Raw genomic sequence first — 144,179 nt, forward strand, 5'->3', positions numbered from 1 at the left:
ATACACACTATCCTTTGCCTGGTTGCTGGCGAGTGACTGAAGACCCCTGCCCCACACATACACTGATTCGACGACGATGGAGGTGATCAAAGGGTCAGCGGTCATCTTCATGTGTCTGTACATATGGTACCATGGCACATTCTGTCAGGTAACTGATCCTTCTTCAACGCATCACACTCCAGTTGCGCCCTGGTCTGTCGGAAGACAGCAAGGGACAGAAGAACCTCAGAGACGTCACGGATGTGACCTCCACATCATTGATCACCATGAATATAATGATAATACGTGATGGCGGGTGACACGTGATCTGACACGGCGTGTCACTAACCAGTCATGCTATGTGTGCAGTTTGATGCCACACAGCTCACACGTAGGTATTCTGTTTGTTCCTTATCCACTCCCGATCAATCACACTTTATTGACACTGTTAAAGTGGACAGTGGGAGATTGGCCGAACATCACATCAATATACCCCTGGCTGGGGTGGAAACCCAACATGATCTTCAGAGACCCAAGAAATTTTTCCAGAGACACTAATACTTCTATGGTACAGAAAAATGTTGTTTTTAGGCTCAGAAATCTCTCAAATCCTTTTTTCATTCCACAGCTGTGCTTCCATTCCCCAGTCACAGAACACACACGGTATCATCTGGGACACACATCAGGGTGTAACATTACTCTTAAGGTAGCCTGTGGGTTAGCAAATTGCGAAAATAGGACTGATAAATTTACCTTTCCTACGACAGGGACATTCTCCCCTTCTCCATTTTTGGTCCTCTATACCATCACTGCATTGCTAGGTACACCATCCCCACTGACACACTTTGATGCTAAAACTAATGTTACTACCACATATAATGCCACCGTAGCTCTCACCCCTTCTGATTATGGGTATGGCTGTCCCACAGATATGGTGTGGACGTGTGGTCAACACTCATATCTGTACCTCCCGGCACGGTGGGCAGGTACGTGTCATCTCTCTTATCTGATTCCTGCTGTTTCCAAATTGACCATTAGTCCATTAATGTCACCACCTCACACCCATGTTAAACGGGACCGGATTTCAGGAGGCCATAAGTTTGCGATCAGTATCATTCCCCTGTACGGCCCTGCCTGTTTAGCTTGGTATATAGAAGAACTTTCTGTTGAGTTGGAAAATCTCACTGCTTCAGTTGAACAAAGGTTTGATACTCTTACGAGTGAGATGAAGGCCCTCCGCACAAACTCTTTACAGAATAGGGCAGCGTTAGATCTCCTGTTGGCCGAAAAGGGAGGTGTCTGTCACCTAATTGGAGACCAGTGCTTTACTTATGTACCTGATATTACTGCCAACATGTCGGATGTCCACAACCAACTTGATCATCTTAGACGAGTTCTACATGAGGAAAACATTGCATATAGTACAACAGGCTGGGATTTTTGGGGCTGGTTGCTGTCTGGGGGATGGAGGGCTCTGTTGGTGAAAACTCAAACATCCACATTTTGGACACACCACCCTTGTACATATTCCAAATGTCCATGCGCATTTAAGACATGGAATGCTTTAATTGTACATCAGAGTAGAATGCATTCCACACAGGTTAGTCACTTTCAAAAAGAATTGACTTCTTTCAGCTGTCACTTATGTGCATGCAAGAATTTAGCTAACGAAAGGGAGTACTTTGTTCATATCAACACACATCTGAGGAGAAATGAAAATATTTCTTGCATGTTTGTTGGCTGTAGTTTTTAAACCAATGTTTATGGAACGTTTAAGTCTCATAAGAGTCGCAGACATACACTTCACACCCTAAGTGATTTTAGTCAAAGTCAAGTCAAAGTCATCTTTATTGTCAGTTCTGCCATGTACATTGTATACAGAGAGAACCGAAATTACTGGACTCTAAGGCCCCACAGTGCAAGTAAACATAAAGTGCAAATAACATAGAAGAGTCTAAAAGGTAAACATAAAAGAGTGCAGTAGAGAGTAACAAAAGAACAACAATACCAAGTATTGTGAAAACAACTAAATTAGCATCACCACCATTGCATGATTCTTTTTCTGACTGCCAGGACGAGGAGTGCATGGAAGAGGAAGTTTCTGATACATCACTAGATTCACTCCACTGGCTACCTATTTTATATAATTTTCATTTCAAAATTCTGGTGCTAACTTTCTGAGCTCTACTTAATAATTTCTTGTTCGAGTTTGATGTTGTTTTGTAGATAGTTAAATCAATCAAACTGTCAGCTCGGTCGGAGTGAAAGGAGCATCTTTTGTTTAAAAAGGCTGAAGTCTTACACCTACAACACACTGGGCCAAGGCAATCTAAGCAGAGAGGACACTGGTCCAGTCCCTGGAAAAGACGCCTACTTGGTACGATAAGGTTACTGAGCATTTTCTTAAAAAGAAACGGAGGGCCGAATGTATGTTTAAATAACTTGACTTTTTTTTTGTTTTGTTTTGTTTTGATGTAAGCCGACAATGAGCTTCCCCTGTCTGAAAGACGAGCAGCTGCCACTGCTCCTGAGTAAGGACTACTTGGAAGAAAACAAACAAACAAACAAACAAATAAATAAAGTAAAAGTACACTAATGAAATGCTCAGGTCAAAGGGAATATTTTCAATTTAACTTCAAATGATCATAATACTGGGGTAATGCAAACAGGCAAATTATTCCAGTGATTTGGAATATAAAAGCTAACGGTGCATTCATCAAAATTTCTAATAGACCCAAGGAATAATGAGGCCTGCTCCAGATGATCACACAACACCACACATTATTTTTTATTTTATTTCACTTTTATAATGTAACACTTTTATTGTATTTCAATTTTAATTTGCCCAGAATAAGACTTTGATTTTTTTTTTTTTTTTTTCTTATGTATTATAGTAGGAACCTTTTAATTTTTGTTTGGGAAATTCCATATTCACAAAGCTACATTTTTAACACAGACCCATATTTTAAGTTATTTTTAATTTAAATTGGCCGTCATGAATTTATGACAAATAACACACACATCAACAGCAAAAAGCTAAATGTTTATCTAAATAAGAAAAAAAATTAAACAGAACATAGTTTTCCTTCTTCATCTCAGGAGTCTCTGGTTTAATCTGTTGTAATATCTGGATCAAAAGGTAGAATATCTAATAATCTTGTGACTGTTTTAATTTAATGAATTTGGACGGAGTAGTCATTTACTTTGAGTTTGGGTCGTGCATATTTGTACATGACCTGTTCATTTGACCCATTTATGTGTTTTTAATTATTTACTCTACATGCTTTGTTCATACAGCACGTTTCAATAGTCTGCCATTGGCTGCTATACAATCTTTTCCCACCTGGGGTCAGTATTCACACTGGTTTTCCTCACAAGAAGGCATATTTTAAGACAGAAATAAATTTGCTTTGTCAGTTTGACATCCAAACTTCTCTAACCTAGTATTTCACAAATTCTACTTCAGATATTGTGGACATAAGTGCTGATTCATTTTGTATCAAAGGAAGTAAGTAAACAGAAACACATTTTCTCATGGTTTATGCTACAGGTGTCAAACATGTGGGCCAAATCCGGCCCACCAAAGGGTTCAATCCGGCCCTCGGGATGAATTTGTGAAATGCAAAAATTACACTGACGATATTAAGAATCCTTTTAGTTCAGGTTCCACATTCAGACCAATTCAATCTCAAGTGGGTCAAATCGGTAAAATACTATCATAATAATATATAAATAATGACAACACCAAATTTTTCTCTTTGTAAATGTGAACATTTTCATGTATTTACACTAAAACAAAGAATAATTTTGCAAAAAATGTGAATAACCTGAACAAATATGAACAACCTGAAATATCTTAAGAGAAGTAGTACAATTTTAACAATATTCTGCCTGTTACTAAATGTTTGTGTATTTGTAGATCCAATGTGATTTGTAAGTAATATATAATGTACATGTGTAAATGATAAACTGAGGCAGAATATTGTTAAAATTACACTTATTTTCCAGTTTGTTCATGTTACTCACATCTTTTGAAAAGATAGTTTGTAGACATACACCTTTTCATAATGTAAATTTACTTTTCTCGCTCTAAAACATAGAGGAACGTTTGGAGTTGACATTATTTATATATTACACTGGGTTACAAAAAAATGTTTTTTTCTAGGTTTTTTCAACTGAATTAGGACCATTTTGCACCGCTAAATCCAAAAATGACATCTGTTTTGCTCAATCAGGTCAGGTTTTTTTGCTAAGTTGATTTTGAAAAATTTGATCTTCTCACAAAATTGATTACATTTTTGTGACTTTATCAGTTGATTTTTTTTATATAGTTCTCACCCAAAATAGGTTTTAAGAGAAAAAAAATCATTTTCTAACAGGATTCCTGTTAGGTACAATGGTGTATTCACTGCAGATGTAGCAGAATACGTCAGGCTTATTTTTGCAAGATCTTCTAGTCGAAGCCATTTCATTCACCTGTAATATTAAAAAAACCACTAATCATAAATTGGCAAAAGTAAAATCTTCAGAACTCGTTTATTGCAAGAAATATGAAAGAATTTTGTATCATATGATGTGAAAATGCCCATAAATGTAAGTAAAAATGTTAAAAAGCCAATATGTAGCATAGTTCAGAAAGTTGACCTGATTGAGCAAAATTAAAGTGATTTTTGGATTCAGCACACCAAAATTATCCTAAATCAGCTCAAAAAACTTAAACAATAAATTTGTTGTTGACCAGTGTTATTATTTTACTGGTCCGGCCCACTTCAGATCAAATTGGGCTGAATGTGGCCCCTGAACTTAAATGAGTTTGACACCCCTGGTTTATGCTTTCAACAGGTTCAAAGTCTGAAACACATAAAATAAGAATAAAACAACAAAAATAGCCTGAAGTTTTTCAAAACACATTTTAATGATGCAGACAATATGACAACATTAAATTTTACAGGACAAATATTCCATTCTTTCAGATCTGAAGCTGAAGTATTTATACATTTACCAATTTCGGTCAGCTTTTCTCTCATGCTGAAGTGACTCTTGGAGATCTACCTGACATGCCAAATTCTGGGATTGGACAGCTGGACAGATTGCAAAATTTTGGGACGATATTGATATGTAAAAGACAATTTGACTGACAGATGATACTGACATTATTTTCTCTTTATGTGTTTGTTATTTATCCCCTCTTTTGTATCAGGGACAAAGAAAACTTCACTATGTATATATAAATATGTTAATTAAACATACAAATTTCTGAAATACCATCTTATTTACTAACACCAATGAATGGCCAACATATTATTGCATCCCATATTCACAGGTAATGACAATTTTGTATTTTGTTGAGTGGTGCTTCTGGACATCCATCACTCAAATGACCTTTGTTTAAAATTTTGCAATCTGTAGATTTGCTAAAAATGTAGGATCAGTGGCAGGCTAACAAAAAGAGTAGTGGTTAATAATAGAGAAATATGGCACAATTAAATGTTGTGGAACAGTTTAAATCTGTTTTGTGCTGATTTTGTTCTTTCAATGTTAGCTGATGAGAGAGAAATTACCTGTAAAAGGTATTAAAACAGAATCAGCTGACCTACCAGTGGTACCATAATTAACAGAATACAAGTGAGACTGATTCTTCCATAAATACATCTAAGCACAAAAAATATATATATATATCACACACTGAGTAGTTCAGGCGAGATGTGACAGTCCTGCAGTTTGCACTCCTCTTTTCCTGGACTTTTTTTTTTTTTTTTAATCTTCGTTCACACCATGTCCATCAGTCCAAATATCTTACTTTCCTTTCATCTGCAAAAAGAGACTGTTTTCCTCACTGCGGTCCAACGATGGCAAAGATTATGAGTCCGACAATGACAAGTGCTGCTATGACCCCAATGGCAATAAATATTATTTTCATCTTCTTGTTGTCCCAGAACTTCTGTTGCTTCACCTTGTTGGAGGTCTTTTCAAACGTTTTACTCTGGAAAAAAAAACACACAGGAAAAGAGAATGTGTTAGTTAACTATGGACAGTGAGAGTGACAGTGTTGTGAAGGTTTGAAATGATCTTAACCCTTTATAGAGCACTCATAGAAATACTCTGAAATTCAACATTTCAACCTTACAGTGTTATTGGACGACCTAACAAGACTTTATTACCTTTGTGAAATGTTCTAAATTTTTTATTGTTGCGTAGAAAAGTACTAAATAAAAAAAAACAAACAAGAAAAATACATGCAAGGTGAAAGGAACCTGTATTTTAGAACATTAGAACATCACTTAGAGCATTACAACATAAGTGCTGATCCACACACCTGTCCACATCCACATTATCCCTTTGAACATTCCTTACATTCCTTACAAGTACCATTACTTCATGGTACCTAACAAAGCAGGTACACTCACTGTTCATGCAGAGGTGGACCTTACAGACCCTGTAGACCACATTAGATCTGAGATTAGTGACTCACTATCCTCACTGTAACTGTTGCTGTCACTGTCTTCTAATGCATGCAGAATTGACCAAAAAATAGTCACCTGACCAATAAAGGGTTAAATAATATAAAAATCTGAAACTGCCAGGACAAGGTCAACTTTCATCACAAAATCAAAGCTTACTAGAATTCATATCATTCTCAATAGTTAGAAGGCATATCATTACATAATTAAGTTAAAAGTAACTGTAATGTGTTACACCATCATTTAACATTTTTTTTCTCAGTACTTGTAACACATTACAGTTACTGAGAAAAGAAATTGTTACATGATGGTGGCATCCAAATATTGTCATTTTGGTACAAAAAAAAAAAAAAAAATTAGAGGAATCTGACATTTGTTTGGTCTCTGCATCTTGCATCCCTCACTTTGCAGGTAAGCTTTGTTTCACCAGTGCTCTGGACAAAACAGATCACCAAAGCCACTGGGGCATATCTGCGGGCAATGCTATCAAAGGTAAAATAATAAAAAAAGACAACAACCTGTCTCTGCATCTAAATACACTCTGTTCATTTCACAGTTTTCATCGATCTCTATATGCAAACCACAATTACTACATAAATATGATAACCGTCTCCATTTACCTGTGTGAAAAATGTTGGTGAAATTAACAGAACCAAGTGGTGCCAAGCACAACAAACCCCACCCCTTTGCAAAGTTTAAAAATTCATCCCTCTTTAACCCAACTGGTCAAGGCAGACAACCATCCTCCAGGAGTCAGGGTCTGCTCCAGGTTTCTGCCTGTTAAAAGGAAGTTTTTCCTTCCACTGTCACCACTCACAAGTGTTTGCCCCTGGAGGATTTGGTTGGGTTTCTGTAAATTGGTTTGAGAGTCTGGTTCGACCAGTTCTATATGTAAAGTGTCATGAGATAACTTTTGTTATGATTTGGCACTATATAAATAAAATTTGATTGATTGATTGATTGACTGACAAAAAAAATTTGAACTTTGACCTACTTTTCCCAAAATATCATCACATCTATTCTTGGTCACTGGCAATCTATAAACCCAATTTGGTATGAATTTAACCAATAGTTTTGCTGCTAAAGTGTTAACAAACAAACAAACAGAACCAAAAACAACACCCCTTGCCTCCCCTTTGGGGGGCAGGGTAATAATAGATTTTATCATTAGTTCCACCACATTAACCGTCATTTGACTTGGGGTCTTTTAATGACATCTTCTCATTATGTCTCATTCTCCTATGAGACACAGAACTTGCGCCGCAAAGGGGTTTGTATTTTTAACTCACATCATATCTGACCAATTTACTGTTTTGATTAAGTTCTGTTTGGCCACATTAGATTGGTTTATTTTGATTTTATACCTTGGTGGAATGTTTCAGTAATGAATTTTATATATTTAAATCACATCATAAGTTACATTTTTATTAATAAAAGGCAAAACCAGAAATGGTATTATGATTTGTTAGGTTTTTTTCAAACTATCCTGTCGTTGACTTATACAGTACAGGCATAAATTCAACAGAATAGACAATAATATCATTAATTGCAATTATTTGTATGTCATTTATTGACCTGAGTATGGCTGAAATTTTGACAACTGTTTTTTCTAGTTTGGATTTGTAACGGTGTTTCATCTGACAATTAGATCAATGCACATTTCTCTGCAAAAACAGGTACTGAAAGAGAGTCCTTACAGAAATACTGTGGCCAGAGCTCAGACCTATTAATAGTTATATCACTTAGAATGGAATGTAGAACATAGTGTGTGATGCTTGTGGTTCTGTTTACTAAAGAGGCACAGCTCAAAGACTGGCATTATTAAACAGAATCACTGCTTTTTACCTCTGTATAAAAATGTAACACATAGATATGCATATATAAATCAGTATTGGGTATAAATCAGGTCAGTGCTTCCACACTGGTTACATTTTCCTTCACTGCAGAGTTTGTTGTTTACAACCTATGAATTTGTGTTTTCTTTCTGCAGTAGATTACAAACATTAAAGAATTTTTAATTAAAGTTTGACAACAGTGTTATTAAAATTATTCTGCCTGGTTTACGTTAATGTTTTTTTTTTTTTTTTTTCAGCTTTCAATATTTGCTAGGAAAGTTATCAAACACAAATTAAATTCCAGAAGTTCAATTACTTTGAAAGAAAAAGTTACATTTATTACATAATTAAAGGTAGACTAGTTAACTTTAACCTGCTACTGTTTAAAAGTAAGTTTTAAAGTGGGTTAAGTATGTTTTTAAAGTAAAGTTTTCATGCTACAATTCGGTCTGAATGCTCGTTTGTTTTTCTGTTACAACTGCTGTGCTGTGTGATGTAACATGGTCCAATGTGGGAATGATGTGACCCGGTTGCCGACCCCCGGACGGACATTCGCCTCGTGGCATGTCCTGGACTTACTCTGCCGTACCCAGGGAGACCAGCTCCCTTCATTCATCTTAGGAAACAATAAGAAATACCTTTCTAAAAATAGGACCATAAAGCGCAATCAGGATGTAAAATGTACATTTGTTTTCCTCCCCAGCTCCACCTAGGTGTATTTATAGACATCAATATGACATTTCCTACTTTTAATCCCTAGATAACTATGGATTGAGCTGCTTTGCACCATGTGGTCCAGACATTGACCTTATCTACTCAATGCAAAGACTTCCAAAGTGCATAAAAATAGCTCCTGTCCCTGATTGAATGGTGTTATTCCACTTGGACAGTTTCTCCGGACGCCCCCTGTGTACCTTTAGCAGCAGGTCATCGGCCCTGTCCTCCAGGTCTTTCAGTTTCCCAGCTCTCTCATCAGCTTTGTTCATGTTGTCCATCATGATGACCGTCACCTCCTCCACTTGCTCCTGGGTCTGCTGCAGGCGGCTCTTCCCATTCTCCTGTCCAAACAAAACACATCATTGAACAACAATGAGACATGATGCCGATTAGGACCGTCACTTGGGAGTTTTCGCGGATATTTGTGCACTCATACAATGCAAAAATAGCCCTACAAGAAACAAGACACATTTTCTAGTTACTTAAAACCAAATTATCCTGTGTAAACCAAATAAATGAGAACAGACATGATGGGAAAAAGTGCTGTCATGTCAGTAAGTTGCCCCCATAGCAAGCAATGAAAACACAAATAGACTCAAGATTCTTAAATTGAGAAGATGGAAAGGGAAATAATGTCACTGTTGGGAAAACCTACTGGGATTTTATGCAAATCATTGGTTTATGTTGTTACTGGTTGAAACTAGCTCACTGTTTGCTAGAATATCTACTACAATACTCCACATATTTATAATGTGTCTCTATATCTTAAGAGTAACTGTCATATTTGAGATGATCTACTTTTAAAGAGCACTATAATGAATACATTTTTTTTAATTTTACATGCTTTTTGTTCCAGACCTCTTTATGGCCACCTAGAGGTTATGTTCATTAACTGACATACTATATTTTTGATTGTGCCATTGTTTTGTTGTTCTGTGTTTATATGTTAAATCATTCTGTATGTTAAGACTCCCTCGAAAACAAGATGGTTCATCTCTGGGGATTTTTATCCTATTGAACAAATTTGGAAAATATGTAATAAAGGCAAAGTCAAATATATTTTCTTAATGTGATTTTTCTGATGAAAAACATGCACAAGGTTAATTTTTTTGAAGAAAATAATTCCTAATTTCCCAGACACAAGACTTTTTTATTGCCTTGAAATTCCTTTTTTCACAGTGTATTGATGGATCTTATTGTAGAGCAGCCATTCATTCACATAGTGTTGCAGCTGCTCTAAGCGTGGGCCTCTGGTACAGTGACACTTAACAGTTACAATTAGTACCTATAATGATTCCCCGAGTTTCCCCATCAACAATTGAGGAGTCAAGTAGTTTCTAGAGAAGTTTACAAGTAGTAGTTTTGTTTCGTTCTGCTCTGGCAATGAAAAAGTGAGAAACATCCTGAAAGACAACGTGGACCAAGGGCAGACAAAATGGTAAAATACAGCACTCATAAAATACAGACCCATAACTGATAACTTATATTTAGTTAGATGAAAAAATGGTGAATGGTATTCTAGTTGTGCTCCAGAAATAAGGTAATGGACAGAGATACATTGATCACGAAAAAGGGGCTACATGTAGTATTCCTTGTTGTAAAAAAATAAAAAGACCTAAAATTATCATTAGAGCGTAAATAATAAAGAGCTCTGAAGTTCTGCCAAAGACACCAATGTATTAGATCGTAGAGCTATGACCTGAAAGCATTTCCACTTATGAGCCAGGGGATTTATGTGACCACTAGAGGGAGTAGTGAGTCACTGCTGGAAAACTAATGCTGCTGGACCTTTGACCAAAGCCTCAGGAAGTGACCAGATGGGATGAGAACCACTAAGAAACAACTTCTAGAATCCAAGAAAGTGACAGAGTGATAAAAGCTAAAAGCTCTGTTGTTGTTTTCTCCACCGGACACAGCTCTAAATGAAAAGAATGGAGTTTGATGATGAAATGACTGTTTCTTTTTTATGAAAGTATAAAGTTATGTGATATTATTATTATTATTATTATTATTATTAATAAGCTTTTTTTGAGCAATGCAACAGTACATACAAAGAAGTGGAATTATAGTGCATACATTATACATTGCCTTTTGTATCATTTCCTCCCATGCCCAAACCAACCCCAAGGCTGTTATTATCTTTACTATATTTGCACTTGGATCCACAGTTTAGTTTAAACTGTGAAACTTCTGACCTTATTTGAATGATTCCAAACAGATCTTTGGTGCACCCACTGACAACACAAACCATAATAAATGCCTTCTCACACTTTGGGAATCCTTGCTATAATGAAAGAAAAGAGGATGAATGACATTTCTTTTGTCAAACATTGTTTTCAGCAAGAGTTTCACTGAAGAATGTTTTGGTGTAAACAGATCATTATCATGATCACTTCCTACCAGCGTGAAAGTCACCTAGAGGGTGTTGAAAATACATTGTAATGTCCCATCAAGAACAGAATTTCATAGTCTGACAAACAGCACTTTACGCTTAATCCATATCCATGTGAATAACTGGACCCAGTAGAGACACTGTATAGAAACATGATCCTACTCAGGTCAAATGCACTCATTGAAAAGTCAGCAGTTGACAAATGTGCAATTTTTTTTTTTTTTTTTTTTTTACACACATCTTTAAACCAAGAAGGTGAGGGTTAGTTAAACAGATGAAACACATATTGTACATACTTTAATGCACAGGTCTGTTTTAACTGCTGAAATTCCATTAATTTTACACATAAAGATCTGTTTAATAGTCATGTCAAGCTCCTCTCCAACTGTGAAAAGTGTTGTATAACGCCTGGCTCTGTCTGAGGGGAGTTTTTGTCAGTGCTGAGAACATTAACCCTACTGATGCAAAGAGGGAGGATGTGAAACAGCATCATTTACCATGTGGCGTCATCCAACTGAATCATGAAACCACCGAATATTCACTAGGGAATTAAGACAGTGGCAATAAAAAGATACCACGTTTATGTTAGATAGTTACTGAATAAAGTAGGGTTCAGATTTACTTGACTGCTTGTGTTCCTTGATGACAAATAAGCCATGTGTTTCACTATATTAAGTTGAGGATGTGATATGTTGAGATGCTCACAGAATGACTGAGGATCGATGCCTGGTGAATCTGGAGATCAGTACAGGTGGCAAATGTACACAACGGCTTTACTCAAGTATACATACAAATACTGAATGCTATGGTAAAAGTATAATTTATGATTCAACTTCTTTATTGCAGCAAAAGCAAAAAGGTACAGACTCTGAAATTAAGTAAAAAATAATGCATTTTGTCTTAGTTTTTACATTGTTTAGCTAATGTTATGGACTAAGAGCTCAGATATCACTCATTTGATTCAATTTTACAAAAAACAGTGATTTGGTGCTGATTTTGGAACAAAATATAGACTAAATTACAAAATCAACAGGTGTCTACAGATGTGGGGGGTTTTTATATCTTATGAAGTTTTTTTCTCATTTCCTCTTTAGGTTTGTCTTGTCATATGCATCAATGAAAACCATGGAATCATCTTTTCTATGTGATATCTAGATCATGTCCTGAAGACATGCAATGATGCAAAATACAAAAGCAAAAGCATCAGACATTTATGTTAGAATGTAGGGAGTAACAGGGAGACTACTTAAAATGTACTTAAGTACAGTGATACAGTATTTTACTTACTTCTGGAAGCCACTGAACACAGATCTTTAGTGACATTATGGAAAAAGTAGGATCCAGCATTTTTTGGACCTAAATCTTGACATTTTAACTTCAGCTGCTTTAATTTTAAACACTGGTTAATTCAGTCTCTTTGTATGTTCTCCATTGTTCTTCATCGATCTCCAATTTGTGAAAAGCTCTTTCATTCAACTTTCATGAGCTCAGTAAAAGTACTGTTTTATGAACAGATCGAGTCAGCAGCATTTTTTAGCAGATGAAAGCAGGAGTACAATATCTCATTCTTTTGGACTGAAAGTCATTTTTATGCTTATGAAACAAAGAACAGTTTCCCCAATGTGAAGTGAAACTTAATGAACAAAATGAAGTAGGACAGGTTTTCCTAGATCATTAAGATGCGTTGCTCTATAGTAACCTCATTGTTTTCTGTGCATCAAGAGAAAAAAGTAGAACTTCAGGTCCACAACAGTAACTCTGATCTTAGTGATTACAGATGATAAGAAGCAGGACATCCACAGGGCAGTTTGACTCCTGAGCTATTTGTATTCTGACAAGTTTCTCCTTGACCTTTACTCTCTCAGCCACGAGAGGAAACCAGCGTCTCAGAAGCCGACAGGCACAGGAAACCAACATTTAGCAAAACAAGTACACTCAGCACCTTGATTCAGTTCATATTTCAATGTCATTTCCTGCTACAGGCAACCGACCGACTGTACGAACGTGGCTCATGACAGTCAACGCGACTCTTTTGGAAAATGATTCATGGATGCCGTGAAAGCCCACATATTTTGGTCCATCAGACAGAAGCAATACCTGAACAATAGTCTGTGTTTAAAATTCAACCGGAGACGTCTTAACACAGGAAGTGCTGCCCATTCCAGTTCCCCTCCTTGTTTCCTTCCTTCCCTCCCTCCCTCCCTCCCTCCCTCCAGCCTGCATAAGTGTACCTGGTATGATCCTGGGAAACCACACCCACATCACGTTACAGTGTCATTATTGTAGTAGTTCTTCCCTGTAGTAACAAACCAGTGGGAACAGTTGTTTGCCAAGGTGGCACCAGAGTTCATTCAGTGGGCACAAGGCCTTGTTTTTAAGCAAACATGCATGATATTTACTGGGACTGCAGCCCAAAAAAGGTCAAAAACAAGGAAGCAATAGGGAAATCTCATATGAAGCTCTGTTAACTCTCAATTCCAAGATACATGTATTGACTAGTCTACTGTGTCTTCTGTCTATTTGCTTTCTCTCATTTAAATCCACTTATTTCAGCTTGACACCAAACACTTAATTCATATTTACTGTTAAAGCAATTATATCTCTCATTTTCGTGTGTTTGCTAGTTAAAATAATACTTGCCTGCGGGGGTTGCATTCAGAAAAAGGTCAGAAACAAGGAAGCAACAGGGAAATATCATATTAAACTCAGTTTACTCTCAATTTTAACACATGCATTAACTAGTCTTCTGTGTCATTTTTAATTTTTTTTCTTTTTCTCATTTAAATCTACTTATTTCAGCTTGACACCAAAAATGTGTTTAATATTTACTGTTAAAGCAATTCTGTGTGTCATTTTAGTGTGTTTACTAGCTGAAATAATACTCGCCTACTGGCACTGCTGTCAAAAAAATGTAAAATACTAAAAAAAAAAAAACAATAAACAAGGAAGCAACAGGGAAATCTACAAACATGCATTAGCTAGTCTTTTGTGTGACTTTTCTTATTATAATTACTCATTTAAATCCACTTATTTCAGCTTGAATCCAAAAACTTGACTAATATTTACTGTTAAAGCAATTCTACCTGTCAATGCCTAAAGTAATAATACTCACCTGCTAGGATAGAAAACAGAAAAATGTTTAAAACAACAACAAAACACAAGGAAACAGGGAAAACTAGCTTATCTCATACTAAACATAGTTTGCTTAACTCTCAATATCAACACTACACATGCATCAATTACTCTTTATCGTATTTTTTTGTCATTATATTCAACTTTTATCGTTTAAATCTCTGTATTTCAGCTTGACACCGGAAATGTGAGTAATATTTCAAACCAAATCTACAGTTATGTTAGTTATGTCATGTTAGTGTGTATGCTAGCTAAAACTATTCTCTGCTTGTGTTGCCCTACTTACCTACTATCTTATCGGACTTTGCCCACAAACTTTGCGACCATAATCCCGCATAAAACATTCTCCTGTCAGTTTTCTCTTCACCTTGTTGTTGTGTTTGCTCTTATAATAATAATAATAATAATAATCATAATAATAACCTAAAGTAGTCCATATGAGGCTGATATTGACTCACCATGTCTGCTTCGTGTCTTGCGGTGTTTGTGCAGATCTGTCACCGGACCCAAGTCTTACCAAACCGGCCGCATTTAAAGCACGCCTTAAGCCTTCAAAAACAGGAAGAAGCTCATCAGTTGTCCTCTTCAGATCTGCCTTTATGTTCCACCTTGAGATAAAAATAAAAAAAACAGCCCTTGTGTGGTTTTGTGGCTTTTTTTCCCTTCTTTACTCGTCCCTGTCACTTTCACTTCTCTGTTGCGGTCGCTGAACTTTGCGCTGGACCTACTCCGTCATGATGCCTTCACGGGAATCACGGAAATTTTATAGCCACCTACTTGGTCACGTGACCCCGCCCCACCTGACGCCGGGAGGCAAAAGTCGGTACTTCCCCAGGTTTCTACCGCACCTGTTGGTTAAGGGGATTCACAAACAACACGCAGCAGACTGATTTCCACACATTTTTTTTTTTTTTTTTTTGTTATTCAGAACCAGGCTGAAAAATGTACAGTTTATGAGAAACAAGAGAGGAAGTAAATGATCTGAGCAGGTGGTTCCCAGCCGGTTTTTCAGCTGAGAAAACACACAAAAACACAATATGACCTTTATTTTTTCATTCTGGCTTTGTATTTTATATTTTTACATTTATCTCTTCCTATTGACTTCTTTTTGGGTCATTTACTTTCACCTTGTTAAGATAACACAATCTTTATTAGTCCCGTGAAGGCAGCAGTAGACTGATAAAAGTAAAAATTTAAAGTAAAAAGTATAAGTATTACAAATATGCAAATATATATATATATATATATATATATATATATATATATATATATATATATATAAAAACATTGAAAAAATGCCCCTGCCATACACCAGTGCCACTCACAATGGTGTATGAATGTGTATGAATGTTTGGTGGTGGTCGCAGGAGCCGTAGGCATGAATTGGCACACTAAGACCACATAAGTTGAGTTTACTTTAAAAATTTGAGTAAACTGGTTACCTTAAAAATTTTTAGTAATGAGTAATGAAAACTTGAGTGTATTAAACTTAAAAAGTTGATTTGAATGGAATTGCTATTTTAAGTACAACACACTAAATGCCAAGTTAATTTAACTTAAAAATTGTTGCAATGTCTAATGCTTTGTATAATCATTAGACTTTATATCATCAGTTCATTGTAGTAATTTCCACATTGATGTAAATAAGAGTTTGTTTTTTTTTAATATAAAGTACTTTGTAATATTATTCAACTTCATATATTGTTGTGTGGTTGGTAGTAAGGCAGGAAGCTAGTCCAATGTATTTCACCTGAATAGATCTAAAATTCAGCAAAGCATACAAATCAGTGTAGAACTAACCAATGGTAGATTGAACAGTAAAGCCATTATTGGGTCTATGGATCTCACTCATGGTGCAGCTCTACAAAAATACAGAAACAAACGCAAAAAGGCCAATGAACATTGCCGTACACACATTAAGTCAAAATTAACACTAACACCACAACCCCGCTGAACCCCTGCACAGAAAAATAACACATTTTCAACAACGTGCCCAATACCCACTATGCAATGCGGAGATAAAAAGGTGTGGTCATCTCTAAAACTTAGTAATTTAATTCCATTCAACTTTAACTTTTTCGTACTTTCGACTATGTCTACAAATTAGTAGAATATACCTAGCATTTTACAGTAATGTAATAAAACTGAAATCATTTAAGTACATTGTAATTAAAGCAGTTTAGTAAATACAAAGTCTGGGCTTGCAGTGCAGCCATGCTTCTGTCAGTCTGCCCCAGGGCAACTGTGGCTACAGATGTAGTTTACCAACACCAGAGGGAGAATGTGAGAGCGAATGAATAATGGATCAATAATGCAAAGCGCTTTATGAAATCCAATCCATTATTATTATTATTATTATTATTATTATTATTATTATTATTATTATTATTATTATTATAAAATAGAACTCAGTAGTAACCGTGACAGTAAGTGTAGACAATATATGTAAAAAAGTAAAATGTGAAGTAAATAAAATTGCATATTTTCATCCTGTTAGTGTATTTTACATTGTTTTTGTCATGTTGCATCTTTTAGTTTACATCATCTGCATCTTGTTAAAACATTGTTCTTTTATCTTTTCTTTTTCCTCTTGTGGCATGTTTTCATCATTTTCCTCATTTTGCGTCTTATAGTGATACATAGTTGTCTTGTGTCTTTTACATCGTTTTTGACTTGTTACATCTTTTGTCTTTTTTTTTTTTTTGTTGTAACCTTTGGATTTTTTTCTTACTCATGCTTCTAAGTTTTTTTGTTTGTTTTTTTAATCTTGTCACATCTCTTTCCTCTCCTCTACATTTCACATGGCTTTGGTGAGGTTAACATTTCTAATCTCTTCCTCCCCACCTTTTCCTATTTCAAATGAATTCACACTTTATCTTGATATTGTATTCTGTGTATTTTGTCTGACAACCCATTAAAACAGCTCTGCAGCCAATTTGGGGTCTCAACAGTGTTTGGAAAAGCAATTCTAAGCTTTGCACTGACATGTACTGCATTTATGTATGAACTGAAGATACTTATAGTTGAGTATTTCCATTTTATGCAACTTTATCCTGTATATAAACACAAATATTGTACTTGTTACACCACTTCATTTTGTCTGACAGCTTCATCTACTTTTCAGATTAACATTTTGAATTTCTTGTCATCCAGTGAAAATCATATAATCTTTAATTGTGTTGGTTTTGAAAGTTCATCACAACCTTAAACAGTAAGTTTTCTTTTACAAACTCAGAAATGTATCTTCCTTCTTGATTTAAAAAATTCAAACCCCTCTTGGCTTTGCTTGAAAATGTATTGTATGTGACTTTTAGTCCAAAGATATGTGGTTCTCACAGGACAGTGATGCTACAAATATATGTTGATCTTATAGAATGTGGTGCATTATTGGAGATGAAACTACACAAATACAGTGCAGCAGTAAAAGGAATCCAAAACATTACATACAGTATAAGAGTAAAATACTGACAGGGACCAATTTTACTGCACTTGATATTTACTTTTAGTCCTTATTTGTATTTTTACACTGTTTTACTCTTGGTACTTACAGTGAAATAGTTTTGAACACATAGCTTTTAATGGTACTAGAGTACTAGTAATAATTATTTTGTATGTATATTACTCTTACATTTTTTCTGTTGTGTTGTTTCTTTCCATTTTGAACTTTTCTGTGGTGATTTTTCTTTTCAAATTTAGACTTTATTTTGTTATTTTTCCAACATGATTTGGGAATTGTCAGGAAATTACAATACCAGCTAATAATTTTTCATGACTTAGAATATGATTATTTCTTTATCTTATGGGAAACTCAAAAATAAACAAATGAAATCATAATATCACTTCTTCTTCTGCATAAAAACATAAAGTCTGCGTCAGCGTCTGTGCTTATGAATGGATTTAATGTGATGTCAATAACTTGCCTCACATACCAGTTCTTCCTCTGCTGTTGGTCTATCTGGGAAGTACCAGGGGTTCCTGAATGCACCAGACATCATGGTTAACTATCCCTTATCTCTTTCGTGCAGCAAGGAAAGTAGGAAGAGCTGCACAACTAATGCATTATAAATACATTAATATGCTTTTACCCGGTGTTCAGTGAAAGTCTGGTCTTCCCCTCTTAGTTTGTTTTCCCTGCTTTTTTTCCATAAACTCTCAACCAGTCTTGCCTTTTACAACTCAAAAACCAGTGTGCATAGTTTGGCCACTCATGGGTGTTGCCTACTGGACTGTGCAAGAATTTAAGAAGGTGATTGGTGCTCCACCCTTGTCAGAAACATGTATGTGTAATGATAATATAATACCCTCACAGGGGCTTACAGTGCATTTGTGGTATTTGGTGACATTTTATGTTGATATTACTGCACTACTTCATGTTTTTCTTTTAGATTCTTACCATAAAATTTCTTTTTTTGTGTCTGTTTATTATCAGATTGTTCAGGTTGTTCACTTTCATAAAAGTACCAATAATAGTGTGTGAAAAAGAGTGTGAAATACCCTACCTGAAGTTTTCCAATCAAAGCTCTATTTCAGTGAAAGTATGTAAGTACGATCAGCAAATTGTTTTCAAAGCAAAAAAAAGGAAGTGTTGTTATTGTGAAATAAAATGGTCCCTGTCTGCATTTTACTGTTAAATAAGATGTTTCTACATTCTTCATATTCCCACTGCATTAATATGTATGTTGTGTTTCATTCTTAAGGTTAACTAGTTTAACCCTGACCTACTAGTCTTTTTCTGTAATTAACAGTTTGGTCCAGGCCTATTTGAATCCAAGAATCCCCCCAAAATAGTGTCTGTGCTTAGTGTTGAACCATGAATCTAGTTCTTATCAGTAGGGATCAGTATCGGATTTAGGTACAAGCTAAATAAGCTACAGCTTAAGGCCTCAGCATCTGCAGGGGACTCGAAAAATGGCTCATGTTAAACATGAAAAATCTATCTTAAATTCTACATTTATTTGTGTGTTTGGTTATCCTGTCCTTGGCTGGAGGTGTTTAGTTTGGGTTGTGTCCTGGCTGCTGCCAAGACGCCAATCATCATCACTCCACCTCAATTTAATGCATTCCATCTGTTGTATATAGTTATAACTGATCCATGGGTGTTTTTAGCCCATTTTTGGGGGTGCTGAAGCACCCCTAAATTGATTTCCAGCACCCCTAAAATATTTTAAGGTTGCTGAAATTTTTTTTTTTCTTGTTCACTTTATGTCCATTCTTAGCATTCTAGAAAAATATCAAAACCATATACAGTACATGGTTGAAACGTAATATTTTAACAACAAAAATACAGCACCCCCCACCCATCTTGTCTGGAAACTGGTTTGATCCACTCCATCCAGTGGTGTAGCGGTCCCTGGAGAAGTGGGTGTACTCTCAATTTTTGGCTTCTTCCTCGGCATGACCTGCCCTACTCTGCCTCTGAAAAAGTTAAAGTTAACCAAACTAATCAGTGAAGGTACCCAGTACTAGCCAATTAGAGGCAGAGTAGGGCGGGTCATGGCTTCACCATTTTGGAGGAAAAAATGGGCAATTTGGTTCAGATACTACTGAATGGTACACATCAGTGGGGATTTAGAAGTGGGTATACCCAATGCTGACTTAAAAATAAGTGGGTATACTTCATATACCCCCGTATACCCTGGACTACACCACTGACTCCATCCCTCCCCCCTTTCCCTGACTCGGACTCTGGGCTCCACCTGTACAGAGCAGTGCACAGGCACTGCCTTCTAGAGTTGGGTACAGTAGTGTAAGTACTTGGTTTAAACCAGGACATTTGTTTACTTCTAACACTTAATACCAACACATTATTATCAATAGTGGTCCCTATTTTTGCTGCATTGAAATGTAGATCCCTGTTTATGCAGTTAGGTGGGAATTAGCTGATGTTTTTCCTAGCTAGGAGATGTTCCATGTGGTTCAGTCCACCTCTGTCCTCTGTTTGAACTGGACTGACAGAAGCTGCTGTTGTGTCTGTGCATGTGTTCAGACTAAAGACAAGGTGCTACTGTCTTTATCTGACTGGATAACTGACTGGATGCCCATTAACTGCTATTGTGCGTGTGTGTGTGTGTGTGTGTGCGCGCGCACGCACGCAGACTGGAACATACAATAGCTTTGTTTTTTATTTTTTAAGAGTCAGATTTAGGTAAGCGTGTAAGATCAACTCGTGTAACCTCATTTTCCAAAGCAACCAAATATTCTATTACAATGATGTTGTAAGTTGGATAAATGTACCAATTTCTATCTCTTATTAGATATAAAACACATTTTTTGGTTATTAGCCTTTCGGTTAAAGCACAAAGAGAGAGAGGAGAGCAGAGACACTTAACGTATACACTGGTCAACACTTTTTTAGAAATATCTGCCTCAGAGATTAAATGTGCTAAATGTTATGTGTTTTAATCAGATTAATTGGAAAACAAATGACAAAAGTACTGGTTTGCTGATGTTTTGATGGTATATGATAAAATGTTATTCCACTTATATATTGGTTTATGTACATTTGCACAACAGATGTATAAATATTCCAATGATAGAAACTGTACAGTCCATGTATTATCATGTGCAGACAGTGTTTTGTAGTAGATCTGGTAGCTCTGACACTAATATTCCTCTGGAGTTAAACCCATTCTCTCGTAGATGTATACGTTGAGGAGCTGCTGTATCAAAATGGAGGATTGTCTTCCACCAGAAATTAGGGTCAGGGTATATTTCTTTTATGATTCCAATCCATTCCTCTTATACTGTGGCTCAGATAGATAACTCTGATCAGATTTGATGGTTTAGTCACAGAGTTTCTCATACCCAAAAAATGTTATGCTTTTCTTCTGCTTTTCTTCACAAATGTGGGAATGACGGTCCGAAATTGCATTAAAATGAACAAAACAGTGAATTTTCTCTTGCCTGGCCAGCCTGAACTGATCTATAGTCACTGTTTATCCTGTCCTGTAAGATAGACCCCTCCTTTGTGGCTCTTCTTGAGATTTCCAGTAAAAATGTGTTTTCAGAGAGTTTTTCTATCTATCTATCTATCTATCTATCTATCTATCTATCTATCTATCTATCTATCTATCTATCTATCTATCTATCTATCTATCTATCTATCTATCTATCTATCTATCTATCTATCTATCTATCTATCTATCTATCTATCATTATGAAAACTCATGTGAATGACAACATATCCCTTTATTTAGAATCTTTAAACACAGTATCAGGGGAATGGGATTGCAATGATTGTAATTTTTTTTCCTTAAGTGATGCTGTAAAACCTAAAAAATGCATTCTCCCTGCTTGTGGTGTTCAGAGCCACATACTGAAGGTTTAAAGGTCCCACTCACCCACGTCAGCACATTTTAGTTATATTTTGTTGCAGTCACAAAAACCCTCCATAGAATACATTGCACCTCAGTTTGTTTGCTGTAGAACTGCTGTTCCTCGTTATAGCACATACATATAGTTTATACTCATATGTCACATTTATTGGTTGCTTTGACTGAGTTGTATAAATCACATTTTCTTTGTGAAGACTTAGATAGCAGTTCCTACCTTCTGGATGGGAGGGTGGTATACTTTATTTTTTACATTTATGTCTATTAGTTTGACCATATAGTATATATGACCCCCTTTTGTGTCATTCAGTCAAGTCTGTTGTTGCAGTATGAATACCTATTTTGTTAACTTATACAGCACTGGCCAAAATTCTTAAAATACTTGGCATATTTAAGAGGTAAATCTACATCTACAAAGTCATCATTATCCTCTCTAAACCATATAATAGAGCCATCATAAGGAGATTTAGGTCAGGTAGGTGACAGACTCTTTACTGTCGTTCAATCAGTGGTATATGACAGAATGAAATATAGATACCTAGGTCTCAGTGTTTGTGGCATGAGAAACATAAAGGGATAAAATATAAAATAAGGTATATAAAGGGTAAAAACTACCATAAAATATGCAAAAAAAACAAACACATAATAAAATAACTTCTTAATGAATATAAAACTAGAAGCACTCGGAGAGCGCAGACCTCCGCCAAGGCTGATCAGTGCCCCCCCCCGTGGGCCCTCCCACCCCCGATCACCACCAAAATTTAATAATTTCTTCCTTATCCCATTTCCAACAAACCCTGAAAATTTCATCCAAATCTGTCCATAACTTTTTGAGTTATGTTGCACACTAACGGACAGACAAACAAACAAACAAACAAACAGACAAACAAACAAACAAACAAACAAACAGACAAACAAACAAACAAACCCTGGCAAAAACATAACCTCCTTGGCGGAGGTAATTACACCGTATCCAACAACAGTACAGTTAAAGTGATGGTGCATGGAGCAGCAGCAACAGTGAAACAATAAATAAAGCAGTGTTTTTCAACCTTGGGGTCGGGACCCCATGTGGGGTCACTTGGAATTCTAAATGGGGTTGCCTGAAATTTCTAATAATTGATTAAAAAAATAAATAAATAAATAAATAATAAATATATGGTGAGTTGAGAGAGACAATCCCAATACCTAAGACATGACAAACTGTGAGTCTGAAACTGAAGCACTGTGGTGCTGTTTATCTTCCAAATGTTCATTGTGGTCAGTTTCAGATGCTGCAGCTCTTTCATAATTCATAGTTTGAGTTCTTGTTTGTTCAGTATTAATTGTCAGCCTTGTAAATCCAAGCTGGACTGACTGTACATATCCTGACCAAGGAAAATAAAATTCTCACTTTGTGCAGTAATCTACACCTGGCTTTTCGGCCTCTGTTCATAATAATATACATTATATAGACTAAATGTGGTCTAAAATTAACGTTTATTTGCAACATAGTATAGTTAACTACTGCATGATCAAAAACAAATTAAATTTAGGAAAAAAAACAAGTATCCGTTTTGAATGGCTGGGGTCACCAGAGAATTGTGATGTTAAAATGGGGTCACGAGCCAAAAAAGGTTGGGAACCACTGAAATAAAGTGACATTCCTACAAAATACAAGCAAGGCCTACTTCATTATCAATGTCACGCAATCATGTTCCTTCACAGGAGGAGCCAAATTCCTTGAGTGATCATTTTCAAGTTGATTGTGGTTAAATTGATGGTGAGTCTTATGACATAACTGTGTGATTCTATTGAATACACAAAGCCCATTCTGCTCATTATGTCAATATTAAAGTTAAAATGAATGTGCTCTGAGCAGCCATCTGCATGTTTCATGAACATTATGAAACAAAATCATGTTTTGGAGGCAAAAAAAGGTCAATATTTTCAGATTTGTCAGGTATTCTTATAATTTTCGCCATCACTGTACCTCTGATTAGACTTGTGTCTTCTTGACCTCTTTTAATGGCTCTGTAACAATAATTTCAGTCTTTCTTTGTATGTTTTCTATACACTGCAAAAATCCAAATCTTACCAAGTGTATTTTTCTCATTTCTAGTCAAAATATCTCATCACACTTAAAATAAGACATAATCACGTAAAGAGTAACTTTTCAGTGACATATAAGAACTATTTTTTAGACAATAAATCTTGAAAATCTTATTTCAAGAAATCTTACTAAGATAATTTTCACTTGTTCCATTAGCAGTTTTTTTTTGTTGTTGTTTTTTTTTTTTTTTTTTTTATTAATTCAAGATTTTTTTTGCTTAAGTCAAGCAAAACAATCTGCTAATAGAACAAGTGAAAATTATCTTGGTAAGATTTCTTGAAATAAGATTTTCAAGATCTATTGTTTAAAAATAAGTTCTTATATCTCACTGAAAAGTTACTCTTTGGGTAATTATGTTTAATTTAAAGTGTGATGAAATATTTTGAATAGAAATGAGAAAAATACACTTGGTAGGATTTAGATTTTTTCCAGTGAATATATTTTTGGGGAAATAAGCCCATTTTTGTTCCAACTGTAATCCTGTGCCTAATTGAGTGGTTCTCACACAATCTTTGACTCAGAAATTTAGACGAGTAGAAGTACAGTTACATAAAAAAGGGAAACATCATAAAAGTACTTAGTTACTTCCACCACTGTTTGAGCTGTAGTGTATTTTTCTGGGGACATAGAACAATGGTGCTGTTCTTTGAGTAGTGTCATTTGCGGCTCATGAATATAGTAAAGTTTCACGCAAGTTCCTGCTGTGACATACGATCATTAGAGATAATAACCTCTTTGTGGGTTTACAGTCAGTTACATGAACACACTGAAGAATACACAGGCTCTGTATCATAAGAGTTGTGATATAGTGTCATTATAAGGAGGAGCAATTAAAATTCTTTCAATAGATAGATAGAACGATAGATAGAACGATAGATAGATAGAACGATAGATAGAAAGATAGGTAGAACGACAGACAGACAGACAGACAGACAGACAGACAGACAGACAGACAGACAGACAGACAGACAGACAGACAGACAGACAGACAGACAGATAGATAGATAGATAGATAGATAGATAGATAGATAGATAGATAGATAGATAGATAGATAGATAGATAGATAGATAGATAGATAGATAGATAGATAGATAGATACTTTATTAATCCCGAGGGAATTCAAGTATTCAGCAGCTTTGCATACAGCACAAGAAGACAAAAAACAGACAGACCAAAACAAAACCAAACAGTGGGTTAGTAGCAGAGGCAATTTCTCATAGACTGCAAGGGAAGCTTGGCTTCCCCTAAAATTACAAAAATTAAATGATCAAATATGTACGGTTGTGTTGACATTTCATTGACTACAAATGTGTTAGAGCATGTTCATCTCACAGATGAGTTCGTTCAGAATCAGCTTTATCACAAATCAACAGACTCGATGTTGTTCACTTCTCATACATTCCCGTTGCGCTGTTTTCTCATACGATCTCTGCTCAGTGCATTTGCCTGTAGAAGCTCAGCGTCCATGCACTTCTGGACTGAGTGGAACAGTTTTTTTCATTGCTTCAAAACTTTAATTGGATAAATGCCCCAATGTTGTCCCGCCCCCGGACGCTCGGCGTCTCTGGGGGTGAATGGAGCTGTGGGCGGAGCTCGGCTGGGCTGGACACCGGGCTTCCACGTGCTGATTGGAGGATCAGTCGAAAGGCTGAATCCCGTTTGATTGACAGCTATTTTGAGATCTACTCCTTCACTGACACAGTTCAGTTTAATACCGACGCACATTCTGCTGTGAAATCGAGACAGAAACCACTACGAAATGACTTGTTCATTTCTTGCACTGTAAATAAAACACACTCATTGTACTTCCGTGTTTCAATTTAACATAATTTCAGTGTTTTCTTGTTTAGTTGGTACGATAAGGTCACTGACCACTTTCTTAAAAAGGAACGGAGGGCTGAATTTATGTTTAAATAACTTGACTTTTTTTTTTTTACGTAAGCCGACAATGAGCTTCCCCTCTCTGAAAGACAAGCAGCTGCCACTAGTTAGTACCCAGGTTGACATTAAGGTTAGTATATATACTCTACAATACACTTGCTAAAGAACTACCTTTAAAAACCTTTAAATAAAGACTTCTGATAGCATTTACATATTTCAGGGCAGTGATATAAAGTGAAACAGTGATTTAAGTGATCTACGGTGGTTTGAAAAGTAGGTGTAGTCCAATAATTACATAAGGTGCTTGGATGTTTTACAGTCTCATTTACACCAAAATATTCCATCAGGAGATGAGTGACGTCTGAAAGTGACTGACAACCAAAAACAGGAAGTAGGCTCATTCACATATTTCCCCTTGTGTCCTAAATAGCTCTGTTTTCTTCTACATATATGTATTTGAGAAATATGAATACATGTTAAACTTCATTCAGTTATGTAAATTAACAAAACGTACCTGTATTATAGCCATATTCTTATCTATTTTACAGAAAACCTTGATTCTGTGGAGTAAATTGTACAACCCCAGAGTAAACAAATATAAATGAGACAGAGCTCAGTAGGGATTTGAAACTAAATACTACAGATTACAGGGAAGTGACAAGGGAAGAAAAAGTAATGGTGTTTCCCATGGTCTTTTGATATGTGGATATGAGTGATTGTTTTTTTTTTTTAACGCAAATTTAAACAAAAGGTCAGATAATTCCCAATGTGTAAAATAATCTTCCAGACATAGTCCTCACTGAATAGTTGTGATTGTCTGCAGTTTTAGGTGGAATTCGACAAATAAATCAAAAAGTCCCTCCTTCATTCAACACAGTCTGCATAGATAACAGTGAATAAACAGAGAGAGTCTAACAGAGTAAATATTTCTTACACTGATTATTTTCTGTTGTTAGATTGAAAGCAGGAAACAGTCTGATCTTGTAAATGCTCTCATTTATTGTAATACACGTTACAACACATACCTGTCATGTGACTCATGAAGTAAAGTCATGGCAAAATCTGTGGTTAAACCAGAACCAGTTTTCTCAGCGTTCTTGCTTTTGATATCTATGAATAATACCAGTGTTTCACTTTTATTTTAACAGACATGCAGAGGCCTGGCTGCTTACAACAGGCACAACATGGCCGAGATGTAGCGCAAATATAACCCTTAGTGCGTTAAATATAGATTTACAAATACTGATTATAAAATGTTGACGTGTGTGATACGCAAGAACTGAAATATCAGGACGGAAATGTCATTCATAAGTGAAACATACACTGTTCTCACATAAGACTTACTTGATTCGTGTGCGAACACAGCTGACCAGTTGTGACGTTAAACAGATAAATCTTTGAGTAATGTGTCTGAATACAAAGGTGAAAATATTAAAGATTCTACAACTTGACGATAATGAAAAAATGTCCAAGTAGAGTTTTAACCCTTTCATGCATAGTGGTCACTGAAGTGGACAGCTATTCTCCTGCTGTTCTCTTGTATATTCATGGATTTTGTTGTTTTAGTTTCATATCAGCCAACACAGTGGACACTTATACATCATCCCACACACTGACATTGATAACATTACTGTAACTTTGCTGTTCTTGATAAACCCGATCAAGTGTAAATCAATTCCTTATTATTGTTATTAGACTGTAATTAACAACAAAAGTTTTTTTTTTGTTTTTTTTTTTTTTCGGGGGTGGGGGGCGGGGTATATTATGTCCATGAAGTGAGTAATGACTGGTATTACAGTACACTATAAACAAAAAGTTAAGGATATTTCTTTTTTTTTTGTCATTTGTTTTTGTCATTTTTGCCATTTATAAATAAAACTATGTCTGGTCATTAAAAAAAAAAGTGTTTCAATTTAATTCACACACAAAAAAGTAAAAAGCGTTGTGCAAGAATCCCAACTGAAAAAGAATAGCTCAAAAATTAAAATATCCATAACTTTTTGTTTGTAGTGTATGTTAAAATACAAGAAAATATCAAATTAGCAGCATTTAATGTTTTTATTTCATAGTTTTCACACAGGATATCAGTAAATACATGTTTCTTTGATTCAAAAATTAAACACATAGTGTCCAGCTTGGTGGACATTTTTGCAACTCCATGAAAAATAGCTTCATAGAAAAAAAAAAAAAAAAAAAAAATAGTAATCATAATTGCATTGTTTCTTTATTGCCCAAAGAGGAATAAAGAAAAAATCTTCATTAATGTTCTCATAATTCATGCATGAAAGGGTTAATATTATTTATTGCACATTTATTTCTCTTGTTTATGTGTGTGTAGCAATTGTAACCATGTATTTTAAAGTGCTACATAATAAAAGTTTTATTACATTTACTTGCTAAGTGTGAAAACTGACAGTAAATGTTGTAAAAAGGGACTGAATTGTGCTTTTTATTTGGTTTGGCCGACAGTTTGATGGTGTTTCAACTAGGGCTGCACAATATATTAAAAAAAGAATATTGTTATCATGATAACAGAGTGTGCAATATTCATATCACAAAGACTTGCAATAATTTATTTTCTTCTTCCTTTTTTTTTTTCATAAACTTTCTGTTTTACACACCATGGGCTACCAGAGTGTTTTTTCTATCACTCTAACATACTAGTTTTTCTGGCAATAAAACTGAAGTAATGCTACTGCTGCTGGTTAAATGCAACTTTACATATTATTAATGTTAAAAAGATGTGAATATTTTCAGAGCACAACTTTGTGCAAGGCCTGAACAATTATATTTAAAGGTTTTATTTTTATATTCAGTATTTACCAAACCTGGCAAACAATGGAATATTGTTTTGTTAAAGCTCATACATGGTGATACTCTGGTACCTCTGTTATTATGAAATACATCCATGTCATTTACACATTGTTATGTGTGAATAAAATGATAAAATATTTGACTATGTTTGTGTTTGAAGGTCGATGGTAGCAACATCAACAGGTTCTTGGACAGAATTGTGTAACTGATTGTAGTAGTACAGTATTTTGTCTGAAATTATACATACTTAAGCATACAAACAGTTGGTTCATTTTAACATTGTTAAGGAACGTTTTTCTTGGTAGATGAAATTGGTATTTCCTTAGGCCCTATCACCAGCCCTATCAACCCTATTGGCCCGCGATAGGCCCTTTAACCCCTGATGTATCTGTGGTGAGTGTTCTGAATGTATGTTTTATTTTAAATATTCATAAAAATTCAATCATTTGCTCAGTATGAAAAATTTCAAAACGTGCTGATAGAACAGACCTTGTGTTTCCTATAGACATTTACTCAGAGCATTCCCCGCTTTTTGTCACTGTTAGTATTTTACTGCTCTGGCCCAATTGAGATCATATTGGGCTGTATGTGGCCCCTAACCTAAAATGAGTTTGACACCCCTGACTTAGAACTGAAAATTTTGCACTAAACCCTAACAGATGTAACATGAGTTTCATCATCATGTTGTCATAACTGTATGACGACTAGAATACAGTATATGCTAATTTCTTTCTGATGGGGGGCAGCACATGACAGTTTGTCAAGTCAGAGTTGTAGGGGTCAAAGACCTGACCAACAAAAGGCTTCTTCTGGGAAAAGCTGGTCAAATACAAAGGCCATATTCAGAGCGCTGGTCACCCTCCCTCTGCATCATTGTCTAATAGTCGTCTATGGATGTAGACTCACATCCGCATGACTACAACAGTCTGAGTCTGGGGGATCATTGTGTTTATGTGCTGGTCTAAGAGGCTGTTGTTCCATAAACTAATCAGGACTTTTGTCATGTGGATAAAACCTGAATATTTTAGTCACTGCTGTGTTGACAAAACAGCACATTCACACCGAAGGGCTGCAGAGGTTCACTGCTGTTGACTCAATAGGAAGGAGAGCAGAGCCTGTTACGACCAGTCTGCCTGAGGTTTTATTTTGTTTTTTCGGCTTGTTCTAAACTCCTCCAGCTTGGTATGTTGAATGTTACCTGGAGGGCAGCATTCTGGATTTTTACCTTTAACATTAACCTATAAAGACCCAGGCCAGTGCTACTTTTGTGTCAGTTCTGAAATATATTTTTCTCTCTATTCAACCTGTCTATCACCATTCATTATCATATTATCCTCTGTATTTTGCATTTTATCAGGATAAATTGGGTATTTTCATGCATTTAATTTACTGATTACGTAGATGTTCATAAAAGCTCAGATTAAAGTTGAGGGTTATTACATCAGGAACAGAGAGAACTGAAGAAAAAGTGAGTTTTTCAGTCAAATCTATCATTAATTGAGCATAAACCCAGTGTGTCCATTCACTGTCATTACTGTAGAAGATGACAGTGTTTCCACGTTCACTACGGAGCCTCTGAACGTCCAAATGGGTCGTATCTGATGACCATGACAATATATTTAACACCAGTTATTTAAATGTATTGATAGAATTAATGGACCAATGGGGATTAAACAGAAAATGCTTTTGGTCGGTGATGGATGTTTAGGTCTTTATGGGTTAAACAAAGTAATAATTGGAGCAAAAATGCCTTTTTTTTTTTTTTTTTACTATATATTTAAAATGCTTTGCAACAGCATCAGAGATGATCAGATAATCCACTCATTAATGATTAAAACCCATACATTTCCATTGTTCTGTCCTTATGTGAAACATGTGTGGACTGTGTGGGCAGGATGACTCTGACCCAGCTGTGCCTGATTTGTGTTATACCCCTTTCCCCCCTTTGGCTGTGTTCATAATATTCAACTAAATACATCTCCCTGCTGTTGCACTGTTTCCAAAGGTAATTTAGTTCTTTAAAATTCCTTCATGGTAAATGCTCAAAGTGTTTCATCAGAGTTTTAGTTTTGATTTTTCCTCGTTTGTTTGGCATCATGTTGCCAAGACCTGAATTATTGTAAAGGGTGCAGGGAAAATCCCCTCTAATCCATATACTCACATTGAGACTCTCTGCCTCCATCTTGTGTCAATAATCTGTAAAGTAAATAGATGATTACAGACCATAACTCACTACAATTACATCCTTTAAACCAAAGTGTTTTTACTTCAAGGCCGACATGCAGCCCATTTTGATCTGGAGTGGGCTGGAGCAGTAAAATAATAGCATAATAACCTATAAATAATGACAAATCCAAATCTTTGTCTTTGTTTTTAGTGCAAAACAATTAGAATAACATTAACAACCATGAAAAACCTGAAATTTCTTCAGATAAATAAATGAAATTTTAAAAATAATGCCTCAGTTTATCATTTACATGTGTATTACAATGTACGGATTGTGGTGGATCTACAAATACACAAAATATATATAGGCATCTGGATCTGAAAACATAGCATTTAACTTTGTGATCAAAACAACTTGTCAAAACTCCGTGACACCCTTTTCACTTTTCCATTGACCCTCAAATTGCACAAATATAACTTGCGCATAAAAATTTACGACAACTTCGCCAAAAGTCTCATTTTTCAATTAAAAGTTTTTGTGCTGGCAAGAGGTGGTTTTACGGGCGTAGCACAAATGGTAGATCGTGCAAAACTGCAATGGAAAGACCTTTTTTCACAACTAGAGTCAGGTGAATTAAAAAACCGGATGTTGACGTACGTTACAACAAGCGAAGAAGAAGAAGAAACATGTCGTGGTATGTGTGGACACACCAGGAAACCTAATCATTCTTTAATTCAGTATGAGATAGAGGGGTAATATATAATAATAATGAATGTATCTGTAAATCAACACCATATTTACATTCGTCTCCATGTTTATGGAATGAGTTCATGTGTCATCTCGCGATAATAAATAAACAAATCATCGCATTTGTGACTGAATGGAAAAACCGACATTATGCACTTCTGTTTTTTCGACATTTAGTAAATATCGGTAAAGTTTTGCACAGTTGTCCAATGGAAAAGCGACTAATGTCTTCAGTGTAATTTTTTTCAGTTTGAAAATTCATCCCATTGGCTGGATTGGACCCTTTTGTGGGCTGGTTTTAGCCCACAGGCCATATGTTTGACCCCCCAGCTTTACACACAGGGACAATCCTATAACCTGTAAAATGGTCTCACTCAGACTGAAAAAGGTTAATATATGAGTGAAAAAAGACGAAGATTAAAATTATGCACTTCAAAAACATGCAGTAGATAAGACAACGGCATGTTCCCCATATTTAACATGAGGCAGATTGTTTTTAGAGGTGAAAAATTGCACTAGTGTAGATCTTGTTTTGGAATATTCAACTTATTGAAAGTCATGTGGAGGTATTGTTTGACATGGGCCCAGCAGGGGGAGAAGTAGAGGAGCTGTAACTGATCTCATCTCAGCAGGATCTTTCAACATTAGAAGTGTGGGAACAGACATATAGGCTTGAAACTGACCTTTAACAGCTGTAAACGTTAACACTGCTGGTTCATTTACTTACACTAGGCACAAGAAATAAACAACAGTTCGACAAAACATTGAGAAAAAAAGCTTGAAATAATATAAAGAAAAGTGCAGAACATTATGATGCAACAGTGGCCTTTGATAAATAAAACATATAAAACATTTTATCCTTTTACATGAGTGAGACTTCAACACTTGTGATACAGAAAAAGAAGGAATTGTTTGTTGAAAAAAACAAACTGAAAATATTTATGCTCTATGCCATAAAGTGTATCAGTGTTATATATATTTATATGTCAAAACCATTATACCACACATAAGTGAGAATGTTTGTTCCAATAGTGATTAATACAGTATCTTTTTATGCTGATGACGCAGGCTTATTTGTTCACCTATTACTTTTTAATGGAAAACTTCCACTATGTAGCTACTTAATTATTGATACAGTCATAAGCCACTTCTACACAGAGAAGCCAGAAAGAAAGGTGAGACGGTGATCCCACCTTTTTTCCACCATTAACCAATTTCCACAGCCAAGCTAAAGGAGTAACAGAGGTGAGACAGGCTGGACTTTTACACAGCAGACCTGCGTTTCGGAATCAAATGGGCGGTGACGCAGTGTACAGTGTGACATTTAACTTGCATGTCGGACATACCCCGAGCATAGCAGTGTTGCTAACCTCTCCAGAGTCACCGTTCCACAAATGTTAGCATGGATAGAGTCCTCCACTCAAAGTGACAACAGCCGGCAGATCTCAGCATCTCCCCAGTTCGACATCTTTCTGGTCGTGTTGATATGTTTGTTTATTGTACACAGCCCACACACAATATGTCATCAAAATGTCACACCCTGTTGTGGAACGAGGGGTGTTCCCATGGGCACCACTACCAATTATGGGCCCCATGAAAGCATGATCGTTGTGGACCCTACATAAATTGAGGGGGTGTACGTGGGGGCGCTTTCCATAAACAACGTAACTTACGATAGTGTGAAAACGAAACTTAACATTCTTTCACCGTTCGCCGCCTGACTTCTACACCTCTCTTATACAATGGATCTTACATGAAATTTTCACAACTTCTATATCCACTGGGCCCCCCACAAATACTTGGCCCCATGAATTTGTCATGTTTACCCCTGCTTATTGGTGCCCCAAGGTGTTCCTCTGACATAGTGTTCCGTAATCATGATTCCACCCTTATCACGGCTCGTTACTACCTCCAGAGGTGTTACAGAGCCAAGATAAAGGTGGGACCAAATGATCCCACCATTACACAGAACTTCGTTCTGGAATAAAGGTGAAATATTCCCGTAACAGAAGTGTTATGTGAAAGGGGCTAATGTTTGCATTTTACAACCACTTAAAGCTGCACTGTGTGTGTTAAAGTGTTCTTATATATGCTCTCTTCGATAGATGACTGAACCTCGACCTTGCTCCTCAACTCTTATGCCTCATCCATCATTTTCCTTCATAGAGTTACCACATAAGGTTAGCTTTCCCCAGTTCTCCCAGTAAAACTTTTTTTTACACTTCAAGTTGTTCCTTCTTTTGCAGGTTGCTTGCACTCTGTGAACATGTGCATCCTTTTTAATAAATAACACAAAGATGAGGTCTTCTCTCCAATCTTTTAACACCCTCTCAAGTTTCTGCATCACTCCCACAGCTTCCGCCATCTTTATGAGCTCAAATTAAATATGATGTGGGTTTGATTAAAAATCTTGAGCCTGTTAAAATCATTCCAAAATCTAATTTCAGGCCACGCAAGCAACAAAACCCACTGAGATGTGAAGCTGCAGAGGGTATCAGACCTGTCTGAAACCCTGTTACTGGTGGGTGTAAACCTCTAATTCTCAAGTATGAACTCTATTATTCCTCTCTTAATCTTATCTTTTCCAATGTCATGCCTTTTTTCCTTATGAAGTTATTTTATTGTGTTTGTAATTAATATATGATCAAAATGTAAACGCATGATGAAAAATTTCCATTGTGTAACTGCTTATTTATTGATTTAATTTGCCTTTTATTGCAGATTTAAGCTGCATTCCACTGTTTATGCTATAGAATATTGTTCTTATTATAAACTGCAATTAATAATAATAAGAGGCATTTGCTTTATTGTTTCCACTGGAGCAACATGTAAAATGTAAACCATATGACTAATAATGTAAACCATATGTTGAAAACTGTAACCTTACATTTTATAAAGAATTTATTTGCGATAAATTAAAATTTAAAAGTATATGATTATGATTATTCTGCACATGGTTATAATTGTAGATAAAGTACATTTTACACATTTTACAGTCAAGAGGCTTCATTATGGTCTGTATGATGTCGCAATAAAAAGCACAATGAAAACAAATCTCTCTTATACACTGTATTTCTTCCCATTTTGTTTAACACCAGTCCTGGTATAGATAACTGCTTAATATTTTAATATATAAATATTGATGCCTATCATACAGTATAATTAGTAGGTTTTGTTGTAATCAGTGTCTTTCAGAAGATGCAAATAAGTAAGAACACTCAGCTGTAACTTCAGAAGTGCATTTTTGTACATCGCAGTAGGAATGCATGGATGTACGTCTTTATGGTTTGGAGGTTGGAGTAACTGGAGGGGAATGGATATTAACAGGGATGACCCCAGTGGCCAGGAGGATGACGATGAGGATGATGATGAGGACAACAACCACAATGACGGTGATCAGCTTGGCTCTCTTCCAGCAGTAGGACTGAGCCACTTTCCCAGTCTTCCACTCAAAGATTTCAGCCTGAACAAAAACAAGACACAAGAAAATCAGCTGTAAAAACACAAGTCGCACTAATTTCCCCAAAAACTCATCACTGTAACCTTAAAAGACACATATTTAGGCAAGGAAAGTTTATTTACATAGCACATTTCATGTACAGGACAATTCAAAATGCTTTACATAAAACATAAAAACATCACAGGAGAGGCATAAAAATACATTTAAGATGAGAGAAAGTTAAAATAAAAGACATGAATTACATTAAAAACATAACAGTACCTGGGACATGTTCCTTTTCTGAAACATAAAAGAGAAATAAAACTGCTGCAAATACTTTGGTGGCAAGCAAGAAAACAATTACAAGAAGATGGTTAAGCCCGACTCAACCTAGATGACTGGTTTGGAATTACTTTGGAAATATTTAAGATGGAAAAATTAACTTACCAAATAAGACACCAAAAAGACAAATTCTACCAAATCTGGAAAAACTGGATCTCATTCATAGCCCCCACAAGAGCAGACTTTATTTGATTCTACTGGTAATATTGTTTTGTAACTTACCTATTTTATTTTTGTGACTGCTATTGTCGACTACTTTTATGACAGCAGCAGCAGGTAATGTCTCCCCTCATGATTTTTGTACATAGTTATGTGTGAACTGTTCCTCTTCACTTTAACTTGTACCAGAACCTTCTATAAGTGAATCTGTGAACGTCCATGGGCTCTGTCTGTTCTGGGCATTTAGCCAGTACAGGCTCTAAGTGGAAAATTGTCTCCACCTTTGCTGCCTCAGTGCATTTCTTTATGTTATTGTATTATATTATTATGAGGAGAGTGGATTCTGTAAGGGACTGACACGGCCTAACCCACGATCAGAGATTGTCCTTCTCCGAACGTTTATGTCAGATGTTGGATGTCACTCTCTTTCTGGTCTAAAACCAAAAAAATTGGAATGCCACTTGTTCTTTATTTTGATTAAGTGATGTCACGCTGTACTTTTCTGTCCATTCCAAATAAACATACAATTAAAAAAAAAACCAAAAAAACATAACATTAAAATTAAAATAGACATTAAAATCATCAGTGATAAAATGCGATTTTAAAGTTCATTTAACCCTTTCATGCAATTATGAAAACCTTAGTCACAATATTTTTCCTGAGTGTTTTTATTCCTCTTTAGGCATGACAAAAAAAAAAACCCAATGCGATTGAGTTTTTTTTTTTGTTCTGTTTTGTTTTTTAAAGCAGTTACAAAACTGTCCACTCAGCCAGACCCCATGCATTTAACTTTTGAAGCAAAGAAACATGTATTTAAAACCTAATATCAGAAAGTGACTACCATTCTGCTGTTAGGACGCTGGACAAGACAAGTAGAAAAAAAAAAAAAGTAGTGTGAGATACTCCCTGGTAAAATGTCCAAATAAAAGAGGATACACAAGCAAAGATGTCAGAAAAATGGGCAATGATGACTGGGAGTACAGTTGGTGTCGGCTGCTGCCTTATCGGTACAGACAGCTGCCTGTCAGCCAGCTGAGCCCATAAAAATAAATAAATAAAATAAAATAATAATCAGAAAGTGATATGGAAAACTATGCAATAAAAACATTTTTAATGCTGCTAATCTGATGTTTTCCCACATTTTAACATACTCTAATACTAGTTATTCACTTCATGGAGATAATATGCATAAAAAAACCAAAACTGTTTTGTTTGTTGCTTTACACGATAACATGTTAGTGCAGATCAGGTTTATCAAGAACAGCAGTTCTGGTTGTACTTACTGTTTCCATTATAATTATCACCATGGTTGTTACTGTTTGTATTGTTGATACCTTCTTGTGAGGGTCTCCCCCCCCCCCCCCCCCAGCATCGAAATGTGGTTCAACAAAACTCATAATAAACACAGTAGAATAGCAAGGGGAGCTTCATATACTTTATGAAGTTACCCTTGGCAAAGCAAATTTGTTCAGCACCAAAAGGCAGCCAGACTACCATTCTGCTGTTAGGATGCTGGACAAGACAAGTTAAAAAAAAACATTCATTCATTCATTTTCTGAACCCACTTTATCCTCACTAGGGTCACGGGGGTCGCTTGGAGCCTATCCCAGCTACTTAAGGGCGAAGGCAGGGTACACCCTGGACATTTCGCCAGTTTGTCACAGGGCTGAACATACAGAGACAAACAATCTCTCACATTCACACCTATGGGCAATCAGTGCATGTCTTTGGATGGTGGGAGGAAGCCGGAGTACCCGGAGAGAACCCACGCAGACATGGGGAGAACATGCAAACTCCACACAAAGGTCCCAACCCCATCGACTGGTGGTGTTGCCAGTATTTTATTTAAACATTCCAATTTGGGTGCACACATATTAGTTATGTTTGAATTATTTACTTACATATTATTATTATTATTATTATTATTATTATTATTATTATTATTATTATTATCATCATTATTATTATTAATTATTTACTTACGTTGGTTCCTGAGTTCCCAGAGTCATGGGCTTGACCATCATTTAAGACATGGGAAGACTGTTTGTTTCTTTGTGCTAATTTAGTTGCTTAATGCTTGGTTTAAATCACATTTGTTTCACACAGTTAGTATTTTGTGTCTAGTTATGACTATTTGCTTTTTATGTTATTTTGACTAAATTAATGGTTTGGTTTAATTTCTTAGTGTAATGCCTCCCCCTTGTGTTTTAATTTGGGTTAGTCCCTTTCTATTTAATAGTAATAGTGAAATTAGATTTATATAGTGCTTTTCTATGAACGCATACTCATAGCGCTCACATCCTCCCTCTGGCGGTGGTGAACTACATTTGTAGCCACAGCTGCCCTGGGGCAGACTGACGGAAGTGTGGCTGCCAATCTGCGCCTCCGACCACCACCAAACATTCATACACCAGTGTGAGTAGCAGCACTGGAGGCAAGGAGGGTGAAGTGTCTTGCCCAAGGACACAACAGCACATGAACAGAGTGGGCTTCGAACCGCCAACCCTTCGGTTATTGGATGACCCACTCTACCACCAGAGCCATAGCTGCCCCACCTGGGTTCATTGTCTGGTTAAGTCAGTTTTTGTTCTGTTGCAGTTTGGTTTAGTTGACCTCAGATGGGCCCATCTTTGTTCATTTTGTTAACTGACATGTTTTGGAGCTTGTGTTAACATTTTTCTAACATTATTAAATTATCATTTTTCCTAATTTTACCACCTTTGTCCTGGTCCTTATGTTTGGTTCTCTACACTCCAAGTTTAAACAAAGGTTATGAAATGAAATGAAGAATTTGATCTCTATCCTTTAACTCACTGGAAGCCAATGCTGTGATTTGAGGACCAGTGTGATGTGGTCCAGTTTCTTGGTATTAGTCCAGATTCTGGCAGCAGCATTCTTCATCAGCTGCAGTTGCCTGATTGGTTTTTTTGTTCAGACCTGTGAAGACACCATTCCAATCATCTAACCTACTGAAAATGAATGCGTGAACAAGTTTTTCTGTGTCTTGTTTGGACAGAAAACCCGTGATTGTAGTGATGTTCTTCAGGTGGTTAATAGGCAGACTTAGTCATAGCTTTTAAATGGTTGTTAAAATTCAGGTCTGAGACAATAATTACACCAAGATTCCTGGCTTGGTTTGTAGAGTTTAGAATTTAACATCTGAGCCATGAAATTGTTGAAAAATAGAAAACTACAGAGAGAAAAATTGCTGTGTGCAGCTGTGTTTTCTCTTCAAAACACTAGAGAAATTGCATGGCCTTATGCAGCGCTTACATAACGGACTGAAACTGAAACTCATACACTGGTGTTACTGAAGATGAATGTTATTGTGCTATTTGCTTTGGAAGCACATACCAAAGGATTTTAAAGACCTAGGACTATTTTTGCAGCAACTTCCAAATAATTTTTTCCTCTATATTTGACCTTTCCTAATTAAAAATTATTAAATATTTTAGATCAGTGGATGTGTTTGGTTGCCAATGGCTGTTTAGGTCTATAATAGGTCAATAATGTTTACGTTAATAATAAGTGTATTTTTTAAAAAATGTGGCAACACCTTTAACTGTTTTCTATTTTATTTATGTGTGATAGAACAGCACAAATGAAGTAAAATACCAGGAGACTGACCCATTTTTTCAGGTCTTCTGATGTTTTGTTCAGTGTATCCAGGTTGTCGTTGCGGTCTAGTACTTGTTTCACATTCTTCGTCATCTCCTCTTTGACCTCCTCTATCTTTTTATAAAGGGTCTCCATCGTTGTCTGTGGTGTGGGCTCTGATACTGCTTCCTCGAGTTCCTGTGGTACAGCAGAAAAAGGGTTATGGACTGCATGTATGCCAGTATGTATATTTAAGGAACAAAGTTTTTGAGTAATTTATGCATCATCAAACAGCTGGTCAGTTGTATTTGGTGTCTTTTAGCAACACAGCAATGAAACAGTGGTCATTAGGCCTCAGTAGAAATCTTAAGCTACAAATTTATGTCAGTGGAGAGCTCTTTCACTGTGCTGGATGGAACCTAATTTTGGGGGAAAAAAAGGTGTATTTATTTATTTATTTATAAAGTTTATTTGATAGGGACAATGCAAATTACATAGTTTAACTTCTACATGTTACAAACAAACTGTAGTAACTGATGATTCACATAAAGAGATTATAACTACGGCTAGTTTCTATCTCCAGTTCCTAGTTAGGCTTTTAGCAGAGAAAGAAAGAAAGAAAGAAAGAAAGATTTAAGGTTGCATAAAATGACAATGTACAATCACAGATGTAAAAAAAAAAAAAAAAATTATATATACAGGGTGGGGAAGCAAAATTTACAATGAACATTTAGTTGTTTTTTCTCAGCAGGCACTACGTCAATTGTTTTGAAACCAAACATATATTGATGTCATAATCATACCTAACACTATTATCCATACCTTTTCAGAAACTTTTGCCCATATGAGTAATCAGGAAAGCAAACGTCAAAGAGTGTGTGATTTGCTGAATGCACTCGTCACACCAAAGGAGATTTCAAAAATAGTTGGAGTGTCCATAAAGACTGTTTATAATGGAAAGAAGAGAATGACTATGAGCAAAACTATTACGAGAAAGTCTGGAAGATACTATTAAAGAAGAATGGGAGAAGTTGTCACCCGAATATTTGAGGAACACTTGCGCAAGTTTCAGGAAGCGTGTGAAGGCAGTTATTGAGAAAGAAGGAGGACACATAGAATAAAAACATTTTCTATTATGTCAATTTTCTTGTGGCAAATAAATTCTCATGACTTTCAATAAACTAATTGGTCATACACTGTCTTTCAGTCCCTGTCTCAACATATTGTAAATTTTGCTTCCCCGCCCTGTATATAAATAAATAAACAGGAGTAGAGCATATGTAAATATTTAAAGTCACATAAAAGTTACATAAAGTTGCAGTAAAATCAGAATTGTTAAAAATGCTCACATCTCTGATTTTGCTTTAGCCAGCCTTTGATGCTTTTGTCAAAAGTTTTTTTCATATCTTATGTTAATTTTATTTCTGTGGGCAGTGTGTTCCATATTTGAGAGCCTTTTATAGAGAACACTGACTGCCCTATGGAGGTCTTTTGATATGTGATTTTGCAGTTACCACTGGTTACACCCCTGGGCCCGTATTCCTAAAGATTCTTAGCGCAAAGAGTTGCTCCTAGTGGCCAAATTCTTAGAAAATTCTTAGAATCATGATGTTTTCTTAGAATTTCTCCTAAAAATGAAGAGTAGATCCTAGTAAAGATAAAAGCTATTCCTAAAGAATCCTAACCCTTAAGAGAGCTCCTAAGGTGAGATCTGTTAAGAGCAGGGAAGAGGACTTTTAAGGGGCTTAGGAGTTCCCTAAGCAGAGGACAAAATGGCCGACGGAAGAGGAAGGAGGGATATTCTGCAAACACTGGATGACAGTGAATTAATTACACGCTACAGATTGGATCGTGCAGGAATCATGTTTGCGGTTGATCTCATTAGAGATGCACTTCCTTCTCCAACCCAACGCCACAATGCAACACCACCCCAAATGAAAATCATCACTACACTGAGGTATTCGGCAACAGGGAAAATGCAACAATGCAGCAGTGATGACCTGAGTCTGTCACAACCCTCCATCTGCAGGGTCACAACCTCCTGAGGCCAGTCAGCAATCACAGACACTGATGAAAGCTGAGCCAGTTTACCCTCGTTAATACCAAATTGAGCTGAAATGTTGAAAGTGCAAAAATTACCAATATGCAAATTAATATAAGCAAATAAATAAAACTATTGCTATGTGAATACTGTGCCAGTGGGCCTGAGTTTTTTTCACACATTTTGTCAGATAATTTTAAAGTATAGCTTACTATTCATTGAACAGATATTTTCTTTTGTTTGAAATATTATTTACAATTACACAGTCTTCATAAGATTAGATTCTATGATTAAGTTTATTGATTCGAGGGTCCATCCCTTGCCCATTATCACCAAAAGTATATTTTTTTCTAGTTTTAGGATCAACCAACCACAGCTTTTGAAATGATGACTCATACTTAGCAACGGGGTCAAATACACCTCCTCACTAAGATGAGAACTTCTGTCCATTCCTCGCTCAGAGTTCTCTGAGAGTGTTCTGGAATCACTCCTAAGCTAAGACTCCTTGCTAGGAATTTTTAGGTGAAGTTAGGAGCTCTATGAGAGGATTCTCAGAATCTTTACGAATACGGGCCCTGGTGTTCCTGCCATTATTTTGTCTCATGATTAATTTGCATAAAATCTCTGGTGCTAAGTTCTGTAAACATTTAAAAAACAGTTTCAGGTTTGAGAATTTTATCAAATTATCAGAACTGAGCAGATGATACTGCTTCAGTATGTGACAGTGGTGCCATCTCCTGGGGTTTTTAGCCATTATTTTTAAGGCTTGGTTATACAGAGAAATGACACGTTGAACCACAGCCACTGAGGCTTGGCTCCACACTGTAACACAATAAGACAGATGTGAAAAAATCATCAAAAATGATGAATGGCGGTCAAAAGCCTTACAATTTTTCAATCGCATTTGACACGTCTCCATTTACACGTGGGTCCGATCAAGCGAAAGTGAACATCAGCATGAAAAAGTAAATTTGCACACATCATTTATTAAGTGGGCTCATTTTTTAGCTAAAGATCTCTATTTTATGGAGCTGTTATCCACTTTTAAAATACCACTTACACACTATAGGAGAAGTTCTGAACCTTCTGCTAGGCTGCATTAAATTAACAAGCAAAAGACTCCAATACTTTGAGAAATTAAAATTCTAAATGATGAAGTTTGTGAATTCATACACTGGTCACATTTAAAAAGACTGATCTGTGAACTGTTACTGAGAAATTACTCTTTATTTGTAATTTACCTATATCAGTATGGACCAGCACAAGTTGTAAATAAATAAAGCATTGTGGTTATATCTGGCTTGTTTTTAAAAAATAAGTCAACATGTTGAGTGATGCATACAAAGGTAAAGAGTCGTCCATGTGTTACTATGGCAACCTGTCCATGTGTTACCACATTCTCATGTCAATAAAACAGAGACTTTCAATATTTTACTCCAAAATGTATTTTCAGCATAGTTGAACATAATATCAAAAAGGTTTTGTCCTACTTGTTTCATGTTACTGAGCAATAATTTGACGTTTTTCACTTAAGTTTTATCTCCTCACATTTTGTTATACATAATGTTAAAGTGCTTCCAAATACCAGCTCAAATATGCATAATACATGGATGTAAGTTACTCTGCTAACATGACAGACACTGTTACCACTTGATCGGACCCACATTTGAAGTTTGTCAGTATAAAAGATCATTTTTAAAGCCATGATAGTCATGGTTTATGGCAAAGGCAATGAAGAAACATTCTGTGTTTAAACAGCTGAATGGACTGCATCTGTAATCACATGATACACGTCTTCAACATCAAAACTGCTACTGCCTCTGCATATTTGACCTAAATCTTCAAAAGTGAGGTTAAAAAAGTATTAAAACAATTGAAAATCAGTACAAATCTGGTCATGTTGAAGCTGCGGACATTAGAGGAATTAACATCGAAATCCGACGTTGGTTCAATGATCTAAAGTCGACAATGCAATGTTGATATTACATCGTTTCAATGCTTGTTTGCTATCTGGACAGTTACTATGATGTCATCTCTATGATTTTTGGGTAAGTTGTCATTCTATTCTGATACTTCAACAGTTTTACCATAAGCTGACTTGACTTTTTACTTTTTTTTGAACTCATAAACTTACATTTTAAAACATCTCTATATGTCAAAGATGGAATAACTAAAATATCATAAAAAAAAAAAAAAAAAAAAAAAAAAAAAAGAGAGAACCTTCCTGTTGTGGCCCATGGGACCTTACTTTGTAAAAAACAAAACAAAACAAAAAAAAAACAACATATAAACAAATTGCACTTTTTTAAAATAATTTAATCATTTAAACATCTTTATCAGAATGTTTCTTGTGTTTCTATAGATATTTTAGTAATCTTTTGTATTGTCCAATCTATTAAATCTTCCTCCATTTCCTTCTCTCTTATTCATTATGCACTTTCAACGTGGAACAAAACACAAAAAGAAAATCCTAAAATGCTTCATTTTTATTCTCATGACAATTTTGATGCTTAGTCAAATCAAATTTTGCTGTTTTGTTTACCTGATACAATATTTCCCTCTACTGCTAGAAATATTTCTGATGTGCTTTATTGCTTTCGTGACTATACATTTCACTTTATTTAAATCACAATTTTCATTCATTTTCTTGCTGTGAACACTTCAGCTCTTCTATGTATTTGTTTTTTCATGATCCAGTTTCACTTGATAATAATTATTTACTGTTTCAAATGTTCATATAGTTTGCCAAGCACTCTAATTACTGTTTAATGGATAAGCAACAGAGTACAGCCATGAAGATCACATTAATATTCACTTACCATGACTGTTGTGTCTCTTGGTGAGTTTGACTGTGGCGCATCCAGCGTATTTAAATTAAAATCTGGTACTTTCTGTGTCATGACCTGACTCAAAACCACAACAAAAAAGGAAAATACACCAAGAACAATTAACTAAATCTTATTGTAAATTATCTGAAAATCAAAAATAGTAGTACCAACTGAAGACGGCCAAAAGTAATCACCACCTGACCAGGTGAAGAGCACACAGAAAGAACAAAGGAACAAAATGAGCAGGAAGAGAGAGAGAGGCCTGGTGATTACTGGAAACACCACACCTGCAGAACCTAGAGGTAGAGCAACTAGAAGGACAGGAAAATGAAAGGATGGGCCGTGACACCTGCAAAAACTAGATACACTGAACAAAAATATAAATGCACCACTTTTGTTTTTGCTCCCATTTTTCATGAGCTGAACTCAAAGATCTAAAACTTTTTCTGTGTACACACAAGGTTTATTTCTCTCAAATATTGTTCACAAATCTGTCTAAGTTTGTGTTAGTGAACACTTCTTCTTTGCTGAGATAATCCATCCACCTCACAGGTGTGGCATATCAAGATGCTGATTAGACAGCACGATTTTTGCACAGGTGTGCCTTAGGCTGGCCACAATAAAAGGCCACTCTAAGATGTGCAGTTTTATCACACAGCACAATACCACAGATGTCACAAGTTTTGAGGGAATATGCAATTGGCATGCTGACTTCAGGAATCTCCACCAGAGCTTTTGCCTGTGAATTGAATGTTCATTTCTCTACCATAAACCATCTCCAAAGCTGTTTCAGAGAATTCATGAAGAAGACTGTGCGAGGAAAATGGTGGTCACACCAAATACTGACTGGTTTTCTGACCCCCCCTGGACCACCCAATACAGTAAAACTGCACATTTTAGAGTGGCCTTTTATTGTGGCCAGCCTAAGTCACACCTGTGCAATAATCCTGCTGTCTAATCAGCATCTTGATATGCCACACCTGTGAGGTGGATGGATTATCTCAGCAAAGGACAAAGGAGAAGTGCTCACTAACACAGATTTAGACAAATTTATGAACAATATTTGAGAGAAATAGGCCTTTTGTGTACATAGAAAAAGTTTTAGATCTTTGAGTTCAGCTCATGAAAAATGGGAGCAAAAACAAAAGTGGTGCGTTTATATTTTTGTTCAGTGTAGATAGATAGATAGATAGATAGATAGATAGATAGATAGATAGATAGATAGATAGATAGATAGATAGATAGATAGATAGATAGATAGATAGATAGATAGATTAGCTTTATTATAGACTCATGGTCCACATTAAAAAGCAAACAGATAAATGCAAACACAATAACCCCCTCTACAGGGTGAGGAAGCAAAATTTACAATGAACATTTAGTTGTTTTTTCTCAGCAGGCACTACGTCAGTTGTTTTGAAACCAAACATATATTGATGTCATAATCATACCTAACACTATTATCCATACCTTTTCGGAAACTTTTGCCCATATGAGTAATCAGGAAAGCAAACGTCAAAGAGTGTGTGATTTGCTGAATGCACTCGTCACACCAAAGGAGATTTCAAAAATAGTTGGAGTGTCCATAAAGACTGTTTATAATGGAAAGAAGAGAATGACTATGAGCAAAACTATTACGAGAAAGTCTGGAAGATACTATTAAAGAAGAATGGGAGAAGTTGTCACCCGAGTATTTGAGGAACACTTGCGCAAGTTTCAGGAAGCGTGTGAAGGCAGTTATTGAGAAAGAAGGAGGACACAGAATAAAAACATTTTCTATTATGTCAGTTTTCTTGTGGCAAATAAATTCTCATGACTTTCAATAAACTAATTGGTCATACACTGTCTTTCAATCCCTGCCTCAAAATATTGTCAATTTTGCTTCCCCACCCTGTACACTTTCCAGAGGCAGTCATACCAGTGTTTCCAGAACACAGATGTGTACCACACAGCATTATGTGCAAGATTAGTCAGCAATAAAATTACAGTATTTTCTGAATGATTTAGGCAACACATCAATTTAAACATCATTATGTGAAATTCCACTCAATAATCAAAGTTTTATACCATTATTAACCCATGAAAACCCAAACAGCCACTGGTGTCCAAAAGCATCTACTCAACTCTAATGTTTAATACCTGTTGATCTACTGATCCTGTCAATACATGTATATAATTAACCCTCCAGTATCCCGTCCAGCAAGGCCCTTACTAAGCACCAAGTGTGCCTTTTTGGCACACTTGTGGAATAATGTCAAAAAAATTTTCATACAGTTTGTTTTTAATTCTTTTACACTTTTTTCTATTTCATCAACTTCAGCTGTAAATAAAAATACCAAATACTCAATAATTGTCACATTTTTTAACCCTTTAAATGGCATGTTTGTAATGTAAACAAACCATTTTTTGGATGCAAAAAAAACAAAAAAAGTTTTTTTTCAATATACTACATAAAAAGTGGATCACATATTATTTGATTTTTGCAGCCTGGCATATGTCAATGATTAACTCCAACATTGGTTAATTTGCATTATTATTTTTGGCGCTAGGTCAGATGTTCAAAAATACTAACATCTGTCACCAAGTGTGCGTAAAATGCACACCCATAAATCAAACTATTAAATATTATATATTGATTTATTTTTCTGCTCTAATTTGATTTTATTTTTGTAAATCAAGGTCAGCCCTAATCATACATATCAAATGGAAGAATTGCTGCGTTTTAGGCACACTTGGGAGACAGATGCTAGTCTGGTAATTTTCTTTTGTTTACAATGTGCAAATTTTAGTTGGTGGCCAGATCACGCAAAAATGAACAACTTTTGAATTCTAACCTTATTTAAATTGTGAAAATAAAACTAAGTTTTTTAAAACAAAGTGCAAAGTGTGCCTAAAACGCACACCCGGATACCAGAGGGTTAAGGTAAAATACAGTTTATCATCTTTTCATGGTCATCAGATATGATCCATTTGGACGTTCAGAAGCAACACAGTCATATTATTTTTCTTAAGAAATTTCAGGTTTTCCAGATTATTCGCATTTTTTGTGAAAGGATAGTATGTAAGTGTAAACATTTTCAGAATTTAAGTTCACTGTTTTGCACTAAAAGAAAGAGGAAAAATGTGGAGTTGTTTTTTTTAGTTGTTTAATTTATAGGTTTTTTCATGTTACTTGCACCACAAGAGAGTCGTCTTTTACCACCACATACAAGCATTTAACCCCCCCCCCCCCCCCATCTCCGTCTGCCTCACAACATTCTTCTTCTCTTCCTGTCCCCCTCCCACAACCAAATCCATTGAAAAAGTTCCATCACGTGACCACATGTACTGTGTTTATAATGTCTTATGTCTGTGATGTATGTGCTTGCATTATCTTCACTGTAATTCTTTCGAAGGATTTGTGTTGGGCGCATGCGCACGCAGCGACCGGCAGTGAGTGAAAGCTTGCTGCAAAACAAATCTACCCACGGGTACAAATAAAGTCACCTTGAACTTTTAATTTCATTGTACATGTGTATAATGACAATAAAAGCATTCTATTCTATTCTATTCTATTCTATTCTATTCTATTCTACTGGTCCAGCCCTTGAGATCAAATTGGGCTGAATGTGGCCCCTGAACTAAAAGGAGTTTGACCCCCCTGCATTAAAACAGTCTGTCTTTCTCTTTATAATTTACAGATCATTCTTCTACACTGAATATTTACTCCTCAGTGAGTTACTTTACACCACTGAAGTGTCAGGCCCATTACATGTAAACAGAAGTGTAGTTGCTGTTATGATTTACCAGAACGTTTGATGTGCATGAGTCTTTTCTTTTACTGTAAGTGCAAACACTAACCTCTGACTAATGCTCAGTGAAAATCCAGTACAAGCCCAGATTTGTCATCTTGGTATGAATGAAAACTAAAACCACTAAAGTTTCACACTTGAATACTGAAACAGTGAAATAATAGTGATGTACCATATGATCAGGTGTATATGATGTGTGTGATTTAGTGACTTCCACCTCAGATTTTTTATATAAATCTCAAAACTTCATCTCTACTTTATGGAAATGCATTCTGTAATTACCTGAATCCCATTTTACAAAGTTAATCACCACATGTCTATATGATCTAATGCAGGGGTGTCAAACTCATTGTAGTTTAGGGGCCACATAATGCCAAATTTGATCTGCGGTGGGCCGGACCAGTGAAATAATAAAATAATAATATATAAATATATAAATAATGTCAACTCCAAACTTTCTTCTATGTTTTAGAGCGAAAAAAAGTAAAATTATGCAATGAAAATATTTACATTTACTAACTATCCTTTAAAACACTGTGAATACCATGAACAAACTGAAATTTCTTAAGAAAACTAAGTACAATTTTAACAATATTATGTCTGTTTATCATTTACACATGTAAATTGCAATGTACAGATCACAGTGGATCTACAAATACACAAAACATTAAATAACAGTTAGAATATTGTTAAAATTACACTACAGGCATTTCAAAGTGTTCATATTTGTTGAGGTTATTTGTTTTTGTGAAATATTGGTTTGTTTTAGTGTAAATACAGTAAAATGACATGAAAATTTTGACATTTACAAAGGGAAAAATTTGGAGTTGTGAGTATTTATAGGTTATTTTGATTGCATTTTACTGATCCGACCCACTGGAGATGAAACTGGTCTGTTTGTGGAACCTGAACTAAAATGATTCATATCTTCAGTGTAATTTTTGCATTTCACAAATTCATCCCAGGGGTCGGACTGGACCCTTTGGCAGGCTGGATTTGGCCCTGGGCCGCATGTTTGACATCTGTGGTCAATGAAATGTTTGCTATGAAAACTTAGTTTCTCCTGAGTCAAATCCTTCTATTTTTTGGTTATCATGTTTTTTTTCCCCATCATCCCACTGGTCAAACTGGATCAAAAAGCTCAGATCAAATTGAGATTTGAAGTTCTGTTTTGTTTTATGCTCATCTTTATAATCATTCTAAATCTATTCAGTTTCCTCATTCTTATTTGTTTTCGATGCTGCATCTTTTACCCTTTTTATCTCACACTGTGAGCCCGGATGAGTTTTTATTCATTTATTTTACCTTTGTTTAACCAGGAAGTCCCACTGAGATTAGGAATCTCTTTTACAAGGGAGTCCTGGCCAAGGTAGCTGCCATACAAAGTCCAAAAAACATTAAAAACATACATGATACACAATGAACAATAAAACACAATACCAACTATTCAACCATAATGGCATCAAGAAAAACAGTGACATTCCTCCTTCACTGTGAATTAAACTGAGTTCACTTAAAGGGGTCATATTTTGCTAAACCCACTTTTATGAGTCTTTGGTTCATTTATTTGTGTATTTGGACCCTAATAGTTCATAAAGTTTGAATTTGAATCCTTCAGGTGCTGCAAAGCGATCTTTATATTCATTTTGACAAAAATCGAGTGGATTTCTACAACCTGTTTTAATTCCTGCTTAATTTCTTACATCTATAATTAGTTAAGTCATGACATTTGCACATATAAGGTCAAGACTTTGGAAGAACATTTCTCCGAGTACGACATAATTGTTTATCAGCAGCAGTGATTGTAGTCCATACTGAAACTAGAAGCACTCGGAGAGCGCAGACCTCCGCCAAGGCTGATCAGTGGCCCCCACCCCACCCCCGATCACCACCAAAATTTAATCATTTCTTCCTTATCCCATTTCCAACAAACCCTGAAAATTTCATCCAAATCTGTCCATAACTTTTTGAGTTATGTTGCACACTAACGGACAGACAAACAGACAGACAGACAAACAAACAAACAAACAAACAAACCCTGGCAAAAACATAACCTCCTTGGCGGAGGTAAATATGTCCAAACTTCGAGCCGATTACCTAAAATGTTCAGTTGTTGGTTGAACGGGACAGAGCAGCACAACCAACAACCTGGAGGGGGTGGAGCCTGAAGTGGCTCATGTGCATTTAAAGGGCCAGCGCTCAAAATTACCTTTCTGGTGTCATTACTCAGAAATAGGGTTGAAGATGGACCTGTGGAGTTGAATTAATGAAGAATTCAGACCCGAGCAGAGCATTTACAGTTTATGTAGACCACAAAGAAATGTTTGAAAATGCATAATTCCATTTAAAAAAAAAAAAAGAAAGCAAAATATCACTCCTTTAAAAAAATAGTAGCTGCCTTCAAAAAATTAAGAAATTAATTAATGAACTTTTTAAGTACATTTAACTTACATTTAACTAAGATTTTAAGTTAAATGTACTTAATCATTACTTAATTATTTTAAGGCAACCTTTTTGTCTTTTCTCTTTTTTTTTTTTTTTGAAGTAAACTCAACTTATCTGGGCTTACAGTGCACTTTTGTAAAGATTTTAGGGCAAATACTACTCACTCTATACTGTATTATTTTGGGCAACTGAGATAATTGAAATAAATACAAACTTAAGAGTATGATTTTTATGATTTTCAGGTGATGTTCTGCAGTAAATGTTTTTGGAAGCACAGAACCTACATACAAAATAACTGCTGTAATTGCTGTTTTATTGTCAATCATGTTAAAGTAAATATACACCGTTTAGCTTCTTTACGACAAATATATCAACTGTCGTTTTTTTGTGATTAAATTTTAGCTATTTTCTAAGTTGAAAAAACTGAAAAATTGTGATAAGAACAAAATCACTTATACTCCTTCATACCTGAACACGTCAAAACTTTGTAACTTAGTGAAAAACTTTACATAACATTTATACTTATTACATTTCCTTATTTTTTTTGGAACAAACCAAACTTAAGCAACCCCCTCCCCCACTATTTGATTTTGTTTTTTTTTAGAGCACAGGTGTCAAACATGCGGCCTGGGGCCCAAATCCGGCCCACCAAAGGGTCCAATCCGGCCCACAGGATGAAATTTATGAAATGCAAAAATTACACTGAAGATATTAACAATCAATGGTGTCAAAATCATTTTAATTCAGGTTCCACATACAGTCCAATTAGATTTCAAGTGGGTCAGACCAGTAAAATATTATCATAACAACCTATAAATAATGACAATCCTCTTTGTTTTTTTAGTGTAAAAAAAGTAAAATTACATGAAAATGTTTACATTACCAAACTATACTTTTACAAAAAACGTCAATAACCTGAAGAAATATGAACAAACGGAAATGTCTTAAGAAAAGTAAATGCAATTTTACCAATATTCTGCCTGTTACTAAATGTTTTGTGTGATTGTAATGCACATGTGTAAATGATAAACTGTTAAACCGAGGCAGAATATTGTTAAAATTGCACTTGTTTTTCTTCAGACAATTCAAGTTGTTCATGTCATTCAGATTTTTAAGGAAACTATGTAGATGTAAACCTGATAATATATAATTTTACTTTTTTCACTGTTATTATTTTACTGGTCTGGCCCACTTCAGATTAAACTTGGCTCAATGTGGCCCCTGAACTAAAATGAGTTTGACACCCCTGATTTAGGGTATTGTCGTAGTTTTATGTACTTATTTATTGTTTTTTGTATTCCTTTTAATTCTTTTATTGTTTTTATGATGTGTAGTACTTTGGAAACATTCTTCTTGTTTAAACGGGATATAGAAATAAAGTGGATTGGATTCTCTGGCTCCATCTTGTGGAAATTTACAAAAAAAAAGCAACATAATCACATCCGAGCAAAGTAAATACTATTTATTCAGACCAATAAAACCATACCATACCACAAATCATCAAAGCAGGACCCTCATAAATTCTGCCAACCATACATTCATCACAGGCCAGTGGACAAGAGTCTTCATCTGTTTTTGCATTAAACCCAGTGGAGGACGTCTTTTCAGTAACAGACCTGCTGCCGTTGGAGTCTGAATTAAATGAACTTGGTCTTAACAGCATGAATCCGACCTGCAGGCTGTGAACAGGTAATAAGATAAGCCCTACTGCGTTCCAGAGGAATGTAAAAAGAACATAATAGAGGTTTTGTTCTCACATAGTCTACATATTCCAGCGTGAAGGGGAAAAAAAAAAGTCCAGCTCAGTCTGTGCAGTGTATGTTCTTCTAATGAATTCACGTTGACATCGACTCTGAAATCACATCTTTTAATTGGTCTGTTTTAGATTGAAGAAGAAAAGCCGATGAATAACATTAAGTGTTAAATAAATAGCCTCTAAAGAACAGATACCTTCATTAACATACTAGTTAAAGGCTTTATCAAATATACATATAGAGATGAGAATATGCAGAGTATATACACTTCATAATGGGATTAATGGGACCTGTCAGAAGCCTAACTGGTGCTAAAACAGCAGAGGCAGGAGGGAGAGGATTGTTTGGTTATAATGTGAGTCTGTGAGCTTCTGTTGGTTGACACAGGCCCAGCAGAGGGAGTCACGGAGCGGGTGGACATGTCTCTCTCAGCTGGTCGGCTGGAGGAACCTGATCTTTCAACACATGCCGAAGCAGCTAACCTTTAACAGATGCTGCCGGTGGTCTGTTGAATAAAAACTACTGGTGTTTTCTGTCAGTGATCTATGCCGCTTGACCTTAGTTAAGAAAATAGACTTAAGAGCTGTGGTATTTGTAGAGTTTAAGCAGTGAGGAAGGTTCAGCGTATGGTATTTGGTGACATCTAGGGGTGAAGATGCAAACTGAACGCTTCTTTTCCCACTTTGAAAAATGTGCAAGATATAAAACGTACTCAGAGGCAGTGATTTGTCCATTTTCTGTTTTTTTTTTTTTTTTAAGTTATGGGGGTTATTTTTTCACACTTTTAACAGTCTGTGACAGTAACAGACAAGTCCAATCTAAGCTACTGTGCAAATATGATGCCTCAACAAATCAGACTCTCTGTAGATATAAACCGCTCGTTCTACGGCGACATAAACACATTTCTTATTTTCAGCTGATTACACCGCAATGAAAACATAATCATGAATATATTGCCTTCTATTGTTTCCATCACCATGGCTTATTCAGATGTCTCGTTGCAACTCGTTCAACTAATTTATATGATAATTTAAATGTCACCACCATAGTTAAGCTGCAAATGAGGCCTTTACCTCAATGTTTATCAGTCGCCTTTTATCAATTAAAAGTTTTATTTTACTAAATAAAAGTTGACTCAACACTCCCATTTCTGTGAATTCGTTCTCCTAAATCTCTCCCACTGAACCTTAATGTGATCGTTCTAAATAAATCTGATGTGCATGTTAGTGTGGTCATCACTGGTCTCCCACTTCAGCGATCGGAAAGTCATCACAGTTCCAAACATTTTGAATTTATGTAATTTTTTTTGCCCTAAAGCAGATATTTGAGCATAATTATTCCACTATCCAACAATACTAAATAAAGAAGCTAATTATAGCATCTTTGAAAGAACTAAAGCAGTGCTACATGTACACATTTAAGCGGTATAAAAAAGAATTACAGTGTAATGCCAACTATTTTTAGGAACTGAAAGCATATTAAAAGTCCACAGACAGTAACAGACACTATTCTTATTTAAATATTTTAGAACCTAAATCATTACAGTTTTGCTTTTGTGATTGTAAGGCCCTGGTGATTTCTTTAAGGCACTGCATTTTTCTTTTTATTCACTCTACAAACTGTAAAAGGTGCATTTTAGTGATAACGTTACAGACAACCAGAATGTGCAAACAGGACCCACTATGTTCCTCTTTGATGAAATAACTGTTAGTGGTTCAACAGTTCAACAAAAAGGAGCCGACTACGGTGCTTAGAAACTGCCTTTTGAGAACGGGGACAATGTTTTCACTGCTGCCGGGCAAAGACCTCAAACCTTGAAACATGTTGGAAATGCTAAGCTGTTGGCAGGACCTGTGTGCTTTGACGGGGTTTCCTGATGCATGTATAATCAACTTTCATTAAACCACAGCAGAAATAAAGTAGAAGCTAGCGCCGAAGCAGTAAAGGTTTCACCAGACAGCAGGGGTTTGCATGTGTCATTTTCTAGACTGCACTGTACAGGATGTGGAGGTTCATATGGGTTTATGGCTTGCCGGTGGGGTTGACTATAGGAGGCACGGGGGCGCTGGTGGGGATGACGCCGGTGGCCAACAGTATGATGATGAGGACGATGATGAGGACGATGACCACGATGACCACGATCAGCTTGACATTCTTCCACCAGTAGGAGCGAGCCACTTTCTGAGATGTCTGCTTGAAGTGTTGAGCCTGAACCAATGACATGAGGAAGTCCATGAGAATAAAATACTGATGTTATGTGAACTTTATATTTAAGGAGTGTTTGGACACAGATGCAACACATTCAGAAAATGAATGTAATATGTGTTTTTCTGCAGGTTCTAATATATTTATCTATATTTGGAGATAATGCAAAGGAAGTTCTTACTGGAATGAGAAGTATTGTTAAACATTATGAAAGAAGATACAGACGGTACTGAATATTAGCAAACGCAGAGAAATTAACTAATACAGTGCTGGAAGAAACAGAAGAGGGAAGCTGTGGAACATCTACTACCAAAAAACCATCAGTAGAATGGTCATTTTTGTTGGTCATGTAAACAGTTTATTAGGAACTGTCTTTTTCAGAATAAGGGTAATAACTAGAATATTTTATGCATGTAAACATAGTCAATGAGGATGAGTCGTGTATTTTAATCCCATTTAGTGAACAGTGTTGTTCTACAGCACAGACAAGTAAGCTACTTATGCCGTGTTTCCACTACATGGTACTAGCTCGACTCGACTCGACTTGGCCTTTTTGCGTTTCCATTACGAAAAGGACCTGGAATCTGGTACCCGGTACTAGTTTTTTGGTATCACCTCCGCTGAGGTTCCAGGAGTGGGGACCAGATACTAAAATGTGACGTGTACACACTGCAGACCACTAATTGGTCAGAGAGTTGTCTCTGTGACCCACAGTTTTACAAAAAAACAGATGCAGAAGTTTTCAGTAAAAATAGCGGTAGGTTAATCCACATGATGACAGCCCGCAAAACTACATCATGGTTTGTCGAGGAGGTTCAGATGTGACAATTCAGCATTAACTTCACGAGACAACACGCAATGGGCGAGTTTATCAGCAATTCTCTGAGCAGACAACACAGAAGTAACGCACCGCATCGCTATGACGTCCAGGTACTGTAAAGTTGGTAGTATCCTGTAATGGAAACAGTCTCCAGGAATAGGACCTGGTACCTGAGTCGAGCTGAGTCGAGCCGGTTCCATGGAATGGAAATACGGCATTAGTTACAGATGCACAAGTTAAGATTAACTCACTTCATCAGGGATCTTCAGTTTCTGGTTTTTGCTTATACACACATGACCTAACATTAGCATTAGCACTTAGCACATGGGGACCAAAACCAGGACTGAATCCCGATTCACCCCTTGGCCCTCCCTTATCCCTATCCCTCTGTTTTGGGTGTACAAGTGATTCTCGAACCGATTCTCAATTAGATATATAGATAAACACATAGCCCTCGAAACAGAGATTTTTCAAGACCACACTACGAACAGAGGGGTAGGACAAATTTCCCATAATTCTGTTCGAATCATTAGCAAGATGGACGTAAACAGAGCCAAAAAAGTGCAGCAGCGTGATGAAAGAAACACACAAATGTACGCATTTTCTTCGTAAAACACTTAATCATTTGATCGACCAGTGAACGCCGTTTCAATACGTTATAGATCGCGTTTCTGGGGTTTATAGTCGATAGCTGCAAAAAGATGATGTAGAGGAAGTTACATGTATTCTATATATATTCGCATGCATTCTATTTGTCACATAGGCTTTTACATGTATTCCCTTTGTCTTCGCACAGACCACATAAGAGTGGATGACTTTCTTTGTAGTTTATGACACCTGTAAATTCTTAACCTTTTATTACCTTACTTATCTGTTGTGTTTAGGCCACAGACCAGTGTGACATTTGGGGGGGGGGTAAAATTGAGATCTCACAGACTCTCAGAGAGGCCTTATCTCTGAGTTCTGGGTCTCTCTGGCTCTGATATAAGACACAGAAACTCAGATGATTTTTGGGACTCTCAGACAGCCTCAGCCTCTTTCTGATCTGTACCCCTTTACTGGAGCTCCAATAAAGTTTCTTCCTTGAAGACACTGATCGCTTGAACTGACCCTTTTTTATTTTAGACGAATTAGTAGAGTATTATTTTTTCCATAACAATGACCAAAGCCAACGCAACAGAGATGGATACACCTACTGACGGCATGGCGAATTATTTCAGAAACAAAGTTGTATCTGTTTATAGCGCCATCGATGGCTGCTGATGACGGAACAGGTCACGAAGGGTTGTCCCATTTCATAGGAGAATGTTTCAACCCCTACCCCTTGCAGCTCCATTTCAAGGGGTAGTGCCAAGTGCAAGGGCCAAGGAGGAGGGGTAAGGGGGAAGGCTAAGAGGTGAATAGGGGTTGGGCCCAGATCTACGTCACTTGGTCAAGGGTGTAATAAATCGACGATGCCGTTTGACTATTATTTAATATGAAAACCATAGTGAAATAATTGGATGTATTTCTTTCGTTGATAAAATAATATCCAGCAGTTATTGTTATGATGCACAGTTTTATGTACTGCATGTGATATAATGCGTTTTTGACCGGTCAAACTCAACAGGCTGCATTTCATTCATTCTTGACCTTGTGGTTTCTTGTCTCTGACTTGGCAGTGGCATGGCTGAAGTCATTTTTAGAACTACATCCTGCTTCAAGTAAAAAAACAGCAGTGATAAAGGCTGGGATGGAAACATGTAGACACTGAGAAGCACTTCCTGAAACGTGAAACTAGAATTACAGGTTTAAAGAGGGTGGTCAGTCTGCTCTATGAAGACAAACGGCAGGTACACAGAACACAGATGCAATCAGTTACATAAATAACAGCTGTACTTGTTTTATTTCAGTGGGTTTCAGGCCGGTAGCTTTTTGTCTGATGATAGATCCACAGGCTGTGACTCACTGTTATTATCATCAGAGCCACTTCTTGCTCGAAGAACTCAAAATACCCACACAACTTGAACTCTACGGCACTGGAGCCTCAGACTGCAGGGGCATTTGTGCGTTACATACTGGATGTTATCTCCTGACTGGTTATACTGGTTTATGTGATGATGATTACCCAGCCAGTCAACCTTTTATACCTTGTTGCACGTCAAAAGACTCACTGATGGATGTGGGAGAGAAAATAACACCATGTCATGTGGTGCGACTGACCCCTGCTTGCAGGTCCTCAGACTTGCCCATGAGGTCATCCAGTCTCTCTCCGCGGGCCAGGATTCGGTCCACGTTCTCCGTCATGATATTTTTCACTCCATCCACCTGATCCCTCAAGGCCTGGACCTTGTCCCGGGGCTCGGGCACCACGGCCTCGCCTCCTCGCTCCTGAGATTAAAATCAGAGGACGTCATTTTAACCAACCATCGTACTGGCGATAACATTTACAGGTGATAAATGAGAAAAGGTTCATCCTGGAAAGGAAAAAACATGAGCTGGAATCTTAATGTGGTTCTGGAGATATCATTAAGGAAATAATGTTGCTTACTGAATAATAAAATCAAATGAAGAAGAAATGAAGAAGAAAAGAAGATAATCTGAGCCGTCATTTTACAGAGATGTCAGTTAAATATGACGTGGCACAGCTGTATTATCCATCCACTGATGTGTTGAGGTCCATAGTTGTATCAGATGAGTGAGTAGAACATTGTTGAGACAGAGAGAGAGAGAGAGAGCGAGTGAAAGAGAGAGAGCTGTATGGGACAGAGGTATGTACAGACCAGACTACTAACTGCGTACTAAATGGCCAGCTCAGGAAAATGTGAAAAGACATTTCTATTGACCACTCGTGGAGAAAAAAATGATCACAAATTTTGTTTTATCTTTGCGCCCTTCTCTAATTTTATGTGTCTAGGATGCAGGGGTTGATGATGCACTGATATATATTGTAATATATATGTGAGTAAATGCTGCTATGAAATCGTCAGAGTTTATTTTGATATGTGTAAGATTTTTTAAGTTATTTTTTGAAGCTAGCATTGGGACTTTAGAGGAAGATGTGGCAAGGGGGCAGGAGTAGCCTATATAAGTTGCACTTCAGCCCGCTCCTTTTTGAATATGTTTTTTACCTCCGCCAGGGGGTATTGTGATCGCTTAGCTTTGCGTGTTTCTTTGTTTCTTTGTTAGCAAGATAACTCAAAAAGTTATGGACAGATTTTCATGAAATTTTCAAGAAATGTTGATACTGGCACAAGGAAGAAATGATTAAATTTTGGTGGTGATCCGTGGGGGTGGGGCGCTGATCTGTCTTGGCAGAGGTCTGCGCTCTTCAGACTTCAGAATTGCTTTATTGTCATTTAATAAATGCACCATCAGTACTTTGTTAAACGAACTATTGGTAATATGCTCACCACAGTTTCAGTTATAAATAAAATAAATAAATTTTAAAAAACACACCTCGTGAACTATAAAGTAGCCTAAAATACTGTAATCATTTTAAATGTATATATATATATATATATATATATATATATATAAAAATTAAAAGACTAAAAACTAAAGTGCATAGTGCAATAAAGTGCTTCAAATTATTGTACTAACGGGGCAGCAGCAGATTTGGAACAAGTGCTCTGAGTGCTTTTCTTGTTTAAAATGTTGTTCTTTGTTGTTTTTGGTTTGAAATGTTGATATTCAAATAAAAAAAACAAACTCCTGCTCTACCAAACTGACCCACCTCTATAAAAAGGCATAAAATCTTGGTTTAAAATGATTTCAACAAAACTGGGACCACAAAACCAAGATGGGGCTGTTGGTCTGGAGGCAGGACAAACCACCAGACAAGTCACCAGGACTCTGAATGTCCATCATAACAGTGTCCGACAGCAGCAGTGCTATGTAGCCAATGGAACCACAAGAGACCGTCCTCGCTCCGGTTGACCACACATCACCACCCACAACCAAGACCGGCATATACACTTGCAGCGTCTCCAGGACAGGTTCTGGACGGCAACGGTCACAGCAGCGGAAACCATTGTCACCTACATTGACTCGCATGTGCATCCCAAAATTATTAGAAACCATCTGCACCAGGAGGGACTCAGGGCCCGAAGACCCCACACTGGTTTGGTCATTTGTGATATTGGTGGTGCTTATGTTGAATGGATGGCTTCTGTAATGCTCTACTTGTTTTTGTTAATAATAACATTCCCAATAAAAAATCAATAAGGGAAAACATGTTTCTTGTCATTTTATTACATCTTAAATTGGTTCTGGAAAATTTGCATAAATTCTGGTTTTGTGTTTTCAAATCCCTTCAGTGTACGTATGTGGAAACCCTCTCCTTCAGATGCTTTCGAGGAACTGAGATGTCCTTCAACTTGGCCGACAGATCGATTTACAGCTTGAAACAGGAGGACGGAGGAGAAACAGGGGAGAACAAAACACAGAAATGAGAGAGGCCTTACATTTACAAAACTAAACAAAATAAACTCAAACTAGAGAAAATGTTTTATTAATGTAGTCTTTGTCAGCTGATTTCATACATCCACTTAGCATATTGGGTGGATTTTCCAGTGTTTTTTAGCAGGGCTGGTTTGAGTCCAAAAGCACTGTGGTGGTGAAGGTGGTGAATTACTTTGAACATGAGCATGTGTTTAATGACAGCGTGCATCTTATAGTGGAATGCTGACATTTTAAGATGCTGGTCCATTTATTTATTTATTTAGTCTTTGGGTGCCTTAATTTACTTCCAGTTTATCACCTTGTACAGTTATTTATCACTCATGTAAAGTTACATTTATATAACTTTTATATCGTAGATATTCAGGGATTTTTTTTGTCTCAAATGTAGAAACTCACATAAGACCTTTAATTTAGTTTGAGAAAGTAAGACAAAACACACAAACACACGACACATCCTTAATAGTTGTCTTTTATGAAGGATTGTTCATCTGTCCTTCGTCATTATTATGTTATGTTAATGGTAGGATGTTTGGAGTTTTTGATTTTTTTCCCTCCTGAATAATACCAAAGATTATAAAAAAAAAAAGATTGAAAACCTTACAACTAAACTTGAAGAAGAAACAAAAACTACTGCAACAGCAGCTTCAGGGTTCTTATAAAATGTATGTGTCAATAATAAGTGAGCAAATAACAAAAAAAAAGTCAAGGACCACCTACTTTAACAGACTGGTTTAGTTTTTGTTTTGGAAACTCTGAGACTTGAACACATATCTTTAATAAATGTTGGAAAGGACGGATTGACTTTATTAATCCATACAGCAACTTTAAGTAAATTAAGTTGATTGTTTTGCCCATTTTTACTAAGGATGTTTACCCTTTGTATTTTCCTTAAGAGTTTTGGTTTTATATTTTAGTTTTTTTGTTTTATGATTACTATTTTTTTTTCCATTTTCTTTTCCTTAGTTGTGTTTTTGTTTGTTAATGTAATATTTGTTGTGTTGGCGTTTTAGAAACACTAATGCACAGTGAGAGATTATGCCTGATGTTGAATCACATTTGTTAAATTACATGAAAATTAAAACTCCTGAAAAAAGTAAAAGCATTATCGCTTTAGTTCTGGAAGGAGAGAAACATTTTCAAAGCTTTAAGTCTGATTTTTCTCAGAGACTCAGTGATATATTGGCTCCTGTCATCTTGCTGAATTGGTTTTAGACACTTGCATGATGGCAGAGCATCATTATTGACATTTAAAGTCCCTTTATCAGCTTCTGAAGGACATGTTTACCTTAAGCCACACTGAATAGATTTCTTTTTCAAACCTTTCACTTCAACAGATCATCACTCTTCCATTAAACTGTCATTAAACTTTCATTAGAATTTCAATAGCTTGTAGTTTTCATTTTATGTCCTTAACCTCCAACATCAATAGGTTTCATTTCTCTTATTAATATCTCGAAAGAAAGGATGGATTTCATATTGTAGCGGTCTAAGGTCAAACAGAGCTCTAACAAATTGCTTTTACTGAGAAATAAAGATGGGATCTAGATACCTGCATATATGGAACTTTATTTTCAAGACTTGGCCTCTGCAAACTGGTCTGTTCCCATGGTGAGGAAAACTAAGCCTTTGACCAAAGCATCAGAAAGTGACCAGGTGAGATGAGAACCATTAAGAAACAACTTTTAGTCAAAGAAAGTGACACAAGTTAGAAGCACTGTTGTTGTTTTATAACCTGGACACAGCCCGAAATGAAAAAAAATGAAGTTTGATGGTGAAATGACAGTGTTTCTTCTACGAGTGAGTTCATATACGTCTTATGAAAGTATAAAGTTATTATGGGATGTTATTATCTTTGCTAAGTTGCTGTTTGTTGGTCCATGGTTCAGACTAAGCTGTGACAGTTCTAACCTTGTTTTGTCGATTCCAAACAGATCTTTAGTGCAGCTACTGACAACACAAACTGTACAGAAAACAGAGGTGATTTTTTTACTGTGGTTGTTTTCTGTCTAAAAACAGAGCTATGATGTAAACTATCAGTTGATGCAGCATGTGAATATTATAAATAATGAGTTATCATGAATAATGAGTTCTAGTTTGAAGAAAAAAAACTTGATGATACCATAATACAGGTGTGTGTAAACAATGAGCTTTATACTTTATTCAGTGAGTGATACAGTCTGTGGATACATAGTGTTGATTTGTTGGTGGTTTTAGTCGTTCTGAGAGTTTGGAATATCAATACAACATAGAGGAAGTACTTATGCCAAACACTGAGGTGGAGGAGACTAGAGGGAGGTGTAACAGGCTGAACAGGACTCATCATCAAAACCATCCAATCACATAAAACCAAAAACAATTCTGACTCGAGAGAAAATCTTTAACCCTTAAATGAGAGAAAAGCCTCAAGTCATCTGTTCATCAAAACTTTTAGGACCCACATACACACGTGTTCATTTGTCCACTTTCCTGTAGCTATGAAATGGACAATATTCACACAGGAAATGACTAAATACAGTTAAAAACGTAAATAAATGATGACCACAAGCACAAGACACTTCATCACAGCTATCATAATAACTTGAGCTTATTTTTTAAAGTTTCTCTTGATATGCTTTAAACAGCTCTGTCTGTGCATCTATGGACCAACTTCACATTGGAAAGAAATGAAAAAAAAAAGGGTGATTTTCATTGCCATAGTTACCTGAACCCCCCAAAAAAACACTTACACTGCTTTTATATTTTTATACTGCTTATATCTTTGACGTTTATTTGATTGTGTCTTTTAACTTTTATGCTTGCACTCTGAGAGACCCCTGCATAATAATTCCTAATTGCGCCACAAAAAATGAGCAATGAACAAGAGAAAATCACAGAAAATGAAGACTTGGTGCCAAAAAGAAATGTCAGTTGTCTAGAATTATTTTGGCTAGAAGAAGGATGATATTGAAACACCTGTTGCCACAATGAGAGGTAACACAACTAATTTGTCTGACCATTTACGTCAGCACCACACAGCTATTATATCCTCCTTAGTATCGCAATATATGTCACAGGGTTAAAAAAAAAATTTGTAATGTCAGTTTTTTCCAATATCGTGCAGCCCTACTATCTATCTATCTATCTATCTATCTATCTATCTATCTATCTATCTATCTATCTATCTATCTATCTATCTATCTGTGATGTAACGATATGAAAATTTCATATCACGGTTATTGTGACAAAAATTATCACGGTTATCATTATTATCGCAGTTTTGTTGAAATGTGCTCAAAATGTTCAAAAAGTCCTTATACACACACTGAAATAATCTAACCCCGTTGTATTTTTTAAAAAAAAACAAAACAAAACAAAAAACTAATAAAATAGGCACAATGTACTTTCTGTTGACAGAAACATATTCAAATATTAACATGCAAACATCAAACATACAAATGTGCACTAAAGATGGCACCTTATGGCCATTGTTTGACCATTTTCCATATCAAGTTGGAGTTGTTTTTGTTTCTTTTTCATAGACAGACAGACAGACAGACAGATAGACCGATCGATAGATCGATAGACAGACAGTCTCTCTCTCTCTCTCTGTGCCCTTGGACCGGGTCTCTCACTCTCTCTCTTTGTCTTTCACAGTGCGGTAATAAAACACAGTTATCATGATAATTAGAATTTAAATGGTAATACTAACTGTCGGGAATTTTATCGGGGTTTATCGTTATATCGGTAATCGTTACATCCCTACTATCTATCTATCTATCTGGGATGTAACGATATGAAAATTTCATATCACGGTTATTGTGACAAAAATTATCACGGTTATCATTATTATCACAGTTTTGTTGAAATGTGCTCAAAATGTTCAAAAAGTCCTTATACACACACTGAAATAATTTAACCACGTATTTTGAAAAAAAAAAAAAAAAACCTAATAAAATAGGTACAATGTACTTTCTGTTGGCAGAAACATATTCAAATATTAACATGCAAACATCAAACATACAAATGTGCACTAAAGATGGCACCTTATGGCCACTGTTTGACCATTTTCCATACCAAGTATGAGTTGTTCTTGTTTCTTTTTCATAGACAGACAGACAGACAGACAGACAGACAGACAGACAGACAGACAGACAGACAGACAGACAGACAGACAGACAGACAGACAGACAGACAGACAGACAGACAGACAGACAGACAGATAGATAGATAGATAGATAGATAGATAGATAGATAGATAGATAGATAGATAGATAGATAGATAGATAGATAGATAGATAGATAGATAGATAGATAGATAGACAGTCTCCCTCTCTCTCTGTGCCCTTGGACTGGGTCTCTCACTCTCTCTCTTTGTCTTTCACAGTGCGGTAATAAAACACGGTTATCATGATAATTAGAATTTAAACGGTAATACTAACTGTCGGGAATTTTACCAGGGTTTATCGTTATACCGGTAATTGTTACATCCCTATCTATCTATCTATCTATCTATCTATCTATCTATCTATCTATCTATCTATCTATCTATCTATCTATCTATCTATCTACCTATCTATCATTACTGAATTTTAGTCACTTATGTGTGTACATGCTCAAATTCACACAGAATAAAAACACTATAGAAACAGAATAATAAGTGTCAAATATTAATATATATGTGCTTATCCTTGTGTAAAGCAGGCCAATAATAACCTATTGTGTGCCCTTCAGTCACACCCTCCATATAACTAACCATTATCACAGTGTAACATATATAGAAAACATGCTTGCGGACTGATAATAAATACAGACAATATCTTAACAGCAAAGGGAGTCAACCTGCCTCTGGACTGGAGAAGAAATCTAATCATTTATACCCAGGCTGGTATTTTTAGACAATAATGTACACAGCAGCTGTTTGTGGCTCTGAGAGTCCGTTTGGTCCCTCAGGCTGCTGCTGCTGACAGAAGTCTGCTGCCTGTCAAAGGATGGTCTCAACGTCTCTGAAAAGGCCTGCCGCTGTGTTTCTGCATTCAGCAGAAAAATGAGCCACCATCTCGCACTGTCAAAAGGTGTGAATTCAAAGCACAGACGCTATAGGCAGAGTTGGGAGGAGCCACATACAGTGGCATCCATGTCCCCGGAGATCCAGCAGAGGGTAAACAAAGCGGTCTCTAAGAAACAGAGCAGGTTTGGCTGCGTCACATCACCGTCACCTCCCTCTGCGCCAGCGCCGAGATCCACCTAATGGGCGCAACTGATCGAGTATCAACTTTCACACAGAGGCAGACAAGAACACTCTCTCCTCTCAAGATACTTGTAAGCATCCTTCTTAAGTATTTGTCCAAGAAACAATCCAAAAATGTGTTCCACAGCCGAGCAGCAGGAGTGACTTCAGTATTCTGTTAGAAAGGTGATAATTGACTAAACAAAACCCTGACAGATACGACGCCCTGCACAGCAGATTAACACTGGATGTGTTCTCTAAAATGGAAATGAGCTCAATCACATGAACTGACTGTAAATGCAAAATGTGGTTATCATTTACCTTTGTAGGTAACATGGAACCACACTCATCCACGTCCTGATTTGGTCAAATGTTAGATTACCTGAAAATCTGAGTAACTATGTCATGTCAAGATGTGCATTTCACATTATGGAGTGGTTTTGTGGAATAGAATGGAACGAAATATCAAACTGTGTGGGAACATCACATAATTTAAAAAGGTGTATAAAAACCTTATTTTCCAAAGATATAGTATCAATGAACAGCACAACAGTAATAGTTACTGATGGTATGTAATCATTTGTTCTGTTTTTTTGTAATTTAATGACTGACTTATTCTTTATATGGACCGTATACATTAGCTCACTAGCCAAGTCATGTAAAATTGGGGTAGGACAATATCTATCTATCTATCTATCTATCTATCTATCTATCTATCTATCTATCTATCTATCTATCTATCTATCTATCTATCTATCTATCTATCTATCTATCTATCTATCTATCTATCTATCTATCTATCTATCTATCTATTAAAACCACTGCTGCTGGCGACAGGAAAAGCACTGTTACCTGGTTTAGAGGTTTGTTTGTTTTTTCTTTTACATAGTTCAGTCAGTGCAGCTAGAGGTCAAAGGTCAAAGGTTTGCCCAACAGGACTCTGAACGGAAGAAGGCCATGCTTTAAACCACACAGTTTTAACAGTTTAACAGAGGAAGCATCACTTTCAAGTCTGCAAACAATACTCTGTAGACATCATGAACACTCACTGGACCAGATATTTACTGGATAGGAACGTTTTGATATGATTAGGTAGAAAACTAAATGAACCAACAAACAGAACAGCAAAATTATACCTTTTGGCAACACAGTCCAGAGCTGTCCACACTGGAGAGCAATTTTCTTTTAAAAAATATGTAAAATATGCAGAGACAAAGATAGCATTATCAAACTGCTATTAACATGTAATTCTGTGAAAAATCTTTACTTTTTAGAAATTTTTTTGATAAAGAATAAATATATGTAGCACTTCTCTATTAAATAACATTTGACTTTTACAATTATCTTCTTTCTCCAGAATATTTAGTAAGAAATAAAAAGTACCGACATACTGCACTCACACGAAAATTGGAGGTACTAATACTCAACTTCTTACTTCTATTCTAAGAGGCAAATATTGTCGTTTTTATTCCTCCAGCTTTAGTTTTTCCATCCTCTTCCTGTCCAGTGAAGACCTAATGATTTTAGTCGTGAAGAGTTTCCCATGTTTTTCTGAGTTCATGAAGAGTTTAGAGAAATGCATAGTTTTCACAGGCCGTCAGTGCTACAGACATATGATGTTAATATAGAATATGGCGCATTTGTGTAGATTAAACTATTAAAAATTCATAAAGAAGGTCCAATAGAATGAGATGTAATATACACATTGCGGTGGGTCAGTGATTCCCAAACATTTTCTGTTCAAAATCCAAAAGAGAAGTTCAGTGTTTCCTCCGAACCCAAAGTTAAAATAACATCATGATTTACCATAAATCTATAAGTTTATCTGTCTCTGAGTCACTTTTCTATATAATTTTCATCTCATTACATCTTTTACATCACTTCTGCTTTGTTGCATCATTTTTGTCTTATTTTTACCATTTGTTCTTTTGAAATGTTTTTATCGTGTTATGTCCTTTACATTATTTTATCAGATATGTTATTATATCAAATTCATCTTGGTTAATTCTTTAACATTGTTTTTGTTGTTATGACTTTTTATTGTTTTTAATGATCTTTATTGTTTTTGTCCTATTTATCTTCAGTCTTATTACACCTTTTTATGTCATGTTAATCTTGTTATTTGTTTTACGCTGTTTTTGTCTATTAAATCTTTCACGTCCCATTCATCTTGTTACGTCATCTTTACGACACCTTTCCTCTACATTTTACATGGCTTTACTAGGGTCATTTATAAATTTATCCAGAGAACACTTCTCTTCTATTTTAGTTAGGAAAAAAAAAAAAAAAAAAAAAAAAAATCACACATCCTTTGACAATTAACCCAACTGTTGATCAAACTAAGGAACAATATGCACAGTAGTTCAAATCAGCTTAATGTTAAATGTTTACAGTGGTAAAATGCACTATACACATCAACAGAGGATGGACTTTTTCCAGCCCTAACACACAGATTCAAGTCCTTACATCTGATAGAAATATCCAGAAGCACCTGTTTACAACTGCACTGATGTACAATATACAAATTAGTACATCAGTAAAATAAACAAACACTGACAGGGTCCATTTTACTGCACTGTGACTATTTTATGAGGCTACATTTAGCTGATATAGTACTTGTAGTGGAGTGTTTTCATAGTGTAGTTTTATTTACGTAAAGGATGTGAAAAGCCTGATCTTCGACCACTGCCTCCAGCTATGAAAGCTGCAATTTCACAAAAATAAGGTTAATATTTACCGGTGGCACCTGGTTTCCCAACAGGAAAGGAGCATTTTATAAAATACGCACAGAAAACATAGCATTTTATGGGTAAATGACATGGAATAACACCTGAGGATTCATATTAACAGTAGACAGCTTTCATCTGACGACAACAGTTAAGATAAAAAGGTCAAAATGAAATGTATTTGATGATATTTTTTGGTCTGAGTGGTTTCCTCAGTGGATGTTTGTATTCAGGCTATTTTGTTTAGGCTTCTCTTCTTTCTTTCTTGATTAAATAAACTTAGTTTACTCAAGTGGCTTATTTCCAGCCTTTATGCATAGATTAAATTTACAGTAACTTATATAAATATCCAGAAATAGATGCTTACTACTGTATTGATGTGCAATATAGCTACACATTAATACACCAGTAAATGTTTTTTCCATTTTCATTTTACAGCACTGTGACTACTTTAAGAGGTTACATTTAGCTGCTAAAGTACTTGCAGTGGAGTATTTTCATAGTATATTTTTTTATTGAAGTACAGGATGTGAAGAGCCTTCATTTTCCAACACTGCCCCCAAGTATGAAAACAGTAATTTCACAAAAATAAGGTTATTATTGACCAGAGGCACCTGTTTTACCATGACATAAAGGAGCAGTTTTATAAAAAAATGTACATGGAAAACAACACTGAATGAAGATTAATATTAGCATTAGACAGCTTTTATTGGAAGCTGAAAGTAAAGATAAAGGTATTTTGTTGACATTTCTTAGTGACTGTGTGTATTTAGGCCAATCTATTCAGGCTTTTTGTCTTTCTTTTGACAAAAACTGTTAAATGTTTGACTAAAGTGACTTATTTCTACCTTTAACACACATCTTGAAGTCACTATAATTTATAAAAATATTCAAAAAAAAAAAAACCCTGTTTATGGGTGTGCAATATACACTTTATAAATCAGCACAATGAACTGTCAGGGCCCATTTTACTGTTACTGGATTAAGAGGCTACATTTAGGTGATAAAACCCACATTTAAATGTATTAATTATACTTGTATTGGAATATTTACACAGTTTAGTTTAATTTAAGTTAAAGATGTGAAAAGTCTACTTCTACCACTAGGGCCTCCAGCTATGAACACAGTCATTTCACACACATAAAAAAGGTTAATGTTGGCCATTTTATAACATACACATGGAAAACATAATACTTTAAGAGTACATGACTTGAACTAACACCTGAGTGTTAATAACAGCATTAGACAACTTTTGTTGGAAGGTAAATATGAGGTCGTTTGTTGACATTTCTTAGTGATTGTGTATTTTTAGGCCAATTTGTGCAGGTTTTTTGTCTTTCTTTTGACAAAAACTGTTAAATGTTTGACTAAAGTGACTTATTTCTACTTTTAACACACATCTTGAAGTAACAATAATTCATAAAAATATTCAAAAACATCTGTTTATGGATGTGCAATATACACTTTATACATCAGCACAATGAACTGTCAGGGTCCATTTTACTGTTACTGGATTAAGAGGCTACATTTAGGTGATAAAACCCACGTTTAGATGATTTAATTATAAATGTGTTGGAATATTTACACAGTTTAGTTTAACTGAAGTTAAAGATGTGAACTCTACTTCTACCACTGGGGCCTCCAGCTATGAACACAGTCATTTCACACACATAAAAAAGGTTAATGTTGGCCATTTTATAACATACACATGGAAAACATAACACTTTAAGAGTAAATGACTTGGATTAACATGAATAACAGCATTAGACATTTGTTGGGAGGTATATGAGGTCATTTCTTCATGATTATGTGTATTTAGGTCAATTTGTTCAAGCTTTTTGTCTTTCTTTTGACAAAACTTTTAAATGTTTGACTAAAGTGACTTATTTCTACCTTTAACACACATCTTGAAGTTATTATAATTTATAAAAATATTCAAAAACCCCTGTTTTTGGGTGTGCAATATACACTTTTAAATAGAAAACACTGTCAGTGTCAATTTTGCGACACTGTGACTGGTTTAATAGGCTACATTTAGGTAATAAAACCCACATTTAGATGATTTAATTATAAATGTGTTGGAATATTTACACAGTTCAGTTTAATTTCAGTTAAAGATGTGAAGTCTACTTCTACCACTAGGGCCTCCAGCTATGAACACAGTCATTTCACACACAAAAATAGGTTAATGTTGGCCAATGGAAAACATAACATTTCAAGAGAAAGTAACTGGAACTAACACCTGAGAATTTAGAACAGCATTAGACATTTTTTGTTGGAAGGTAAATATGAGGTATTTTGTTTAAATTTTTTAGTGATTGTGTGTTTTTAGGCCAATTTGTTTTTGTTTTTTTTGTTTTCTTTTTTGTCTTTCTTTTGATAAAAACTATTAAATGTTTGAGTAAAGTGACTGTTATCTACCTTTAACACAAATCTTAAAGTTATTATAATTTATAAAAATATTCAAAGACCCCTGTTTATGGGTGTGCAATATACACTTTTAAATAGAAAACACTGTCAGGGTCCATTTTGCTGCACTGTGACTGGTTTAATAGGCTACATTTAGGTGATAAAACCCACATTTAGATGATTTAATTATAAATGTGTTGGAACATTTACACAGTTTAGTTTAATTTAAGTTAAAGATGTGACGTCTACTTCTACCACTAGGGCCTCCAGCTATGAACACAGTCATTTCACACACAAAAATAGGTCAGTGTTGGCCATTTTATAACATACACATGGAAAACATAACACTTTAAGAGTAAATGACTTGAAGTAACACCTGAGTGTTAGACAACTTTTGTTGGAAGATGAATATGAGATCGTTGACATTTCTTAGTGATTGTGCATTTTTAGGCCAATTTGTGTGGGCTTTTTGTCTTTCTTTTGACAAAAACTTTCAATTGTTTGACTAAAGTGACTTATTTCTACCTTTAACACACACCCTGAAGTCATTGTAATTTATAAAAATATTCAAAAACCCCTGTTTATGGATGTGCAATAAACACTTTTAAATAGAAAACACTGTCAGTGTTCATTTTGCTGCACTGTGACTGGTTTAACAGGCTACATTTAGATGATAAAAACCACGTTTAGATGATTTAATTATAAATGTGTTTGAATATTTACACAGTTCAGTTTAATTTCAGTTAAAGATGTGAAGTCTACTTCCACCACTAGGGCCTCCAGTTATGAACACAGTCATTTCACACACAAAAATAGGTTAATGTTGGCCATTTTCATAACATACACATGGAAAATATAACATTTTAAGATTAATGACGAACTAACATTAATAACAGCATTAGACATTTGTTGGAAGGTATATGAGGTCGTTTGTTGACATTTCTTCGTGATTATGTGTATTTAGGTCAATTTGTTCAAGCTTTTTGACTTTCTTTTGACAAAACTTTTAAATATTTGACTAAAGTGACTTATTTCTACCTTTAACACACATCCTGAAGTCACTATAATTATAAAAATATTCTAAAACACCTGTTTATGGCGTGCAATACACACTTTTAAATAGAAAACACTGTCAGGGTCCATTTTGCTGCACTGTGACTAGTTTAAGAGGCTACATTTAGGTGATAAAACCCACATTTAGATGATTTAATTATAAATGTGTTGGAATATTTACACAGTTTAGTTTAATTTCAGTTAAAGATGTGAAGTCTACTTCTACCACTAGGGCCTCCAGTTATGAACACAGTCATTTCACACACAAAAATAGGTTAATGTTGGCCATTTTATAACATACACATGGAAAACAGAACACTTTAAGAGTAAATGACTTGAATGAACATTAATAACAGCATTAGACAGCTTTAGTTGAAGGTAAATATGAGGTTTTTTTTGCTGACATTTCTTAGTCTGAATGGTTTCCTCAGTGTGTGTTTGTATTCAGGCCATTTTGTTAAGACTTCTCTTCTGTCTTTATCGACAAAAACTGAACTTATTTGACTAAAGTGACTTATTTCCAGGCCTAAAACACATCTTTAAGTGTCTTTAGGTTTCATAAATATCCGGAAGCACCTGTTGCATGTCGTGTTTTGTCGTTAAACATGGTGTCGAGCCGCGGACAGACTTTCTAAACAACACAAACACAACTTGAGCCGTTTTTTTTTGTTGTTGTTGTTTTTTCTTTCACCTACCGGATCGGTGTCCATGTCGTTGGGTCGATGTCCGGTGGATGTTCCTCCTCAAACCGGACTCAGTTTTCTACAAACCCCTTTAAAGTCCTGTCGACCTCCTCAAACCTGGAAACCCTGATGCTCTGCTTCAGTGAATGCGGTTCCTCTGTTGGTGAACTTCCTGGTTGTTTTTTTCCTTCAAACTAAATTCCTTCGGTCTAGTGTCAAGTAGAAAAATACAAGCACAACTTCCGAAGATAGCCGAAAAATAAACCACTTATTTTTATTTTACTTGAAGAGTGGAATGGTTTAACAATAAGAAGAGAAAAAGAAGAAGAAGAAGAAGAAGAAGAAGAAGAAGAAGAAGAAGAAGAAGAAGAAGTAGTAGTAGTAGTAGTAGTAGAAGAAGAAGAAGAAAATGAGGATAAAGAAAATAAAGAGGAAGAAAATAAAGACGAAAATGAGGAAGAAAATGAAGAAAATGAAGAAGAAAATAAAGAAGAAAATGAGGAAGAAAATAAAGAAGAAAATGAAGAAGAAAATGAAGAAAATGAAGGAGAAAATAAGGAAGAAAATGAAGAAGAAAATAAAGAAAATGAAGGAGAAGAAAATGAAGAAGAAAATGAGGAAGAAAATACAGAAGAAGAAAATGAAGAAGAAAATGAAGAAGAAAATGAGGAAGAAAATAAAGAAGAAAATGAAAAAGAAAAGAAAGTAAATGAAGGAGAAGAAAATGAAGGAGAAAATGAAGAAGACAATAAAGAAGAAAATGAAGAAGAAAATACAGAAAAAGAAAATAAAGAAGAAAATGAAGGAGAAGGAAATTAAAAAGAAAATGGAGAAGATGAAAATAAAGAAGAAAATGAAGAAGAAGAAGAAAAAGAAGAAAATAAACAAAAAAATGAAGAAGAAGAAGAAGAAGAAGAAGAAGGAGAAAAACACAAAGAGGGCCTACTTGTAAAAACAAACAAACAAACAAGACAATAATGTTCATGTGGTCACTTGTGGTAATTTTTGAATTATCAATTATTAATTTATTTATTCTAAATAAAAGGAAAGGAAAAACAGAGATCAAAATTGTCCTGTAAGATAGAACAAGACAATAACCAAAGACGACACAAGAAACAGCAAATAATAATAATGATGATGATGATACTACTACTACTACTACTGCTACTACTACTACTACTACTACTAATAATAATAATAATAATAATGACAAAAATAGTAATAATCTATTTGATATCTGGACATTTTGCATTCTGAAAATCGTAAAAAATGTCTAAAATCAAGGTTACTTGTCACTTTGTGTCAGGTTTAGTAAAAAAAAAAAAAGGTTAAAATTTAAAATTGTATATTATATGCAGTTAACTTAAAATACAAATCAATATTTGATTTTTAGTAGGGCTCTAACTCTGTAAATGTTGTTTATGTCATATGTAATTTTCTTATGCCAGGTTCTTAAATGTTCATATTTTCTAGTTCCCTCTCGTCTGTGACAGTAAACAGATTTTTTTAATTTATTTTTTTTTATTTTCTGACATTTTATTGACCATCCAACTTATTCATTTTTTTTAAACTGAGAAATAATAAACAACTGACAATTAATCAAGAATGAAAGTAATTGTTAAAACAGGCATGGATTTACCTGTTGCACAGATGCTTTTATTTTGAAAACACTTCCGGTCCATTTCCTCACCTGATGTAAAATAAATGAACCTGACATCTGTGTACTCAGGATGGCGTCATACCAAGGTGTTCCCATCATACCTTGGGCCTGGCCACACTATGTGTTATGCATGATTTCATAACACTGTTCCTGTGGGTGAATTAAATACATGGTTTTAAGTTTCAGTTAAATGTCGATGAACTAGAACAAACAGGAGGAAATAATGAAAACAAAGGCACATTAAATCAAATATTAAGATCCTGAAGTTAAACCAAACAACAAAAGCCATTTTCTTTTTTCTTTTTATGAATTTTACCATTGCAATATTGTGATTTTGATAATATTCTGATTAAATGTCCAGTTTTTACTTCTCAGCCATCAGTCAGAGGATAAACCTAGAGCTGTGTCCTGTTACAGTATAGAGCAGGGGGTCCCAAAGTGGGGTACGTGTACCCCCAGGGGTACTTGAACATTTTTGGAAAAATACTTTAAATAAGTCATCATTTACCAAATACAAAATAAACAGTGAGAATTAATGCTTTAACCCTTTCATGCATGAATTATGAGAACCTAAACCAAGATTTTTTTTTTTTTCCTGAGTGTTTTTATTCCTCTTTAGGCATGAAAAGAACAATGTGATTGATTTTTTTTTTTTTTTTTTTTTTTTTTAATGAATGTTACAAAAATGTCCACTCACCTGGACACCATGCATTTAATTTTTGAAGCAAAGAAACATGTATTTACTGTCACACTGTGTGAAAACTCTGATTTTTTTTTTTTTTTTAAATGCTGCTAATCTGATGTTTTCTCACATTTTAACATACTATAATAGTAGCTATTACTCAAATAATATGCAAAAAAAACCAACAACAATAAAACACATCAACTTTTAAAAAAAACTGTTAATGACAGTCTAATAACAATTAGCAATTGATTTACACTTAAATATGTTGCTACAGATCACGTTTCTCAAGAACTGCAAAGTTACAGGAATGGTATGATTGCAGTGTATTATGGGATGGTGCATAAGTGTCCACTGTGTTGGTTGATATGCAACTAAAACAACAAAACCATGAATATACAAGAGAACAGCTGTAGAATAGCTGTTCACTGTAGTGACCACTGTGCATGAAAGGGTTAATATAAAACACGATAAATACATTCATATAATAGAAATTTTCTTAAAATGTTACCAAAGCTTAAACAAGATGATTGACAATAAAACTATTTTATATTATTCAAAATGGGTTTATGTGAGTAGCTAAGTAATTATTTTTTGTTGACGAAAGATTAATTTATTCATTAATGACCAATTTATTTATTTTTCTTATCAATGAAAGAGGGCACCTTTCAGTTTATATTTTACGCAAAATTTACTTTGAAAAATGTGTTATTTTTATATATTCAGGGTTTGCACACATTTTTCAAGGTCAAATTGAAGCACTTTTAGGGCTCATTTCCACATTTTTCCAGCACAACACCTTATCACTGAGGCAAGATACATATCTACAGGAATACATATACTCAGGATTATTTTTTTCACATTTTATCACAGTGATGTACATTATATTATACTCTAAACATCTAAAATTACGTGTCATAATAGCAAAAAGTTTAGAAATTATAAGAAAACACAAAGTTTTATCCAAAAAAAGGGAAGCCACTTGGCATTTTTCAGGCACACTCACACCGAGACAAATATTAAAATAAAAATGTACCTGAGAAAACCTGGGAATCTTCATTTTTGACAAAAAGTTTTATTTTTCAAAGTGTATCACTTCTCTGTAGGTAGCTTTATGACATCTAACCTGGCAGAGTTACTATTAAAAATGAATAAATCCCGTCTCAATCATGATTGCAAGCACTTAAATTAAAATTCAAGCACTTCTCAGACCTTGAAAACACAACAAAGAAATTCAAGCATTTTCAAGGATTTCAAGCACCTGTATGAACCTTGTATATTACAGCTAAATATATGTTGCTTGTTTACAAAGTTTTGAAAATATAAACAGACACCTTTGGCACAGGAACAAATTTGGCCTCATTTTTTTTCAATCAAAACTGCTGAAGGCAAAATTAGGGGTACTTGGATAAAAAAGTATATTTCAGGGGGTACTCCACTGTAAAAAGTTTGAGAACCACTGAGTTAGAGGATAAACTTAGAGCTTTGTCCTGATATGATGTAGAACAGAGTTTTTCAACCTTGGTGTCATGACCCCACATGGGGTCGCCTGAAATTTATAGCAATTGATAAAAGAAAATAAATACCAATACATTTTTTAAAACTGATACAATATATATTTCATTATAATTAAAACACAACACACTTTTCCAAATAAAAATCAAGTTCAAATAAAATGCAGGATATAATATCTGAGGGCATATCTTGATTGGTTGATTGACCCGATCATGTGACCATCGTAAGACAGGTTAGTTTTACTCTACTGATGATGTGTTGTTAGAATAGTCAACCTGCCCGGACACAGTCGCAGTCAGAAAACTGGACCAAACAGAGAATGGAGGGATTTCTACGCCCACCTGGCTCAACTAAGACATCTCCAAGAGAAACTGAGAAGCAGACACCAAAAAGGTGCATTAGATACATTATATAACATCTAAAATGAATGTTTATTTGAAACATAGTAAAGCAAACTATTACATGATAAAAAAAAAAAAAACAAATTCATTTTAGCAAAAAAAAGTCTCCATTTTGAATATCTGGAGTCGCCAGAAATTTGTTATGTTAAAATGGGGTAAGGAGCCAAAAAAGTTTGGGAACCACTGGTGTAGAACATGAACACCACTGGTATAAAGTATGTACCATCAATAAGGACACTAGTTTATTGTTGCTGTTTTCGTGGCACGTCAGTAACAGTACAGTTTAACCCTCCTGTTGTCCTCATAATCTGTATACACCAGGTGTCCTCCAGGTCAAAATGACCCGTCTTCACTAACTCCCCAATATAACCAGCTTAATTGAATTTTAAACATAAAATTTCATTTTGCTTGAAGAAACATGTCATTCACCACAAAATGTATGAATACCTGAGTTTTCCCTCTTCACCTGTATTTCTATAGCTTAAGAAAGAAAATAAATATGCAAAAAGGAGTTTTGAAAGTATTTTTATTCATCCCAATGAGTCAGTTTCTTTTGATTTTTTTTTGCCAGTGAATAATGTAAGAAAATATACAACATAAAAAACAACTCATTCAACTAATTAGCACATGTAGGGCAGTATGCAAGTGCACAGCCCTTGCAGATATATTTCTTACACCTGCAACACACAGTATGTGTTTTACAGTCCTTCTTTGGCTGGCAGAACTGACATCTCTTCCTCTTACTTGCCCCAGCTGGGGCAGCAGCTGTGGCAGCATGATCCTCAGGTTGATCAGGAGTTCCTGCACTCTGAATAGCTTTGACAACTGCTGCAGAGGCTTCTGTGCGGGGGACATGCTTCCTTCTTTCAGTGAGTGGAGTTACAAGTGCCTTTCCGAGCTGCTCCAGGAACACCCTCCTCTTGTTCTGCTTACAAGGCATCCAGGTTGGGTTGATCTCTCTCCAAATCACAAAGGCATTGTATGAGGAAACATCAATGATATTGTGGAAGATGACCAGGGGCCAGCGGGCAGTTATCCTTCTGCAGCTGTATGTTCCAGTCACCTTATCTAGGTTGTCCACACCTCCTTTGTTGCAGTTGTAGTCTAGGATGATGGCTGGTTTCCTGTCCTCACGATCGCTAATGTCAGCATCTGTGTGAAGTGCTCAGAAGTACTACAGTCTTGTTTTTCTTTGGGACGTAGGAAGGCACTGCAGTCGCGAGAAGAACACCTGTATTACATTTGCTACTGATTGATCTGAGACAGAACTAAAACATTCTCACATTCTGTGGTGTGTAAATAACTCTGTGACCGTGATTTCAGTTGAATTTCACTGTTGGGTCATTTTGACCCGAAGACAACCTGTGTACCTTTTTTCGTACAGCATGCATGGGAAAGTGAATAAAGGCAACAGTTCACTTTTTCTAATGTTGGGGTCAATCTAGGAAAAGTCATAAAATTTCAAGTTGAAAAAATATCGTTAAGGGGATTTTTTGGGGTTTTTCTAAACACAGTGGCAGGTCATTTTGACCCGAGGACAACAGGAGGGTTAAGGATCCACTTAATCCACAAAACCTCCCCCAAGCTGATCATAAAATGTCAACTGCTCTGTCTTTATTATTTGAGAAATTCAGTCAATTCTCAGGGTGATATTGTTGACAAATGCCCTGATATCAGTTGTCAACATCAGAATGAGCTCAGATCTAAGACTCTCGGCTCAGTCCTCGACACAGTAACTATTAAATGAACACAACAGCAGCAGCGTTTCCATGTGGGATCCAACTGGACTTGAACAGTTTCAGAACAGATCTGTGCATTCTGCAGACTCAGTGTCTGGTGTAGAACTGTATGATCGTCCTCCGTCCTGGAGCTCCTCGTGTGGATGATATATTTATTATAATGTTTATTGTATGCTTATGAACACGTTTTTATTTTTTATTCTATTTTTGCTAGTTTGTACTCTGTGCAGCACTTTGGAGACTTTGTGTTGGTAAAATGCACCATACAAATAAAAGTGGTTTGGTATGTGGAGGCTCACCCTGCAATCTCACACAGGTTTTTTTCTTGTCCAGCCCTGACAAATTTTTGGCTAATTTATTTCAACACCATGTGCAAGGTATTTCCAAAAACTAGTAACATTTCACCACACATTGCTATTTTTGGTCTCCCAGATAAGTATACCCAATTCTCTGCAAGAGTTAGAGGTAATAGCTTTTACCTCCCTGATTGCTAAACGCCACCTCCTCCTTAAATGGAAATCTACAACAGCCCCTTCCAGTACACAGCGGATTAATGAGGTAATGTCTTTTTTAAAAGTAGAGAAAATCAGACATTCAAAACAAGGAAACTTGAACAAATTCTACAATAAATGGCAACCATTTATGGATTTGAGACAATGTAACTCCCTTTTTTTTTATTACTTATTTATTTTCTCATGTTTATGTCACCAGTTTAATTATTTTATTCAGACTATGTCTTAGTATTCTTTTCATTGTATTGTTTGTCTGGTTTCATTGTTATTTGTTCCTAAAAAAAAATATGCAAATCTGAAAGTAATGGTGTTTACAAACCTGGTTAATGTTGACATCAGTGTGCCATGGTGTCGGTGTGTACCTTTTGTTTTCTTGTATGCACATCAATAAAAATATGAACAAAAAAAACAAACAAAAAAAAGTGGTTTGGTATGTGACATGGCGTACCACCCGTGCAGCCGCTCTAACCGGTTTCACCCCTGCATGAATCAGAGGTGACGTTTAAATACCGCTCATTACCTGCTGTCATGTCAGACAATTGCTGCAGGCGCCTCTGGATCCCATCCAGCTAAAAATACCTGAAGCCATTACCACCACTTTGGAAAATAATTTGCCTGACAGTCATTTGGGGCTAAAAATACTGTCCATTACTGTCCTTAGAAATACATGTTATGAAAAATAAGGCTTCATTTGGCCTGTTCTGGTTTTTGTGAATGTGTTTAGTATAAACCTCAACATTGTATTTAAAAAAAAAAAAGGAAAATGTTTTATTTCTTTTGACAATATACATTTTTTGAGCAGCAGTCGAGCAGTTAAATATCTACGATAAGCAACAGGACAGAATAAAAAGGAAGGACATTTTTAAAGCACTATTCAATGAATAAAAGAAACAGTGACCTGAATAGTTCCTTGTCCCATAGTCGCTACAAAAATTACATAAACAAGATGATAAAATCTAAACGAAATGGACACGAAGATGTAATTATATGATACAAAGTAAAGGAGGTGAACAGGTAGAGAATAGCGTTAAAAGAGGTGCGAAGACTCAAATATCCCATCATTCATCTGTGTTCAGTGGCCTTGTCTGATGATGATATCCGACATGTCGTCAACCTTTACCAACTCCAAATTCTGCAACAAAACAAAACACCACATTATATAATGCTATAAACATAACATTCATTATGTTCACAGATGGAAACACTGAGGTAAAAACACCTCAGAGGCAAAACATTTTTATATTAGTTTTTTGTTTGTTTGTTTTTAGAGTGAAAACAGCAGCGACAGTGGAAATGATTTCAGGTGTTATGATTAATGCTGGTATTATGTGTATTGGAATTTTTTAATGAATAAACTCTATCAAAAATAGCGTTAAAAAATAAGTCTACACTGACAAAATAATAATGGATTTTTTCACTTTAAGACACGTAACGGCATAGAGGGTCAAGAAGGAAAGCTCTTTACATTTCAGTCATTTTAATGTTATCTTATGCAGGTTTACAGTGACAGAGATAAAACCCCTGCTGTTGCTTTGACTCGTCCAGTTTCATAAACTTTACACCCAGACCTGAATGTAGCATACATCTCATAATGTAAAAAAAAAAATAAATAAATAAAACAGACACACTCGAGTCTCATTAATATGCTTTGGCTCTAATAATAATAATAATAATAATAATAATAATAATAATAATAATACATTGCAACTATTTTAATGAGTAATTCCATGCGAAGGTATGTGGTAGGATTAATTTATAACCTATTAAAGGAAAATGTTAAACATTAAATTACTTTTACTTTATAGTAGTGATATTATGTTGGATGTTTCAGGGGCTGTGATAAATGCAGGGGGGCATCCTAAGCTTATTGCATTTAAAAAAACTTTATCACTCATATTTTGAGTATATGGATATTTTCTTTATACCATGACAGTTTTCCAAAAATGCATTTGAGAATGAATGAGGTTTGTGTCTGAACAATTTGATCCAGACCAGATGGGTACTTCTATGAAACTGAGTTCATTTTGGTATCTGACACTTCACCAGCTTTTTAGACCCAATAATACAAGAGAAATTTAGACATATTTCCCCCCTGGATGTACCTAATGATGAACTCAGATAAATGCAAATAAAAAAAATAGTATACTCTTGCTCTGAGCCATCCCAAAATTAATGAATTTTTAATAAAATATTGGAGCCAAAAATAAGACCAAAATTGGGACATGAAAAGCTACCTCTATCACCCCTTAATGATAAACCGTGACCCAAACTGGTGACAGTTAAACTTCTCAAATTTCTTTAAAGGAGTGATATTTTGCTTTTTTTTTTTTTTTTTTTAAATGGAATTCTGCATTTTCAAACATTTCCCTGTGGTCTCCATAAACTGTAAATGCTATGCTTGGGTCTGAATTCTTCATTAATTCAACTCCACAGGTCCAATCTTCAACCCTATTTCTGAGTAATAACACCAGAAAGGTCGTTATGAGCGCTGGCCCTTTAAATGCACATGAGCCACTTCACGCTCCACCCCCTCCCCTGGCTGTGCTCAGAGAAATGTTCATCAGAAGTCTTGACCTTGTACAAATGTCGTGACGTAAGTAGTTATAGATGTAACAAATTAAGCAGGAATTAAAACAGGTTGTTGAAATCCACTGGATTTTTGCCTAAATGAATATAAAGATAGTTTTGCAGCACCTGGAGGGTTCAAACTCAAACTTTATGAACTATTAAGGTCCAAATACACAAATAAATGTACCAAAGATTAAATAAAAGTGGGTTTAGCAAAATATGACCCCTTTAACTAAAACCAAAATGTTCACTCAGTTCAAAATTAAAAGTGCATTCAGTCACATATTCAAGAATTGAACACATTGAGGTTTTTGTCTACAATGTAGGTAAAACCATATCTGATGTAGTTGTTGTCCTACCCCAGTTTCACCATGATACGAACAGAAATGTTTGGGTCTGGTGTTAATTGTCATTACCACAACCTACTGTTGGGGAGTGTGAACGGGTAACACTCGGCTCCATACAAAAATAAAGCACAGGATTGGTTTGTTAACATTATTTTTTGCCCAGACAAAGGTCCGTGACCCACCAGTTGAGAATCAGTGCCCTATATAACCCCACCATCAGCGATTTAGAGGAAAATCACTCACTTTTTCATTGGCAAGATGAAGCAGAGCCACAAAGGCCAGAGGTACCGACAAGTTCTGTGCCATCGTACTTGGCAGTCTGAACAAAAAGACAAACAGAAAACAAACTTCATGTTCCATCGATCGTGCTGCTCGGTTTTCCTGCTTCTTTGTGCACAGCAGCGTTCAAAAGCGGATCCACCCTTCCATACAAATATAATTGACAGATCATAAATTTAAAGGTTATCTAACAAATCACTAGCCCAGAGGAAAACGTCCACCACACGTCAAACCTGCATTTCTATGTGGAATTTGAAGATGGCAACTAGAGAAAATGTTTACAGAAGAACACTGTTTACATCTAAACTCTCACGTAATAAAATCTACATATACACAACTACCGATTACTGGTTAACGTACGATGTCTTATTTTGGTCATTCACATCATTATATTTCCTTATTTGTGATGCATGGTGGGAGGTCTGCTGATACCTTTTAAGCAGTGATTTCGTGGTCTCACTGAACGCCTTCTCCCCACGCACCCCTGGTTTCTCCACTGTGTCCACCTCCTGCAGAGCATGAAAGTGCAAATTATATAAAAAACAGCCTCGAACAAAAGAGGAAAACACACAGGCTTCACGTTCCACATACACCGTTCTACTATTTTTACAGGCTTTAGGTGTGAAACCCATGTCTGCGTAATTCACCTCTGTGGGTTTTTCTGGGCCTTCTGTCAGGAGAGTCCACATGTTGTTCTTCAGTCGCTTCATGTCCATTTTCTTGGCGGTTTTAGCATAGTTGATCTCGATCTTGTTGACCTACGGAAGGAAGGAAGCAAGAATGTCAGTAAATTAAATACGTCTGCCAAAAACCCTCAAGGGCTGATCAAACAATAATCATGACAATATAATGTTCAGAAAAATTAACATTAGATGTGACTACAACATGTAGAGTGTTGCAATATGCCAGTGTTGTCTGATCTGCTTAAGTCACAAAAGAAGAAAGTGACGAGAAAGATGTAGATTAAGATGATGAAGAAGAAAAGGGGAAGGGAATAAAGAAAGTGACAAAGACATAGAAAAATGCCAAAAAACAGGAAAAGGGTGAAAACAAAGACAGTAGGTGTGGATGAAGTAAATGTAGACAAAGATGAAGAAAATAAAGATGTAGAAAACAACGGTGACAAAGAAAGGGAGGAAGATGAGGAAGAGGGTGAAGATGGAGAAGAAGACAAACATGAAAATGAGGAACAAATGTGTGGCCGGCCAGTTTGGTCAGCCTCAAATTTGTGAAAAGTTCTGCGTCCTGCCAAGTGTTTGTCATTATCTGACCTGAAAGAAGAACTGCAAACCACCATTAATAATTTGTTTTAAGTTTAGAGGCAGTTTTCTTTTTTTTTTTTTGTATTATGATGTGTAGCAGTGACTTGGAGCTGGTCATGTCACCCACCTCTAACTCTCTCAGTTTTAATCAGCTTTAATGAGAACCAGAACTATGAAAGTGTTGGTTACTCACCCTGTGTGGTTCAGGTACCAAATCGTCCTCCCCGTAAGTGGTAACGCCTTCAAATTCTTGGGATGGTGGAGGTAAACTGTCACCTGATGGCTGTGTGTCGTCTGAACCAGCAAACCCTTCAACGTCATCATCACTGTCGCCGCCCTGAAGAGGTAGTTAAACAAAGACATTAACGTGGATCTCTAACCCTTTTATGTTTTCAAGAACTAGATTTGTTAAAATAATCCTCTATCTTTAATGAGGTTAATAATCCTTACATTTAGAATTAACAGGATATGATTCAGCATTAGTGTGTCATCACAAATGCATTAATATCACTTATGTGAAGCACGGGGACTTGAAACACACACAACTGAGTTCCTCCCTGATCAGTGTTGGTCTGCAAACAAAGGAATTTTGGTCAACAGCGAATTGTCGTAGAAATAATTGCAATTAATGATTTGTCCATTTTTTTTATTTTCTCTCCCCCTCAAACAGTACACGCTAATAAGAGTTTAATGACACCATTTACAGGCATTCATCATCAGAAGACATTAATAAAAATTATGTCTATTTTTTCCATTTGATGCTTAGTAACAACTGGTTTTCCCTGATGTTAAGGTCAATACAGGCTCCTTAACGAGCACTCACAATATTGTCAGTTAAGTGTCTTGAGATAAATGGCTTTTGCCCTAATTCTCACATGGCTGCCATTCAACACAGAATGGCAGAAGGGGACTCAACAATAATGAGATGAGAGTCAGTCGAAGCTCAAACAGTGGAAAAAGACCCGGAAATGTGACATTTCTGTTCATTCCACATGAATAGATGTGACTGTAATCATTCTGGAAAATGGCTTCATTCAGATGAAACGAGGCTTATAGTATATCCCCAGAAATCCCCCTAATCCTCTCCTATATATAAATCTAGCCACGATAATTGTTAGACAATCAATATGAACACAATTTGAGCAACATCAACCTGATAGTAGCAGAATAATGGTCAGAGAACAAAAACTCAACCTAGTGATTTAAAATGACCCCATATGAACTCTGGATGGTAGCCAGAAAACTGACATTTGTAAGACGATCAATATGAACCAAATTTTATCTCAGTCGGCCTATTATTGCTTGATTTATGTCCAAAACCCAGATTTTAACCTAAAGTGCCCCCATTTGGATGACTTATAATACTCATAGAAAAGCTGAAATCGATAGGGTTCTTCCACTAGGGGTCCCCTATGTTGGTTATCAAGGTAGAAGAAATCCAACCAAATCTGCCCTAGTTATCGCGTTCACACCAAGGATATCTGGCGGTGGCTGCGAGAAACCATTATATCCCCGAAACTCCATTTTGGGGATATAATAATCATAAGCCGCTTTTACACAGAGATCCCAGAAAAAAGGTGAGATGGTGATCCCACCTTTTTTCCACCACTGACCAATTTCCACAGCCAAGCCAAAGGACAAACAGAGGTGAGACAGGCTGGACTTTTACACAGCGGACCTGTGTTCCGGAATCAAAGGGGTGGTGACGCAGCACAGCGTATAGTGTGACGTATCACTTCCGCATCTGAAATACCCAGAGTATAGCAGTGTTGCTAACCTCTCTAGAGTCGGCCTGTCTTTCACCATTCCACAAATGTTAGCATGGATAGAGTCCTCCACCTGATGTGAAAATAGCTCATGGATCTCGGCATCTCCCCGGTTCGACATCTTTCTGGTTGCGTTGATATGTTCATTTACTGTACAAAGCCTGCACCCACTTTTAAATCCCTCTAGCGCGGGGGTTGCACACCAATACGCCATTAAAATGACACCTTGGTTGTGGAACAAGAGGTGTTCCTTTTACATAGTGTTCTGGAATCATGATTCCACCTTTATCACAGCTCTGTTACTACCACCAGAGGTGTTACAGAGCCGCAATAAAGGTGGGACCGAATGATCCCACCATTTTATTTACACAGACGCTGTTCCAGAATAAAGGTGAAATATTCCCATAACAGAAGTGCTGTATAAAAGGGGCTACAGTCAGGTGATATGCAATGGTTGTGACAGGGCCTCTGTTCGTCTATTTTATCTCCAAGTAAAATTACCATAAAAATCATTGTTTTACAAACCACGTAGTTAATGAGATTCACACCTCAAGACCCGGACAGAAGTTGGCTGTGTCATTAGCGTTGTTGTAGTCATAGTCTCCAATGCCTTCTCCAAGTTCTCCAGAGAGCCTCTTTTGTCCTTCTTGATATAACTAGAATTTAAAAAACACATTATAACACATGCTCAATTTATTCCCTTACTGATAATTACAAATGATTAGGTAGCAAGTCTATGTATAGTAAAAAGTGAACTAATGTAGTACAAAACACTGACGCAGGACTGCCTGCAGTTTCATTAATAAAGATGTAAATATCAGGTACCACATATGTCTCTGAACGAACACAAACAAGCTCCAATTCCCAGCTGGACACTAAGTAAGTATGATAATGGACCATACTGCTGCTGTGATTCCAGTTTAATGTCAGTGTGTGTTTGTGCGTCTACAGTCAGCAGACACAGCGAAGCCTCACCGAGCTGGAAGGTTTAAGGCTGAGCTGGGAGAGTGTCTCTGGGGGAAACTGGAAGTTGGCTGGTAGAGTTGTTTTCCTGTGTCTGACATTGAGGGCAGATTTAGTGATAGTGGTGGCAGCCTGTGAAGGGAAAGCACATCATGTCAGATCGAGTGCAGATACATACACAGAGCCCGTGGTCCATTTAGAGTTTTAGTGGCAGTACGTCATATGCTGTACCCCTTTTATTTACTTTTTAACAGTAGTGAGGAACACAACTTCAGAAATACATGCTAGCAACTTAGATAAGTATCTCTGGTCCAGCAACCACTAAAACCAGATTTCCTGTATCAGTATGAGTCAGGGTGACACAAAAAAAAACCCTCCATGACTGAAACTGCATGCATTACAATAAGTTCTGAAAATATTGTGCAGCCTATACAAAGAAATGCCATCTCTTAGCCAGACAGAAAAATGTTTCTCTAGGTCAAAGCACCGGACTCACGTAACATATTTAGATAAAGATGAACAATAATGTAGCTAAATTAAACTTCTATTATTTGGAAAAGATGACTGGTAGAGCATTACCTCTGTCCTTTTAGTGCTGTACGTATTCATATTGCTGTATTTATTACTAACTTCACCTCTTTTAAACTATTTCATTGGTCAAGAAACATGCATGTAACAGCATGTTTAGAGGTGAAAGTATCTTTAGTCATGCATGAACATCAGAGAAGAATTCAGGATTAAATTTAAGACTTTTCAAGACTATTAGAAATGCAATTTAAGACTTATTTCAGGGCCTTTGTGTTGGAGCCATTTAAAGTCAATTCAAAACAATATAGGGTGATGTCTGGTGTTTCCCAATGTTTTTTTTTTTTTTAAATGACATATAACTTACATACCTGGCAAAAGCCAGGCATGTACTAGACCAGAAATTGCTCCATATTCTGTATAACTCACTTATTTGTCCTCATTTAGATTACTGTACAGAGGCATGGGGAAACACTTACAAAACTTCACTTCAACCACTTTTCACTCTGCAAAAAAGAGCAATCAGAATCATTCATAATGCTGATTTTCGGGTTCACACGAATGACTTCTTTCTAAAATCCAAAACTCTGAAATTTTTTGACTTGGTGGAACATACAACAGCTCAATTACTATACAAAGCAAGGAATAAATTGCTACCGAAAAACATTCAAAAAAAATGTTTTATGAAAGAGAGGGGGGTTATAATTTAAGGGAAAAGTTAAATCTAAAGGCCAGAAGTGTGCCCACAGCATTGAAAAGCTTCTGTATCACTGTGAGGGGAGTTAAACTGTGGAATAGATTGAGTGCAGAGCTAAAACAAATTGCCAGTATGATTGTGTTTAAAAAGAGGCATAAAGAAATTATTTTCCAGAGGTACACTGATAAATAATATAATAATTCATAAGGTGTTTGTTATTTGGATATCAATTTTGCAATGTGTTGTAATATGGATGAGTGACTAAATGTACATGTTTCAAAATTACTGATAAATTTGGGACCGTGTTGTTTTCAGTAAGTATGGAAAGGCCTGAAGGGGTAGGATTTCATAAGTTTATACTTCTTCCTATTCCTTTTCGCTCATGTAAATTTTGAGGCTTAAGACGTTGCAGTTTTAAGTTACTGTTTTGTTTAGATCTCATTCTCTTGATTATCATTTATTTGCATTTCTGTTTTTAAATTGTCATTTACATGATAGAAATAAAGATATCAATCAATCAATCAAATTTTTTTCAACAGGCTTCAACCAAGCAATCAAAATCCAACAAAGTTACGACCTGGCAAGAGTCTGATTTTAAGGTATAAAATGACAATTATTGGACTTAATCTGTGTAAACCTCAGTTGGTGCTCTCTCCCACAACGGATTTCTCATATTTAAATACAAAGTGTTAATAATGTATATTGAAAAAAAGCAGGTTTTTACCCTTGTGGTGCGGAAATATGTGTCAAAGTTGACATCATCATTGAAGTCTATTTCAAATATCTTCTTGGGTTTCCTTTTACGCGGCTCCTTATCAGGCAAATGGTCCACTAAAGGAAATAAAGAACATGAAAACAGATAAGAAGGATAATGAATCTATATTAATACAGCAGTGCAAGACATAACTACAAAATAACTTCTACTGCTGGATTGGGTGTTAAAGAACAATTTATTCCTCTGTGGTTTATATAATATTCTCATTATTAGAGATGCGTCAACTGTGAAATTCTGGGCAGACACTGATATTTACAGTTTTGACAAAAGCAGATGCTGATGTGACCATAGCCATCGCTGAAAAATCATTGTATTTGCTCGTAACAGAGAGTCAACAGTTTGTGTATTCCTACCCATCAAACAACATAAAAAGTACTTCTGTTTACAGGGTTCGTACACATTTTTCAAAATCAAATTCAAGCACTTTTAAGGCTAATTTTCATCTTATCGCTGGTGTGAAATACATATCTACAAGAATACGTATACTCACGATTATTACTTTTTAAAACTTTTTAGCACAATTTTGTACATTTTATTATACTGTAAACATCTAAAATGCTGTTTCATAATAGCAAAAAGTTTAGAAATTAAAAGAAAACACAGAGTTGTATCCAAAAAAATTGGAGGCCACTTGGTGTTCTTCAGACACACTCGCACAGGCAAAGATTATGATAAAAATGTACCTGGAGTTGGCCTGAGAACACCCGCTAATTTTCTTTTTTGGCAACTTTTGTATCACCTCTCTGTAAGTAGCTTTGGTTTGCCATCTAACCTGGCAGTTAATATTAAAAATAAATAAATAAATAAATCACATCACAGAGTTATAATTGCAAGCACTTAAATTAAAATTCAAGCACTTTTCAGACATTGAAAACATATTGAAATTCAAGCATTTTCAAGAATTTCAAGCACCCATATGAACCCTGTGTTTAATTAATGATACTGCTAAAGGTAAGATGCATTCACCAAAACAGAAACCACTTACCACGTAGTACATGGTAAAATCCACAGTTTTCACTTACATTTGTGTTTTGGTTTAAACTGCCAGTATCCGGGTCCAGCCCACGTTGCCATCGTCCTGGGGCTGAAATACGAGTAATCTCTGGGTTGAGACGACAGCTGCAGACACATAGTGGCGATGTCTCCCTCTCCGATGGGAATCACATCCCTGCAAGACCATTACACCCACACAGAAGAGGGCTCAAAACAGCAGGCACATCCTGGATTTCTTTAACAAGCTGAAAATGCGACATTTGCCCACTTGGTACATTCTGAGTTAAACAGTCACTCTCCTGGAGATAAAATTACTTCTCCCGTGACTAAATAATACACTTCATCTTAAGGGGTTCTTCTATTGTGTTGAATTTAATGGAGTCAATTTTCTGCCCAGAACAAAGTTCAAACAGCATTAAAAAGGAGAAAAATAAAACAAGAAACCACCAGAAACCAGGAGGAGAAATAGGTACACATAATAATAATAAAGTACATATAATATAATAAAATAAATTATAATATAATACAATATACTTTAATAGAATATAACAGGGGTCTAATAGTTTATAAAACCAAGACATAATTCATAATGCAGTTTAAATTGAAATGGGGGTGGCTGCGGCTGAACAGGTAGAGTGGGTCATCCAATAACCAGAGGGTTGACGGTCCCAGTCATGTACCGTTGTGTCCTTGGGCAAGACACTTCACCCACTTTGCCTCCAATATCACTCACACTGGTGTGAATTTTGGTGGTGGTGGTTGGAGGGGGCGTTTGGCAGCCACGCCTCCATCAGCCTGCCCCAGGGCAGCTGTGGATACAGATGTAGTTTACCACCACCAGTGTGCAAATGTGAGACAGAAAGAATAGTGGATCAAAAATGTAAAGTGCTTTGAGTGCCGTGAAAAGCGCTATAGAAATCAAATCCATTATCATTATTATTATTATTATTATTATTATTATTATTATTCAGGATTCTTACAGGTTTCTACATGTTAAATTTAAGACCTTTCAAGACCTTTTTAGAGTACTTAGAACAGAATCTAATGCCCATTTCACAGCCGTGCCTCTCCACTCGTGTCAACCAGGTCAAGAAGGATCTTTTCTCCAACCAGGCATTATTACATTTGTACTTCCTCATGCTTACTTTTTGCGTCCCTTAAAGTTCCTAAAGTTGGCTTTCTTGGGCTACGAACGGCTGCATGTGTGTTGGGCTGAATGTTCTATGATCATTTCTCACCGGGGGCTGCAAAGTTATCGATAACTGGTTCCTAACTTCAACATACAGTAAATTGTCAGGTTGGAATGGGTGGAACTGAGTCGACTAACATTAGTTTCTTTGCAGCTTGGACATTTAACAGACATATTTAAACACAATACAGTGAATAAGTTTATTGCAACATAACTGAAGACCACCCATATTAAATTTAATAAATTTTATTAAATGCAGATTTGTAAATTCAAGACTTTTTAAGGCCACGCAGGAACCCTGCTTATTGTTATTATTATTTTCTTATAGGTAATATGTAGATGGGTCTAAGAGAACATTTGTATTCTATTTTCTTACTTAACTCTTTAAGTGCCAGACAGTTAAGGGGCTAATAAGCCTTAAAAGTGCCACAGAATTTGGCCGTTTTTCAGTATTTCGCGTCGTTTTTATAATATTTGAAGAATCCTGCAGGAAACCGCTCGGTAACATCCACAGCCGCCCCCCGGCATGGAGGGCTCCCTCTGATGAAACACTGGAGAATAAGAAACATTAAAAAGATATAAAAATATTATTCGGTCGCGTGACCTCAAATTCCCGTCTGCTTGGTCTCAAAAGGGGGACACAGAAAGAACGTCATCGAAATGTGAGAAAGAAATGGGGGTGGATGGTTTGTTTGTACACAAATATGGCGTGTTCTCCAAAGCCGATCTGATCGGCCCGTGGCACTTTACAGGTTGTTTTCGTAAAGCCGATTTAATCGGCCCATGGCACTGAAAGTGTTAATATGTAAACTTGCCTTTGTTTATTTCATCCACTTTTACCTTCTTAACTTGTAAAGATAATACATCTTCATAGTTTTCTTGGTATCTCAAAATGTAGCCACTTTAATAAAATCCAAACAACTGGAGAATCATTTACCTTTAGTATACAAATCAAGTAAACAAGCCATTCTTTGAAAAAAAGGAATAAAAATCCTATAAAGCTATTGTTTGTCTGTTGTATGTGTCTTGTTCTCACCTTCCTTTGCCGGAGCCAGAAGCCTCACATCCGTCTTTGTGTTCTTTGGCTCCGTCGTCACAGTCGGCCAGTCCCTCCTCATAATCTGCATCAAAGTCGAGGCAGTCATCTTCTTCAGGCTCAGGTTCAGGTTCAGCGTTCACATCAAACACGTGCTCTCCCTGCTTCATCTTTTCCAAGAGCTGATTCATTGTCTGTAAGATGAAGATGTGGGTATGTTTTTGGCCATGGACAAATTATTACTATTGCATTGTTATTCTGAGGAACAAAATAAAACCAGTATGATTCAGAGGACAATATAATTGGGAAGGTGTGGGTTCATGACCTAAACATTAAGGACAGCAGGGCAATTTCTATCCATTCAAATTATTGGTTGTCTCCAGATTCTACTCAAAATAAAAACATGTTTGGTGGATCATTACTGTAGTTTTATTCCAGATCAGCTTCATGTGTCAGGATCCTTACAGTTCTGAGATAAGGTCTGCCACAAACCTGTTCTGTGTTAAAGCAAACTGTAACTTGTAGGATCTGCTCTAGTGATTTTACGTTACTATTATGGTTTTAGCCTGGTAAATACTAATTTAAAGTACAATTAATGAAGAAGAGAAGTCATTTATTTGCTTACAACCCTGGAAAACAAATAAAACTGCATTTCTTTTATCTTTAATCTTTAAGAGTGGAGCACTGACATACAGGGGAAAAAAAAGAAATATACAAAAGAATTACTGATAATTACAAATAGAAGTGATGTGCCATAAAAAGAGTGACGACTTCACTAAAGATGCACCAGTTAATACTTAAGTAGAGAAAAGGATATGAACATTTCTTTCAGCTGACTTTACACAAGTAAATGAATGGAGAAGATAATTATGATTATGCAAAACTTTTGCTGTTAAATCAGAAAGCAGCGGTAAGATAGATATGCACTAATTGTGGCAGGCAAATCAACATAAACAAGAGAGAGTGGTGGACGTGTTTGGTTGTTGTGTTATTTCTCTGACCTGCTCCGGGTTCCAGCTAGTGAAGGAAAAGTCCTGCAGTGAAGGGCAGATGGAGCTTTTCTCCTGGGTACGTTGGAGTCCCGCTGACAGAAACACAACACGGAGTCATGGGGTTCAGGATTTACACTAAAGAATAACTCAAAAGCTTAGACACGCATTAACATGGTACTATATGTTAAATCAAACACCTGATGAAATAATATTCAATGTGCATGCAGCATTTTCATTAAAGGAAGCAGTTTCTGTCTTGAAAGACATTGCTTTGTTGTTGTTTTTTTACCCATGAACGGAGACGCAGAGACTCCCTGAGGAGGTGGAGGTGAGTATGAAGGTCTGGACTGCAGGAGGGTCATGTAGGAGGGAAAGAGCAGCTCACAGCGACTGTTCTCACTGAACAGAACCGACAGGAAAACACCAGCTGTGCTGCTTTCATCAAAAGATGAAGCCATGTGCTGAAACATGGGGTCCACCTGGGAGGGAAAATGAGGAGAAGAAAATATCCTCAGTTTAAAGGGAGAGAATTTTTGAATACCAACTCAAAATGTAACTACAATTATCAACAGAAGGGGGCAGCATTTCAACAGAAAGTTGTCACCGCAATACTTCTTTTCCTTTGTGTTGTTGCCTTCAGGGGCTGCCACAGCGAATCATCTTCCTCCATTTAACCCTATCCTCTGCATCCTCTTCTCTCACACCAACTACCTTCAAGTCCTCTTTCACTACATCCATAAATCTGGTCTTGGGTCTTCCCCTAGACCTCCTGCCTGGCAGTTCCAGCCTCATCATCCTTCTACCAATATATTCACTATTCCTCCTCTGTACATGTCCAAACCATCTCAGTCTGACCTCTCTGACTTCTTCCCCAAAGCATCTAACATGTGCTGTTCCTCTGATGAATTCATTCCTGACTCGATCCATCCTGGTCACTCCCAAAGAGAACTTCAGCATCTGAACCTCTGCTCTCTCCAGCTCTGCCTCCTGTCTTTTCCTCAGTGCCACTGTCTCTAACTCATACAACATGGCTCCTCTCACCACTGTCTTGTACACCTTTCATTCTTGCTGACACTCTTATTACACAACACACCTGACACTTTTCTCCACCCATTCCAACCTGCTTGCACACGCTTCTTTACCTCAATACTACTCATCAAAAATTATAATTCACTGAATAAAGTACAAAGTGTCATCTAGGGCTGCAGCTAACGATTATTTTCAGTGTCGATTCATCTGTCATTTACATTTTTGATTGACGAAGTAATCATTTGGTGTATAAAATGTCAGAAAATGATGAAAAGTGGTTTCCCAAAGAGCAACATGCCATCCTTAAAAGACTTACGTCGTCAAAAGTTAAAGATATTCTGTTTTCGTCATTAGAGGAGGATGGAAAATACAAAATATTGATTTTTAAGATGGGAACCTGAGAATTTTGAACTCCTCTGTCTTAAAATTGATGTCACTTATCAGAATAGTTGTCGTTGACAGTCGATTAATCATTGTAGCTCTAGTGCCATCATGATTCTGTTTTTCTCTCTTTGTGTGATCCACTCTGTAATTATTACACATATCAGGTGACTTCAGAAATTCTAATCAAAATGCGTCTTTTGTACCCCATTAGCTAGCAAATAAATACATACAGCCGTAACTATGTTGAGTTTCTTATAGGTCAAATTAATCTACAAGTGCTTGCTGCCAAATGTGCATGGATTGGTGAATGTTTTTCACACATTTATCTTGCAATCTGATTTTATAACTGGTAAGCTGTTTGCTTTGGTTTTTATTAGACTGAAAACAATTTCACACCCAGTCTGTCCATTCAGTATGAGAGAAGATGCAGTGGTAACAAGGAGAAGAAAAACAACAAGAGGTCCAGAAAAGTGAAAAACAGAGTGAAGCTCGACCAGCAGCTTTGAACTGTGTTGAGAATTTTTGCTCATGTTCAAGTTCTAAACTAAACATATTATAAATTTGGTTTAATGCCTCTTAGCTACTTTAGCATGAGTTGATAAAAAATAATGAAATGAAGTGAAATAATGAAGAAAAAAGGAATAAAGTAAAATGAGAAGAGAAATCATAAGAAACCTTTCCCAGGATATAATATGGGTCTAATAGCTCAGACACCAAGACATAATTCACAATATTAATGACCATAGTTTAAGCCAACGTATACTTACAGATGGGTGTCAAGAGATCATAATAATTCCTTTTTCTTAAGTAATATGCTGACTAGGTGTTAGGAGAGTTAATTTATTTCATCTTGTTTTACTTTCTTATCTTGTAAAGATAATCTACCTACATAGTCATTATGAAGAGAAAAGATGAAGAAAGATTCAAACTTAGTGACCCATGTCTAATAATTGTTCTTAATCTCTAAACATTATGTTATCAGAGGTTCAGTGGATGTGAAGTGAGTGGAATTTTAATCGATATTAATTACAGTGACTTTTCCCCAACTGCTCTTGTGATGTTTACTGTGTATATAAACAACTCATTTTCATTACAGCCTCACTGACCTTACATGAATAGTCCACATTAGTTCTTAGTGTAAACAGCAAGCCATTGAGCACAGATAACATACCTCACATTTCCTCTCTGAGTCAGCACTGTTGATGTTGCTCAGATTCTGCTCCACTGTCCTCTTTGGAGGCTTCTTCTTCTTCAGCTGCTTGGCTGTTGGTTCACCTTCATCATCCCTCTGATCGTCCTCTAGAGCACGGTCTGCAAGTACAAAAGAAACATTACAAAATTTGTGAAGATTTTGAGTAACAGAAGTACGTGGTAGTCTCGCCACAGCCAGAGATATCCACACGTAGTTAGGGCTGTGCCAGAAATGGAGATTGGTCCAGCACAATAGGCCATTGTTCTGGAATTGGGGCAAAAACTCTCTGGTATGTTTAGTTTTGACTGAAAAATGGAGCCATGGTATTAAAACAATTAAATCCCAGCCACATAAATAAGGCATTTCTTTGTCAAAATCTGATGTTTCCAATGTGCTGTTGCACCTCACATGCTGCAGTTATCCTTTCATGTTGTGAAAACAGTATCACACAGAGAGGAGGCGAATGGTGACTGAAATAGACTTGTACTTGAGTAAACAGAGTCATCTATGCGACACTAAAACAGAGACTTTGTGTGTGGTCTACGTATCAACGACAACCTACATATGACAGAAAATTAATCAAACATATGTCTGTCACAATTATTACAATATTATCGTCACCTGATTACAATTATTACCTCCGCCAAGGAGGTTATGTTTTTGCCAGCATTGGTTTGTCTGTCTGTCCATGTGCAAGATAAAGTTATGGACGGATTTGGATGAAAATTTCAGGAAATGTTGAAACTGGCACCAGGAACAAATGATTAAATTTTGGTGGTGATTGGGGGGGAGGGGTGATGACAATTGTTTCCATTCACCAGTATTAAAAAAGGTGTATCAAATGTAGCGAAATGTCATTTCATCACTACTTCCAATTACCTTTTCACAGCTGAGATTTGACTGGCACTTTGTTAATGAAGTCATTTAATTGAGCTCTTTCACCTCAAGGCATTTTGTTAGAACCTGTCACTGTCAGTAGTGTCTTTTCATATTTCAGTAAGATGTTTATTATGTCAAATCTGCCTTTTGCAACTTCTAAAACACAAAGAGAAATGCAATTTTTATCTGTACGTTGAATAAACTGCTCTTCTTCTCAGTAAGGTGGGAGGTTAAGTAAAGAAATAAACAGCTTGTATGACACGTACACAGAACAAACAATTACTTGTTAGTCAGCAACTAAAATGTCATTATCGTGACTGCTCGGGATCTCACCGTCTCCAGGTTTAGTCTCAGCTCCAAGTCCTCCGAGGACCCTGTAGGCATCAGCATGAACAGCATCCACTCTGACAGCATAGATTTTAGTACTGGCATCCAAAGTACCAGCTGCAACCTTTGGGAAGAAAGAGACACAGACAGGAGATGGAGACATTTACAGAGTCATTTGTAACATTTCCAAAATGTAATGTGGCACTGACATTTCACTGGCTATGGCAAACAATTTGAAGAAGTTATTATATTCAATTAAAAAGCCAATACAATCCTTATGTAACAGTGTGTCTGCTGCTTTAATTACGTTAACTTGGGATGCTGCAGACCTTATTAGTGGAAGTGGGACAATTGCTCATCCAATAAACCACTGCAATGAACAATGTGATTAATCAAGACAGAGTGAATTAAGAAACTGAATATCTTCTTCACTGGGCTTTGAAGTTGTAATGTTTTAAGCTTTTTGCTTTTAATGAAGGATACTTCATTGATTGTATGCTGGCCTTCATGACTAACAGTGGCTACTGACAAATAAGAAAACACTTCACCTGTGGCAGGTGGTCATCATTTGTGTTATAACAGATTGCTTAATAAATTTGTATGAATGAATTTGTGCTCATTCAAAGAAAATGCGATGAAGTGCCGAAAGATTGTGTTATTTTTTAAACGAAGGTTTCTTTAACCCTCCGGTATCCCGTCCACCAAGGCCCTTACTAAGCACCAAGTGTGCCTTTTTGGCACACTTGTGGAATAATGTCAAAAAAATTTTCATACAGTTTGTTTTTAATTCTTTTACACTTTTTTTCTATTTCATCAACTTGAGCCGTAAATAAAAATACCAAATACTCAATAATTGTCAAGTTTTTTAACCCTTTAAATGCTGTGTTTGTAATGTAAACAAACCATTTTTTTTTTGGATGCAAAACACACAAAAAAATATTTTTTTTCAATATACTACATACAAAGTGGATTACATATTATTTGATTTTTGCAGCCTGGCATATGTCAATGATTAACTCCAACATTGGTTAATTTGCGTTATTATTTTTGGCGCTAGGTCAAATGTTCAAAAATACTAATATCTGTCACCAAGTGTGCCAAAAAGGCACATCAAACTATTAAATATTATATATTGATTTATTTTTCTGCTCCAATTTGATTTTATTTTTGTAAATCAAGGTCAGCCCTAATCATACATATCAAATAATCATTCATTTTACTTTTTTTTTTTACCCTTTAAAAGATCTCTTTTCATCATGATGTCACTACATTTTTTGATGCAAAAAGCACACAATATGTTTTTGGTTTTTTTTTTTTCAAAATACTACATAAAAATTGGATTACATATTATTTGATTTTTGCAGCCTGGCATATGTCAATGATTAACTCCAACATTAACAACCTTGAAAAAATTATTTAGACCCTCACCTCTCAAATGAAGCCCAGATATAAGTAAAAGCAGGATTTATGCCCTAATGGCTTATGGATCAAAAACAGTGGTTATAATGGAAGAAATAGTGCGTTTTTGGCACACATGGGAGACAGATGCTAGTCTTTTAATTTTCTTTTGTTTACAATGGGTAAACTTTAGTTGGTGGCCAGAATTTTAAAGATCATGCACAAATTAACAACTTCTGAATTCTAACCTTATTTAAATTGTGAAAAATAATATGAAGTTTTTTAACACGAAGTGCAAAGTGTGCCTAAAAAGCGCACCCGGATACAGGAGGGTTAATAGAATAAGGGCAATAAATAATAAAAACAAAACTAAAAAACAGTCAAGAACACTGTTTTAAACACTGAATTGGCCTAAAGTCTCAGAAAATGTGAAGCCCTAGTTTTTATTTACATCATCAAGGTATTTGAAGATTGCCACAGGCCTGATTTAAAAACACTTGTGTACTTTTGTTTATATTACAGTTTGGTTAATCAGCACAAAAGACCATATTTAATGTTTTTCTGATGTTTACAAAGTCTAAGGCAAATGGCTTCGACATATATTCTACTGTTATTATAATAATGATATCAAAATCATACCTTGAAATTTGTGAGTTCAGAGTCCTTCTGCTTGAGTATATCAGCCATGTAATCAATCAGATGGAGACCAAAGGCATTTTTGGTGGTGATTTTCTACCAACAAGAAAACAGGCAAGTGTTTGATTTTTATTTGATATACAGTGCATCTTAAACACTGGGAAATTACAATAGACAATACTTTAAAATACTGTTCACTTTTACACAACTTCCAAAAATAAATTGAATGAATTCACTGTACACTAGACTATATCTATGCAATTACACCTTCCACCTATACTTACATTCTCAGTAGAGAGTTTGATGCAGGTTGAGTAATGCTCTGAGATCTGTGCATTAGACAGCTTGGGCACAGCAGCAGGAGTCCCTGCAGCACTGCATGTAAATACAGGATTATCTTAAATCTCTCAGGACCATGTACCTGTATGTATACATTTTTAGTACAGACAGACACTGCACAATATTCCAGCTTTTACACGACATACTATAACAAAGGTATGGTTGCAAGGAAAAGGCACAATGTTAAAAATTCTTATGCTTTTACTCATTACCTATGGGATGCAGAGTCGTTGAAAGAAGAGTCTGCGGCAGTTTGAAGGTCAATGACCCTTGACCTTCGTCGCTGACGTCTCTCCTGCTCGTCATCGTTTCCAGGGAAGGCTGCCAGCAGCGGGGTACTGCAGGCTGCAGGTGACAAACCCTTGTTTTTTAAGGAGGACGATGTCCATCCTTCACGTACCCGGGAGACGGGTGTGGAAGCTGCACTCATCTTAACTGAAAACAGAGGAAAAAAGAACAGTCAGTGACTTACATCACTGTTTGCACACCTATGTAAACCACTGCATTTTTCATTAAATTGTCCAGATGGGTATTACAAGTCACATTTATTCTTCAGTGAGCTTAAAGATCACAAATAAGTTATCAGGTCCATTGATTCAAAGTTCAACCACTTATGCTTTTCTAGGTGAGCCTTCCCAGGTTTCTGTCTTTTAATTTCCTTGAAAATTGCTTTCTTCTCTGACATTGAACTGGTTTTATACACAAAATTGATTTTTATTTTCCTTGTAAACTCTGAAAATGTTTGAGTTGTTTCTAATTAGTACTTCTGTCAGGCACTTCATAAGATGGTTTTAAAAGTTTAAATAATCTTTAAATGCTCTCCTAATTATAATTCAATGTAATAATTCATTGCTTTTATACCGCGATTTGAAAAACCTTATTTTTACAGTAAGAACTCCCCAAACTTTAGATATTTGGTGTTACTTTTTCCATTTATGATCAAACTCGTCAAGGAAAATTTCAACTTTTGATGCACATAGAAACACATACTTGGATAGGTTATTTATTTGTTCAACAAAACTATCGTGGGTGCCACTTTAAAAATCCAAATCAGAAAATACATACGGTTGGATTTATTTTCTGAACTGTATTAGCGGTTAGCTAAAACCAGCCACATGTAAACAAAACCACTAACGTCGAATCAAGACAGTGACAAAACTGGTGTAATTTCGAGGAAATACGCTTTGTACAAACTTTGTCGAATCACATATGATAACCCAACAGAACAACCCACCAGTGCTTGGGGTGTTTTGTTCGGTTTTCTAGTCTGCAATCTACATGCAACTTAGCAAAACAGTGCTAGCTTCGGCTAGCATTAGCTAACATCTAGCAGTTAAAATGTATTTTGGCAAGCTCGTGTGCTGCTACAATGAAAGTATACCAGAAGACTTGCTTAGTTCGATATTTAACGTACCTCGAAAGTACCTTACCTTAGAATTCGACGTGGCTGAAGTTCGGATCGTTATATGTTTTACTTACGCATGAGAGCTCCGACTCAACACAACAGAGGTTTTTCTTCCTGTTCAGCGTTTGAATTTTTGCGCCGAACGGTTTACGTTATGACACTGACGTCATCACGCAAGCGCGTTTTTTATCAATGACTTTCAGAACGCAAGGAAAGATGGAAACGAATGCCTTACTATAAGTAAACATACAACCTAAAATGAATGTTACCACTCTATTACCCTCTAAATTGGAAAGATATATATTGTGTAAACTCAAACACCCCACTGATTGTAAGTTTGTTACCTCCGCCAAGGGGGGCGGGGGGTGAGGAGATCTGCTTCTAGATATTACATGTTTTATTCACCAAGAGAGCAGCAATGAGTACATTGTTAACTTATTAATATTGTTTGGTAAATTCCATATCCATAAATGTGAAGTGTTGAAAATGACCCCCAGTTTACACAGACTCCTGGCTGAATTTGAACAGTACATTTGCGGTATTAAGCTTATAGACTCCCCCAAATGTGATAAGACTGTCAAACTATATGAAAAACTCTTTACAGAGAACTAAAGTCTAAGAATTTCTTTGTATTCGTTTGTTTTTGTTTGTGTGTTAAGATTGTTGTAAGTTCTTGTGGCCTTGTCGAATCTGTGTTTGATCTTTACTGTAATCTTTGAAATAAAGGTTACTTAAAAAAAAAATAAATATATATATATATATATATATATATATATATATATATATATATATATATATATAAATAAAAGCTCAGAAATCTTGTAAATATGGTGAAAGTGGCTGAAAATAATTCATTTATTTTATATGGATCTAAATATGGTGAAATGTTTTTGTGGTCATAAAAAAAAAATAAATAAATAAAAAAAAATTAAACATTGGACTGGTTTTGTTCCAGCAAAAGGCCAGTATGCACTAAGTAGTCCCTTATCTGAAACTTCTAGTGAATAGCATTCATTCATTCATTCATTCATTCATTCATTCATTATCTGAACCCGCTTTATCCTCACTAGGGTCACGGGGGTAGCTTGGAGCCTATCCCAGCTACTTACAGGCAAAGGCGGGGTACACCCTAGACATTTCGCCAGTTCATCGCAGGGCTCTTCTAGTGAATAACATGATATTTAATTACAAATGAAGTGTCTTATTATATTAGTGTTATGTACACTATTTCACCCAGATAGTTTGTAACCCAAAATGGATCCTGACTCTTAAATTTGAGAAAGGCAGCTTCAAGATCATTGATGCTTGTGGCTTTTCTGTCCTTTGCAAGCTGTGTATCTCTAAAAAGTCAACTTCTCATCAGGCCTGTGTTGTTGTTAAAGAATGAGGAAGATCTGAAACATTTCATTCTTCAGTTCATCACTAACATTTATGCATTTAGCGTTAACATGTTTTCACTGGGCAGGAAGAAGATGAAAAAATGTAATCTGAAAGGTAACTAAAGCTGTCAGATAAATGTAGAGGAGAAAAGAGTCCAATGTTTACCTCTGAGGTGTCATGAAGTAAAGTATAAAAGTGTGTTGTGTAAATACTCAAAGTTAATCAAATAAGTAGAAAGAATCCCACATGACCAAAACTTCTCAGTTAGTATTAAATCTTTACTTCTCATGTCACTTTGAAAGCTTAAAAGGAGCTTACATTGAACATGGGAATTCTCAAATGACACAAACAAAGATTATACACAGTAAACTGAAAAAGTCCCCCCCTGGATTTAAGTAAACAAGTCGGAAAGAACCTCCTACTGGATAATTACTGCTGTGATAAATACAAATATAACCTTAACGGATTATTTTCCAGAGTGATGGGCTCATTGGAGTGAGAAGGCATCATCAACAAAGACATCATTATGTGTGTATAAATAAACACACATAATAACATCTATCAATAAAATTATAGTATAGAAATTATAGTACAAATTAGATACTGTGGTTCATATAAAAGTGTGTAAAAAATTAATATATAAATTGTGATTAGATTATGACAGAATTAGATTAAGAAGACACTTAAGAAGAGAAGATAATTTGATTATCATATGTGTTAATTGCTATAATGTACATTGTATATCATACGTTACTATCACTTCAAATTCCAAATTATACATCCATGAAAATGACAGTAACAAAATGTTGTAGATGTATACTGACATATGAAGCCTTTATTTTTTGTTAGATTTTTCAACAATGATTTATTAATTTTTTTAACAATGCCTCTGTGCTTTTTCTTCAAACTTTATGATGACAGAGAACTTCAAGAAAAAGATGAACGCTGGCACCTGGTAAATCAGTTCTTTTTGTTTTCAGCAGCAGGACGAGGAAATACAATTGTCTCCAAATGTAAGTCAATGTGTCGGTCTCTGAAGATGCATTTGTTCTGCATCTGATCAGGAATGTCCACCACAGTTGTACATTTGTGTTGTTGTGTGTCAGTGGGTGTCACAGTGGATAACCTGGGTCTTATTTTAACTGTGTTTCAGGAAAGGAAACAGCGATGCAGATCATCTGTGAGGGAGGAAGCCTGTCTGATGGAGCCGTTCATCCATCGGTGGTCAATTTCCATTAGAACCATTAGATCCTGAGGTCAGTACAAATCCCCTTCCTGTCTCTTCAGGACCAACATTTACAAAAACACATCATGAAATCACTCTCCTCCATTCAGACAGTGTTTAATGATTCACTCTTGATGTTTGTAGATGTGGGTGTAGATGACATCAGGAGGAGACATCAGTGGTGGCCCTGTGAGGGAGAGCCCAAGGAGACCCCAGACCTCAGACCCGGACCAGACCCTCCAAGAAAACGCAAAATGACCCCTCTGCCTTAAACTGTAACTACAATTAAATGCATGAACTTCATCATTTTCTTCTGTTTTTGTAAAAGAACCGATATGAAGGTTCAGTTGGATTTATAGAACATGTCATTTCATCACTTATCGAGTGGTTCGTAGTGGAAAGTGTTTAACCCTTAGGGGTCTGAGCCTATTTTGGCTGTCTGTCAATACTTCTGAGTTTGTCTGTATATAACACTTGAAAGAAATGCTAACCATACCCATGTTAGGTATATGTTTTCAGCACTATTTCACTTATATGATTTGATATTTTTTTTACACTTTATCTTATTTAACATATCAGGCCCAAAAATACACAACAATAATAGAGTACAATTTAAAAAAAAAAAATACTGTTTATTACAATGAAATCCTTCGGAAGAGGATTAGGGCCACTTAAAAAAAAAAGGTCCAATATATATTTTTAAATTATTATTCTGAGAAAAAAGTCAGAATTCTGAGATTAACATCAGAATTCTGAGAAAAAAGTCAGAATTCTGAGATTAACGTCAGAATTCTGAGAAAAAAGTCAGAATTCTGAGATTAAAGTCAGAATTCTGACTTTTTCTCAGAACTCTATTTTTTTTCTTACATTCAGGGAGTGCCACTTTGGCTTTATGACATGCAGGAGTACAGCAGGCTGACATACTGACAAATTTAGGTGAGTTGTTATGCATCTGGGGGGTTCTGGGGGGATGAGCAGATGGGAGTTTTACTTGTTGTTTTTGCTTGTTGTAGAGAAAAAAAGAATAGAGTTTGTACTGAGCAAAAAACGGAACAGACTAAAGGGGAAAACAGTAAATATGCTATTGATCCTTTACAAAAATTTGTGAATGAGGGAAAGTGTCAATGTTAGATGCTTTTGTTGAAGTGTTACATGTTCAGTATTTTCATGTTTCATGTAAATACGTTCATGTAACATGAATTAATATACAAGTTTTCATTATTATAATAGTTAATAATTAAACAATAATTACTCTCATGTCTTGTATTCTTTATGAAGTTATGATTTGACATGCAATTTTTTTTTTTTTTTTTTTGAGTTTCCAGACATTAAGTGTATTTGTACAAAGTATCAGTATCGGATCGGTTATTGCCAATACCAGCCTGAATTTTACTCGGTATTGGATTGGAAAGGAAATCCATGGTATTGAACATCACTAGTTATAATTAACTGTGCAAGTATTGTCAACATCACTGCAACAGTAATATGTCAGATATATGTTAATACAGCAGTGAAATGAACAGAAAACCGTCAATACATATAATAGTAAACTAAATATAACAATAAATGACCTGATGCTGTTTCACACTGATATGGAAAAATCGAACCTATCTCTCCAGTGTTCTGTGTCTAGCCAAAGTCACATTCGACAGCAGCTGCTTATTATATCTGTCATATATTTAACCCCCTACCTGCAGCAGCAGCCACAACCTCCCATCACAGTGCAGTTGCACTACAGACCTAAATAGAGTCTAGAGCAGGGAGTAGAATTCATGTTTCCTGTCAGAAATACAATTTGCTGAAAAAAACTAGGAATGGAGTTTTCGCCCAATGATGTTAAAAAGCTACTGAGCACTGCAGCTTCTCGTAAGGTTTTTAGAAATCAGAAATTGTACTTCTCGTATAGCGCTATATTTTCACAATATTATTAGTATTCTCCGTACAGTAAGAAATCTGAATACTTACTCCACTACTAGGGCGGGGCGATATGGAAGAAAATCATATCACAAAATTTTTTTTCATATCAGACGATATCGATATGTATCATGATATAAATCAAATCCCTATTTTTGTCGAGCTTAAATTTTCCATTACTCATAAGTTTCACGTAAGTTATACATACATGTTATATTTCTAAATATATAGGGACGCACCGATACCACTTTTTTCCAGACCGAGTACAAGTACGAGTACTTACATTTGAGTACTTGCCGATACCGAGTACCGATACGAGTACTTAATAATCCCATTCCAGTTTTTAGTTCCTTTTGTAAATGTGCTTTATTGTCGTTGTCATTAGTCTGACTGGAACAAGGTGCTACTACTGACATTTAATGTGTTGGAATGAGCGTTTCTCAATAAATCCACCAGGGGGTGCCACTCTGAATTAACCATACTGGACAAATACCATGAAGAAGAGTAAAGTTTTTTGAGAAGAAGAAGAAAGTCAGGAATAACAAACATGGAGACGACAGAGGCAACACAAATGTGGATACTAATCTCGCAGCGTTTTCGCTGGAAAGGTTTAAAAGCTTAGCGTCAGCAGGTAGAGAAAAAAGAAATGAGCCATAAGCCAAAGGAGATTTCAAAAATAGTTGGAGTGTCCATAAAGACTGTTTATAATGGAAAGAAGAGAATGACTATGAGCAAAACTATTACGAGAAAGTCTGGAAGATACTATTAAAGAAGAATGGGAAAAGTTGTCACCCGAATATTTGAGGAACACTTGCGCAAGTTTCAGGAAGCGTGTGAAGGCAGTTATTGAGAAAGGAGGACACATAGAATAAAAACATTTTCTATTATGTCAATTTTCTTGTGGCAAATAAATTCTCATGACTTTCAATAAACTAATTGGTCATACACTGTCTTTCAATCCCTGTCTCAAAATATTGTAAATTTTGCTTCCCCACCCTGTACATCCTGACCTTGGAGAACACGAAACATGTGCTTTTGAAGTTGTTAATATTGCAGTTTCTAAAAATACACACCATATTAATCTGTGCCTGTCTACATTGTTGGTGCTTGTTGTGATTTCAGTTATAACACAGCCAAGCTCTCTGTGTACTCAGTGTGTGTGTTTGGAGAGCTGTGAAAGCTCTAATGCCTACTTCAGTTTGATATATGGTTATGACATTAAACCAGAAATGAACCCACAGTGTGTACAGTATAATGTGCATGCAATATATTTAAAGCGTGCATACATACACATGAGGGCACATATGCATATTTGTGTCAGCATGCAGCAGAGCCTGACATATAAAAGTCATTTATCTCTTTCAGCAGAGGTGCCAGCTTGTTATATCCATCCAAGGCCCTTTGATTGATTTCCACTGTCTAGTCACTGATGGTAGATGATGAGATTATTAAACTACTCAATATTTCTCAACTCCCTTCACTTGTCTGCAGCCCTGCTTTTTTTATTCTGTTACTCTGAACATTGAATGCTGTAGCTTTAATGTAAGAATGAAGCTTGGCAATTGCTAATTTTTACACGTCTCGTCCTACTCACACACTGTCACTGTGTAGTACACTGTTACTGTGTGTATGAGTAGGACGAGATGTATGTATACACTATATATATACTCAGGGTTATTGGGTCATTTAACTTTTAGCTCAGTGTGCACTGCAAGGAGAGAAAGTACTTTGGTTTCCTTGGCTCAGAGGACCATGGGCTGAGGTCCAAGTCAGTAAAGATAAACGTCTTGTATCAGCACAATGCTTTTAATGAAATGAGAAAGCAAGCTATCACTGTGCCCGAATTGACGAGCTTCTAAAACCAGGGGCAAATTGAAGCAGTAAAGCAGAGTCAAAGAAGAGGTTGTTTTAAAACCCTGCACAATTCAGACGGAGGAAGGTCAAGTAGAGGGTGTATCACGGAGGTTCAGATAGTACCAGCCAACTGCAAATATACAATAGAGGGTTCTATTCCAACGAAAAACCATGTAATATAACCTTCTGAAAATGTCTTGAAGATTTGCATCTTTTGTCTGATAAAATTGCTGCTACATAAAGCCAAGCGTAAAGCAATTTATTGAAGGCACCCTGTTTTTGACCTTTTTGTTTGGACCTCTGTGATTTTAGAACTCTGAAATGTATCCATCCATCCATTTTCTTCCGCTTTATCCGGGGCCGGGTCGCGGGGGTAACAGTCTAAGCAGGGATGCCCAGACTTCCCTCTCCCCAGACACATGTAATGTAACAGTCCTTTAATCTTTAACAATTACAAGTTAAGAAAGAGCAGAGTCATTTTTACAAACGTACTTTTTACACTGTTAACAGATCAGTTCTGTCAGATGATATTGCATTGTGTTGAGCTATGTTTATAGTTTTTTGTTCTTTTGCTGAAACAAAAGGAAAAAAAAAGAATGTTATTGTTGTTGTAAAATGTTTATTGTTGAATATGTGTTTTAACTGTGTAATCTTGTAACTGTGTTTTTCTATTTGCCGCTCCCTATCTTGGGCAGGACTCCCTTGTAAAAAAAGGTTCTTAATCTCAGTGGGATTTTTTCTGGTTAAATAAAGGCTAAAAAAAAAAAAAAAAACCATTTATGTCACACCATTTATTTCCATCATTGTTTCAGACACATAATGCTGCTGAACCCACACCTGACCACTGACCAATTGAAGTAACCTCAGATCATAACACTGCCCCCACAGGTTTATACTGTAAGTACTAGGCATGATGGGTAGTCACTTCAGTTCACATACCTATTTCCATTGAAACACTTTCCAATCTTTATGCTCTCTACCAAAGTGATGGTTGGTTAAGAAATGAGAAGTTACTCATTACATCAGTTAAAGGGTTAAAGAACTTGTTACATGTGAAACATATTAATCACTGCAGTAATTACCCAATGGCATGATCTGAACTATTCTGTAAAATATAGGGGTTTACTATTTGGCAGTGAGGCTGGGGGATCATCCTTCCATTCAGATATTTTACATATATTGAGGAATTGGGGAGCAGTGATGTGCAAGTTCCTTCCAAACTGTAATTCATTACAGATTACTTGTTACTGTTATTTAAAAGTAATTCCTTACCTTACAATGTAAGTCTCAGAACTGTAATGCATTACATGACTCCTGTATTGTTTTTGTGTTACATATAGACTCTGGTCATGAATGGCACATGCCCCCCCTCAATACAAGAGATAAGACAGCCTTGGGATGCATACATTTGTGTTCCAAAGTACATGTGGACGGATAGCTCAGTAAGTAATGTTACGATCTACGATGTTCAAATCCCAGCAGGAACGCTTGCATTTTTCTCAACATTTTACATGTTCAAACAGGGGGTATGGTGCTGAGGACGTTGGTAAATAAATCCGCAATTGATAAAGATTTCTAAGTAGTCATAGAAACGTTAGCATACCTTGTCATTGTTGATCATTGGGATCATGCTAATGCTACCTAGCTTCTGTAAAGCAGGGTTAGGGTTAGTAATGAGCATACGTCCATGTGGACAATGGACTGGCTTCTTCCACCTACACCCATTGACTGCACACCAACAGGAAATAGAACTTTCCTACTCCCATTTCTGATTCCTTAAGGTCTCATGATCTTGCATTTTTTTGTGTTTTTTTTTTCATTTGAGCAATTAAATTATGGGTGAAAAGTGTGTTGTAACACAAGCACTACTGAATACATACCAAGTAAAATATTACTGAAAATTGATTAGTAATGCCTTATACTACTGCACAGGTGTCAAACATGCGGTCCGAGGGCCAAAACCGGCCCATCAAAGGTTCCAATCTGGTCCGCGGGATGAATTTGCAAAAGTGCAGAAGATATTAACAGTCAATGACGTCAGACTCAAAAATAACAGCATAATAACCTAGAAATAATGATTCCAAATGTTCTTCTTGGTTTAATGTGAAAAAAATATGACATCATGCCTATAAATAATGACAACACCAATTTTTTCTCTTTGATTTACTGCAAAAAAAATTAAATTCTGATATCCTTTAATAATAAAATGTCAATAACCTGAGCAAATATGAACAACCTGAAGTGTCTAAAGAAAAATATGCGCAATTTTAACATTATTCTGCCTGTTTTGTGTCTTGGTAGATCTGATCTGTAATGCACATGCATACATCATAAGTTGAGGCACAATATTGATCAAATTTTTCTTATTACTATTTCTTCTTCTTTTTCTTCAGAAATTTCAGTTTTTTCAGGTTATTCACATCTTTTTTGTTTGGATAGTGTGTAAATGTACATGTTTTCATAATTTAATGTTATTTTTGCATATAAAAAATTTGGAGGTGTCATTATTTCTAGGCTATTATGCTATTATTTGACTGGTCCAGCCCACTGGAGATCAAATTGGGCTGAATGTGGCCCCTGAAAGAAAATGAGTTTGACACCCCTGTACTACTGCGTTACAGCAAAAAGTAATCTGCTCCTATAATACATTACTTTTGTAATGCATTACTCCTAACACTGTTGGGGAGTGATGACCGGATGTACAGGTGGATGCTGGGTCGGTGAAGAGGCTTAAAACACTGGCAGATGAAATGTTATGTAGCAGTACTGGAGTGTCACAGGGAGAGCTGGAAGTTTCTTCCAGATTAAATTGACTGTGTGTGTCAGTGTTTAGAAAGAGAGGAAGTCAGTGAAGTGTGTAGCAGCTGGAGTTGTCTGCCTGAACTACCTCACAGGCATCGCTTTACTGATGTAACAGATAATAACGGTATAAAGAAAAAGTAATAAAGAGCATGCCATATTTAAGGATGATCCGTTTTACTGAGAAACACTGACTGTAACCCCCCATTGGGTAATTTTCATGCTGAACAAACCCCTCAAAAAAACAAAAAAAGAAAAAAGAAAAAAAAAATATCCGGTGACTTTTGCAGGAGCAGCTGAAGATTTTGCTAGTGGCAGTTTCTATTTGTCTTTTCATTTTCCATTTCAAGGTCTTACAGCTCCAGCTGTTGATGATGCTGAGGTAACTTGTGGCTTTCCGTGGGGGGGGGGGGGGGGCTGTGAATTCTCAGATTGTCACTGTGACTGAACTCATAAAATCCTTTCAACTGAAACAGCTGATACCTTGAATTGCCAAATGACCATCTGTAAAATATTAGTTGCCCTGCAGAGGAAAAGTCTTTGAACCTCATGTTTGTATTTTTTGTCTGTCAACCTGAAACTTTCTCAAAATAAGTTTGTGTCCACTTCAATTAAATATTTAAATAGTGCTGCTTGAGGTGGTCAAGACTGTATGTTAGTGGTGTTTTTATTATGGGGTATGTGCAATTTTTGTGATACATTTTATTATGAGATGTGTGCAATATTGATGGCCAAAACCAAAACCTCCTATCTGCAAATTTTTAGATTTTGAGTTTCCACATGAAAGGGACTGCACTTTGGGAGGCATAAATATCTAGTATGTATTGTTAACACATAATATAGAAAGAGAGTCTGAGAACAGTAGAATATGCTTGGATATCTTTAACAAAGACCATACTATAATAAAACTAAACATTTTTTTTGTTTCCTGAAAAAGTGATTTTTTTCAGATAGGAGGTTTTGTGTTTTGGCCATCGATATGTATTATTTTCAGTGTTATTTTATATTACAGGAGTGTGTGAAATCTATGTGAAATGGCACAGCTGGTATGTTTTTATGTACAGTTTTATTTAACCCATAAAGACCCAGTGCTACTTGTGATTGCTTCCAAATGAATTTGTCTATAGATTTAACCTTTCTTAAGTGATTTATCACCATTTATTATAATATTGTCCTCTGTATTTTGTTTTTTTTTTTAGTCTAAATCATGTATTTTCCCATTTTTATTAATTCACTGATCATGTAGATGTCCATAAAAGCTCTGATTAAAGTTGAGGGTTATTGTAAATAGAAATACAGAAAACTGAGGACAAAGTGACTATCAGTAAAATATATCATTAACTGAACATAAACCAAGTGTTTCTATCCACTGTCATTTATCAAACTCCATTGGTTTTACTGGTGAATCAATGTTGTAGAACAGGGGTGTCAAACTCATTTCCTTTCAGGGGCCACATTCAGCCCAATTTTATCTCCAGTGGGCCGGACCAGTGAAATAATACCATAATAACCTATAAATTTATGACAACTCCAAAATTTTTTCTTTGTTTTAGTGCAAAAAACCCCCATTAAATTATGAAAATACTTACTTTTATAAACCATCCAAACAAAAAAGATGTGAATACACTGAAAAAACTGAAATTTCTTAAGAAAAATAAGTGCAATTTTAACAATATTCTGCCTCAACTTATCATTTCTACATGTGCATTATGGATCGGATCTACAAAGACACTAAAAACACTTAGTAACAGGCAGAAAATTGTTAAAATCATGCTTAATTTTCTTTAGATATGTCAGGTTGGTCATATTTGTTCAGGTTATTCATATTTTATTGTCACAGGATAATTTGTAAATGTAAATATTTTCGTAATTTAATGTTTTTTTTTTTTGCACTAAAACAAAGAAAAAAAATTGAAGTTGTTAATTCAAGATTTTTTTGCTTAATTCAAGATTTTTTGCTAAATTTGAGATTTTTTCCTTAATTCAAGCTTTTTTTTTTGCTCAATTCAATTCAAGACTGTGGAATTTTTGTACTTTTCAAATTCATCCTACGGGTCAGATTGGAACCTTTGGCGGGCCAGATTTGGCCCCCGGGCTGCATGTTTGACACCTGTGTTATAGAAGATGATGGTGTTTCCACAGTGACTACGAAGCCTTTGAACATCCAAAAAAGACACATACGATGCTGTTGAAAAGCTGAAACACTGCATTTTAAAATAATTATTTAGATGTAGTGATCAAGTTAGTGGATCAACAGGCATTAAACATTTTAGATCAGTGGATGCTTTAGGTCGTCAGTGGTTATTTGGGTCTTTAGGGGTTAAATAACTGTGCAGCACATGAATCCAGACAAATGTGGATAATAAAGTAAATCATATCATTTCATATCATATCATAGGGTATCATATCCTATTGTAAATGTCTATTACTCGTTCCTGTACCAAACATCCAAACACATCCAAATGTTACAAATGAACACGTAACCACTTGAATAAATATATACTGATGTTTAACTTCAGCTAAACAGATGTGATTCTTTTCACTCTGGAAAAGCTTCCTGTGCAATCAGCTGTCCAAAGATATGTTTCCCCCCTTTGAATTCATTTACATTCTTAAATTTGTGTGTTTGTGGGCTGTTTTGTCTCAGCTTGACATAGATCTATAATTGCATGCTTCATTTAAGTGCTGGTAGGAAAGTGGGACTTCCTGGGATTCATGTTAAATAGAGGCTTGCTGTGATTAAAACACGCATTTGGGAGCACACATTTTACAATCTATAAATAAATGCCAAAGAATGCCACATGTATTCATAGATATTTGATTACACCAACATTTGATTACATGTGCATTACACTGTAAAAAAAAAAAAAAAAAAAAAAAAAAGGAAAAAAATGGATTATTCCGGCAGCAGGGGTGCTGAAAAAATACTGTTAAATAACGGAAAATAACCATCTCATAAAAATATGGTAATTTTCCATAATTAAAATACAGTTTTTTGCCCTAACTTTACGTGAGATTTTGCATATTTTTTTTACTTTTTAATGTTTAATCCAGAATATTTACATGTATTAAAACAGTCAAATTACCTATAAATATGGACGAACATTGTTATAAAACAAATAACAGGGCTTAAAATTGCAGAAAAGTTCTGTTATTAGTTGGTGTTTATCACAAAATTTTATGTTAAAAACTTATATATCAATTAATGTGTGATGTAATAAAATGATATACCACACATAAACATTTGATTTATATTTCAAAACCTGTCAATTAACTGGTAATAAACCAGTAGTCTGGATTTTCATTCCAACAGTTTACTGTTAATTTCAGTTGATATAAAGTATTAACATTATGTTTACAGGTTTTTTCACATTCATTCGTGCGGCTTTCTTGCATATCTTCTTATAACAGAAGTACGATTTTGACAGAAAGTCACACAGTCTATAAATGCAATTAGATCTCAGCTACAGTGTAATTTTAATAGCATAAAATGTGCTTTTGACTTGACAAGTTCAGTATTCAGCATTGATTTTAATTAAATTAAGCTATCCTGGATGAACAGGAAAAGCATTGATCTGCCTATGGCTTTCACTCATGGTGCACCTGAACAAAAATACAAAAACAAACGCAAAACAGCCAATAAACATTACCATACACATATTCACCCCACATTTACACTAACACCACAACCCTGCTTGAACCCCTGCACAGAAAGAGAACACATAATCAACAACATGCCCAATACCCACAATGCAATTCGGCAAACATACCACAATATTACCTTTACTTTTAAATATTGTTATAATACAGATAACCAACCATTTATATTTATAATATTCTACTGCTGATTTAAGAATATGTGAAGTATTGTGGTTGACTTTTCAGTGAGACTAAGTTGTACAATCCACTGATAAAAAGTGTATTTGGACAGTTTATCAGTGCTTATACATGTTATACAGTCACAAAAACACACTTATTCAACATTTTTGTTGTGAAAACTCCTGTAATTACACAAGATATTTGACAATTAACAAACAAGTCTTGTTAAACTTGCAGAACAAGTACTTCTTTTATGGTTAATTGTCAGTAATTTTATCTTGTTTTATTTATTTATTTATTTTTTTACAGTATTAAATTTTAAATGAACAGTTTAATCTCATAAATAGAAAAGACATATTTGTGAAATTATGATACATTTGCAAATGTCTTTTATCTGTATTTTTCTGTGAAAAAAAATCTTTTAAAAAATGGAAATTTTATGGTTATTCACAGTTACAATTTTTTCCTGTTATTTTACATTTGTCATGTAAAATCACAGTCTATTTTTGTAATTTAATTGATATTTTCCTGTATCTTAAAAATACAGGAAAAATCTGTAAAATAAACAGTAAAAATTCTGTTAAATTACAGATTTTTTTTACAGTGTACATGATGTGGTGTAATGCACGTGTAATTATTTTGACACTTCTTTCCCTCCATACCTTCATACACACACACACACACACACACACACACACACACACACACACACACACACACACACACACACACACACACACTCATGCATAGTTACATATTCTCACACACATATGACATGTGTGTGAATACCTGCATGTGCAATACATTTCCAAATTAGTATGTGATGTTTACTTGGAAAGAAGCATTAATCCATTAAAAATTAAAGAACTTCAACCAAACTCATGATTTCCTTTCATATATTTAGTTGTGTACTGAGGGAAAATCAACGATAAATCAAGCGTAATGGCCCTCACAGAGCTCCACCACCTATGTCTGAATAACCTCAAAGTGATTCCATGAATACTGATGGCTCATATCAGTCAAGCAGGTGGTGGCAGTCGAAGAGCTGATTTGATTTCTTGATTTAATGCTTAGAGGTAAAACTTGTCATTAGCAAGACTGAGGTGAGCTTTTTTTTTTTTTTTTTTTAAATATCATTCAACCTGAGCGATGTGGACTTTCCTGCAGAGTCGGAGTCTACGACTTTCAGCTCCTGTCGATTTTTATGACAGCCATGACATTACAATCAATGTCACATCTGTGTGAACTGCAAAACCCTTTAAATTGGGCCTGTGCTGCCTGTCAATTATTGATGATGCCATTTGTTAGGTCTTTAGAGATGTTTGACAGAAGACATTGGAAACACCTCCATCCTGGCCTCTGCCGGTAAAAATGTGTCTAGAAAACATGCCAGAGCTTTGATATCCTCCTCAGAACAAAGCTCATCCTCTTTTCTGGAAAGAGAAAAAAAACAATTTGGAAAAATGCCTTACAGGGTAAATGAGTAAATTACCCTACCTACATAGACCTTCAGTTCCCAAGCAACAAGATGAATAAAAGACATTCCATTTCCATACGGGTGGGATAGATGGAGCATCCATAATTTTCCAGAGAAACATGAAAACAAAGCCAATAATGATGCAAAGGGAGGCAGAAAAAACAGGTTTCCGTGCAGCCTCTCTCCACAGGAAGCATTTCAAAGGCTACTCAGGACCTCTTATATGTTTCCAGCGCTATTCATCTTCGGCTGTGCAGTTTGTCCCTGAAGAATGAAGCAAACCCTGTGGTGTAGTCCATGTAATTAAGAGCTGAGTCTCAGCACATCACAAAAAAACCCCCCAAAAAAACGGACCTGTTGGGTCTACTGATTAAGACAAGCATGTATTCAGTTGTTCAGGTGTGACTGTGTCCCAGCATGTGTTTTCCCATCAGTGGTGTGCTAATCTCCAGGCCTCTGTGGGGAGCGGGTTGGCTCTTTGACTTGGCATTTTATGACTGATAAGACAGCAGGGAGGCAAACCGAACAGAACAGGAAACAGGAAAGGCCAAACCTGACAAACCTAGAAATTACATATACAGGGTGGGGAAGCAAAATTTACAATATTTTGAGGCAGGGATTGAAAGACAGTGTATGACCAATTAGTTTATTGAAAGTCATGGGAATTTATTTTCCACAAGAAAATTTACATAATAGAAAATGTTTTTATTCTATGTGTCCTCCTTCTTTCTCAATAACTGCCTTCACACGCTTCCTGAAACTTGCGCAAGTGTTCCTCAAATATTCGGGTGACAACTTCTCCCATTCTTCTTTAATAGTATCTTCCAGACTTTCTCATAATAGTTTTGCTCATAGTCATTCTCTTCTTTACATTATAAACAGTCTTTATGGACACTCCAACTATTTTTGAAATCTCCTTTGGTGTGACGAGTGCATTCAGGAAATCACACACTCTTTGACGTTTGCTTTCCTGATTACTCATATGGGCAAAAGTTTCTGAAAAGGTATGGATAATAGTGTTAGGTATGATTATGACATCAATATATGTTTGGTTTCAAAACAATTGACGTAGTGCCTGCTGAGAAAAAACAACTAAATGTTCATTGTAAATTTTGCTTCCCCACCCTGTACACAGTACACAGATGGCTCAATGAAGTCACCACCTGGATTTAACTAAACAAATAGGTAAGAGCCTTCCATTGGATAGTTAAAGATGGAGTCTGAGATGTTTTTCTGGAGCATTTTTTATTATACTCCTTAAAATCCCCTTCACATCCCAATTACAACTAATTAATTAAATGCTCTAACATAAAAATTAAAAAAAATCAGTCACCTGTGGAACAGACAGGACTGAAAAAACACCATCCAATCATTTTGAGCACCCACTCGAAGTGATTGAACGGTGATATGTCTATCAAACTCAACTGCCATTCACCCCTCCCCCCTTCCCCCCTCTGCGCATACCCCTCTTCGCGTTCCCAGAGGCTGGAATGCTTGTACAGGAAGTGTAGCCAGAGCCTGGTTATATTAGTTATATTAGGATGGAAAGTTCACCTGCAAACTGTTTTTGTCACTCACATAAACCACTAGGAAATGTAACATTAGTCATATAGGTCTGAACTGAGGCTGTTCTGGAAGAGTGGGGGTGTTGGAGGAAACTGAATGAGCTATGCATGGATACGCCAGCCACAGGCTCAGCTGGGGCCGTAGTCGGGGTAGGAGCCCAAGGTGTAGGGGACGGAGCCTCAGCTGGTGTCAGAGACGGTTTGGCCAGACCGGACCGGACCGTAGATGGCGTCGGAGCCCAAGCCAGGGACGGAGCAGAGCAGAGCCTCAGCTGGTGAACTGTTGCTGTACAGCGCTCCTGAACCCTCGGGAACAAGCATTGCGCGTGCCACCACTCTGGAGGCGTGGCTTCAGAGGGATGTCTAAAGAAAGGGGTTTGGACTTTTGAATTGAGTATTTGAATTGAGTTTTTCCAAGATCTCAGACCCCACTTTAAGACATGGATTAATATCTTTCAGATAATAACTGTGGCAATGAGCGTCTTCTCATTTCTCATTAGTTTTTACACTGACTCCCAAATAAATCTTGCTCGACATTTAACCTTCCCTAAATGACTTATCACTATTTTTTACATCATCCTTTGCGTTTTGCTTTTTCCAATGACAATCAGAAACCGAATGAAAATGCCCACGTAGATGTTCATTAAAGTTCGTTGTAAATTCAAAAAGTATTATTTCAAAACACAGAAAACAGAACACTGTGACTTTTCAGAACAACCATAAAAACAAGTGTCTGCAACCACTTGCGTGTGCCAGTCTACATGGGTTTTACTGGTGAATCAAATTTACAGAAGAGTATGGTGTTTCTGTATTCACTGTAGCGCCTCTGGACATCCAAATGGATCATATCTGATGTCAGACAAAAGCTGAGAAACTGCATTTCAGTTATTCCAATGCTCACACATTTTAGAAGAGTCAGATGGTCGATGGTGGCTGTTAGGTCAGTTGTTCTCAAATCCGGTCCTCGAGGGTAGGTATCCTGCATGTTTTAGATATTTCCCTCTCCCAGCACACCTGGTTCAATTAATGATCAGCTCATCATCAAGATCTGCAGAAGCCTGATAACGATGTAATGCCTTCCAGGTGTGATGGAAGAGGGAAATATCTAAAACATGCAGGACAGGGATCCTCGAGGACCGGATTTGAGAACCTCTGGTTTAGGTCATCAAGGGTTAAAAACCCATGTCAGATGACATATTACATGGTTATGAAAAAGTTTCAGAAGGGTCAAATATTGGCCTGCATCAAACAAAGAAAACAACAAATGGTGCCAGGTACAACAAACCCCGCCCCCACACGTATTGTAGCTTATTTTGGCATCGATCCAGCTAATGTGTTGATGTCAGCATATCAACTGACTCTATATATGTGCCAAGTTTGAAGTAAACTGAAACAAAATTGATGTTTTACAGACTTGTGAAATTTTATAAGTAAATGGGAAATTAAAAAAAAAAATCATAAAAATTTTTAACTTTGACCTACTTTTCCCAAAATGTTATTAGAGTCTATTTTGGGTCACTGGCAATCTATAAACCCAGTTTGATATGAATTCAACCAGTAGTTTTGCTGCTAAAGTGTTAACAAAGAAAGACACAAAGAAACAAACCGAACCAAAAACAATACCCCTTGCCTCTCCTTCGGGGGGGGTGAGGTAATAGACAGTTACACTTGAACAGAAAATCACTTGAACATTTGCAAAATCAAATTGTAAAAAAATCAATGTTAGAATGTACAGCTATGTTTAACCCTATAACGCTGCATGTATCATATTTGATACATGAGTTTTGAAGCCCTCGACATGATCAGTGTGATATTTTTTCTTGAAAAACCAAATGTATACAATTAGATCCATGCAATACACGGATAATCCACTAGGGGGGAGGAATTCATTCACCACAGGCCTTTCCAGTGACACTACAAGATTAAATTAATGAGGAAGAAGGAAGAACTTTGCCAGTTTTGAAAAGGAATTACCAATTTGTTAGACATGTTTGTGTTTTATTATGTTTTTGTTTGTTCAAAAATAATAATATTTGAGCATTGAGACCCGATGAATCAAATACGATATAAAATTGAAACTCATACATGGAAACTGATATTTGAAAAAAAAAAATAAAAAATTGGGTTGTTCATAAGGACCAATAAAGGCTCCAGTTTCAAAAAACTGGGATTTTCTGTCAATGATTTAATGGTTCAGGCTTTACAGGGTTAAAATTAAAAGTAAGAAAATTCTCAGATGCACAATTCAAAGAGAAATCCAGGAAGAGAGACCAAACAGCAGTGTAACCTTGAGGTCACTTAGCTGGGAGGTTAAAAAAAACTCAAGCAGTTTTCAAGAGACCATACAGACTGGACTGTGTTTCAATAGAAAAAAAAGTCATGTGGTCTAATGAGTCCAGATTGACCCTGTTCCAGAGTGATCGTTCATCAGGGTGAGAAAAGAGGTGATTAGTAGAAGTAATTGCCCATTATGCCTTGTGCCTACAAATAAAATCCCGTGGGGGCAGTGTTACGATCTGGGGTTGATTCAGTTGCTCAGTTTCAGCAACATTATGTGTCCTTAAAATGAAATCAACTAAACACGAATATAGTGAATGACCAGGTCTGGATATCAGATTCTATCTTTGCTGATGACATTGACCTATTCCATGATGACAATACCAGGATTCTTCAGGCTCAAATTCTGAAAGAGTGGTTCAGAGAGCATGAGACATCATTTTCACATATATATAAGACTTTACACAATGGCCTGATTCTCCATTATCAATACAAGATCTTGAAAAATTGCTGAAGCTTCTCAGAACAAAGCCATGACAAATGTGTATTGTAATCAAATATAAATGTGGTCCAATGAATAATTAGAGTGTGTGAGGGAGGGAATGGCAGATAGAAGCTGTGTCTAATGGTTACTGCTCTGCATTCATACAATTTCAAGTAGACATAGAATACATTTTGGAGTATACTTTAGGTGACTCTGGAGAACATCTTTCTACTACACAGCTCCATAAAGCCTAATATGTGTGTGGACTCTTAGTTGATCTCTTTCAGTTTAACTTTTCACAATGAAAATACTGACTTGTACTTTGCTTCTGGCAAGGCATTGTATCTTACTCCTTAGAAGTCTGCTAAAGCTCCATCTATTTCTCAGTACCTCAAGGATGTTACATTTGTTGTTAGGTTGGAAAATAGACCATTTTTGTGGAAAAAATTGATTACAAATGGGCTCTGTCATGGAGTTCTTCAAAGCTAGGTCAACTTTTACACTTTTAATCCACCCACAACTCCATTTACCTTTTTTTTTTTTTTTTTTATAAACACACACACACACACACACACACACACTTATATGTTCATTTATTTTCCTTAACTACTATTTGTCTTCTTCTGGATCTGCAGTTATTTGCATTTCCACATGCTGTGTTTGTTTGTCTTGACTGTACTCTCAGAAAACTTTGATAATAATAGTAATAAGTCTTTTAGACAGAGACATTATTCTGTTTTTTGTGACTATCTTGGGAAAGAGGTGGAGCATTTGTGACTTTACACTCAGGCCTTTTTGTTTATTTTTTCATCACAGTTATCAAAGCAAAGACTAATAATTACAATCACACTAAATGGTTTCACTGACATGTTTAGCCCTCTTTCAACGCAGGGTTTTTGCCTTTAGTAATTAGCACATTCACATTAAAGGGATGAATCTGGCACCATTTGACTGGCAGCAAAAATAGACAGATGTGAGAAGAACAACCCATAACAAAAACATGTGATAAAATGAAGGGTTGTGTTATTGTTGGCAACCATATATATATGTATGTATATATATATATATATATATATATATATATATATATATATATATATATATATATGTATGTATGTATACACACACACACACACACACATATATATATATATATATATATATATATATATATATATATACATATATATATATACATACACACACAATTATATATATATATATATATATATATATATATATATACATACAGGGTGGGGAAGCAAAATTTACAATATTTTGAGGCAGGAATTGAAAGACAGTGTATGACCAATTAGTTTATTGAAAGTCATGAGAATTTATTTGCCACAAGAAAATTGACATAATAGAAAATGTTTTTATTCTATGTGTCCTCCTTCTTTCTCAATAAATGCCTTCACACGCTTCCTGAAACTTGCGCAAGTGTTCCTCAAATATTCGGGTGGCAACTTCTCCCATTCTTCTTTAATATTATCTTCCAGACTTTCTCGTAATAGTTTTGCTCATAGTCATTCTCTTCTTTCCATTATAAACAGTCTTTATGGACACTCCAACTATTTTTGAAATCTCCTTTGGTGTGACGAGTGCATTCAGCAAATCACACACTCTTTGACGTTTGCTTTCCTGATTACTCATATGGGCAAAAGTTTCTGAAAAGGTATGGATAATAGTGTTAGGTATGATTATGACATCAATATATGTTTGGTTTCAAAACAACTGACGTAGTGCCTGCTGAGAAAAAACAGCTAAATGTTCATTGTAAATTTTGCTTCCCCACCCTGTACACAGTACACAGATGGCTCAATGAAGTCACCACCTGGATTTAACTAAACAAATAGGTAAGAGCCTTCCATTGGATAGTTAAAGATGGAGTCTGAGATGTTTTTCTGGAGCATTTTTTATTATACTCCTTAAAATCCCCTTCACACCCCAATTACAACTAATTAATTAAATGCTCTAACATAAAAATTAAAAAAAATCAGTCACCTGTGGAACAGACAGGACTGAAAAAACACCATCCAATCATTTTGAGCACCCACTCGAAGTGACTGAACGGTGATATGTCTATCAAACTCAACTGCCATTCACCCCTCCCCCCTTCCCCCCTCTGCGCATACCCCTCTTCGCGTTCCCAGAGGCTGGAATGCTTGTACAGGAAGTGTAGCCAGAGCCTGGTTATATTAGTTATATTAGGATGGAAAGTTCACCTGCAAACTGTTTTTGTCACTCACATAAACCACTAGGAAATGTAACATTAGTCATATAGGTCTGAACTGAGGCTGTTCTGGAAGAGTGGGGGTGTTGGAGGAAACTGAATGAGCTATGCATGGATACGCCAGCCACAGGCTCAGCTGGGGCCGTAGTCGGGGTAGGAGCCCAAGGTGTAAATGTTCATTGTAAATTTTGCTTCCCCACCCTGTGTATATATATATATATATATATATATATATATATATATATATATATATATTCGCAAATGTAAACTGTTTTTGACTAATGACACAGAATTTATAGCATATCTTCCCTTGGCAGCCCAGTATTGAGTCATAATGAGTAACATGTAGTCTTTTATGAATAAGAATGGTTGCCATGTGCTCAGTAGAGTGAGAGAAGGCCGTCGGTTATGAGTCTGTTACACTGCATGGAGTCCTAACAACAGCCATAGAGTCATCATATACAGCGATCTGTCATAACATTCTGACAACTGATAGGAGAAGTGGTATAATATTGATTATTTTATTACAATGGTTCCTTTCATTGGGTTGAATATACTAGGCAGCAAGTGAACATTTAGTCCTTGAAGCTGATATGTTTGAAGCAGCAAAATGAGCAACGTAAGGAACTTTAACATGGACCAGGTCCATATTGGGCAAGATACTTCACCCTCCTTGCCTCCAGTGCTGTTACTCACACTGGAGTATGAATGCATATGAATGTTGGGTGGTGGTCAGAGGCCACAGGCACAGATTGGCAGCCACACCTCTGTCAGTCTGCCCCAGGGCAGCTGTGGCTACAAATGTAGTTTACCACCACCAGAGTGTGAATGTGAGAGTGAATGAATAATGGATCCACTGTACGCTTTGAGTGTGCATTCATAGAAAAGCGCTATATGAACCTAATCCATTATTATTATTATTATTATTATTATTATTATTATTATTATATTGTAACGATGAAGACTAGGTCAGAGCATCTCCACAACTACAGGAACTTGTTGGATGTTCCTGGTCTACAGTGGTTTGTACCAACCAACCATGGACTAAAGGACATCAGTTTCGCAAGACATTTGATTATCTGGAGAACAGACTGGGTTGTACTCATTCGCTGGAAGTCCAATCCCTCCCATTTTACTACTTCCAGGGCTTCAGGGATCTGCTGCTAACGTCTTGGTCCAGATACCTCAGCAGACCTTCAGAGGTCTGGTGGAGTCCAGGCCTTGGGTCAGAGCTGTTTTTGTGGAAAAAAGTGGAACCTATACAATATTAGACAGGCGGTGATCATGTTCTGCTCTCATAGATGCTGGGTTGGTTGAGATCCGGTTGTTCTTGAAAGTGTTGTTCTCTTCAGTGTCAGTGGGTGTCATGTAATGAGATAATTAACATTAATACCACTGTGCCTGTCAGCGGCCTTAATGATAAGGCTAATTAGTGTATGTTCATTTGTTTTTCAGTCTGTTCTTTCAGGATGGGATACATAGGATTTTTCTTCATTCAGTTCTCTCTCTGGGAAATTGGTGGTGATGTTGAGTTTTGTTCCTTTGCCTTGCTTTTGATGAGTTCCTCATGTTTGTTGCATTCCAGTTTTGCGAGGCCTTTATTTGTGGGGGTGTGGAAGTGAAAGTTTCTCTATATCTAACCTTTCTTAAGTGATTTATCACCATTTATTACAATATTATCCTCAGTGTTTTGCTTTTTATTTCAGTCATATAATCTAATCAAAAAATTGATTTGATTAGATATTTAGATTATATCTAAATAGGCTGTGGCTCAGTTGGTAGAGCGGGTCGTCCAATGACTGAAGGTTCAAATCCTGCCTCCAACTGTCCACATGTCAAAGTGTCCTTGGGCAAGACACTGAACCATAAATTGCTCCCAGTAGTGCCTGGCAGCGCCTTGCATGGTGGCAGCTGCCTACTGGTGTTTGAGTGTGTGTGAATGGGTGAATGTGAGGCTTTGTAAAGCACTTTGGGGACCATAAACGTGTGGAAAAGCGCTATATAAACGCCAACCATTTACTGATCATCTAGATGTTCCTTAAAGTTGAGGGTTATTTTATCAAAAACAGAGAAAACTGAAGAAAAAGTGACTTTATCAGTAAAAATCTCTCATTAACTGAACATAAACCAAGTGTGTCCATCCACTGTCATTGATCCAACTCCATGGGTTTTACTTGTAAATCAATGTTGTAGAAGATGACGGTGTTTCCATGTTCACTACAGAGCCTCTGAACGTCCAAATGGGTCATATCTGATGACCATGAAAAAGTGAAAAATTGCATTTTACACCAATTATTTACATGCACTGATAGGATTAGTGAATCAACAGTGGTCTGTGGTGGATGTTTGGGTCTTTATGGGTTAAGGCTTGAGTGGATCAGACTATAATTACAGTCATATATTTCATCAAATTAATGTTTGTCTTACATGTAGTCTTATGCAAGACAATCTTTTTAAGCTCCAGCCCTTGTGCTTTTAGAACGTTTGGGAATAACTGAACAACTATTACAGCAGACTTTAGGCTGTTAACTAAAGGATTATTATAAGGGTTCGAAAAGGTCAACAACTAAGCTATAAATGTTAATTAGTTTGCCTTAATCAGCCTCTGTTTTAAGATTATTCCAGTGCACAAAGGCAAGCCACAGAGTTTGATATAGTGTGTTCAAAATCTTCCACACTCTGTTTTTTTCACTCTCATCAATGCTAATCAATCAGACAGTAGACATTGCTTTTATATGTTTTCAACCAGAAAAAAAAAAACACAAATAAAATTTTAACAACACAGTACTTTGACAAATACAGAGAAAATTCAAAGTATATCTGATCTTAGGCACCAGTATATCAAATACAATGCAAATATATCAATAGCAACAAATAATTGGGATCGTCTTTATCCATTAAACTGAAAAAAATAAGTGAGACTTTTTTTATTTATTTATTTACAGCTCTTTATAAGTGAAGAATACAAATACAATAACAAAGCCAAACAATTTTTATCCTAAGAATTGTGAAAGAAAGAATATAGAAAGAAGAAAATGCATAAATAAGATAGAATAAAATGGCAATAAAAAAAAGTTAAATCAGATTTAAGTAAGAAATGTCTTGGTTTTAATAACTGATCGAACCTCCTTTGGCAGTAATAACCTCAGAAAAATTGTCTTTTCCTCTTTATCTGCAGATCAGAGGAGGCCTGCACAACAATTGAGGCGAATATTTGACCATTCTTCACAGAATTGTTCCATCTCAGTCATATATTTATGGTGTTTGCTGTAAATGGCTCTGAGCTCATTCCATGGTGTCTCTATTGGGTTATAGTCTGGGCTCTGACCATTCGGCAAGAGGTAAATTTTTGTTCTTTGAAGCCATTCGTTATTAGATTTACCTCTATCTTTAGGCTCATTGTCTGTAGCATCACACAACAAGCCTCAGTTGGTGGAGAGTGAACCTGACAGTCTACTGTAAAATAATAATAATGCTCTTTACTCTTTTACATATTTTTCTGCAGTTGTTTCTTATTTCTGTTTCTATTCAGTGCTACTCTACACAGTGTTGTATGCATTTTTATATTCTTACTTATTTACTGCAATTCACTGCATTTACTGCAAACTTCTCATCTTATTCTTATAGTATAGTTGGTATTGGTATAGTATTTCTACTTTGAAATATTAAAAAAAAAATTACCTAAAATGATCAAAACCGTGTCTAGTATAAAGAGCTCTGTTCTGCCGAAGACAAAAATGTACTGAATTGTACAGATATGAATGTAATTTATTTACAGTGAGGGGCTGGAGGATTTATGTGACCACTAGAGGGAGTAGTGAGTCACTCTGCCCATCTCCCATGGTGAGAAACATAAAATGCTATGCACTTTTAATCCCCCTCAGCCAAATATAGTGTAAGATTCTGTTGAAAGTTACTGCCCTATAATTTAGATTAGATTGTCTTCGTGTAAAACTTATTACATACATATTTATATTTGAAAGTACTCTGATATTATAACTGCACAAGGCAATTTGACCTTGAAAAAATAGGTCAAGGTCATATTTTCAGCAGGCTTCTGCTCCGTGCCAAAATGCACCCACAGTATAAATTTGATGCTGATATCTCAATGCATTCTTCAGATAATGCAATGTTGATCGACTAATTCTATCAATACATGCAAATAATTGGTACACAATGCAGTTTATCTTTTCATGGTCAGATATGACACATTTGGACATTCAAAGGCTTCATAGTGAATGTGGAAACGCCATCATCTTCTACAGCATCAATTCACCAGCAAAACCCATGGAGTTGGATCAATGACAGTAAATGGACACACTGGATTTATGTTCAGTTAATGATAATTTTTACAGAAAAAGTCATTTTTTCTGCGATCAACTTTAATCTGAGCTTTTATGAATATCTACATGATCAGAAAATTAAACATGGGAAAATACCTGACTTTCAATGAAAAATGTAAAAAAAAAAAAAAAAAAAAAAAAAAAAAAAAGGATAATTGTTACAACCCAGCTCCACGAGGGGTTAGAGCAAGTAAAGGAAGGAACAAATAAAACTGGAAGTTTTTTAGATTAAGTGCAATTCTTTCATTTTGTAGCACTCAGTTGAATAAGCAAAAGTTAAACACTGAACACAAAGATGGTCAAACAGATACTGCAAAATTAAACCAAAACACAGCTATCCTAAGAGGGATTAGTGGTGAACCCAAAAGAAATATTCAACAACAAAAAGAGAACCACTTCTACCTAAGCAAACAAAAAACAACAAAGAGGGGGCAGTATCTGGTGGCTAAACTAGTCTACTCTAGACAGAAGGAAAACCTAGCTCAAAATAAAACAGCTATGTCTTCACTAGAAGGCCTCTTTTAACATTACAAAATTTACAAATATTTATTAATAACCTAACCTAAAGCCAAAAGGGCAAAACAAAACTCTATGCTCACACTGGATACCAGTGGGCAGAATCTTCAAACAAAGAACTAATTAACAAAAACTCACAGCAGCTGGTGAAACACACAGGAGCTGGAACAAAACAAATTACCTACGATAGACAAACGAAAGAACTAGTCTTAAACTCGAGCAGTCGGCAGTCACAATCCGTGCGTTTACATGACAACTTTTATTCCTGGTTTAAACTGATTATAGGTTTGATCCTATTTCAGATGCCCATGTAAACACCTTATTCCAGTAGAAAAAGAATAGTTGGGATTAAATTTAAACCCGATTAAAGTCAGTGGTTTAATCCACTTTTGAATCTGGGCTAAATTATTCCTGGGACATGTAAACCCTTTATTCCGTTTGGACTTTATTCCTTCCATTCTGCACATGCTCGTTGTCTTGTCCTGTTGCGATGATGCACACATTCTGCACTGGCGGAAGAATATGCAATGCAGTCTAGTCAACCCAAACCGTTCCAGTGGGCTGTTCTGATGGGATCTACCAGCCTGGAAAACCCTGAAGGAAGAGTTCACCACTTGTTTTTTATTAATTCATTTGTCATGCACTAATGAGTTCGATAAGTGGGCAAATCAGTTTGCACTGCACTGCACCGATTGCCTTGTTCTCACAGCCCTTCCGTTAGCTTAGCTTAGCCTAGCTTAGCATAATCGCTTCATTCCTATGGTCAGACGTAGCCAGGCTTTTATAGGTGATTTGTAGTATTTTATGAGTGATTTTGTGAAATTCAATTCTCCCTAATCATTACTTTAGTCCAGTGGGGTCAATATGATCACAAATTGAGGCTCAAATCATGGCCATGTGACTTACTGCAGTAAGAAAATCTTGGGAAATAAAAACTAATGCAAAGCTAAAACGGTAAAGCAAAGCTAATTTAGCGCATGCATCCCTTCCAACAAAAAGATTTTCCGTCAACACGAAAGTCCCAAGATTGTATGAGTGCAGTAAGTCGTGGATCTAAAGAAATAATTAGGGAGAATTGGATTTCAGAAAATCACTTACAAAAGACTACGAGTCACCTTTAAAAAACTGGCTGAGTGTGACCATGGAAATGCAGTGACTATGCTAAGCTAAGCTAACAGAAGGGCTGCGAGAACCGAATAAACATTTCTCATATAAACCTTTATTCGGATTTAACATTTCCATGTAAACAGAAGAGAAAGTACTTTAGTTTCTGATTAATTTCTTCTGGAAAAATAAATCAGATTTAAAAAAACATCATGTAACCGTACCCACTGAGACGCAAGCAGAACACACACGAAAGCTTCTGAGGCGAACTGAGCCAGGCACACACTACAGTCACCCCAAGCAGTCAGCTGGAGGCAGTTAAATCTAATCAGCTGGTAGGCGGGGCCCAGGTGGGGGCTGGCATCTTCCAATGAGCTTGCTCCACATCAGAGGAATAGAGGAGGGAGGAAAGAAGTTGAAGACCCAACCCTTGTTAATAATAAAAAAAATAAGACATTCCTTGATAGTTATGATAAGTTATTTAATATTTCCTCTGACAGTTGATGAAAATTTTAGGTGAGAAATTATTTATGTATGTATGTATGTATGTATGTATGTATTTATTTATTATTTATTTTTTGTATATGAATTCTTGAAAATGTATTCCATGCATATATTGATTTTATGATTGTTTTTTTGCTTTTTTATATATATATATATTCTCTTGTATGTATTGTTTTATATACTAAATGTTTGACAAAGTTTGTATATTGATATTTAAATAAAGTTACAAAAAAAAAAAAAAAAAAAAGTTGAAGACCCAGACTAAAGCCTTTCACAATACAAACATGTGTTAAGACAAACAAAACGAAGGAGATGAGGCAGAACAGCCCCCCGGCTTTAACAATAATACTATACTGACAGTCAATAGAAACTTTGAGGTAGAAATGTCTGCATATTTCTACTTGATGGGGGGTTGTAATTATTCATTGTGGATTTATTGATGACTTAGTGTGCGGGTAGTTGAGATAATGATGAGTTGTCATGTTGTCACGGTTCATTGCACATGGGTTGGTCTCTTTGCAAAAGTGGACCAAATACACATTGAGCAATACTCAGTGGGTATCTGCACAATTTGAGGATTGGTTTTGAAGGCCTATATAAAGGCCCAAAAAAGGCCACCATTGTTAGTCCAGTGAACGGCATCATGCCATGTCTATCACATGAACAACGTCTCCGGGCACTGGGTATGGTGGAGGCCAGTTTGAGCTACAATGATGTAGCCAGGTGTATGGGCTGTTCCCAACCCACAGTCAGAAACCTGGTTGAACGCCACAACACCACAGGCTCTGTTGATGATAGACCGCGTCCAGGGAGAGAGAGAGAGTGACAACTCCCGACCAGGACCGCTACTGTTGTGACTTTGTGTTTGGCAGGTGCCATTTTCTTTTGTTTAGTTTTTTGTTTTGAAATTATTCTTGAAACTTTAGATTTTTTTCTCTACGCCAATATCATAAACAAATGATTCATATGAAAAAATTCCAAAATTCAAAATAAAAATTATGCTGAAAAATACAGTCTCAAAGTTTTCATTGACTGTGAGTGTATAATATTAATCACTTAAGAAAGGTTCAATAGACAGAAATATTCATTTGGGAACTATCACAAATGTAGCACTGGGTTTTTATGGGTTAAAAAAATAGAGTAGAAATACGACATTTAGCCCCTTTAAAATCTATTTAATTACATTAGTGAAGGGCACTTGAAACATTTCCCTTGACTTTAGTCTGTATTCTGAAATACAGAGGTTTGTTTCAGAAGTTCAGTTTGTATCATACTATACTTGTGTCTTTTTTGGAAGTTTGTGTTGTAACCTGTGTGACTGAGTGCTAATTTCTGTTGATGTTAGATGTCACTGTTGTAGAAGAGCAGAGCAGAGGGGGGGCATCTAAGAACTGAAAAGAAAGTGGGATTTTCATTGAAGTTTGATGTGAAACCTCTACACAGAAGACAGTATACAGTCAAAATGGAGTTAATCACTTCCAAACACTAAACAGACTGGACCACTTCAAACTTCTTTAAGCTTTAAGGATTTATTTTAAAGCTTTTTAATCCAATCCATTTCATTCAGTGTTGTTTTTGAAGTAGACACTTGTGAAGAGGTTTTATAGGAGCTTCTAAAATTTGGCACCAAAAATGAAAGGATCTGAGCTTAGAATTGAGCTGTGATGTCTTGTTTGTGTTTCCCTGTCAGTGCCCCGACATATCCTCTGTCTTCTTGCTTCATTGATGTGAATCCTTTGAGCTCAGTGTGTTCATGAGTTTTTGCCACCAGACATGAAATAGCCTTTTCAATTTACTACCAAAAAGTACCATATGATAGCTCAAAGGGATTTGTCTTATGCATATTTCAAATTATCTAAAACCCTGATGCTGACTTTTAAACATGATTTGAAAAGTGTGTTATCATTGGCCATCTGTTTCACACTTTAACTACAAGTCAGGGGTCAGAGATTTGTCTGTAATTGCGATACATTATTCCACTTGTTTTAATTGTCTGATGCATTTGGATGTGACTGGTGTGATGAATGGCTCCTTTATCTCCCTTCTTAAAAATCACAGACCATGTGTCAGACTTTGAATGTGCCCTGTTTTTAAATTAGTATAATGTTGATAATTACACTACGGTACATGCTGGATTAATTGATGCATTTGGGGGTTGCATGTCAGGGAATGGGGAAAAAAAAATTATGCAGTTCCTGTTTTATTCTTTTTGATTGAATCATGGTGTAATTTGTCAATCACATTTTCCCTATTGATTGCAGCGGCTCAGTGGGTGATGATGACAGTTAGAGGATGATACACACTATCTCTACCCAGCTGGTATCACCAATTCCATGGAGTGTGTACATGACCTGCCTTTTCCCAAATGTATATATTAAACCAGACTTACAGCATGCATATGGTTATTTTCTAGTATTTCTGGATGTTATGTCTTAATCATGAGAGAGTAACCCAGTGCCTGTCAAACCGGCCTTCTCACTACCAGGCTAATCAGCTGTTCTCCTACAGCAGCAGGAGAGACATGAAAAATCAACTGGGGCAACAATGTGTTGAATGATTAAAGGCTGGGATGGATGAATATGTAACATGCTTGACATTCTGTATGGTCGATATTTGACTGATGGAAACCGATGCTAAAAAGCTTCTAAATAAAGCTGCTGATTTAATATCAGCTGAGTCAGGTCTTATACAATGAATACATATGTGTAAGATTAGGTATTATATGCATTATGTTTTGGGGTTATTTTAATTAAATATTACAGCTTGTTTGATTTCTCAATTTACAAGTATTATTTGGACTGTAATGCTTCAAAGTGTGCCATATTGTTACCACTGTGAGGGGTAGAAATGTTAATAAGAGGATTTGCAACTGGGATTATTGTTCTTTTTCACTGCTACATTATTAAGATCAAGAGCTATTTTTGTGGCGACAAATGAAGTTTTGTCTACATTGAACCATGTCCAAGTCAGTGGTGGCTGCTTGTCCTTCAGAGAGGGGAAGCTCATTGTCGGCTTACATCAAAAAAACATTGTCAAGTTATTTAAACATACATTCAGCCCTCCGTTGCTTTTTAAGAAAAGGGTCAGTGACCTTATTGTACCAAGTAGGCATCTTTTCCAGGGACTGGACCAGTGTCCTCTAAATGGCCAGCAGAGCTAGGCTGCTTAGATTGCCTTGGCTCATTGTGTTGTGGGTGTAAGACTTCAGCCTTTTTAAACAAGAGATGATGCTCCTTTCACTCCGACCTAGCCAACAGTTTGATTGATTTAACTGTCTACAAAACGATATTAAACTTGAACAAGAAATGATTAAATTATGTAACTGAAACAAGAAAACGCTGAAATTATGTTAAATTGAAACAAGGAAGTACAATGAGTGTGTTTTATTTACAGTGCAAGAAATGAACAAGTAATTTCGTAGTGGTTTCTCTCTCGATTTCACAGTAGAATGCACGACGGTATTAAACTGAACCCTGTCAAGTGAAGGAGTCAATCTCAAAATAGCTGTCAATCAAACGGGATTCAGCCTTTCGACTGATCCTCCAATCAGCACGTGGGATTCTGGTGTCCAGCCTGGCCGAGCTCCGCCCACAGCTCCATTCACCCCCAGAGATGCCCGGCATCCGGGGGCGGGACAACATCGTGGCATTTATCCAATTACCGTCCAGTTTTGAGGCAATGAAAAAAACTGTTCCACTCAGTCCCATTGAAGCCCAGAGACACCCAGCGTCTACGGACAAATGCACTGAGCAGAGATCGTATGAGAAAACAGTGCAATGGGAATGGATGAGAAGTGAACAACATCGAGTCTGTTGGTTTGTGATAAAGCTGATTCTAAACGAACTCGTCTTTGAGATGAACATGTTCTAACACATTTGTAGTAAATGAAATGTCAACACAACCGTACATATTTAACCATTTAATTTTCATAATTTTAGGGGAAGCCGGGCTTCCCTTGCAGTCTATGAGAAATCGCCACTGGTCCAAGTGATTTATCACAATTTATTATAAAATGAGCGTCTGTATTTTGCTTTTTTCAATAATAATCAGACAGTGGTGGAGAATCCCAGCTCCGTAAAGCAAAAGTCCAGCCATGTATTTGTGTCATGGCCTGAAGGTACTAACGTATTTTACAGAGGACACAGGAGACAAAAGGGTTCAAACTGCAAAGTTCATTTTTAATCAAGGTGTTTTTTTTCCCCTGATTTAATCCTTCCCGTGCCCTAAACAAAAAAAAAGAGCCAAAGTTTCAAAAGAAAAACAAGGACCAAGGTGAGCCAGCCAACGTAACAAAAGGACGGTATGTGGGTCAGACCAACCCTGAACAAGACCACTGGAGCTCACCACATACCGCTACCCCTACCCTATCAAACACAGCCCTGCAACTAAATCCTGTCAAAAGAAGAGCCAAAAACAGGACGTCCAAATTTACCTGGTCAAACAAAAGCAAAGGCTAACAAAAAGCTAAAGTGCAGCCAACGTGCCACTTCAGAACAGCAGTGCAAACTGCTGGTGCACGCTTCCTGGTGTGTGCGTTCTGGACCCTGGCGTTGGTGTTGGCTGTTTACCAAGAAACACACTAAATACAGAATATAATACAAAAAATGTTATAAAGGCAAAAATATCAATAAGGAGGGAGCAATGATTACTTACCACAATAAATTAAGAATCATAAAAAACCCCACAAAAGACAAAGGGGAAAAGAGATGCACCAGAACATAACAATTTGTTCCACCCGTACACTGACCCAACCCAATAGATGAGTTTCAATGTTTACTAACAACAGTGATGCACGTGCAACTCTGAGGCAAAAACAGGAGTACCAGCTACCAGCCGGCTCACATCAGCCACGTACACTTCCAGGCTCTCCCCCGGAACTCGTGAACGAGCCGATATGTTAGCTCTAAAACGGTCCGTTAACTGTCTGTGTCCAAAAGCTGATCCCATCTTCTCTTTCACGGCCGCATAATTTGACTTGACCGCATGGGGAAGGCTGTCCCATAGAAGAAAAGCAGACTTGCACAGACGGGTGGAGAGTATTGTCACCAGCTCCCCGCTGAACTCACCGGTGTCACCTGCCGTAGCTCCGACCGCCACTTCCAGCTGCTTCACCCAGCTGAGGAAACTCAAAGGGAGCAGGTAGATCCACAGTCCCTCTGTCTCTATAGGGTGATAGGTCAGGGGAAGCCCTCCTGGTAGGTTTAAAGGGGTCTGCATCACCGTACCACATGATGACAATTCTTTTTTTCCACGTCGCTAAGTGCAACAGGCACACAGGCTAACTATACTGAGAAGCTACACTAACTGCGATAATAACTATAAACAGTGGTTGGCAGAACAGAACCACTGCTGCCACCAATAGAACCGAGCGGTCTTTCTGCCTAACTTATACTTGGTGAATGGCACACAGGAGTTTAGCAGGTCCATCGTTTAACACACTACGAACTCGGCGTGACTTCTGCCTCCAAGACTTAATGTATGCATACGTCACATGAAACTCATCTATTTGATGAGCACAACTCCTCATCCAGGTGGATGGGATAATAAGTGGAATCACCTGTGTTCAGTGAACAGATAGAACCAATACATGGCAGGACTTCTACTTTATGGAGCTGAGATTCTCTACTTCTGTAATCAGAAATCTGATGAAACTGATCATGTAGAACAGGAATATTCAACTATATTTTCCCATTGGCCAAATTGTCACCATGCTTTGGACTATGGGCTGGACTCTGCTGGTATTACTTGAGTGCTACACCCGCATTTTGTAATAACTGTTGCAATATGTAATAAGCTATTACAAAATGCAGCAAAGTTGATTACAAATTTCGTTCAAGAATTTCATTACAAAATGCGGCATGTTATTACAAAATGTAGTGTTATTAAATAATGAGGTAAAAAATTATTACATTATTACACATTGAACCGTTATTACATAATGTGGCACTACAGTCACCCTATACAACACACAGATACACCTTAATTTCACATATTGCACCTTTAAGAAACTCATTAACAATCCTTTTGTGTGTGCAACAGCCTCACATATGCATAGAATGGAGTATGAAGCTGATGTATATTGTCCTGCTTTGTGGTTGTTAATGACAGATTATTATTAAAGGAGAAACTTTAGCTCATTTTTCACCCACAGCCCAAAGAGAGGGAAGTGTGCTACCTGCTAGGATGTAAGGAATACAAAGTAAATCTGTATGAGTGAGATTAGAGACTTTTTATTTTATTTCTTTTTATTTTTTTTATTTTTTTTTACTAAAGGCAGGCACTTCTTTGAATATATCATCACCACTGAGGTGCTGATTAGTGGGTTAAAATGATATAAAATGTCAGCCCTGGCCTTTTGTTTGAAGGTCACTTTAGCTGAGCCAGATAACAAAAACATAATTCCATTCTTGACATTTATAGCTGTGCATGCTTGTATCATAACAGAGGTGTTTTTTGGTCCCTTGCTGTTAAGTATAAGGGTTGGTCCTTAAATACCATATATTCTCTGTATAGTCTCCACATCAATCAAAATGGAACAGAAGGAAAAACTAAACAGCAATGCTCAGATGCCCAAAAGTAAACTCGGCAAGCTCTCGTCTTTTCTATTAACTACTTCTAAAAATTGCATCAGGAGCGCTGACCCCTGTGTTGCTCCACTGGAGCTGCTCTGAAGAAACTCCCAGGTGTGAAATATGTGTTTATAATCCTTTCTCTTTCTCTGCTACTGCACTTCATTATAATTCTATCCATAAATAAACAGTCACATTAGTCGACCCTTTCAACCGTGAAACAGTAATTTTTTCATCCATTGATGTTTATCACTTAACTTCTGCATTACCTTTGATCCTAGTTGTATTCATCTGTATCTTCCTGCCTGTAACCTCCATTTGTCACTGTCTAATGCAGAAACACACTGCTTTCCAGCTATTAATTAGTGAATATTAAACCCGTCCCTTCTGACATTTAAGGAGCCATTCTCTATGCCCAATCATTATCCATCAACTTCACTTTTATCCTTCATTATCACTTAACTGTTCGCCAACTCTTGCAAAGGTCTTTTTTAATATCTGTCTGTGGTTCTTTTCAGTGTTTGTGGTTCTAAACCACTTCCTCAGAATATGTTGTGGGTGAAAGTAGTGTTGCATTACACAAAAACAATAGCGAGCTGAACTCTCACGGCTTCTGGTTATGATCTATGGAACTTCATTCTGGAAGAAAACCACACAACTATATTACAGTCAATGATAGGAGACTACTGACTTTCTAAAAAAAAAAAAAAAAAATCCTAATTGAATTAAGCATCATTTACACATATGATGTCAAGAAACACAAACCACAGTTTGTGGTAAAACTGTTGAAGTATCAGATTGTAAAAATGTATAAACAGAAAAACTACACAGCTGAAATTTGCAGAGGTGATGTGTATGTGTTTATATTTGCTGAGAATGCCTCTGCCACTAAAACACGGCCAGCCTTATAGTGATTTTCACCTCTTTTTCACCTTTGAAGTTGAGCTAATGGCTGTTCTGGTATAAGTGATGTGTATACTGTATGACAAGAGATGAAGTCCATTAAGATGTTTAACACTAAACTAAATGTTTTGTTAGAATCTTAGTCACAAACCATGACTTTCTTAACTTGTAAAATTTGCTTTTATATTGCCAAACATCATATATGTAAATGGATCAAAAATCCAATCCAGTCCACTTGATTATATACAATATTTAAACAAGAACATTACCAAAGTGCTGCACATAGAATTCTAAAAACAAAACAAATAAAAGTAAATACACTAAAAACAAAACATACATAAAACTAAAACAATGCTATAAATAAAACAATAAAATCAAATGGTTAAAAGTAATAAAATAAATAAAAAGACACAGCGGACCACACAATTCACATGGAGTTAAAAGCCAGAGAATAAAAGTGGGTCTTAAGATGAGACCCAAAACACTCCACTGTGGGAGCTGTTTGGACGTGGGGGGGCAGGGCGTTCCAGAGTCTAGGGCTGGCCACCGAGAAACCCAGAGAAACCCAGACGAAGATGATAACAACACAATTTTAAAATGCTATTGGTCTGTTTGTCAAGTTTAAAATCGCAGTCTATGGTGATGCCAAGGCTGGTGACTTTGGGACGCCCATAATCTTTAAGGGGTCCCAAGTCAATGTGGGCAGTTCCAAACATTATAATTTCTGTCTTTCCCCCATGTAGTTTTTAAATATTCTGGGCTAACCAAGCCAAGTGGGAGGAGGTGCAAGGCAAAAGGAATGGGTCCTAAGATAGATCCCTGGGGGACTCCACAGTGAAAAAATGGATTTGTCTCTCACCATTGATGGCTGTTAATACTTTTTCTGTGGTATCTGTTTCCAGTTGGCTGATTTTTGGATCGTTATTGTGTAGTTTCACTTCCAACTTATTGATGTTTTGGTTCTGTCCAAATATGTTCACTTCTGGATCTGAAAAGCTAGCAACACAATACCCAAAACCCAAACTCCTGGCTTTCAAACAACAGCTAAGAAACCAGTGGGTGATGTTACAGCACTGCAAATCCAGTTTTTATAAACAGTCTATGATTTTAACAGATTACTGCAGACCTTTTTCCATCACCATGCACCATATGGATTTATGAATCAATACTTCAGAGTAATAGATCTTAGCGAGGTAACCTTGTTAACTGAAAGATACTCTTGCAGTTGTTGTGGTTTTCATTAAAATTGGAATAAGTACCCATGATTATGGACATCATGTGTCAGAACTCAGAAAATCACTTTGACAAGAGACGAAAGAATCAATAATCTGAAGGATGTCTAGTGTACTACAATGTAAAGCAAAACAAGATGGGTGCTTCTGTGAAACTGGGTACATTTTGGTACCTGGAACTTTGCTAGCTTTTAAGACCCAATAATAAAAGGTAAATTTAGACATATTTTCACCCAGGATGTACCTAATGATGACCTCAGATAAAAAAAAAAAAAAAAATTAAAAAAAAAAATCATACTCTTTCTCTGAGCCATCCCAAAATTAATAATAATAATGGATTGGATTTATATAGCGCTTTTCTAGACACCCAAAGCGCTGTACATTATTGACCCATTATTCATTCGCTCTCACATTCTCCCTCTGGTGGTGGTAAACTACATCTGTAGCCACAACTGCCCTGGGGCAGACTGACAGAAGCGTGGCTGCCAATTTGCACCTACCTCCGACCACCACCAAACATTCATACACCAGTGTGAGTGGCACTGGAGGCAAGGAGGGTGAAGTGTCTTGCCCAAGGATACAACGGACTGACTAGGCCATTGCAGGATTCGAACCGCCAACCCTTCGGTTATTGGATGACCCACTCTACCACCTGAGCCATGGCCACCCCATAATGAATTTTTTATAAAATATTGGGGCCAAAATTGGGACATGAAAAACTACCTAGGTGTCAGTACGTTTTATCTGGACCACATATCTTAAAATGCTCTTATATAGCGCTATAAATAAAGATATTGTGTTAAACTTGATGATCCTAGTGTTTTTTCTAATCCAGACATGCAGGATTTTCATGAATCTCAGTCTCATTCCAGGTTTCGTGCGTAACCCATCGTGTCCACTTGAGTTACACGCAGAACCTGCCCATTTAAACACATATAAATCGCTAATGGGGCGACACGGTGGTGCAGTGGTTAGCACTCGTGCCTCACAGCAAGAAGGTCCTGGGTTTGATTCCAACATCAGTTGATGGGGGGTGGGACCTTTCTGTGTGGAGTTTGCATGTTCTCCCCGTGTCTGCGTGGGTTCTCTCCGGGTACTCCGGCTTCCTCCCACAATCCAAAAACATGCACTAATAGGTTAACTGGTTAATCTAAATTGCCCATAGGTGTGAATGTGAGAGTGATTGTTTGTCTCTATATGTTAGCCCTGCGATGAACTGGCGACTTGTCCAGGGTGTACCCCGCCTTCGCCCCTATGTAGCTGGGATAGGCTCCAAGCGACCCCCGTGACCCTAGTGAGGATAAAGCGGGTTCAGAAAATGAATGAATGAATAAATCGCTAATGATTTTGCAACAGTGGTCAGCGGTTTTTGTGAAACACTCTGCCTTACATAATTAGTTCAATTCCCAAAATGTACCTGTGAGAGAATAAAAAGATATTCAACAAAAATAATAGCATGTAATTTTCCTGTCCTTTTGACCGTGTTACATGTAGATTTGTGCATTAAATATAATGTAAAATAATAGAAAAATGTGTTTTTGAAAAGTTGTTTCTCTTTTATCTCAGTAAGTATTTTTGAAATAGACCCAAAGTACTTCCAAACTTGCTTCATAACATTATTCTACATCTGGTTTGAAGTTTTATCCGCCATGTCCTGTTTTTGGGACCAGTTTCATAGAAACACCCAGACATAAATACTGATGTAACATGTTAAAAGATAGATTCATAACTGTTCATTTGTATGGGTATAGACTGATGTATGCAGCCCATTAGTGGCTACAGAGATGAAGGATATTTTCAGGTTGTTCTTTTTGGCGGGTGGTACCATTATACTGATGGTGCTCAAAGCTGGAGGGCAAAAACTGGAATACGTCTACACAGCAAACAGTACCATCCATCCTGAAAATACTGGAAAGCTGTATATAAAGTACTCATATTGGAGAGAATTACAGTATGTCTAACTAAATATCACCAAATTTACTCAGGAAAACAGTAAAACGCATAATAACCAGTTCAGTTTTGAGCAGAATCATTTCTGAGTATAGAGCCAAGTGAATGAAAAATAATTAACCTGCAAACTAAGAGTCAGAGTAAACAAAGCATTATGCTGATTATTTCCCCTCTAATTTTGGGTCTAAAATGTATCAACGAGTAACAGCGATTTTCACTCAATTAAACCTCTCACTTGTTCTTACATAATAAACTAATAATCGGACAACGACCCCACACTTCAGGACACTGCAGTCTACACAAACACACACCTACACAAACACACACACACACACACACACACACACACACACACACACACACACACACACACACACAGAAAACCCTCCATTTCTCAGTGCAAATTTCCCATTTACTTTTGAACTGCACTAAATGACTTGCAACGTCTCAGTCCACAGACTTAACTACCAACTCCATTTCCAGTCACATAGAACTGATTTATTTAGGTGCCTTCATTTCTCCTGAGTGTCGATTTGGATAATCCCTGGATGACTCACTATCATTCAGTTCATGTTGGCATTACAGACCCCAAGTCAAATGAATCGATATTTCCTGAGCACAGTGTGCCTTCAGTGAAGCCCAGGCCGAGTGCAGATATAATTAAGGGTCCTCAACTCATGGACTATGTAACCTTCACATGGTTTTGTACTTTGAAAAATGTCTCATCAAAACTTTCATTCTCAGGAGGACACTGAAAGGAAAAGTTCAACCCAAAACTTGTCCTTGACTTGAAGGCAAAATCTACAAATAAAAGAAAATGAAAGAAAAACCAAATGGGAGCACTGTCTTTAATGAAGGCAATACCCCGTCACTGAACGATGTGATAACTATGTCATTTCTATTATGTCTGATCCTTTCTTGTATTACATTGAAATTATTTATTATCTCACAACCTAAGTCACACTTAAAGAGGCTATGTTCAATATTTTTAGTTTAACCCTTTCATGCACAGTGGTCACTACAGTGGACAATTATTATTCAGCTATTCTCTTGTATATTCATGAGTTTTGTTGGTTTATTTGCATTTCAGCCAACACAGTGGATGCTTATGCATCATCCCATACACTGACATTCATACCATTACTGTAACTTTGCTGTTCTTGATAAACCTGATCTGCAGTGACATGTTTTTTTTTTTTTTTTTTTTTTACTGCAAATCAATTGCTAATTGTTATTAGATTGTAACAGTTTTTTTTTTTTTTTTTTTTTTTTTAACATATTATCTCCATGAAATGAATAATAACTAGTATTAGAGTGTGTTAAATTGCAAGAAAACATCTGATTAGCAGCATTAAGAATGTTATTATTGTATAGTTTTCCATATCACTTTCTGATATTAGGTTTCAAATACATGTTTCTTTGCTTCAAAAATTAAATACATGGAGTGGCCATTTTTCTAACTTCTTAAAAAAAAACACAAAACTTGATTGCATTGTTTTTTTTTCATGCCTAAAAAGGAATAAAAACACTCAGGAAAAATATATTGCGTAAGGATATCATAATTCATGCATGAAAGGGTTAAAATATGACCTAAAATTATCATTTGAGTGTTTTAGAATAAAGTTTTCTTATGCTCTGCTAAAGACACAAATGTATTGATAATACAGATATGAACTTATTTATGTACGCTGATTGGCCGGTGGATTCATTCTCTTTTCTGGTCTAAAAATGATGAGAAAAACTAACACCAAGGTTTCTTTGACCAATTAAAGCAGGGGTGTCAAACTCATTTTAGTTCAGGGGTCACATTCAGCTAAATTTGATCTGTAATGGGCCAAATCAGTAAAATTATATTAATATATAAATAATGTCAACTCCAAACTTTTCTCTGTTTTAGAGGGAAAAAAGTAAAATTACAGTATGAAGATGTTTGCATCTACAAACTATCCTTTCAAACAATATGAATAATATGAACAAACTGAAAAAAAATGTGTAATTTTAATAATGTTATGCTTCAGTTTATCATTTACACATGTACATTATTACTGACAGATCACAGTGGATCTACAAATACATAAAACATTTTGTAACAGGTAGAATATTATTAAAATTGCACTTCTCTTAAGACATTTCAGGTTGTTCATATTTGTCCAGGATATTCAGATATTTTTGCAATACTATACTTGGTTTTAGTGTAAATACATGAAAACATTTACATTTCCAAAGAGAAAAATTTGGAGTTGTGAGTATTTATACTTTATTATGACCAACCTGAGATTGAATTGGTCTGAATGTGGAACCTGAACTAAAATGATTCTTAATATCTTAGTGTAATTTTTGCATTTCACAAATTCATCCCAAGGGCCAGACTGGACCCTTTGGCGGGCCGGATTTGGCCCCCGGGCCACATGTTTGACACCTGTGAATTAAAGCATCAGAAAGTGACCAGATGGGATGAGAACCGCTAAGAGACACCTGTTAGAGTCAAAGAAAGTGACAACGTGATGAAAACTATTAGCACTGTTGTTGTTTTCTCCACTGGACACAGCTGTAAATGAAAAGAATGGAGTTTGATGATGAAATAGCAGCGTTTCTTCTACATGGGTGAGTTTGATTATAAAACTGAAGCATGGTGGATGTTTGTGGCGGTAAAAAAATTAAAGTGTTTTTCATGATGGAAATTTCAAGTTAAACTGTGTAATCACAGCCTGGTTAGCTGAGTCGGTAGAGCATGAGACTCTTAATGTCAGGGTTGTGGGTTCAAATCACACATTGGGTGCATAAATCTTCTTTGGATCTACCCCCCAAAAAAGAAATGTTTTGTTATAATCACCCATCAAAGACAAAAAAATCCTCTCCTGCCATGAGCTGTATTAGTGGCTGAAGTGGTAAGAAAGACAAGTTAGTTGGCAGCAGATGAGTTTGATTATGAGACTTATGAAGGTAAAGTTATTATGGGATGTTATCATCTTTGTTAAGTTGCCGTTTGTCAGTCGATGGTTCAGACTAAACTGTGACAGTTCTGACCTTGTTTGTTTGATTCCAAACAGATCTTTAGTTCAGCTACTGACAACACAAACCATACAGAAAACAGAGGTGATTTGTGGTTTTACTGTGGCCGTTTTCTGTCTAAAAACAGAGCTATAATGTAAACCAAGGGTGTCAAACTCATTTTCTTCTGGGGGCCACACTCAGCCCAATTTAACCTGAAGTGGGCCAGACCAGTAAAATAATAGCATGATAGCAAATAAATAATGACAACTCCAAATGGTTTTAGTGCAAAAAATGACATTAAATTATGCCAATATTTACATTTACAAACTACCCAAACAAAAAGGATGTGAATAACCTGAAAAAAATGACATTTGTAAAGAAATATAAGGACAATTTTATCAATATTATGCCTTGACTTATTTATACATATGCATTACAGATCAGATCTACAAAGGGACAAAACATTTAGTAACAGGCAGAATATTGTTAAAAATGCACTTAATTTTCTTTAGACGTCTCAGGTCGTTCGTATTTGTTCACGTTATTCACATTTTATTGTTAAAGGATGTTTGTTAATGTAAACATTTTCATAATTTGATGTTTTTTGCACTATATCAGAGAAAAAAATTGGTGTTGTCATTATTTATAGGTTTTATGATATTATTTTTGAGTTTGATGCCCTAACTTGCACTTCACAAATTCATCCTGCAGGCCGCATTGGAACCTTTGGTGGGCCGGTTTTGGCCCCCGGGTCGCATGTTTGACACCTGTGATGTAAACTATCAGCAGATGCAGGACATGAAGATTAGAAGACTGTTATTTTGACCTACAATAAAATTTACCACCTCTGAGTTTTTGTTTGAAGAAGAAAACTTGATGATACTATAACACAGATGTGTGTAAAGAATGAGCTTTATACTTTATTCAGTGCGTGATACAGTCTGTGGATACATAGTGTTGATTCAGTGGTAGTTGTGGTCCAAAGTGTGCTCTGGTATGCGACTTACAGCTGCTGTTGAGACTTTGGAATATCAGTACTACATAGAATTCATTTTATAGGATTTGAGACTTACTTGACTCACAATGATGAAGGACTCGACATCCTTGTCGACCTGCTCAGAAATGTAAATAGATGCTCGTGTATGGTCACACTAAATCACTGGAGAAATTGGAAGATATTTTCATGGTTTGATGTAATAGATTCAAGATTCAAAGTGTTTATTGCCATGTGTACAGTAAAGAAACAGGTTTCTTTGTACAATGCCTTCCACACTGAATGCCACGAGAATTTAAGACGAGTGTAAGAAAATAAATAATTTAACTAGGAAATTACCCAATCAAAACAAAGTGTCATTTAAAAAATGGCATGCAAGAGAAAAAGAGCATAAAAATATAAACTACTATTAGAGAGAAAAAAATACATTTACATAAATGTGCAACACTGGCAATTGCACAAACTGTCAGAGGTAAATGGCATACAGCATGTGCAAAACTGCCTGAGATAGGAGAGACGTTAATGTGCAAAATTGTGAGGTAAACAGTTCATTAGAAAAAAAATCTGAATCTTACTGAGTGTATTTTTCTCATTTCTAGTCAAAATATCACACTTAAAATAAGACATAATCACCTAAAGAGTAACTTTTCAGTGAGATATAACAACTTATTTTTAGACAATAGATCTTGAAAATCTTATTTCAAGAAATCTTACCAAGATAATTTTCACTTGTTCCATTGGCAGATTTTTTAGCTTGAATAAAGCAAAATAATCTTGAATTAAGCAAAAAAAAAAAAAAAAAATCTGCCATTGGAACAAGTTAAAATTATCTGGGTAAGATTTTCAAGATCTGTCGTCTAAAAATAAGTTCTTATATCTCACTGGAAAGTTACTCTTTAGGTGATTATGTCTTATTTTAAGCATGAGATATTTTGAGTAGAAATGAGAAAAATACACTTGGTAAGATTTGGATTTTTTCCAGTGTATTAACAGCCAGAGATAGAAATAATAGTAAAGAGAGCAGTGGGGGATGAAGAATTCCATCAGTTACTTAGAAAAATTACCATTTAGCAAAATGCATTAGTGTGGCTAGGACATAATATGACATAAGCTGTTTTTAACTGTTAACTCTAACTTCTGAAAATAACCTCCACAAACATGTCCCAAACTGTAGTTTAAGTTCAGAAAAAAAAAAGTATTTCATTCATGATAAATTGTGCAGTTCAGCTTCTTATCACGGCAGAGCTAGTCGACCGCTGGCTCAGATTACCATCAGGTCTGTGCGATTCAGAGCCACTGAATGTACCCTATACACACAGAGGTGAAAAGTAAACAACCATATATAAATTGGTTTCTTTTCAAAGCCCTGATCTGAATCCCCTGGTACGTCCCCTCACCAACAGCAAACAAACATATCTGTATTATCTGTCAACAACAGCAACATGAGTTTTCAGTTTGATTCCCTGGTGGTTCAGTACTCCTTAGACTATTATTACTGTAAACTGTAGCCTGCAGGCTGAGAGTAGGATGTGAGATAGCGGCACTGCTTGCAGCCTGATAATTCTTTAAGATATTATTTATTGATGTTTATAAAGGTTTGAGAGTGAACTTCTGTGCTCCAACAGACTGTTTTGGGAGATAATTTTTTTGTCGATCTATAAACAGTTAGTCGCTGTTTCCATTTCTCTCTATTTTGTGAAAGCTTATTATGAGCTGGCATCGCATTCAGGAGCCTGTTTGCTGTAATTTGCAGAATGTTTTGCCTTGGTAAGACAGAGCCAAGTTTTTGATGCATGAAAATGATGTGCAAACCCAAACAACAGAGAAATATCCAGCAAAGAAACAATTTATTAGCTAGCAACTTTATTTGCTTTTTAGTGCACTGTACAAGCTGATGCCTCTGAAGAGCATCCGTTATACTCTGCCTCTGATTAAGTCCCCGCTGACTCACACTATTAAATTAATTTACATTGAATATTCCTTTAAATCTGGACATTTGAGCACATACTGTCTGCCCTTAATGCACACCATATCTCCCCTCACACATCACAACCTCGCTCTGACACATTCACAGTGCGTCTATAAAAGATGTATGAGCGGACACCCTGCTGCCTCCATCCGTGTTTAATAAGCATTACCTCCACCTGGTCAGCTGACCTGGTGCTCCATGTGGACCCATAGAGCCTCCTCTCATTAGACAGGATCCTGCAGAGCTGTGGCAATTAACTTGAGCATGCTGACTGATAATGACTGGTAGTGCTTTGGTGACATCTCAAATCGGGGGTGGCGAGTACGCTTGTGTGTGGAGGTTGTTCACTGCAGTACACAAACCCACAGTCCCTGGTTGTGATAATCACTAGTGTAGTCAGTGCCACGGAGAGAAAACCCCACCATGATAATATCACTGAAGGTGATAGTTATGTGTTGTGTCACAGCATGGTGTTTTCCATTCAGCGCTGATGAGAAATGAAGCGGAAAGTGACAGCGTTGCCCTCCAGGCCTGGTTCACACTGAGTTTAAGAGGATGTGACCTGTCCTCCAGGGACCTGGCATGCTCACAGGGAACAGGTCTGATTTTGGGAAATAATTACAAAGTGGACACATACTGATTCAGTCTGAACTCCGGGGAACAGGTCATCGTCTATGTGGATCGAGATGGGAATAATTAAAAACTATAGAATGAGTGTGTATAAATACAATATGTGAATAATGTGTGTAATAAATATAGTTTTAATCTGAATTTTCTCATTGTTTTGTTTTGTAGTTCACCCAGGGCTGACAAAGGAGAGGTAAGACATCTTACCAGGGTGGAGTAAGATGATACTTGGGAACCCCCATATGTACATTATGTATTGTTGTGATTTTATTTGGGAAAGATAAAGTACAAGTAATTTGTGTTTGGATTTATTATAATTTCATAATGCATATGCAATTGTATTTAATTTATTTCTGATTTAAAAGATACAATATATTTCATTTGTGATTTATGTTAAAGGTTGTGTTAAAATAAGCAATAGTGAATGCTAAGGTTATTTGCATTAAGATAACTACATTTCCCATGAT

General features: G+C 36.1%; 4 protein-coding genes, 1 long non-coding RNA gene and 1 other non-coding gene across 8 annotated transcripts; 1 reads left to right on the forward strand and 5 right to left on the reverse strand.

Annotated features, from left to right (window-relative positions):
- Nucleotides 1-4,872: 4,872 nt before the first annotated feature.
- vamp5 (vesicle-associated membrane protein 5) lies at nt 4,873-15,257 on the reverse strand. The gene is made up of 3 exons (XM_030144263.1): nt 14,975-15,257; nt 9,190-9,333; nt 4,873-5,962 (listed from the first exon to the last, which is right to left on the reverse strand). The coding sequence occupies exons 1-3, from the start codon at nt 14,975-14,977 to the stop codon at nt 5,813-5,815; spliced, it is 297 nt and encodes a 98-aa protein (XP_030000123.1). The 5' UTR covers nt 14,978-15,257; the 3' UTR covers nt 4,873-5,812.
- Nucleotides 15,258-28,410: 13,153 nt separating this feature from the next.
- LOC115426263 (uncharacterized) lies at nt 28,411-47,169 on the reverse strand. Of its 2 annotated transcripts, none has more exons than XR_003936320.1 (3): nt 47,158-47,169; nt 30,797-30,803; nt 28,411-28,881 (listed from the first exon to the last, which is right to left on the reverse strand). It is a non-coding gene; the product is annotated as an uncharacterized LOC115426263 (long non-coding RNA). The 2 variants fall into 2 exon arrangements; XR_003936321.1 differs by lacking the exon at nt 47,158-47,169 and adding an exon at nt 41,226-41,236.
- LOC115426261 (vesicle-associated membrane protein 8-like) lies at nt 34,341-39,276 on the reverse strand. The gene is made up of 2 exons (XM_030144262.1): nt 39,117-39,276; nt 34,341-35,012 (listed from the first exon to the last, which is right to left on the reverse strand). Exons 1-2 carry the CDS (start codon nt 39,240-39,242, stop codon nt 34,830-34,832), a joined length of 309 nt encoding a protein of 102 aa, XP_030000122.1. The 5' UTR covers nt 39,243-39,276; the 3' UTR covers nt 34,341-34,829.
- A 4,469-nt stretch (nt 47,170-51,638) lies between the features above and the next one.
- LOC115425943 (vesicle-associated membrane protein 8-like) lies at nt 51,639-71,660 on the reverse strand. Its single transcript, XM_030143833.1, has 3 exons — nt 71,503-71,660; nt 57,173-57,340; nt 51,639-54,153 (listed from the first exon to the last, which is right to left on the reverse strand). Exons 1-3 carry the CDS (start codon nt 71,515-71,517, stop codon nt 53,968-53,970), a joined length of 369 nt encoding a protein of 122 aa, XP_029999693.1. The 5' UTR covers nt 71,518-71,660; the 3' UTR covers nt 51,639-53,967.
- A 7,086-nt stretch (nt 71,661-78,746) lies between these two features.
- On the reverse strand, nt 78,747-99,096 carry ncaph (non-SMC condensin I complex, subunit H). Of its 2 annotated transcripts, none has more exons than XM_030143830.1 (18): nt 99,055-99,096; nt 97,788-98,010; nt 97,521-97,611; nt 97,240-97,332; nt 95,209-95,326; nt 93,976-94,115; nt 91,681-91,870; nt 91,401-91,483; nt 90,400-90,593; nt 88,204-88,349; nt 87,131-87,237; nt 85,197-85,316; nt 84,770-84,877; nt 82,649-82,792; nt 81,841-81,951; nt 81,626-81,702; nt 81,158-81,233; nt 78,747-79,131 (listed from the first exon to the last, which is right to left on the reverse strand). In XM_030143830.1, exons 1-18 carry the CDS (start codon nt 99,056-99,058, stop codon nt 79,072-79,074), a joined length of 2,085 nt encoding a protein of 694 aa, XP_029999690.1. In that variant the 5' UTR covers nt 99,059-99,096; the 3' UTR covers nt 78,747-79,071. The 2 variants fall into 2 exon arrangements, with proteins under 2 accessions (XP_029999690.1, XP_029999691.1); XM_030143831.1 differs by having other exon boundaries at nt 99,006-99,095.
- A 40,738-nt stretch (nt 99,097-139,834) lies between these two features.
- trnak-cuu (transfer RNA lysine (anticodon CUU)) lies at nt 139,835-139,907 on the forward strand. Its single transcript has one exon. It is a non-coding gene; the product is annotated as a tRNA-Lys (tRNA).
- The last annotated feature ends 4,272 nt before the right edge of the window (nt 139,908-144,179 follow it).

The sequence above is a fragment of the Sphaeramia orbicularis genome, chromosome 9 (genome assembly GCF_902148855.1).
Source record: "Sphaeramia orbicularis chromosome 9, fSphaOr1.1, whole genome shotgun sequence".
Classification (NCBI taxonomy): domain Eukaryota; kingdom Metazoa; phylum Chordata; class Actinopteri; order Kurtiformes; family Apogonidae; genus Sphaeramia; species Sphaeramia orbicularis.

Bases quoted from the DNA above. Each gene is read 5' to 3' on its own strand.
- ncaph (XM_030143830.1), bottom strand. The intron at 90,594-91,400 runs GTCAGAGAAATA...TTCATCTTACAG, and splicing joins CTAGCTGGAACCCGGAGCAG to ACAATGAATCAGCTCTTGGA. The intron at 88,350-90,399 runs GTGAGAACAAGA...ATGGTCTTGCAG, and splicing joins TCTGGCTCCGGCAAAGGAAG to GGATGTGATTCCCATCGGAG.
- LOC115425943 (XM_030143833.1), bottom strand. The intron at 54,154-57,172 runs GTCAGTCGCACC...TCATTGGTTCAG, and splicing joins CTGAGGACCTGCAAGCAGGG to GCTCAACACTTCAAGCAGAC.
- vamp5 (XM_030144263.1), bottom strand. The intron at 5,963-9,189 runs GTACACAGGGGG...TTTTTTTTCCAG, and splicing joins CCGATGACCTGCTGCTAAAG to AGTAAAACGTTTGAAAAGAC.
- LOC115426261 (XM_030144262.1), bottom strand. From the start codon at position 39,242: ATGGAGACCCTTTATAAAAAGATAGAGGAGGTCAAAGAGGAGATGACG. The intron at 35,013-39,116 runs GTCAGTCTCCTG...GTTTTTGTTCAG, and splicing joins CAGAAGACCTGAAAAAATGG to GCTGAAATCTTTGAGTGGAA.